The 129,472-nt window shown below is 46.3% G+C and overlaps 2 protein-coding genes across 3 annotated transcripts; both read left to right on the forward strand.

The window, feature by feature from the left end:
* The first annotated feature begins 15,706 nt into the window (after positions 1 to 15,706).
* Positions 15,707 to 36,776, forward strand: C12H13orf42 (chromosome 12 C13orf42 homolog). Its single transcript, XM_032917554.1, has 5 exons — positions 15,707 to 16,097; positions 20,133 to 20,162; positions 32,328 to 32,468; positions 35,503 to 35,737; positions 36,602 to 36,776. Exons 1-5 carry the CDS (start codon positions 15,707 to 15,709, stop codon positions 36,774 to 36,776), a joined length of 972 nt encoding a protein of 323 aa, XP_032773445.1.
* Positions 36,777 to 46,559: 9,783 nt separating this feature from the next.
* Positions 46,560 to 115,425, forward strand: LOC116913456 (guanylate cyclase soluble subunit beta-2). 2 transcript variants are annotated; one of them, XM_032917657.1, is made up of 16 exons: positions 46,560 to 46,639; positions 51,803 to 51,876; positions 60,188 to 60,282; positions 71,555 to 71,715; positions 74,358 to 74,457; positions 75,274 to 75,461; positions 77,164 to 77,275; positions 78,483 to 78,586; positions 80,071 to 80,287; positions 82,631 to 82,951; positions 85,777 to 85,925; positions 86,733 to 86,879; positions 88,245 to 88,399; positions 89,748 to 89,899; positions 92,214 to 92,309; positions 106,949 to 107,230. In XM_032917657.1, the coding sequence occupies exons 1-16, from the start codon at positions 46,637 to 46,639 to the stop codon at positions 107,092 to 107,094; spliced, it is 2,220 nt and encodes a 739-aa protein (XP_032773548.1). In that variant the 5' UTR covers positions 46,560 to 46,636; the 3' UTR covers positions 107,095 to 107,230. The 2 variants fall into 2 exon arrangements, with proteins under 2 accessions (XP_032773548.1, XP_032773549.1); XM_032917658.1 differs by lacking the exons at positions 46,560 to 46,639; positions 51,803 to 51,876; positions 106,949 to 107,230 and adding an exon at positions 114,934 to 115,425 and having other exon boundaries at positions 60,204 to 60,282.
* Positions 115,426 to 129,472: the final 14,047 nt, after the last annotated feature.

Here is a 129,472-nt window from a genome sequence, read left to right on the forward strand (position 1 = left end):
AACCTGGCTTGGTAAGAGGAGGGGGTGACCTGTAAGTGGGAGTCCAGAGTCCCATGGGGGAGGGGCTGGAGAATGGGAGAGGGAAGTACACGGGTGGGTTCACCTCCTCCGGATTGTTGTCCCACCCCTGGTGACCCTTACCTTGGGCTTTGCCACTCCACACAGAGAAATGATGGCTCCCTGCAAATGCTAACCTTTGGTTTATGTTGCTTATTAACTTCTGGGTTCTTCCATCATCAGCACACAGAGTGTGGGAGGAGGGTTGTAGGTGTTGATCCTGACTAATGCTGACTGAGTGAGAAGAAGTATTTGTGACTGGAGGCAGGAAGGGAAAGGGAGGAAGATGTCGCTGGGAAGATTCCACTCTTGCTCAGCCGGAGAGGGGAGGCACACTCTAGGAAGAAGGAACGAGTGGGCCAAGGGTAGAGGGACTCTAAAGCAAGGCTTTAGGGACTCGTAGGTGCTGCAGAACTCTCAGACCCCTTTCAGCAACTTTCAGTCTTTCCAGAGCTCCCCATCTCTATGCTGGCCTCCACTGCTACAGTGGCTGCCCCTGAGGCCATCTCTGTACTGACTCCTGAAGCAGGGTAGCCAGTAGCAAACTGGCTTATTGCACCGCTAATGCCCCAGGCCACCTTAGAGCTAGCACTGAGAGGTGCTGCAAAGGGGTCAGCAGGGGTCTGATGCTGAAGGCGGAGTCAGAGGAGGAGGACAGGGTGCTGTCTGTCTCAGTGACTGTGGAGATTCTGCTTTGTGCTTCATCTGCACGGACCTCCCCTCACCTAAGAGTCTCATCTTTGCCTGCCCTCCATCTCTTTATTCTTTCTCCCTGTCCTGGAGGGTGTGAGCCAAGGTTCTGCTCAAACTGTAGAATCTTCCCAGTAGTATTAAAGGAGCTTATGTATTGAACTTGGGATTCAAAAATTGTACCCATATCAGGGACGCCTAGCTGTCTTCAATAAGCCAACCTATGAAAGCCAAGTTAACAGTGGGAAGTAGAAAAAGGAGATTTACTTACTGTGGCCACATTGGAGACATGGACAGAGTTCCAGGAAACTAAGCCCACCAATCCAAACCATGACTAAATTAATTAAAGCAATTAGTGTACACAGGCTGTCTCTCCCTGAAGGCGGGGTTCACGGTATCAGTCTTGGACATGAGTAAGATAAAGATTTTTATGGTTCAGGAGTAGGGGCTTCCCAAATGAAGGATTTGGTGGGCAAATAGGTGGAGTTACAGAACAGAACATAGTCATGACAAGTGGGTCACAACAAACTCCTGAATCAAAGACATGGTGGCAAGGTGGTCACAGCAAGGTGGTCACAGCAAGGTGGTCACAGCAAGGTGGTCACAGCAAGGTGGTCACAGCAAGGTGGTCACAGCAAGGTGGCAGCTGCCTTTCCATCGCTTGCTTCTACTGCCAGACATGAATGAGTTAGTAAATGACTTACTCCAGTGCTAGTAACTGCCTGGCATCACGCCTTCCAGAGATGACGTCATAACTCTTTTGCAGGCCCTTCCCAACCCCAAGCAGCTTTAAAAGTTGATGAGACATCTGACCACTACTGAAGTTTTCATATATCAAAATAATCAGGTCTGGCACAGGCCTTCGTCAATCAAATAGAGCTAGAAACCACTTCCTCCACTCCAGGGCAGAAGCCCCCGCTTTGGACCTGTTAGCAGGCTCCCTCTGTGCATATCACCTTCCATTGGCAAGCATTGTTCTCCCAAAACAGCACCCAGAACTCTGGGTGCAGCAATTTTAACCTGTGGATGGAGAAATAATGATTTTAAAATTTGTATCTCAATTCTGGAAAAACTCTAACATACTCTCTTGAATCTCTCTCTCTCTCACCCCAGCTCATTGAAACAGTTTGGGAAGCTAGGGAAAGGCTTAGTGTATGAGGGGACTTGCATGCAACCCTGAGGACTCATGTTCAAAGTCACAGCCAGCAAGGTGACAGGTAGTTCTCTGAGAACTGGCTGGCCAGCCAGCAAAGCCAAAAGAAGCAAGTTTAGTAAGAGATCTTGGCTCAAGGGAACATGGTGGAGAGCAATGGAAGAAAGAAGGACATATGTCCTTCTGTGCCTCCATACGTAGGCGCCCGAGTGCAAACACCTGCATACACACCATAGACTCCCCAACACATACAACACAAACAAAAATAGAATTTTGACTCGATGAAATTACTTTTAATGTTATTATTAATAATAGTAAAGACCAGTTAGGTGGTGCTACTAGGATCAGAGGGATATGCTTACCTTATTAAGTGTTAAGACAAACACCTTTTGGGTTGTTTCACGTAAGATGCTTGTGGCCAACAATTCCTCGCTAAAGGGAGATTATGGAATGCTGCACACGTATTTGCAACAGTTTAGATGAGAACACGATCTTGTAGGTCCGCGCATCCAAGCACAGAAGTATTTGGGCACTGACACAAAACTAGAGTCCATTAATTCAAGCAAGTTTCCTTGCTGCAGGTCGTGCACAGCACCTCCTTGAGGACGGTGGCTGCATTGTTCTTACTGTCTACCCAGTTCCAGACAAGGGTGAGTGGGAGAGGGCTGCCCTCTGGTGGCCGACAGGCAGGAAACGCGCGAGCTATCTTAAGTGAATGGTATCAGCCACTACTAGGCAAAAGCTCAGCTCCTGTGGTTTTACTGCTTTAAGTACAGATAAAGAGGACAGACCGGTGGGACCAGGAAACCCCAAATCGAGTCCTGGACAGCGGCGATCATAGACTATCCCACAGTGAATATTTGTTCATTGATTAGGCAGATAAGCCTGATTGATAACTGTATAGACAGGGGGTGTGGCTGGATGCTGGCAGCTAGTGGAGGTGACTAGGGCAGTTCTGCATGAGAGCTGGGAATCCTGCTGATTCTGGACATTATTCAATATTCTCTTCCCATCACCCCTTAGTTCAGCCAGCGCTGTAAATGAGCTGTGAGGTTTCTCCCCCTCAGCTTTGTGAGTTGTACTATTGGACTGACCAGCCATTCTCTGCTTAAAGGCAGTAGAAGGGTTTAGACATGAAATATATATGCTTGGCAGGTGCGATCCACGCCACAGGAAACATACCTCAGCAAGCTGTCTGTACTCAAATGAAGCAGCGGTTTGGCGGTTTCACTGAACCCTTCAGGAGCAAATAAAGAACAAGTTTTTCTGGAAGAGGCACTTGGGGAGCTGCGGATTTAGGAAGGAGGTGATATCATTACAGGTCGGGGTTACACAGGTGCCGGCCATGTTCGCCAATCTTGTGATCTCGAGAGACTTGTTGCCTCTGGAAACACCCGTTCCTTACTTAGCGTGAATAAGATGGGCGTCAGTGCCCAGGAGAGATGCTCACTGCGGGCAGGCTGATGGCAGACACCCTGAGGATTGGAACAATTTCCAGGTCCCTTTCGCGGGCAAAACTCAAAGAGGAAAAATAGCGATGTTTACTTGGCGTTTCACTGCATGTTTCTTTGGAAGCCAACTAAAAGGAAGTCGTATTCAACCCCTGGAAAGATAAAGGGGTGACCCCAGATGAAGGCCATCTGGTTTATTATGAGGGCACAGAAACACACTGTAGGAATTAGGGGTCATAGAAATGAGAAGTGCTAGAAAGTTCTAAAAACCAACCAAGCAAAACCTCCCAAAAACCCAGGTCAAACTGAGGTCCTAACTGGATGGTTCTTGAAGCTCTGTGGGAAACTGCTTCAATTCGGAGGAGACACAAGGAAATGTAGTCAGAAGAGCTTTGAGTATGTCTGCTGTGACTGCCATAACCTGCCAACGACAACCACCTCTCCTCACTTCCTGTTTCCAATGCTCAGGCAAGTCCTCATTCCACAACCTAACTCAAACCATGCAGGGCAGCAGAGCAGTGTGGTCAAGGGACTTCCAGGATAGACTGATGGTGGGGGATGCAGACCGTAGGCTCACTGAAATCACCTTCGTACTGTCTGCCAAGCTGTCCACTCAGCCCACAAGCGTCAAGTACTTTCTGTGTGTCAGGGTGTTCTGGAAATGACCAGAGAGAACTGGTTATCGAAGGAGACACGGACATAGGCTGAACAGACCCCTTTCTAAGCCTTGCAGCCTCCTCTCTGTCCTCCACACACAAACTTTTCCTGTGGGACTGACGTCACATCAGGTTAAATGATCAGAATAAAGAGCCACAGGGGGCCAGGACCTTGCATCTGCTGGTGATTTATGAAGGAGCCATTAGGAAGCACAAACTCGAAAGTTCACAAAGGTTCTGGGGAGATGCAGCGCTTGCCAGTCAGCCTACCGCAGTGCGTGGGAATCAAAGATGATACTTTAAAAAAAGAAAGAAAAAAAAAACTTGGCATGACGGATGACACTTGTAATCCTAACACTTAGGAAGTGGAAGCAGGACTGAGAGTTCAAGGCCGGCATTGGCTACCTGAGTTTCAGGCCAGCTTGGGCATCATGGGACTTTGGTGTCATTTGTTACTCTACAGCATTGTTTTAACAACCGCTCCATGTTCCACTGTTTAAACACCATTCATTCAGCTAATTCTCATCTGTCGGAACTCTGTGGCCATGACTGTGGCTTTAGGCAGGAGGTTTAGGATTGGAGAGGCTTGGTCAAAGCAGTAGCACAAATTTGGGGATCTTAATAGATGTTTCCAAACTATGTCCACAATTATTCCATTATATCCTGTAATTCACAGTGTCCGAGCCTGGCTATGCCCCAGCCTCGCTCTTCCTATCATCACGACATAGAAGTATTATTTTTCTTAAGGTCTTGTCTAACCACATCTAAAGCTTTCCTATTTTTATTTAAATGTCTCCCACCCTGCGGAGGCATTCTTGGTAAGCCTGAAGCCCCTGGGTCCTGGACCTGCCTACTCGAATCCCCAGGACAGTTGGTGGCCTTTCTAACAAACAAAAGGAGACAAACGCTCTCAGTGGGCGGAACTCGTTCTCGGGCGGCAAACCTGTCAGCTCTAGGTTCAGATGTGAGCTTTGTCATACGGTTGTGTGGATGCCAGGCTCGCACACCTACAATTGTCTGCTCCAATGCCCTGCTCTCTTGACAGCCTTGCATCTGGTGATTTCCCGTGAAGGAACAACTTCTGAAACTTTCTTGACAGCCTTGGGAGTCAGGGTTCCCTGGAAAAAGGCTGTGAAATCCCTGCTGTGGATACTGTGGTAAGATGTGTGCACAGAGAGCACCATTTTTAGTGCACAGGTCATGGCATTGCACACATCTGCCGTCTTGTGCAGCCTCCCTCACTGCCCCTCTCTGGAACTCTCCCATCCATCCACATGGAATCCCTAAGCGCAGTGCACTAACCCTCCTCCCAGGCTTTCAGCTCCAGACATTCACCGCCTCCTTTCTGTCTCTAGAACCCTCACGTGAGTGGGTCAGGAGTGTCTGTCTTCTCGGGTCTGCTCACTTCACTTAGAGCATGATTGAGGTTTACCCATTTTATCACACACAGCAGATCTGTCTGCCTGCCTACCAGTGGGGGCTTGAGCTGCCTCCATCTCCTGGTAAGGTTCTCCAACACACACACACACACACACACACACACACACACACACACACACAGACACACACACACAGACACACACAGTCACACACACAGACACACACACAGAAACACACACACACAGTCACAGACACACACACACACACACACACCTCAGACACACACACACACACACACACAAACACACACACACACACAGACCACACACACACACACACACACACACACACACACAGACACACACACAGACACACACACGCACACACACACACACACAGACACACACACACACACACACACACACACACACACACACACACACACACACACACACACACACACACACACACACACACACACACACACACACACAGAGACACACACACACACACACACAGAGTCACATACAGAGACACACTCACAGAGACACAGTCACACACAGATACAGTCACACACAGACACAGTCACACACAGACACAGTCACACACAGAGACACAGTCACACACAGAGAGACATAGACAGACACAGACACACACACAGAAACATACACACAGACACACAGACACACACACAGACACACACACAGAAACATACACACACACACACACACAGAAACATACACACACACACACACACACACACACACACACACACACACACACACACACACACACACCACCAGCTGTGGTGGTGGCAGCAGCTTGTTCTTGCCATCCTTGTTCTATTGAGTGAGCACATTATGTGCTATAAGCAGATGCTGACTCACTCCAGAGAGGACACAGACTGAAGGAACAGCTCCACCCAAGTGTAGCTCGATGAATCACTGAGTTTATTGGGTATAGTTATTGGTCCGTGGGAGACTCAGGCGAAAGCCCACCCTGGCATGGGTGACAAATTACAAAGCAGCACCCCAGGGTTCCTTCCACAATTTGCAGGCAGGCAGCCTCCTAGAGGGCCCCTTCTCCGCAAAGTGCTACTGCGTATAAAATCTGTAGCCCTGTGAGCTTCCCTAGTCTCATCATTTTCACGAGTTTCCCCAGTCTCCTGAGTTTCATAAGCATCCTAAGTTTTGGGGCCTGCTCTATGCTCCGGGAGGCAATGTTGCGTTTGGAGGCAATGGCTACACAGCTGATCAGTTCAACCTTCTTAGACTCGAGGAGTATTCAGTCACGGTTAATCTCACCCATGAAGAGAGTAATTCACCAGGTTTAGCGAAGGAGTCTTAATGCATAGCCAACAGTCTTTTCCAAGGTTGCTCAGGTGTCACTGACTAAAAGTGCCCCAGACTTTCTGCTTCGCATAGCTTTGCTCTCTGACTTGAGGCTTTTACACCTTGTGCTTGGAAACATGGGGCACAACACACTCTTGGGCAAGTGACTTGAAGCAAGTGCTGTCCTCTGCTTTGGCTCCCTGTGCTCTGCTGCGGTTCTGTGTGGTACATAAGCCCCACTTTTTTTTTTTTTGAGATTTATTTATTATATATAAGTACACTGTTGCTGTCTTCAGACACACCAGAAGAGGGCATCAGATCTCATTACAGATGGTTGTAAGCTACCATGTAGTTGCTGGGAATTGAACTAAGGACCTCTGGAAGAGCAGCCAATGCTCTTAACCTCTGAGCCATCTCTCCAGCCCTAAAACCCACTTTTTAAAGTGTTTTTCATAATGTTGCTATGGAGAAGCAATTGGACGTCTGGTCACCTTAAATAGTTGGACACACAGTCACTTCTCCTTAGCATACACAAGTGGCCATGCTGCCTTCCTTCTACCGTGAATGCTTATCTGTGCAATTTCATTCCTGTCCCCATCATGCATCACAACTCCTTCCTGTGGCCCAGGGAGAGGAGCTGAGCATGTGTCAGCTATTCTGACACACTGAGCCACAGATGTAGCCAATCCCTTACCATGCAAGGACATGCTGGTGTGAAACAGCCTGAGGTGGGGAAGCTGCCCCTCTCCTCATATCCTTGAAGGTTGCTGAGGGAGGCACCTGGGTTGAGGTCTTTGCCCGGGAAGCTAAAGGGTATTGGCACCTCCCTGTGAAAACCTAAAGTGAAGGTTTTTTACTCCACAGCCTACTTCTGGTCCAGAACAAGAAAATCTCTTTTTCCTCTGTCTTTTTTTCTCTTTCCCCAAAAAACATGTATGAGGTCAAGCCATCCACTATAGTTTTCTGACTGTGTTCCCACCTCCACTCCAGAGCTGTGTGGTCTACAAGACTCCTCATGAACAGTCCAAAGAAGTCGTTCTGGATGCAAACCTGTAACCCCAAAGAGGCTGCTTCTACATTCAGTGCCAGGACACCATGTGGGCGAGTTCTGGTTGGCAGGAGATGATTAAACCACAAAGGAGAGGACTAACTCCCTGCCTCCTGACTAAAACAAGCACGCTTCAGTTTTGGGCCACTGTTAAGAGTGCAGGCAATAGCAATAAACCCAGGGTTCTGGAGAACAGTGAACTAGAAGGAACATGGGCCTCTGGGAGTTCACATGGAGAGAGGCATGATCTGTCCTGGATATCATTGCCCTGGATTAGAAAAGGGAAATAAATGTGACTGTTTTATATCATTTAGAAGCTGACCTGACTTCCAAGACAACACCCTTCACATAGGGAGAAGAGAGAAAGGAAGACACAGAGGAGGGCAGATGAGGGGCGGAGAAGAGGACAAGGAAGAGTGGGGGACACTTTATCTTTTCCAGCACCCCAAGCCACCAGGCTCAGCATTGTGCCTGCACATCAGACTGGCACACCCATCCCTAGCCCCTGTAATTCTGCTGTGGATGACGGATAACGTGGGCATAATCAGAAGAATACATCTTTCTCTGGAAGTTCTGATAAGATGTCGTAGTGAGTCGCTTGGAAATAATTACAAATGAGGTTGGGTCCCTAAATCTTGTCTTTCTAAGCATTCTGTGACCAAGTCCTAATTATTCAGATTCATATTACATTTTGTGGAAATGTCACCCATTCCTCCAATGATTTATAAACTGACTTTGAATAATATATTCTGTTTTATCATTAATCTCAGCTGAATTCATTTACAAAAATATTAAATGACTGGGTATATACTTTACTCAAAGTCAAATATAAATGACTTAGAGATTAGTCCTCAGAAGAAAAGTGTGGGGGCTGGAGAGATGGCTCTGCTCTTCTGGAGATTAAGTTTGAGTCCTAGCACCCATACCAGGAGGCTCACATCTGTAACTAACGCTCCAAGGTGTCTGAACACACATACACACAAACGAAGCACACACACGCAAAACACACATACAACACACACAACACACACAAACACACAACACACACACAAAACACACACATACACACAAATGAAGCACACACACACAAAACACACACACAAAGTCCACACACACACATACACACAGACAGACAGACACACACAAAACACACACACAAAAACACAAACACCCCACACCCACACAAAAACACCACAAAAACAAAACACAAAAAACACACACACACAACACACACACACTCACACACACACACAACACACACAAAACACACCCACAACACACACATATACACACAACACACACAACACACACATACAAAGTCCACACATACACACAGACAGACAGACACCCTCACCCCCACACACAAAACACACATATACACACAGGCAGACAGACAGACACATACAAAACATACACATACATATACACAAAACACACACAGACACACACACACACATACTCACACAGGCAGACAGACACACACACATACACCCACATACACACACAGGCAGACAGACACACACACATACACACACATACACACACAGGCAGACAGACACACACACATACACACACATACACACACAGGCAGACAGACACACACACAGACACAGACACACACACACACACACACACAGGCAGACAGACAGACACACACATACACACAGGCAGACAGACAGACACACACACACACACTCTTCCCCCCTTCTCCTACGCCCCCCACCTCTGTTAAACTTATATGTCATGTTATCAGGGGATAGGCTCATCCGAGGCTGCTCACACGGTCTCTGCCCCTGGCAAAGGGCTCACTCTGGCAAGCCCCCAGACCTCTTCCAGCAGCCGCAGGCAGAGAGCCTCTTCACACTCGGTTGGACCCTGGAAGGACATCTTCTTTGCAGCTGCTTCTGAGAGCAGAGGCTCCAGACTGCCAGAGCAGCAGCTTTGCAGAGCTGTGGTTCTAGGCTTCCAGACCTGCTGGAAACCGCTCAGAAATGCTCTGCAAGGGAGAGCCCTGGGCTGGCATCTGCTGTTACTTAAGAGTTCAAGCTGGTGTTTCAAGTTATTTTATCCCATTTAATGGTGTTTGCTCGTGTGTTCCAGGGGGCTCCAAGCACATCAGGAAGCAGGATGCTTAAGCCTTCTTGCCCTGCTTTCAGTCACTGTGGAAGAAGGAGGTGCCCAGGGAGGCTTTGACATGCTCTGTTCTGGGGGCAGGTTTTATTGGATAAAGATGATTTTCATGTTATTTGGTCAAAGATTGAGGCAAACACAGCATTGATCTCTGACCCGGAAAGCCATCCGGTCAAAGATTGAAGCAAACACAGCATTGGTCTCTGACCGGGAAAGCCATCCACAAGGAGAGTTCTTTTCCTTGCCATTCAGCACGATCAGAAAGTGGAACGTTCCAGTAAGCTGTGCAAGTGGACCACCATGACACGGGATCCATGTTGTCGAACTCTGTAATCTTACCCTTCATTAACTATTCAGAAGAGGAATTTGATCATTTCCTTCTCTCCATATCCCCTTCTTCCTCCACAATCTTCCTTTGGCCCCTCGACTGCTCGCCTCTGACGTTTTATTTACCTCTGGTAATCAGGAACAGAGCAGGTGGTGGGGGACAGGGATTCCCAGACTTGCTACCAGGAACAAAAACATTTGGCAGTTTCTTGTTGTTGTTGTTGTTGTTAAAGTCAGGCCTCTCTTTAGGAAGTGCAGGTACAGGCCAGTGTGGTTTAAAGAGCTATGCCTTTGGGATGGCATCCCACTGAGCTTCCAGGCTATTCCACAATGGCAGCTGTGCACCAGGTTGTAGGTGAGAGGCTCACTGGAATCCTGCCAGAAAGGGGAAGGTGTAGGGCAGGTGGGCTGTGAGCAGCTGGCTGCTCCAGACAGGGCAACCAACTGGCGTCTGGGAAATAGACCCTTCTCACGGTAGTGGGAGACCCCAGCAGCGTCTCATCTGATCACTCAGGAGCCTAAGACTGCGGACCTGTATAAATATCAAAGCACAACAGGCCTCTTGAATTTGACTGAACCCAAAGCATTTGCCTGGGAGATGAGCTTCACAACTGTCAGGCAGGGGAGGTAAAATAGAAACCATGGTGATATTTTATACTATTACAATGCTACTTTTGATAGACAGACTAGGACAGTTAGTGCTCTCTCTACCTTGTCTCATTTTGTTGCTTTTTGCTTAATTTTTATTGGGTGTATTTGAGACAAAGGTACTTCTAGCATGCTCGTGGTCCAATAGGACCATCCCCACTTTCTAGGCAAGAGCACCCAAGCCCTATTTCTTTGGTGGGGGCATGCAAATAAAATACAGTATTATTAACTATATTTTTCATGTGACACATTTGATCTCTGGACTTATATATCTGCATACTGTCACATCAACCAGGAAGTAGAAACTCTTAAGTATCTGCTGACCAATGAATAGAAAAAGAAACTGCTCCAGGTTTACAGTGGAATATAATATAGTCTCAGAAGAGACTATCCTGTCATTTGCCACAATATGCACAGCCCTGTGGGCATCAGGCTAAGACAGAATGAAAACTGCCTCTGAACCACACTTAGGCGTAGAATTTGGAAGTTGAATGTATAGAAATGGGAAATAAGCTATGGTGCGAAGAGAACTGGAAACAGGGAGAGAGATGTGGTGTTGTTATGGTTTGAGGAGGAAGTGCCACCCCCAAAGGCTCCTGTGTGGAAAGCTTGGCTCTCATTGCAGCAGTCTCGAGGAAGGTTGTGAGGTCACAGGCGTTAGGATGTCATAGATTAAGATATCTTTAGAATTTGATGGCATTCTGAGAAAGCAGCACAATTAAGAGATAGGTCAAGCTGGAGAGAGCAAAGAACTGGGGGCCTTTGAAGAGCGTGTCTTGTCCACCACACTACTGTCTTTCTTTGCTTCCTGGCTGCGATGGGGTGAACGGCTTCCTTTCCACACATCCTGTTGCCTAGATGTTTAGTCTCACTTCAGGACCAAAGAAACGGACCGTAGTGACTGTAGTCAAAGTAAGATTTTCCCCTCCATTGTCAATGAAATGCTGCCTGTGATGGTTAGTTTTAACTGTCAGAGTACTGACTGTGGGACTGTGTAGATTAGGCTGTCTGTTGGGGATTGTCTCGATTGCTCTAATTGACATGGGAAGATCCAGCCTGCAGGTGGATGCACCATTCCCTAGTTTGGGTCATGGACAGTAGATGAGTGGAGGAAGTTATCCATTCCACTCTGCTCTCAGTGGGTGTGATGGAACCAGCGGTTTTAAGTTCCTGCCTTGACTCTCCTGCTGGGATGGACTGGAACCTGGGACCAGGAGCTAACATAGCTGTTTCTCTCCTAAGCTGCCTTTTGTTGGGGTGTCACAGCAGCAGAAATGACACTAGAGTACTGACTAACCCGGCTAGTTGGTTTAAACATTCCAAGAACTGCATGGAATAGAGATGTGTGTGTGTGTGTGTGTGTGTGTGTGTGTGTGTGTGTGTGTGTGTGTGTGAGTGAGTATGTGAGTATGTGTGTGCGGGTGTGTGAGTCTGTGTGTGTGAATGAATGTGTGTGTGTGTGTGTGTGTGTATATGTGTGTGTGTGTGTGTGTGTGTGTGTGTGTGTGTGTGTGTGTGTGTGAGTGTGTGTATGTGTGTGTGTGTGTGTATGTGTGAGTGTGTATGTGTGAGTGTGTGTGTGTGTGTGTGAGTGTGTGTGTGTGTGTGTGAGTGTGTGTGTGTGTGTGTGTGTGTGTGTGTGTGTGTGTGTGTGTGTGTGTGTGTGTGTGTGTGTGTGTGTGTGTGTGTGTGTGTGTGTGTGTGTGTGTGTGTGTGTGTGTGTGTGTGTGTGTGTGTGTGTGTGTGTGTGTGTGTGTGTGTGTGTGTGTGTGTGTGTGTGTGTGGTGGTGTGTGTGTGGGGGTGTGGTGTGTGTGTGTGTGTCTGTATGTGTGTGGAGTGTGTGTGTGTGTGTGTGTGTGTGTGTGGCGCCGCACATGATCGCACGTACTTTTCGTTTGTTTTTGAGACTACGTTTCTCTGTGTAGCTCTGGCTCTCCTGGACTCACTGTGGACCAGGATGGCCTCAGACTCAGAGCCTGCTTCTACCTTCCAAGTGCTGGGATTAACGATGTGCGCCACCACTCCCAGGCTAAAGGAGTGTATACTTTAGATGTCACAGATTCAATATGCTGAGTACTGTGGGATGAGCAGATAATCAACTTCTGCAGAGGAGGGCTCTGAAGCTCAACAAGTTTAAATAGTTACCTTAAGCTGGTAAGTAGCCACCATCTGAATGTCTGCATTCTTCTCTGCCACTCTGGCCCACTAGGCTGCGAGCAGCTGTGCAAGATGAGGAGCAGGCGGACCTTAGAGTCACCCTGTTCTGTTCATGCTACCTGGTGGTCCCTTAACATCACTGGGAGATCTGCTGCTGGTGCAAATGAGGACTGCACTGTGCACATTGTGAGAATTTATTATTCTGAAACGAGACGACGCTTACCACACAGACTAACGTTAGGTGGGTTCTCTGCTCAAGCCTCAAGGCTTGGACATCTGCACAAACAGCAGGTCTGCTGGAGTGCGGAGCCAGCCCAGCTGGAACACAGCAGCTAGGTTTGGGAGGAGAGAGGTGCCGGATTTCCCCTTCTTAGGAGGTACCTTTAGTATTCAAGAGGGCTGGACTTGAGGCTTGAAGGCATTGGCGTAGTTTTCAAAATACATTTTATAAAACCACAGGGTGAGTCACACCATTTCTTCCAGCTGAGACCGTCAGAAAATCTAAGCAACTCAAGGTTGAGAAATCACCCATCTGGACGCACTTCCTGCGTCCTGCAGAGAAGACACCCTTCTCTCTTCCTGGACACCCTAGAGGTTAGTAGAAGTCATAGATTTGGGGGCAAGGCTGGCACAGGAGATGATTGAAGCCTCCTATTGTTTTGTGTCTATTGTTGATGCTTTGTTAGCGTGAAGTGCTCTGCAAATGGACAATCATGGATATTTTTCTTAATCTTCTACTTCTTTCTAATTCTCAAAATAGTCATTACATTTATTTAAATGTGTGTCTGCATGAATGCTTGAATATGTCTGAGTCTGTGTGTCTTTATATATCTATTGTATGTGCTGGTGTGTCTCTGTGTGTGTTTCTGTATATGCACAAGCATAATTGAATGTGTCACTGTGTGTGTCTCTCGGTGTGTGTGCATGAGCATGCTTGAACATGCCTGTGTGTGTGCCTCTGCCTCTGTGTGTTCATGAACATGCTTAAACATACCTGTGTGTGCATGAATGCATGAGCGTATGTGTGTGTGTGTGTGTGTGTGTGTGTGTGTGTGTGTGTGTGTGTGTATGAGTGGGCATACCATAAGATGCATGTGGAGTCAGACATGTGGGAGTTAATCTTAGTGAACTCAGGCCATCAGGCTCCAGTGAAAGGGCCAGCTGTTTCTCCTAAGCCTGGCCCTCTAGAAGAATCCATTGGAGAGAAGGGGCAAATGGTTTTATGCCCTTTGTGGGCAAGAGGCAAAGCAACAGGTAACATTCTAGAAAAGAAATGCTGTTTTTAAAATCTCTCCACATGTTTTCTTGACCCAGGCAGCACAAACATGACCTCAAGTCAGTGGTATGGTCTGCCGAGGAAGGCTGAGCTCCTCAGTCATGGGCACTTCTGAGAAGAGAGGCCACTGATCCTGCTCTCTATGGACTCCTCCACTCTGTGCACCAGTGAAGGCAGAGACAGGGAGAGCAGAAGGGAGGTGTGTCTAAGGGAGATGTGTCTAGGTGACTTTTTGAGTGGGGCATGGGGGTTTGCAGCTGGTCTGTTTTTCTTTGTGTCTGATTAGGTTGCAAATGCTTTCTACCTCAAAAATAAAATAAAGCAAATCCAGCAAACAGCAAAAGTAAAGTCTGGTGCATGCACCAATTGCCTTACACTGCCTGACCCATGTCTCCTCTAACATCCCAGCCTGCCCCCACCTCAAACACCTGCGTTTCAGACATTCAGGATTCAGCTCTTAGATCCAAGCCTGGAAGAAAATAAACTGTAGCAAGAAAGGAATGTGGCAGTGAAGTTCTGAATGGAACTTTGAAAATTGGGGGTGGGGTGGGGTGGGGGGAGAGGCCTTTGGGGTACTAAGAACTTGGTGCTCTTGAAAAGTAATTTGTTTGATTTGTGCTATTCCGGGAAGTGAGTCTTCCCCCAGTGTATATGATCGCTCATCCACTCACTGACTCATTTGTGCTAAAAGTCGCGATCCAGATACCTGAATCCTTCAGCCCTCAAAGGGCTGCTATCAGGTGACCACCCTGAGGTCCTCTTACGCAGGGCCAGCCTCCTCCAGGACGCTCGGATGCCTGCTCAGAGCCCGGTTTATCAGGGCATCTGCCAGCTCCTGCCAAGGGCCCTGGTTGTGTCCACCCTGTCCTATGAGGGGAGCTGGATCTCACCCAGAGCAATACCTGGGCTTTGGTGGAGGGTATTACAGCAGAGTAAGAGTTTATGTCGGAGCTACAGAATTCAGCACCAGGGCCAGCTCAACTCAGGCAGAATTGTAAAAACATCGTGAAGACAAGCCAAAGTGGGTGAGACCACCCTTGGGAACGGAAAACGCAAAGGAAATATGATTGAGCAGGTAAAGCATCGTCTCTCTTCCTCTCCAGCTGAACCTTTCCATGGAAAAGCATAGGACATATTTGCAACTGTTTAGAAAGGCCTGCCTGGGCCTGTCTCCTGGAGTGGGCCTCTGCATGTCATCTTAGCTGTCCCATCTAAGTGTCCCTCCATGAGAGAGGTGCAGGTCACTTGCCTGACACAGCTCTTCCTCACCGGGATTGTGAGAGCTGAGCCTCTTGGGAGGCCGATGGCGCAGCGCCTGCATATGGGTTCCTCTGCCTGCTGCTGGATCAAGTAACGCCGGTGCTGGCGGCCGACGGTTCCCACGGTTGGAAACCAAGCACCATGTTCAGAAAGATCCACTCCATCCTCCACCACGGCCCACAGAGGAAGGCAGCGGCCGAAGGCCCCTACTACACTGGAGCCGGCCCTGCTGTCAGGCTGATTCGCAGTACCTCCATGTACGTGGTCGCGGACCACTTGGAGAGGCCCAGCGAGTCCTTAAAGAAGTACAGAAGCACGCACAGCATGGACACCAGCCTGTACTACCTGCAGCAGGAAGACCGCGCCTGGATGTACTCGCGCACCCAGGACTGCCTGCAGTACCTTCAGGAGCTGCTGGCCCTGCGCAAGAAATATCTCAGCAGCCTGGGTGACCTGAGACCCCAGCGCACGCAGGGCGCTGGCTCCACCTCTTCCAAGTCCTCCAAGGGAGCAGTGCAAAAGACCCCAGAAGGCAAGGTGAGTTTGGAGCCGGCTGGCTGTCAACTGTGGTTCTTCCCAGAGCCTTGGTACCCTTGCTGGAAGTCCCTGCTCTCCAGTGGGCACCACTTAGTGAGTCTGACAGTTCCTAGACTTTCAGGGATTCCGGGGAAACTCAGTGTCTAGGAGTTTGGGGACCAGATCCAGAGCAGGTAAGAAGGGCAAGGGCTTCGGCGCCAGGAGGTTCTGAACCTGCATCTGACCATTCGCTTGGTGCCTGATTTGATAGAGTAGGCTTTTGGGGAGTAACGGCCAATCTCCCCAAGAATTATTGTTCTTAGAACAACCGCTGTCATCGCATCTGAAAGGCCTCCTGCCAAACACGAGTGTGAGATCATGAAAGACACCTCGTGCGTTTGCCTCACCGTTGATGCTTACTGCAGGGTTTTGCAGACACTGCCTTTCTTTTTCTTTTATGGCACTCGAATATGCCGATCTTCTGTGTCTCAGAACTGCGGCTCAGAAACCCATCCCTAACTGCCGGGTCAGTCCCTTCTTTCTTCATGTCCTTGGCTTATTTCATTTCATTTTATTTCTAAGACCGGGTCTCTATGTAGCTGAGGACGGCCCCGAACTTACAGTCTTCCCACCTGGGCCCCCTGAATGCTGGCAGAAGCCTGTGCCACCGTGCTACCGCATCACCACTTCCCGCTGTGTTGCTTATTTATAGTACCTGTGGTTAGAGAGTTGTCTGTTGCACACGTCTAACAACCGTTCTGATGGCTAGACCGAGTGTTCAGAGCGGGCCCCGTCCTCTCCCCAGAGTATCCTGCAGGCTCTACAAGGTCTATTAATGTTGAATGGCTGATTGGACTGGCGTCAAATCTCTGGGGCTTGGCTTCACTCAACAGGTTGCACTTAATACCACATGGAAGTGGGTTAAATAATCATTTTAACCGTAAGAGTGTAAGTGTTAAGCCCCATACAGGGAGGGCCTCCTAGTCTGCGGTCAAGAGGCTGAGGCCCGTGCCAGTGGGCTATGGGGTTTGAGCCAGTTTCTTCCCTCGGAACAGGCCGTGGAGACAAAGGGCTGCAAGGCTCTGGGCTTCCTTCCAGCGCGACTCTCTTGGGATTCTGGGCCTCGCTTAGCCACTTACTGAGGACAGCTCTGCATTTCCCTGCGGAAGGCGCCCTCCCTGTTAGGTCACAGCTGGCTTCTTATGGTGCTGAGGACGAGGGTGGGCATAGAGAGCTCTAGCCCAGCAGAGAGCTGTAGTGAGCAGGGACCCTGCCCTGTGTGCCCTCCCCAGGTGATCTGTCACCTTCTCTCCTAAACCATTCTGCAGTCTCCCTGTATTAAAAAAGAAATGAGATCGGCAAAGGAAAATGGATTTATTTCCTGTTTGACCAGAGGTAGAAAATTCTTGGATTCTCTCCCCTTTCCTGGAGCAATGCTAATAATTTTATAGAAAAGATGAAACTGAAGCTGGATAGAAATGTGTTTGCTGATGTAGCTATGAGGGAGGCCGTCTGAACTATGTGAAACTTCTTCCAGGGAGGCAAGCTTCTCCTCATCCTCCTCATCCTCCTCATCCTCCTCATCCTCCTCATCCTCCTCATCCTCCTCATCCTCTTCATCCTCCTCATCCTCTCCCCTCCTCTCCTCCTTCCCTTCCCCTCCTCACCTTCCCCTTTCTCCTCCCCCTCCTCCCCCTTTCCCTCTCCCTCCTCCTACCTCTCCCCTTCCCTCCCCATTGGGGCCAGGGTTTAAGCCTATTTTCTCTGGGTAATTTTCATTCTTTGGGCCATTTTTAATGGCCCCTTACACAACCAAGCCAGAAAGGACACCGAAGGTGAACAGGCAGAAGTTCGATCTTCACTCTTCTGACTTCTTGGGGCCTGATTCAGTGGCGAGGCTATGGCTGTGACACCATGCCTGGTGAGGAGCAGTGCCACCCAGCAGGTGCTGGTACCCAGTTCCTTCTGCCACACCAGTGTTTTTACCTCAGAAATGCCATGCACTTCCAACCAGCAGTCACAGCCCAACCTCCATTACTTTCTGCCCTCAGAAAGCCTTATGCTGGGCTTGGCTGTGAGAAGACACAGTCAGGCTCCAGGACTGGCAGAGTGGCTACCAAGAGGCCTCTTCCCGAAATGCCCTAATCCTGCCAAGAGTCAGGATTTAGGCTCCTACTGTTGTTTTTCCTGCTCTCTGCTGTAGATTGAATTGTATGTTGTCTCTCAAAATCCACATATTGAAGATCTAGTGCCCAGCCCCACAGAAGGCAATCTTATTTGGAAACAGGGCAACCGGAAGTTTTAGGGTTAATGCCCAGGCTCAGCAAATTCCAGTTAAGCAACGTGAAAGGCAGGCAAGGAGATTTATTCAATGTGGACACATCAGGAAGAGGAACAAAGACAGGAGCTCAGTCGTCCCTTCAGCGTCAAAGCGTGGGCTCTGGGAGGCGTACTGAGCGAGCGAGCATTTCAGCAGTCTGTCCCAATACTCCAATTAAAGAGACAAGGACTGGTGAGCACTGGACGAGGGGGTGTACTGGATGCCGCAGCTGCGTGAGAAGAGGAAGAAAAGCTATCCATCTCCGCGGCCCTCGTGTGAGTTTACATTAAATACAGGATAAGAAGGACGTACAGGGAAGCAGTTCTGGTCAAGGTGCTCCCACTCATTACAGACCCCTCACTGGCTGGTCCCCGGTCTGTCCTGCAGGGCGTCCTAGTACACTGTAGGAACCATGTGACATCTCTTCCTCGGAGGCAAATACATTCTCTGGAAGTGGAGCTTCGGCCTTTTAATTCTCTCTCTCTCTCTCTCTCTCTCTCTCTCTCTCTCTCTCTCTCTCTCTCTCTGTGTGTGTGTGTGTGTGTGTTTGTGTGTGTGTGTGTGTGTTTGTGTGTGTGTGTATGTTTATGTGTGTGTGTGTGTGTGTGTGTGTTGAGTATGGGTGTATGTACATGCATGCATGGAAGTCAGAGGTCAACTTCATACATTAGAGTTCATGAGCCATCTATCTTGGACTTTGGGACAACATTTCTCTCTCTCTCTCTCTCTCTCTCTCTCTCTCTCTCTCTCTCTCTCGTCTGGGACTCACTGATTGGGCTGTACTGGCTGGCCAGCAAACCCCAGTGACCCTGACCCTGGGACTGTAAGTGCACTTTTTATGTGGGGCTGGGGATTGAACTCAGGTCCTCACGCTTGTGTGGTAAAGCTTTATTGACTGATCTAGGTCCTTGGCCTGGAGATGTTTAAGTCTTGGGAAACCGTCATTCCAGCAGCTTGACAGCACACGTCTTTCTAAAATGTCTCCTCTATCCACCAGGACTGCTCTCTTCTCTTCCCACACCTCAGTTTTGAGGGGCTCGGGGTGATAGGCTGGCCTTGTGAAAAACAATCTCTGGATTACTTTTATTCTTGAAACAAACATCACAAGCAGTATTAGAGGGGCCGAGTTCAGGTGACCATGGCTCAGAGCTACTGCTCTGTAACTTCTCAGCCGTTGGAAGGGCGGACGCACATGATTCTGTCTTGTGACTGCTTTTGAGATAGGGGCTTCTTACGAAGCTCAGGCTGAACTCAAACTCAAGATCCTCCCACTTCAGCCTCTCTATGAAAGGTAAGCGCCCCGGCCAGTGTGACCTCATTCTCAGTCTGCTAATTCCTCTTCTTGCTTCTGAGCAGTTTTCTTTGAAGACATTGATAATTAGCCATCTGGTTTGATATCAACTTTCCTTTACCACTGGGACAAGATCTGTCCCGACGGGCTGATGCGGTCCCACATCATGAGGGCTGAGTAACAGATGCCAAGGAGTTAGTGCTGCCAACACCCTTTGTGGATAAATTTTGAATTTTAAGCAACTAAGAAGTATTAAAGGGTTGGCTGTTAGGCCAAGCCCACTCGGAGCCCACTCTTGAATTTTGCTCTGTATGTCCTGTGGGTGGTATCCCTAGTGTCTTAGGGGAAAATTTGTTTGGAAGTCCTTGTTAGAAACTGTGTTTCTGCAGGGCGTTGGCAAGCAACAGCCACCAAGTTATGCAGGATGAATAGAAACGCAGCCAGCAAAAACAAACACTTAAAGAAAGCCAGTTCGTGGCTCCAGAGAGATGGCTTAGGGGTTAGGGATATTTGCTGCTCTCCCAGAGGATCCAAACAAACTTGTCACACCCACACTGGATAGTTTTCAGCTACCTGTCACTCCAACTCCATGGACTCCAATAACTTCTCTGGCCTCTGTGAACATACCCATGACATCCACTCACACATACACACATGTACACACGAAATAAAAATAATACAAATAAATATTAAAAAGGAAAACTAAAAAGAAAAGTCTGAACACTGAGTACTTGCTTACAGATATACTACTCGATGGTCAATGCCATTGTCTTTTAAACTGTTAAACAGCCCAGGGTTGGGGTGTCCTCCTTGCTTAAAGGGCTAGTTAATGAGACAATTAGGAACCGCCTTGGGAAAGGTTAGTTCCCCTAGCAATTCTAGTTTGGAAGACACTAGCTTGGGACAGTACGCTGAGCTGGTTTGATTGAGAATGTTTCCTTTGGGCTTCTATGCTGCAGAGCCTCGACCCCTGTGGTGTAACTGTTTGGGAAAGATTAGGAGGTGTGACCTTGTAGGAGGAGGTTTGTCACTGTTGGAGTGGGTTTTGGAGTTCAGAAAAGCCATGCTGTTCCCAGTTAATTCTCTCACTCTGCCCCCTACCTGTGGATGAGAGCTTCAGCTCTTGGCTACTCCTACAGCCCCCTGTCTGCCTGTTGCCGTGGTCATGGCCAGCCATGGTGGTCATGGCTCTAACCCTGTGAAACTGTAAGCAAGCCTCTAACAAACTCTTTTATTCATAGGCTGCCATAGGCATGGTTTCTTATCACCGCCAGAGGGAAGTCGCTAAGGTATTCCCTAAAACAACACATCTTAGAAGGCTTATGTAATTCAGGAGCATTCAACACATGCTTTGTTATGTACGACACAGAGGATTAAGTTTTATCTTTACACTAGTACCCAGAAGTGTGTGTCAACTGGATCCCATTAACAGTTTTTATAGGTAAAAAATTTTAAAAGCAAAAATTTTAAAACTCACTATAAATTATTATTAAAAAATTAATTAATCTAATAACTAAAATTATTAATAAAGGATGCATCTTACTGTATGCTCTCTAGGACATTTTAAAATTTATGTTTTGGTTTTCTGAGTCAGGACCTGGACCCTGGAGCCCAGGCTGACCTGGAAGTTAAGACCTCCTACTTCACTTTCCCAAGAGCTGAGGTTACATAAGACATTTTAAAACAGAGATTTCTAGAATTGTGACCTGTGGATCAGGGGCGGATGGCTATTAACTCTTAGAGTCTTCTCTGCTTATGACATGTTGTGAGTGGGTATTTGTCTTTCTCTCTGCTTCTTGGCATTTATCTTCCAATCCTCATTTGTGTGCTAATCCCTCAGTAGCCTTGGGGAGGGACTGAAGGCAGAAAAGACCAAGGCAAGGTGAGAGCTTCAAACCGGCAGCTCTCTGAGTATAGGGAGAGGTTAACCTGGCTACCAGTGGCCAATGATTTAATCAACCATTATCTGTGTGATAGACTGCATATAAACTCCGAAAGCCTGGGTTCAGAAGTCTTCCTACACGTGGAGGTTCTGGACTATAGCACCCCCTAGAGGACATGGAAATGGCTTTTTCTGAACAGCACACCACACCCATCCCTCTATCTTTGTCTATGGGTTTTCTTTATAACATGCCTCATGATAGCAGCAGAGTCCTGTGAGCGGCTGTGAAAAACTAACTGAACCCAGGAGGAGGTTGTGGGAAACCTGGCTTATACCTGCTCAATCATGCTGAAAGAAACAAGTTTCATCTCAAAGGGATAAAAGATATAGTTTATTGGAGAGCATCTTTTGAGTTCCCAAAACCCAGGAACACACATTTGGGTCTTTCCAAATACAATATTCTAATGGAGAAGCACTTTTGTAGGGTTATATAGTATCAGAACAAAGAAAGGCATAAATCAAGGCAATTTAAAAGCACATTAGTGGGTGTGCCAGAGAAACAGTTTCACAAGATGGAGGACTTTGCCTTGCAGGCCTCAGATGCTGTCTGAAGATATTCCAGCTTTTAGGTTGGTGGGAGCTGGTGGGTCTACTAAGTTAATAGACTCCAAAATATCTATCATTCCAGGGAGGTTAGTACTGACCCAGAGGTAGACTTTTCGGGGGAATAAAACTAGCCCGTGATAGAGTGATTTTCTGTAGCCTCTGGACCTGCATCGTTCCAACCTCTGCACAGCACTTCAGTTCAAACCAACCGCTCAATGCAGACACTGCTTTTTACTAGGAATTCTCAACCACGGTCAGAAGCACAGCGGGAACGATGACCTGGGGCAGGAGAGCAGACATGAAAAAGGGATGTGCGCTACTGAGCTTTCTCCCTGCGGGATCTGTTATTAACCTCAGGTATACCTGAGACCTGGCTGAGGGCTGCGACCGCAGTTGCTGAGTTCACATTTATGGTTTTCTTCTCATGGCGTTTAGTCATAATAGAGAAAAATAATAATTAGTTGTTCTAGCATTCTTCTCTCTCTCTCTCTCTCTCTCTCTCTCTCTCTCTCTCTCTCTCTCTCTCTCTCTCTCTTTTAAATCTCCTTGATTGATTTCCTCAGTTCTGCTGTCTACTTCACCGAGTTTTCCTTCAGCCTGGGCAAGTTTACCGCTAGCTTACCTGTGGAGAACCTGTACGTGGGTTTGTGCACGCCTGCCCTCAAGCCCCAGTGACTGTACTTTCTCTGAGTCGTGTTTTTTTTTTTATAGCTAGATCTTGTCGCATGAACTCTCATTATTCTTTTAGAAATAAAACCCCATCCAGCTATGAGCACCTCTCTCTTTAAAGGCTGTAGCGTCAGAAAGAATAGGCGCGCGTTGGAGCCGGGTGTTTTTGGTCTTTAATCTCACCGGGAAGCAGAGTCAGGCAGATTTCTGTGAGTTTCAGGCCAGCCAGAGGCATACGACGAGCCCCTGTCTAAAACAGAGGAAGAAAAGAGACACAGTTACATATTGTTTTAGACATGGTCCTGAGCGCCCTGGCTATGGATGGCAGAAGGCAAGATGCTCTCGAAACGTATCTTAAAGTCCTGTGATTAATCACATCTTGTACATGATGTCCAACACCCCGTGTGATCAGCGAAGAGCTTGTCACGTAGGAGGTATGGCAGCAAGTGTGTCTCGGTGCACACGGGCAAAACGTTAGTGCGGGAAAGGCTGTCTAGTTCTGTCCATGGCAACCAGTGTGAAGACGTCAAAGAGGAGGGACCACAGGAGCTGACTCTGACCAATGGGCTGGTGTTGTGGTGGGGTGGGAGGGTGCAGACGGGGAAAAGAACAAGAGGGGCAAGGAGCTCACAGGGGCTTCCTTTGCCCTGGGTGTAGGCGGAGCATCCGGCTCCCCTCCCTGCCGTTTACATGGGAAGTTCTTTTGGTTACGGACAGAGCCTAGAAAAAAAGAAAGAAAGAAACAGCCTGGGTACCAGCAGGGCAGGTGAAGCCAGGCAGGATGGCAGATTGTGAAGATGCAGGAAAACCCTGGAAATTGCCTTCAGGGAGTTGGAGACAATAGTGGGAAATGCAATAAGGTTTGGTTTGGGAAAACACAATAGATTCCGCATAGGAAAAGTAACTCAAGCCTCCTGTTTGATGAGGCAGCAGGGCCATGGGCCGTGGGTGGTGATAACCTTAGGGACCTGTGAAAGCAGGTGAGTGACAGCTGTTCTCTGGGATAGAGACCCTTGAAGGATGACTCTCCTCCCCAGTGGCTGGAATAGGGCAGATGGCGAAGGGACCGGAGAGTCTCAGGGGTAATCAGTCTGCACAAGGGAGCAGGCTACATTACTCCAGGCCTTTCTACACAGTTCAGGTAGAGAGGAAGCAATGGGGCCTGTCTGGAATTCTGAGCTCACGCTCGCAGGATCTTGCTGTCACCCAGCATGTTGGAAACGAACATTTTATTCTGCAGACCACCTCTTGGTAGAAGAGGTTTTCCTATCACATCAGTCGGGTCCCTAAATCCTCAGCCTCTGTGGTAGGGGGATTGACATGAGTGTGGATCACAGAGCCCACGGAAGGCAGGGAAGATCAGAATCAAGCCTCAGCTTCCACATGTGGAAACGTCTGACGTCCATGCAGAGCGTTCCAAAGTGCATCTCATGAAGGGAACTCCAAGCAGGCATTTACTCACCACTGTCTCTTTAAAACTCACCCACAGTAAGCTGGGCACTCACACAGCTCTACCTTAAGCTAGGCTCCTTCTGGCCAAGTTCAAAACAACACAGGCACAGAGCACTCGCTGCAGCTCTAATAGCTGGAGTTAATGCTTACAAATCAGCCAAAGGCCTTTGTTCCCACGGTGCATGGATGCAGTGGAAAACTATACAGCTATTAAGAAGACGACGACCCTCTGTGTGTGCTAGGGAGTTGACCTCTGGATACAGAATGAAGAAGGCAGCATCCTTGGGTGTGTATCACTTATGACTCACTGAACAGACGTGAGCGTAAACTCACTGTTTCTTTTGAAAGCCTTGGTGTGTGTGCCCATTTGTGTGAATGGGGCTGGGCATATGTGATGACCAGAGGGTAACCTTGGGTATCGGTGCTTGACTCTCACTGTATTTGAGACAGGGTCTCCTCTAGCCATCATAGAGCTTCTCCATCTACATCACCACAGGAGAGCCAGTGTTACAGGTATGTGTCACCCTGTCTAGCTTCATGTGGCTTCTGGGGACCCGAACTCAGGGCTCCATGCTCACCACTGAGCCATGCCTCAGACGCCAGAGAGATGGCCCAGTGGTTAAGAGCACCGGCTGCTCTTCCTGAGGACTCAGGTTGGATTCCCAGCATCTGTGAAGTAGCTCCCAGCCACCCACAGTACCAGGGGTCCAGCGCTTTCTTCTGGCCTCTAAAGACAATTCACACACATGTACATAGACATATACATAGGCAAAACAGTCATAAAAATAAAAAGTACCCATCATCATGTGTGTGAGAGCATGATGTATGCGTGGGCTGTATGAGGCACATGTATGGAGGTCAGGGGTTCTCTCCTACTGTGCTTATGAGTTCCAAGGATTGAATTTAGGGTTCTTAGGCTTTTGCAACAAGTGCCTTTACCTGCTGGGCCATCTTGCTGGATGCTCAGTTGTTTATTTTGGTTTTTTTTTCTTAATAAAACACAGGTCACTACGTATCCCAGGCTAGCCTTTAACTCACCAACCTCCTGCTGTTTCAGCCTCCTGAGTGTCAGAATCATAGGCTTACACCTCTGTGTGAGGTCTACATGTTTGCTCCTATTTCCAGAAAGAAATGATGGGGAGACAGACAAAAATGAATGAAGGATATGGTACATAGAAGGGGTTGTCATGGAAATGGTCTCTCCCGTAAGCAATGGAACCATGGATGCTGTTGTGGTTTTCCAAACACTAAACCATAGTGAAAAAAAAGAGCAGCCCTTAAAACTTGAAAACTAACTATAGCATATGAAAGTGGCTGGCCACCAAGTAACAGCATAAACTCACCAGAAAGACTTATTGCGAAAGGCCTTGGGCGGGGACACGGAACCCTCAACTGCATTCAAGGCTAATGTTTGGAAATGCTTTGAAACAATCATGCACAGTAAGATACAGGAAGTTATTTTGCTAATGTCCTATGGAGTCCAGATGTCCAGTGTAGAAGAGATACAAATGAAAATAAAAATGAAAAAATATAATATTAATTGGAGAAATACTCCGGATATAGAATAACACTTTTCATTGGTAATTAATTGAATGACTCAATTAGTTGATTAGCTTATGTTCTGATCATGTTGGAAACTAAACTCTGGGCTTTATTTGTTCTAGGCAAATACCATTGAGCTATGTCCCCACTCCATGTTTTTAATATTTTATTTTATATTTTTAAGCAGAGTGCCATAAACTCATGTTCCTCTGCCTCCCCTTCCTGGGTGCTCAGATGTCAAACAGGAGCTACCGCCCCTCGCCCATACCCATCCCTTACCCATACCCATCCCTTACCCATACCCATCCCTTACCCATACCCATCTCTACCACAACAAACCAGACATGCAGCCCATTAGTAGCTTTCCCTGGCATAGCCAAATACTGGAGGCCCCTGGGAAATCAGCCAAGCTAAAACCCCAGGGGAGAATCAGATGCCACTTGCAGTAAACATTGGTAGTTACTGGGGATGGCAGGGGAGGCAGAGGAAGGAGGCACAGCTCTTGCTATCGTTCCCAACAGCCTGACTAGTTTGCCTATAGTCTTTAGGACAAGACCTCAGGCCAAACCAGGACTTAGCTTTGCTAGAAGAATTTCAGGACTGGTCAGTTTAAGCAGAGTTGTGGTTTATTAATGATATTTTCATGTAGACTCAAGCATCAGGCTTGAGAAAAGAAGAAACACCCAGGAGAAAGTAAAATACATCCAGAGAGCAGGTGCGAGTTTCTCAGAGAAGAATCCTAGAAGTGTGGGTTTGGGCTCTCTTACAAAACTCCTGATTTCCGTGAGGCTTGAAGTAACCTGTAATAGTGAGTGGTTAAGAAGCCTAAATGAGCTCACTGGGTTTCTGGGGGCCCAAGAGAAGATTACAATCGACAAAGTCCTCAAGAAGCAAAAACGTAGGACATATTTATGGCAAAGTTAATGGTCTTTTTTTTTTTTTTAATTTCAGACAGTATTTGGGGTAAGGCATTGAGGCTTTAAGGCCAACATGTTGTTACCTGAACTTAACGTATCTATATGTGTGTCTTCAGCCTTTGTATCAAATGTTAATTGTGTTGAAATCATGTGTCTTTGCTGGAAAGAGGACTCAGTCTGACTCTGGGGTGGGAGGGCTCTTTTCCTCACCCATGTCTTCATCATGTCTCCTTTCTCTCCTGCCTCAGCAGAACAGCTGCACTGCTCTAGTGAGGCCGCCTTATGCCAGGGAAGCACCTAGAGCTGTTGACAGCTCACAATAGCAAAGCATGAACTGGGGAATGGGGGTGGGGCTCAGAAGGCCGCTGATATGGGGCGCTCCCTATTGTCCTAAGTGAATGCTCACAAAAGACAGGCAGACCCCAAGCCAGTGTCCCTGCCGCGCAGGCCTATGGGAGGGGCCCACTGCTGAGAGAAGTCAGAAAGCCAGGCTAGACTGTTTTTCTTTATCTCCTGAAACCAGAAGTTTCCTGGAGAAGGAAACAGGGAAGTTTATGAGGACCATTGAGCCCAAGGCCACAGATGCTGAGGAGGGCAACTCCCTCCCCCTTCCCGAGAAGCTCAAGTTCCCAAACAAAGTGTGCTGCCTAAATTGGCATTGGTCGTACAAGGAGACTCCTCCCACCACTGCGCAAACAAGCGTCCAGTAGTGAACACCAGTGGACCTCTGCCAAGAGACAGCCACAGTGTGGAGAAGGATCCTCTGGCCAAAGCATCACAGTGGGACCTATGTTGACGAGAAAGATACTCTTTGGAAACTAATTAGCCTCCACTTTAAATATGGTGTTTCAAGAGAAATATATATATGCATGGTAACCATAGAAACAAAAGATTTCAACATCAGCAGACTGCCCAAGACTGACAAAAAGCCAAACCGAAGACCCAGCAAGGCAAAGGCAGATATTAAGACCCACGGTGCCTATTGGCAGCACAGACATGTGTAGACTCTGGCAGCACATCATACAGGGAAGGGGGTGAGAGCAGCGTTAAGACACGAAGTTCACCAGACGAGACTCCGAGAGACAGATGTTGGGACCGGCTGAAGGGAATTGTTTCTGAGCAATTACAGATGCTTAAAAGTCCAGGTAGAAAATGTGGAAAGCTCACAGTGCCTGAGGGAGAAGTCCAGTGAAACGGCAGGAACTTTCCCAGACTAGAGGGGACGCAGATGCGCCCTGAAGGGGGCCGAGGTGAGCTTGCTGGTTCACGTCATGTCTACTTTACTCAAGCCAGAGCTATTTTTGAAGAGGGAACTTCAACTGAGAAAAGTTGCCCCCGCCCCCAGATTGGCTCATGGCTAAGTCCGTGGGCGTTTTCTTGATTAATGTGGTAGGGTGGGTGGCACCCTCAGGCTGGTGGTCCTGGGGTCTATAACAAAGCAGGCTGAGCAAGCCATGAGGAGCAAGCCAGTACACAGCAGTCCCCCCTGGTGTCTGCTTCGGTGCCTGCCTACAGTTATTGTCCTCTGGTTCCTGTCCTGACTTTGCAGGATGATGGACTGCAGCTATAGGGGGGAAAATCAACCCTTCCTTCTCCAACTTGCTTTGGGTCATGGTGTTTTATTGCACCAATAGAAACCCTAACTAAGACAGAAATTGGAACAGGACAGTAGACAATTGCTGTGACAGACCTGACCAGGTTTTCAGGAGGGTTGTGGAAGGACTTTGGGACACTGGGCTAGAAAAGCCATGGAGTGTTCAGGGCTTGGTGAACTGTCATGGGAATGTGGAAGCTAACACTGAGAGCAGTGCAGATGACACAGCCCAGCACACAGAAGCCACAGGACAGAGGGGCCACGGCTATACCTATGCCGGCAGCTGAACTTGGGATATATAAGCCCTCTGGTGGTCCTGGATTTGAAGGCATGAAGGGGATCATGGAGAGCAGCTTGGCACCAGGAGATGTAGCCTCAGTTGCAATCGAAGTGTCAAATCTGAAGAGGTCATGGAGAGAAGGTAAGGCTTGGTATCATGTGACAGGGTCAAAGGTCCTGAAGAGATCCCAGGCTACTAGAGAAGGTGCAGCCCATTCGTAGAGACTTAAGAATTTTGGAAATACCAGAATTGTGGGGTGGCCACTGAGGAAGAGCAGCAGGTGTAGAGTGCAGGTGGCAAGCCGAGTGTGCTGTGAGTGGCAAAGCCAGAGAAGAGCTCCTGTCTGAGCCCTTGGGAGCCCAGGAGATAATGAATAAATCCCAGATGCTGGACGCTGAGTTTGGTTTGCATTTACGCTGTTGGAGTTTGGTTTGGCATTGTTTACATTGTGACTGTGCCCTGGTTCTTCCTTCTTAGAATAAAAATTATTTAACTTGTTTTTTGATTTTACAGAAAGCCATAGTTATAAGACCTTGGATAGCTTAAAGAAATTTTGGAGTTTTACAGAACTTTTAGAGTTTTAGAAAAGACTGATTATTTCAGAAAGACTGGATATTTTACAGAGTTTTTGGGAATTTTAGAGAGACTCTATTTTGGAGAATCTTTGAAAGAGACTTTGGGTATTATTTTTTTAATATCTTTATGCTTTTATTTTTATTGAATATTTTTTATTACATTTCAAGTGTTATTTCCTTTCCTGGTTTCCCGGACATCAGCCCTCTATCCCACCTCCCTTCTTCTATAAGGGTGTTCCCCTCCTATTCACCCCCCTTCCCACCTCCCCACATTCAAGTTTGGGTATTTTAAAGAGGTTATATTTTTAATATTTAAAATTTATAAAGTACGTGGAACTTTTAAAAGCTGGAATGTGATATACATACATATATATATACATATATATATAGAGAGAGACAGACAGACAGACAGACAGAAAAACATTAATACTAGTGTCTCAATGAGATCTTGGGGGGAAAATAACAAAGAAAGGTTACAGTTGAATAGTGATGTGTTTAATGTGTCAAGTTGGCAAGGGGTTAATTGTTCTGGCCAGATTTTATGCCACAAACTAGAGTTATTTGGGAAAAGATTCATAATTGAGAAAAACTCATCCACCAGCTTGGCCCGTGGGCAAGCCTTATTTTCTTGATTGATGATTGATGTGGGAGACCCCAGTTCACTATGGGAGGTGGTGCTCCTCCCCCACCCCCATGCTATGAAAAGGCACGGTGGGCAAGCCAGGACATCAGGCCAGTAGGCAGCACCCTCCACGGTCCTGCCTCAGTTCCTGCCTCTGGTTCTTGCCTTGAATTTCTGTCCTGACGTCGATGATGATGGACTGAAAGCTGTAAGATGAAATAAACCTTTTCCTCCCCACGTTGGTTTTAGTTGTAAGGAACATTTTCTCGTAGTGATGGAGACCCAGCTATGGCGATGGGTTCACTAGCAGCCATCACGCAGTCAAAGAAGGCGTCAACACAGCCAGAGAAGCAGAGAAGCAGAGACTGAGGAGCTGTGAGGAGACAATAGCTGTGAACTTTCACAGTTTACCGTGCACAATTAACCATAGAATTTAGAGTTTTAGAGAATGACAGGAAAGATACATCCGATGATAAAATCTGGGTGTTTCATAACAAAACTGCTGGGAAGGTAAGAGGAGAAAGGCCACATTTCATACAACAGAACAAAGATGAAAAGCTACAGATTCCACACCAGAAGACAACACAACATTGTTATTAAAATGTTGGGAATGTAATACTTAAAAAAAACCACTAAAATACAAAACGTCTTATTTTCAGTTGCCATAACAGATAATCTGATATCTATGAAGAAGATAGATTCATTCTTATATTCAGGAAGCTGGGAAGTCCAAGGACAAGGGGGCTGCATCTGGCAAGGATCTCCTGTTATTCCACGGTACACACCGTTCTAAGTCAGGAGCATAGAAGAATTACAAAGGAAAATAAGGAAGGTGGCTCAGACAAGACTCTGCCTACGACTAATCCTGAAGGAGTCCGGAATCCACTCCCAGTCCTGGGTGCCCTTTGACACGGCATTTACAGCATCTCTGCTTTCTGCTGGTCAAATCATGTCCTGCCGCCTCTCTACTCCTGCAGTCAGTCTTCCCTCGGCCCCATCGTCCTCTCATCCTCTCTTCCAGCTTTCCATCCGGCAGACGCACAGGCTTGTCAGCCTTTGGGAGAATGAGCTCACTTTCTCTCCTTGTCAGTGGCTCTGAACTTCCTTCCCCCTGTTTGCTCTCAATCTAGCTGCTCTTCTGAAGAGGGCTGGATAAGCGCCTGAGGGCCATCTTCCACTTTTAAGAGAAAGTATTTAGATGCGAACGGTGGTCCTTCAGCAGATTTTCCTATAAGAAGCCCTGTGCAATTCCAAAAAGAGGAAGAAAATAAGAAAGAAAAGATTACGTGGTTAGTGTTTCCTAGTCATACAAGATGCCCACCACAGCATGCACCCAGAGATGCCGCCCCACTTTCTACTCTGTAACTTAGTTCGGTTCATGGTTAACGCATGCGCACATACCACTCCCGGGGCCTCCCAGAACCGGGATTCCGCGTTTCGTGACAAATAGTCTCCTGTCTGTTTCTTTGGACTTCTTCATGGACTTTTCCTCAGTTCACGTACCTATTCTGCCTATCCCACTTGGAGTTCAATGTAGAGCCCATCACAGCACCCCGGTTTCCATGAGGTGGGTGCCTCTCAGTGCTGCAAGTCACCTTCTCCCCGTAAAGCAGGTTGACAGCTGCTGTGAAGGCAAAACAAGGGGGAAATTATTTTCTCTCGTGTCTGATGACAAATCGTGCCCAGGAAAGAAGTAGATGGTATTGTCTTCCCTTTCACGATCCCCTTTGAGATGAGAAATCCCGCAGCAGCCGGGGGATTTTCCTTCCACAAGACTCTCAGACAACTGTGCCTTGACATTTCTTTAATTGATGTGTAATAGTTATATATTTATGTGGCAGGGTGTGATATGCGGTACGAGTGTGCAGCAGATAATGAACCCGTCTGGGTGTTCCCACCTTCTCAAATACTCGCTCTTTCTGTTCAATGTCTTTGGGCCCCTCTTCTGGTTCTTCGTATAACATAGCAAATTGTAACTACAGCCACTGCTATGGTGAGGAACGTCAGAACTTCTCATGTCCAACTATTTTGGCCCGTGTGCCTTAGCCCCTTTGTGTTTCTACCCCCTCTCTTCCCTTCCCCCCTCCCTGGGCACCACTGTTTACCCTTCCATAGATCAAATCTTCTAACTCCTATACATGAAGGATTACATGAGGTATTTGCATGCGATATTGATTTATTTCATCTAACACAATGGCTTCCAGTTCCATCTACTTTGCAGTAAATGGCAAGATTCCACTCTTCTCTGCAGGTACATAATATGGCATCCTTTAAAAAAAAATTGATTGTCCAGCAATAAGTACCATGATTAAATCTATGTCCTGGCCATCAAAATTTCCTCAGAAACCTCACAAATACAAAACCCCACGAACATTTAGTTTTAGGAATATTATTTTTTTCAGTGTCCCTGGATTTCGTTCATGAGGACACTCAAGGAACTCCCAGGCAACTCTCTCTCTCTCACCCGTTCCCCCCTTCCTCTGTAACAGAAAGCAGCCTCAAAGAAATACTCCCAGTTCAGCACCGATGTGGCTGAGGCCATCGCCTTCTTTGACTCCATCATTGCAGAACTAGAGACAGAAAAACGGCCGAGAGCTGCCGAGGCCGACCAGCCTAATGAAGATGTGGACTACGATGGTGAGTGCTGAGAGAGGCACTGAATGTGTTAAGGGGAGGCGGGGCTGTGAGTGGGCTCCTGGGGAGGCACCAGGGACCACGCCTTCCTGACCAAAAGAACTCCTTCCTTGGCACCTCAGGCTTGGCCCCTCTACTTTGTTGCTCTTGCTGTCAATGCCCAGGCTACATCTCTGGTTCATTTACTACAGCTATCACGGTGGGACTTCCCTAAGACTCCATGAGGGAAAGCAGGAGGGAACGATTAAAGAGAGAAGTGATCGATGGACTAGTGTCTTACAGGGGAAAGAGAAATCTGAAATGTGAACATTCTTAATGCTCCCTAACGGTGCATTCAAAGTGGCTAAGATGGCGGCGCTGGGCATGATGGGAACTAGGAGGATAGACGTGAGTTTGGAGGCCAGCCTGGGCTAAGGAGATTTTGTTTCAAAAATTCATATCTTTGGGCCCAAATAGATCTCTCAGTCCATAACTTAGTTGCCTCAAAAGCTTGAGGAGCAGAGTTCAATCCCCAGCAGCCATGTCTGTGTGATGGCGAGAGTCTATAATCTCAGTATTTGGAAGACAGTGGCTGGAGGATCCCTGGGTTTGCTGCCTGGCCAGGCTAGTTGGATGACCAGGTGGCAGGATAGTGAGAGACTCTGTCTTCCAAAGTGAGGAGGGGTGAGAAATTGAAGAAGGCACACTCACAAATACGTACAAACAACAAAGTCAAAACCCAAACCTCACAGGCCATAGAAGTATATATTTGATGTATGGACCCTTTATAAAGGAAGAAAACGGGCTAGTTCTTTGAACTCAGCTCTGAGCCGTCTTAAGCTACCTAGGGCGGAACATGAGGCAGAGCAGAGGTGAGGTGAGGTGAGGTGAGGGTGCCTGCCCAGGCCCAGATGATCCCAGAGAGGGAGGCGGGGTGGGATAAAACTTCACTGAGGGGACTTTGGCCACCTTGAGCGTGTGGCACACATGGGTCTGGCAGGCCTTGCCCTTCTCTCCGATTCCCTCTGCCTTGCTAAAAACCGTTAGGTAGCCTCATGGTTTCCTTTTACTCTGGTGTGGCAGGCTCTGCATTTCCATGGTGGCTTCTGTGGTTGCAAAGGTGACACCTACTGTGGATCATGCTACCTTACATGCGTCTTAGTGCATTCTCTGCCTCCCATTCTGCTCCTGTCCCTGTGACAGTGGCCTGGAAACCCCACTGACTCGAGGAAAGGGGACATAGTCCTGAAGGACACAAGGACATCCTCATGGTTGTGTGAAAATGATGGCTGTCATGAATGGGCCATGTGTGGAGGTCTAGAGATGTTGTTCAGTTTGAAAGAGTGTTTTTCTGGTGTTCACAAAGTCCTGAGGTCCAGTCCAAGCATGGTAGGAACCAGGCATGGTGATGGTGCATAGAATTCCAGCACTCCAGAGGAAAGAGCAGGAGGCTCAGAGTTCTAAGGATATTCTTGGCTGCAAAGAGAGTTCAAGGCTAGCCTGGGCTACATGAGCCCCCCAAACAAAACAAACAAAAGCCCCATAAATATAAGAAAGACCATGTTCCAGACGTGGAGGCACATATCTTTAATCCCAGCACATGAGAGGCAGAGGCAGAGAGAGGCAGAGAGAGGCAGAGGCAGAGGCAGAGGGCAGAGGCAGAGGCAGAGGCAGAGGCAGAGGCAGAGGCAGGAGGCAGAGGCAGAGGCAGAGGCAGAGGCAGAGGCAGAGGCAGAGGCAGAGGCAGAGGCAGAGGCAGAGGCAGAGGCAGCCAGATTTCTGTGGGTTCCCATAGTGAGTTCCAGACCAAGACTCCATAGTGAGACTCTGTCTCAAAGGGAGAAAAGAAAAACCAAAGGTCAGTGTTGTGTGACAGACTTGTCCTGGGAAGGCATAAGATAAAACATGTCTGCTTATCCCCGTGTAGGGCCTAGACCCATGGCAGAACAAAGTAACTTTTGCACCAATGTCCAAACTGGTGAACCAGTGAGTTTTTATTGAGGCTATGAATAGTAGTGTGGGTCAGGGGTTACCTACAAAGAGCAGGGCAAGCTCAAAGGTAAGGACCACACACCCCTGACAGCCTGCAGGCAGCCTGCAGCCCCACATCCTTCTCTCTGTGGTTTGCCTGCCCAGAGTCTCTCTCCAGCAGCTGCTTACTCCTTTCTCAGGTTTGGGTGGGGACTCCAGTCTTTGAGGTTTTTGTTCCGGCATATGTGACTTTTTGGTGGCCGGTTGTTCACCACTGTTGCTGGGGAATCCACCCCACCCTGAAAGAGAAGTTTGAATGCGGAGGGAGCTGCAGTTGGGAGGAATGAACCATAGGACAGCCAGTGAGGGTGCTCACTGGCAAAAGTGTTTGAATCTGAAAAACTGAACTAAATCCCCAGAGACAGCTAACGTGTGAAGGTTGTCCTCTGATGCACCATTTCCCCCGAAATAGCACCAATAATCTATGTTCACTGTCAATCAAACTAACCAAACAGCACACCCAGTGTTAAGAGTGGCAGGAACCATGGCCCAGCAGGATTGCTTACATTGTTTTCACAGAGGACCAGAATTCAGTCCCCAGCACCCACACTGGGCTCCCATAACTCTAGCTTCAGGGGATTCAGCACTGTCTTCTGGCCTCTGAGAGCACCCACACTCACGTGTACACAATTAAAACAAAAAACTGATTGAAAAAGAAACTAAAAGCCAGTTACCATCTGTAAGTCCTTACCACTGTTAACACTTGGGCATGTGACTTTCACAAAGGGCTTTCAACACACGCAGTTTTTATTTATATTTTCCTTTTAACAAAAATAGGACGTCTTTGAACAATATTCAAATCATTGTGGCATCTTTCCAAGTCAATGAGTACAGATCTGGGCTCAGTCCCAATCGGAGCTTGCAGAGTCAGACTCCGCCCCCTGGCCCCTCCTACTGCCCCCTGCAGACTCTCATAGTGAGCTCCATCTTCCCTTTGCTATGGATTCCTTACCTGTTCATGCTCTCCTTTACTTTCTGCTCCCCTGACAGCGGTCGCCTACCCAGGTCACTTCCTTCTCTCTTCCAGTGGCTACCAGTTCACGGGAGCACAGCTTGCATTCCAACTGGATTCTGCGGGCACCACGCAGACATTCCGAGGCCATGGCTGCCCATGCCACTGCGGATAGCCGGTTTCGGAGGAGCACAGAGCACAGGGTCGCTGGCACCCAGAGAAGGCTTGAGAGACACCCCATTTACCTGCCCAAGGCTGTGGAAGGGGCGTTCAACACCTTGAAATTTAAGCCCAAAGCCCACAAAAAAGAGTAAGTGCTTGGTATGATCAGGACCAGAACAATCTCAAGTGCCCCAGACTCCAGAAGGTGGATGCTTGTTACAGTGTGTTGATCCCTTATCCCAAGTGCTAAAGTTGTTGATTTTACAGGGCAAAGGTCGGGGGCAGGGGTTTGGGGGTGGCGGGTGGTAAAATGTTTTCTCACAGGCTGTACTCCAGCAGCCTAGCTCACTGCTGTCCTCCGCTAAGACCTTGCTTGCATCCTTCCTTCCCCCTTCCTCTCTGGCCCGAAGCTTACACCTTCTGGATGTCTCTATTACAGCTTGGGTTCTCCAGAGCAGAGCACCAAGCAGGAGGCCACATTACAGGGAGACAGTGTTGCTTTGGAAGACAGTGGCCAACCACTGCTTCCTGCTGGCCTGACCCCTGTGGGGACATACTGCCACTGAATCCTGTGGCCTCTCTGCTGACACATCCTTCTCCCCCAAGACTATGTCTCATGACCAAGTCTCTCCCTATACCTCATGCAGGACAACCTCTAGGCCATGTCAAGGGTCTATTCGGAATCCATAGCTGTCCCTTCACCTCTTCACGAGCCACTCAATTCTGGTGGAGCCAGCATTTCCTTGATAACCTTTTCCATCGTAATAAGAGATGTGCTTGACATAGTAAAGCCATGAGCCAGCACTCACCCTTGACCTTCTCCTTCAAGGTCAGGTCAATGCCCACCTGAAGTCCATCAGTACCCTACCCTACTATAAGGTTCTCTCCAAGGTCCAGAATGGGGGTGGGCAACAACATGATGTTCTCTGCAGGAATGGTGGTAATTTGGGTGTCCCTCTCCTCTGAGCAGTGGCCACCTTGAACTTGACTTTCTTCTCTCCCTCTCTTGCAGCTTGGGGAGCTCCAGACAGATCCTTCGCAACTTCTCCAAAGAAGACATGGAGTGGGAGGAAGAGTTCTTCACCCAAGAGTCCCGGGTGTCTCTGGAGGAGGAACACTACCAGACAGAGAATCCCAAAGGAGAGTGGCTGGTTCGAGAAAGACTCTGGGAGCGGACAGTGCCCTGATTGGTTTGTCTCAGCCTGGGTCTACGACAGGAGATGTGCTTTCAGGGCAGTGTGAAATGTTTGGTAGAGTTAAGAATGAAATTACAAAGCTGTAACACAACCAAACTCATCAACAGGATACCCGTGGGAGCTCAGCTAGTGCCAAATAGCTGCATTTCCCAGGGGATGCCCCGGGGGGTCAGAGCCTGGGCTTCCCACAGGAGTGGCCACGAGAAAGCAGAGCCCGGCTCCTGGTGTTCCCAAACAGAGGCACAGGGGACTTGAATGAGTGTCCCTGCCACCTGGCCTGGCCTGTCACACATAGGAAATAGTGCAGATGGCTGCACGTCATGTGTTCAGAACTGGAAGGAGCCAATCTGGAGTTCTGGCCCAAAGTTTCCAAGCCTGTGTCCCAGAAGCCTATTGGTGAAGTACTGAGGTCCCGCCTTTCATGAAAACACAGTCAAGAAAACACCTACTCTGTGCTAGGTCTTCTCAGGGTTTCCAGAATCTTAGGCTGCTAGACTGAAAATGAGGCCACTATCCTTTCGGTAGGGCAGAGAGAGGTTGCATCAGGGCTTGCCTTGTGGTCACACTGTTGACCCCAGCCCAATTGTCCTGCCCCTCCATAAAGACAGCTGACTCAAGGTAGTGTTGGTAGGTGGGTGTTTTCTAATTTTCCCTTCTAATTCTTACACTCGTAAAGCTGTATCCATGCCATCTGCTCACCAGAGGCTCTCCGTCTCCCAGGTACAGGTAGCTGAAGCACGATGCTCTTTCTGTCTAGGAAGAATTTTGTGGTTCAGCCATTGGCTAACTCACTGCTCCACTTCCAGTGTGGGCTTTGTATACAGTCCAGTGTACAGTCTTCATTTGGCCATAGAGTTACACCAATAAGGTTAAGAGCCACTGGTCAAAGAAGACACTCCACTTTGACCTTCCTGCTTTTTCTCTCATCTGATACTAACCAAGCATCTTGGTCACTACTCCATTGCTGTGATAAGACACTATGGTCAAAGGCAGCTTACAGAAGAAAGGGTTTATTTGGATCTCACAGTTCCATAGGCTGAGCCCATGACCACCATGGAGGAAAGCAATGGCTGCAAGCGGGCAGGCATGGTACTGGAGCAGAAGCTGAGAGCTCACAAATTGAGAAGAGAGAGAGAGAGAGAGAGAGAGAGAGAGAGAGAGAGAGAGAGAGAGAGAGAGAGAGAACAAGAACAGACTAACTGGGAATAGTTCTGCTTTGGAAATCTCAAAGTCATCCCAGTAATACACCTCCTCCAACAAGGCCACACCTCCCAATCCTTCCCAAACAGTTCCAGCAACTGGGGCCCAATATTAAAGTATATGATTCTATGGGGCCATACTCAATCAAACCACCATACCTAGCCTATACCCACTCAGCTTCTGAGAGAGCTGAGATCAGGTGTGCTGGCAGGAAGGGCAACTGACCTTTCTCACTGATTTCTGGCATCTTCTTATACAACAGTGACTTTTCAGGGAGCATTTCCATAAATGTGAGCCTGCCTTGGATAGGGGAGCAGATGTAGAAAGAGAAGCACCATCTAAATCAAGCCAAGGACACTCTAGTCTCAGTGACCACGACAATTGCATAACGTCCTATGCGCTATTTGTTTTTTTAAAAAAATCAAATAGTAATAATAAAAACCTTTATTTATGCTATCTTTCGTGTCTGAAGCTGAGAATTTTTAACTCTGAAGAAAAGCGACAGCACCTGTGTAGCAGCCCTAAGAACGTCAAGCCAACACGTTTCCCAGGTGAACACACACCCACCCTTTCTGTGTCCTCTGCATTGTTTTCCAAGTGCCAACGTCAATGTCTGGGAGGTTTCTTTCCTTTGTTGCTTGACCAAAAAAGCCACATCCGGAGAGCTTTAATGCTGTGGTCCATCTGCACAGACGTTTTCCCCCGGAATGTGGCTTTCTTTAAAGTTCTGTGTTTGAAAGCTCTTTGCTGTGGACAAACTCGGGGGCTGGAGAGCTTCACTAGGCAACCGTTTAGAGTAGGCCACCCTACCGTGTAAGCCTGGTGTTTAAGACACGGCAAGGGCGCAGGATGGGGAGGAGCTCAGAGCCCAGCACGCTTTCTTCTTCTCTGGTGTTTCTTCTCTTTAGGACATGGAGCTCTATACCAGGCTACTTTGCTTGGGGTAAATGCTTTTGTCTTTGGTAAGACGGCCTTCTTGCAAAGTTCTAAGAGTTGAACTCATGTCTTATGGTGCAACTTTTCTTTGAAGTTCGTGGTAAATCCCAGGATCTGGGCTATGACTCATGAATCTTGTAAATACAAGGGTTTAAGATAAGTCAAAATGGAAACAATAAAAGGCAATTTGGGAAAATCAACATGCCCTGGCTGATTCTTGTTTTTCTTGAGGTATCTAAGTATTTAAGGGGATCAGCTGGTCAAAACTGTCTTAGTTTGGGTAGGTGAAACCTGTAAAGAATAAAGTCTTATTCAATAAAGTTCTTGTCTTGTAAGCAGAAAGACCTAAGTCCAACTCCCTACAACTTTTTAAAGAAATATTTATTTTATTTATATGAGTACACAGTAGCTGTCTTGAAACACATCAGAAGAGGGCACTCGATACCATTTTAGATGGCTGTAAACCACCATGCTGGGATTTGAACTCAGGACCTCTGGAAGAGCAGTCAGTACTCTTAACCACTGAGCCATCTCTCCAGTCCCAACCTTTTTCTTTAAAAAAAAAAAATTCTAAAAGCCAAGTTTGGTGGCACACACTCGTAATCCAAGCACTGGGAAGGCAGAGACTGGTGGATCTTTAGGATTACCAGAGTTTGTCAGCGTATCCTAATTGACAAGCTCTGGACCTGTGAGAGGCCCTGGCTCAGACAAAATACAAGGTAGATGGCACCCAACGAAAGACACCTGAGGCTACCCTTTAGCCCTCACACACACATATGTGCACACCTGCACATATGTGCAACATACACATATAAACACCCAAAACAGGAACAGAAGGGAAAAGGAAAGAAATGAAGGAAAGAAAGAGACAATTTTAAAGGCGAACTCCCTGGCCTTTAGCCACTGGCTTTGTGCCCTCTCATCCCCATGTAAGCTTCCCATCACTGGGTTGCTATGCAACAATGGAGAACACGGCCACCTGGTGTTGGACCAGAGCAGCTCTAACAGAAGGCTGTATTTCCTGCATCACTGGTTGCCTTTCATAGTGATTTGTCTCTTGATGTTGTTAATAATTTATCACAAATAAGTTATAATTAAAAAATAAATTATCACAAATATAAAAGCATAAAGCCCCACAAGTTCATTACCTTAAACTTTGGGAGTGGGAAACCCAAGTCAGCCGTGTTGGTTAAGGGTTGGTAGAGCTTGTTTCTTCTGAAGCCCTCCCTAGTCTCTGGGGACACTCACACTCCTTGGCTAGTGGCTCTTTCCTTGTACGACCCCAGCCTCTTGCTTCCTCAGAGCTCCAGCTGATCTCTGCCTCCCCTTTACAAGGACTTGCAATACCAGTCCTTCATTTAATCAAATAACCAGAAACTCTGTGTGTGTGTGTGTGTGTGTGTGTGTGTGTGTGTGTGTGTGTGTGTGTGTGTGTGTGTGTACAAGGTGATGCTCCTAGGTTCTGGGTTAGGAGAACATCTCTGGAAGGCCGTTCATTTTTCCACCATACATACCCAGTACCACAGATGTTACCGAAGGCTTGTCACAGGAAAGTTTGTGTTAGTCACAGGAGGCTGACTGGGGCAAGAGTTTTCAGACTCCACAGGTTTCCTCTCATTCTGCAGGGTGCAGTCACTCTAGCCAGTGCCACTCTATCCCACCAGCAGGTGTCCTCTTGGTTGTACTCACCGTGACCTCAAAAGAGAGAGCTCATGGTCTGAGCACGCCTCAGTGCCTGGAACCACACTAATCACAAATTGTTGATGGTTTGATTGACAGTTTGTCCAAACGAACAAAGAGAAGAGCTCACGCTAAGGTCTATAGACAGCAAGCGACATCACCTTGTAAAGCGTTTGGGGAAGAGAGAGGGATTCAGGCTAAGGCTGTATCACGCATGCTCTGTGCTGGAGGATGTGTGGCAGGTTTGAGGCTGCTCAGAGCTTAAATTCATTCATGAGATACGAATGCTGAGCAGAGTAACCAGAGTTGCCAGAATTGGACCATGCTGAACTCTGGAGCAGAATAGAAAGATGGATGTGTAAAAGATGAACAAGCAGTAAGCAGTTAGCATTGGGGGTGTGCTGAGGACCCAGAAGGCCCTATTTATGCCAAATGTGAGTCTAGCATAACCATAGTACTTTATTATTATTATTATTATTATCATCATCATCATCATCATCACCACCACCACCATCATCATCATCATCATCATCATCATCCCCTAATTGTTTGGATTGACTTTGAGTCATTATGCCTAGCTCTGTTGTTATTTTTTATTTTTAATTTAAGTATATACATGTATATGCATATATATGTACATATGCATGAGCCTATGTGCACCTTGCATTTGCTGGTGCCCAGGGAGGCAGAGGACACTGGGTGCCCTGGAGTTGGAATTATAAGTAGTTGTGAGTCACCTACCTAATGTAGCTACTGGGTCTAAAACCTGGTTCCTATGCTAGGACAGAGTAGAGCCGTCCCTCTAGCCCCTCTCTACCTTTTACAGACAACCTCATTATGTAGCTGATAGGTCTAGAAGTCAATATGCAGCTTCCTAACCGCCAAGACTAACGATGTGCGCCCACCAACATGTCTGGCATCATCCGTATCATCGTTGACCTGAGGTGAGACCCAGGCTGGACTCGGACCCGCTGTGCTGTAATGATGTTGGAGTGACAGTGCATGTCACATGCGCGGCTGTAACGCTCTAACTTAGAGTGCTAAAGTGATAATGAGATGATCACTGCCTGTCAGAGCACAGGGCCCATAGACATCATTAGCTGGTTATAATGAAGGAGTATTAACTATCACCTAGGATACTAATTTTGCCACACACTTAAAACAGTAGTGGAAGACAATTTCTAAGAATGTTCTAAGCATCACTGGAGGAAGAATGATCTAAGAAAACCACTTCCAGGAAGACGCTGTGATGAAAGTGGCCTCCCCAAAGTCACAGGTCTGTCCCCTCCCCTCCCTCCACCCCCATGTCTGCGGATGGTTGCTCCTGGGTCCAGCTCCTGACATAGAATCAGAGTCCTCACAGCAGCAGCAGGGCACAGTAGGCGGTCAATATTGCAGCCAATGTCTTTTCAGCCTTTCAAAGCATCTGCGTTAACCAGCTATTTGCCATGTGCAATGTGACGTGTTTGCAATCAGGTCACCCGATTTCTTCTTTATCAAGGAAATCGGATTTAATTGAATTCGAAGGAGGTTGAATTTGGTCTTAAGTGAGGCCCTGCGTGTCACAGTGCTTTTAGATTAATGAACATCACCTTTACCTGTTCTCGTGTATAACAATGCAGTTACAGGACTATGACCTGGAGAAGATCCTAACCCTAATTTAGGGGTCAAGGCTAAGTTTTTCAGCGCACACTCCACATCCCGTTCTGAGATCTGTACCTATGCACCACTTTGGCCACACGATGGCGCTTCGCGTCCAGCAATTCCCGGTCCGCCGCGGGCTGATTTAAAAGGCAAGCTGAAGAGGATAAGCCAGCGGGTAGAGTTGGTTCGAGTCGCCGCTGGGAGGCAAGCTGGGCTCATGGGCAGAGGTCCTCACTGTGGACAAAGCTTACGTTTTTCTCTGATTTCCTGGATCTCAAGCAAAGAAGCTGATGTGAAATGAAAGGAGTAAGAGCTGAAACCCAAGCCCTGGTCCACACGCAAATCAAAACGCCATCTTCCTATCCATCTCTCTCTCTCTCTCTCTCTCTCTCTGGCTTGGAGAAGAGTCAATAATAAGTCAGTTATTATTGACTTTCCTAGAAAAGGGGTATCTATCACCTGATTCCCTAAGCTTCTGTGAGAGGGAACCCCAAGAGAGCCCCTTATTTCTCCGCACCACTGTTTGCGTCTTCCGAGGGGGTTACTGATAAGAAGACCAACTTTACAGGATCATAGTAAGGAGGAAAGGAAATCACGTAGAACCTAAGGATACTGCTCACACCCACTGGCGAAAACCCAGCAGTTTTGTGTGCTTTATCCTAGACCAAGAGGAGTGCGCTAGGCCCAGCACTGCGAGGCGTGAGATAAAAACGAACGATGACTTCCACAGCTGACCTGACGCGGTCTAAAGCACTACTGCCGGCTGTGATGTTTAGAGAAATAGACTGTCTTCCGGGGTTGGCTCTCCTGACTTGCATGATCAATTAATGCCTATGGAAATAGGACTGAAAGAAGCCCGGAGCCTTTGTTTCAGGCTGTTTTTATCATCATCATCACTATTAATTATTAGTTTGTTTTTGAGACAAGGTCTTACTGACTTGAGCTCCCTATTCCCTTGCCTCAGCTCTCCTAGTGGTGAGATTACAAACACCAATCACAACGCTGCTCTCCTGACTCTCTTGTTTGTTTGTTTGTTTGTTTGTTTGCTTGTTGAGCCAGGGTCTTGCTATGTTGTCCAGTCTACTGAGGAACAATCTCCCTTCTCAGCTTTCTACCTGGCAAAGGCCATAGCCAGTCCCATGGTGACTGGCTCAAAAGTCTGACTTTTCCCCCCAGCCTTACCTTTAGCTCAGTTATGCCCACTCAAGCCACCTTTTAGTAACACCCTAGCCACACCAGGGGAGACAGTCAAGTAGCACACAATGCCACACAGATGCAAATGCAAAACAGTCAGCAACACCAGATAAGGGTGGGATTTCTCCACACACGCAGATCCTTGCCCCTGCGAGATTCTTCTCGTTCGCTTCCTTTTTTTTTTTTTTTTTTTGGTTCTTTTTTTTTGAGCTGGAACTGAACCCAGGGCCTTGCGCTTCTAGGCAAGCGCTCTACCACTGAGCTAAATCCCAACCCCTCGTTCGCTTCCTTAACCAATAGCAAAAGCTTATTTAAGCCTGTGGTATCCTCTAAACAATGAAAGCTTGTTTCTCACTGAGCCAGGATGCTAAGACTGTCTTGCTGAGTCCGCTTACACGGTATCAGAAGTGTCTGATGAAGTTGTATTGACGACTACTTGTCTAATTGAAAGGATGATGACATCTGAACTTCGGGTGCTGGATGTGCACTAAAGGTTAAAATGTCAGACAGCAGAAGGTGTGCCATTCGGGCCACTGCCATGGAGTTTAAGAGCAAGCAAAACCATCTACAGGTACAGTGAGGAGAACGGTGGAAGGGGTTGGGGGGCAGAGAGCTGGCTGAATGGGGCACCAAGGGAACTTGCTTGACAATGCAGACACTCTGTCTATATTGGGGTATGAGTTATGCTAGTACATATATTTGCCAGAATTCGTAGGACTGTTCACTTCAGAGCAAAAAAGGCAACCACAAACAAACAAGCAAAACAACAATAAAAAAACAAAACAACAAAAACCCCCAATCACTCCCAAAAACCCCAGAAGACTGGTCTCTCAAAAACAGTGATCTTAGAATATACAGGGAAGCCCGTGATGTCATGGGAAAGGAGGGGCATCTTTCCATACAGTAACAAGTCCTCCCCAGCTGCTAGTACAACTGAAAATCATACGAAATGTCGGCTAATCTTGCAGACAGCTTCGAAAGCCAGGGACAGCCTTCCTTGTGCACATGCTGTCTGTGTCTTTTCAAATGTTTACAGAGTATTTACAAAGAGTAGTCCTTGGGGTGGCAGTTGTAATTAGGGAAACTGGCAGAGAAAATTAACACATACCATAAAAGAGGGATAATTAGTCCTTTGCCATATACAATATTATCAAATGGCATTCGCCCCGGAATCTGATTGGCTTACACACGCTGGCCTCACAGGGACGCCCCTCCCTCCCACCTTATTCTGGGTCTGAAGCTGCCACAATCCACGGATGATGGACCATATGGCACTTAACATCAGAATGAAAATAGGCTTGTGCTTCTTGTGTGAGATGCTAAAATTTATTAGAAAATCAGAAAGCCTAATTTCCACCAAGTTCCAGAGACCTACCATCTGCTTCATGAAAAAGAAAGAGGGAGTTTCGTTTTTGTTTTTTTTTTTTAACCATTTGCTTATTATGAAGCGTGAGCATGAGTGGTTTGTATGTGTTTGCAAAAGCAGGGTGGGGGTTGAGGGCTGTAAGGGGAAATCGGAGCAAGTACATTTGGCAGGGCCGAAAGAGCTGTCAGCTGAATAGGGTGGGAAGGATTTGGGAAGCATAATTACAGAAATCATCCTGGAGACATTTTCTCAGGACCACATGTCCTCTCCATATAGAATCAGCACAGAGTCCTCTAGCTTTTGCAAATATGCAAGATCACTCTTTTGGAGTGGAGAGGGGGCTTTGCTCAGTCCTGGTGTCTCTGAGAGTCTGACCTCTCCATAGAGCCGGTGAGGGCAGGAACAATGCCCTGGAAAAAGTCGAGGACAGAGGTGCCAAGGAAACTTTCTCAGGCAAGCGGCAGCTGGGTGGGCGAGGGCTGAGAGGAGAATGTGAGGGTCACCTTTTGCCCAGCTGGAGCTACTGAGACACACGGCCAGGTACCTACAGAGGTCGGTCTAGGCACTGATTTCAGTGATCTCAGCCTCCTGCATGGTCAGGTTTGAGAGATGCTGTCTTAACTGTGAGTCCCATTTAAGTAGCTGCTGTGGCCCTCCACCCTGTGTACCCAGGAGGTCTGGGAACTCTCTTCTTTCAGTTTGTTACATTTATTTATTGGTCATCTTGCCTTCACACCACAGCTGCCAGGTTGGCTGGAACAGCCTCTGGGGATACTTATGGGACCTGGTTAGTGGCTGGGTTTCTCATCTGTGACCCCAAGAAATACTCAGGAAGTAGATATCAGGCAACAGTTTACCTGGGTCTTCAACAGAGCAATGATTCAGTGGAAGAATAGAGTTTTCAGGCCCCAGTAGACTCCACAGCACAGGGTCGAGTGCTGGTTGAGGCAGGCATTTCTTGGATGATATCCAAAGCAGTTTAATCAGAAGCCTCCCAATAGACAGTATCCTGTAAGAGGCAGCCTTCCTGAGGGGTGTGCTTGAAGCCAACTTCAGGCTTTCGGGAACCTGCTTATGACCTGACTTTCAGAAACAACCCTGCTGGGCTCAGTCCCTAGTGTCCTCAAGCCTCAAGCTTCATGAAAAGTGACTTTGTCAAACAGAAGGCTGGAATTTCCGAATCTCGGAAAGAACCAGGCATGCCTTAATCCTAGCACTCTGGAGGCAGAGACAGGTGGATCTCTGTGGGTTTATGAAGGCCTGGCCTACATAGTGAGTTCCAGGACAGACCCGGTCTCAAAGGAAAGGGAAGGAGGGGTGGAGGGAGGGAGTGGGAGAGGGAGGGAAGAAAGAAAGGAAAGAAGAAAGAAAATAAGAAAGGAGGGAAGGAAGGAAGACACTTGAGGGTCTCGCAGGACTGGGACACTCTTCCTTCAAGACCCCCAACTTGCCACACACACAGGTGGTAAGGTAGTATGGCCAGCCCCAGAGTTCTGCTGCTCTCTGCTCCCTGGGGTACAGCTTCTGCGGGGACAGCATGGCACGGTTATTGGTTATTGTGTTGACACCTCAGGGGCATAGTTTGGGCTTCACACTCAACTCCTGGGAGAGCTTAGCATTGGAGATACTCGCCCCTGTGGTGGCAGGTGGCAATCCTGCCTGTTCCCAACAGGGGCAGCCCAGCTTTTACTCCCTGGGCAGGGTTCAGCAGAAGGCAGAGGTTAGATCCTAGCTTCACTGCAGAGCACCTCGGTTGCTACACGTCCACATCCAGAGACTTGGCAAGAAACTTTCTGTGCGGCTCCAGCCTGGAGACACATCGCTGGACACTATGGTAAGCAGCTGCTGGTGGCCTCTGTTCTGCTGAGACAGAGCCTCCCTGACCCCAGGCGTAGGCAACTTTATTCAGGTTTTTGACAAAAACAACCCCAAAGTAATACAACTCAGTTTGTAAAAGCCCAGGCATGGCATTTCAAAAGAAAAGTGATTTCAGTTTCGAGTTAAAAGTCAAGCAAGTTTTACGAATCATAAACACTATCTGCCTTCCTAAGCCCATTGCTTTTCAAGGTCAGCCGCCCAGATTGGCTCTCCTCTCTGCCACTGAGTATGGTCACTGGATCACCTCACAGTCTGAGTTCTTCGTGTCCACCAATCCTGGCTACCTTATCATTAAAAATGTCAATTTGAGGTGCAATTCTTCTTTCCGCGAAGAGTCCTAAAGCACTGGGAAATGACCATTGGGTAGCAGCTGCCACCCACCAGCAAGCTCTGTCACGAGGCGGAGGGGCAGATTTTCAACAGAAACGAGGCATTCGCACTGTCTCAAGTTACCTTTAGCAAATATTTAGTAATTGCTGAGGAAATCATGGTAGGCTTAGCGTAAAGGATCACAGCAGATCTACTGTAGCACATCCACCATCCCATGGTGCACCATCACGGGGTGGACAGTGGAAGGTGATGTGGAGACGGGACAGGAAGCACAAGAAACACACATACACACACCCACACATACACATACACACACCCAAACCTATACACAAAATCAGAAACTGTAATACATAAACAAAAGACAAGAAAGATTAAAACAGCCCAAACAGAGCAATGTGGGACAAACTAAAACCAAAGCAAGCAAACAAACAAAAACAAACAAAACAAAACAAAACAAAAAAAACACAAAAAAGAATCTACAAAAGTTCGTTTTGCATTGGCCGTCTGCTGCTGTGCATGGTCATATCTCGGTTAATGTGCCCAGCCTTTGTACGTGATGGTTGATTAGAAACCGTCTCGGTTAAGGATGGGAACTTGTACCTACTTTATCCCCTCAGATCTGGGACAAGAAAATTTAAAATATTCTTACATTTTTGGTTGTGAGCCTAGCCTTTAACTGCTGAGTCATCTTTCCAGCCCTCAAATATTCTTTTTTTTTTTCTTTTTTCTTTTTTTTCCAGAGCTGGGGACCAAACCCAGGGCCTTGCGCTCGCTAGGCAAGCGCTCTACCACTGAGCTAAATCCCCAACCCCTGCCCTCAAATATTCTTAAACAAAGAAAAATCCTTTGATAAAATTGCCACACCTTGTATTAATTATTCCAAATATGGAGCCCAGTCAATATTTTTGTTGGTTTTTTTAATACACGGTCTCTCGTAGCCCAGGCTGGCCTTTAACTTATCACAGAGCTGACCTCGCACTTTTGATCCTCTTGCCTCCACTTTCCAAATGCCAAGACTATAATCGTGCACTGCCATGCCTGGCTATGCAGTAGTAAGGATGGAACCCAGGGCTTTGTGCATGCTAGACAAGCACTCTACCAAGAAAGTCACAGTCTCATCCCCCAGCCAACGCTTCACGACATCTCCTCTCAGATAACGTTTGCATTGGTTTGGATCTACGCTTGAGTAGAAGACACAACTGTTGACTTGGTGTCTCTATCAATCATTTCGATATCTTACTAAGAAACTGCTGGTTTTGCAAAGGCAAATATTATATACTAGACTAGATCTCACTTTGAATATAAAAAGTAAATGTCTTACCTATGAGACAGAATCGTATGTAGCCCAGGCTTGCCTTGCACTCATTACATGCACACGGATGACCTTGAGCTTCTAGTCCTCCTTCTGTCTCCAGAGTGCTGGGATGACAGGCATAGACCATTATGCCCAGTTTCTGTGGGGTTGAGATCAACCCCCAGCTCTCATGCACGCTTGGCAAGTACTCTCCAGAGTTGCCATGTCCCCAGCCCTTTGGTGCATACTCTGGGAGACATGGCTCTTGGCACTGACAGTTGTCATGTGCTTCTATCCTATCATGTCCTTTAGCTCCAGGAGGAGGGATCATTCTGATCCCCGTTGTGAGATGTTGAGAGGGACCAATGTCAAACAGTGGCAACTTTGGCTTAGCTATCAGCCTTGAAGGGGTGACTCCAGAACCACTATGTACAACACAACAACAGCCCCTCCCCCATGCTGCCATCTACCAGATGCTATAATCCCCTGCTTAGCTCATGGAGCAGACTAGGTTCATAGAAGTTAGACAATTTACCCCAACGCACTCAGTTCTAAAGTACAGGCAGAAACCCGTGTGGCTCTACAGCCTTTCCCTCTAAGCTCCAGAATTCTCCTGGCCTCACTGAAGCTGAATTTCAGGATGGAGTGTATACCCCAGTCAACAGATGGCAGTCACAGACAGTGGGAGAAGGAGTCAGTTAGCCCTCACCATTTTGAGACAGCTTCACACTTCTTTCAAGCACAAGCCTTTCTCAGGTGTGCCTCAGGTAGGACCTGAGTATGTTCTGAAAGACTGGGATGGTCCAGGCCAGCAGGAAGCCCTGCTGACTTGTTGATCTGACTGGAATGCCATTCCGGAAGCAGTGCTTCAGAAAACAAGACTAAGGCTGGCTAGTGACTCTTGTCTATTTCCACGGAGACCTTTAGTGTCTATAACGGAATGAATGACAAGGGTGTCCCCTGCAGATCGGAGAGCAGGAGTCCCAGCAGCCCTGGGCACACTGTGCATCAGCCTGTTGGCTGCTTTATGTTTTTCCCAGCAACAACATCTCCTGTCTGCACCTAAGAAGAACATACTCCTTTTTCTCCCTTTTCCTTCCCAAAAGCTGTGTGGTGCTGAGTTAGAACTCTGAGGGTTTGTGCAGACAAGGTCAGCACTCCCTCCAGAGTCCTGGCCAGAGCTGAGAACATGACCACAGGCCTTAGAGGCTGTGTGGGATTCTCTGTGACCTATGGGGTTGGGAACCCAGAGACTATCTGTGTGAACCCAGACACTGCTGACCATCAAAGACAAAAAGCTGCGCTATTGTCTTACCAAATCCAAGGTGTACTCCCAAGCGCTTAAAACCCAGAAAAGATCATGGGGCTCCAGTCCAGAAGCTGTTGAGCTCCCCTGAGCCTCAGTTTCCTTTGCTGTGCACTGGTAGGTTTGGATGCAGATGGTGGCACAATGTTCTTACCTGATCCTGCATCCAGTTGTAAAGATTAATAGTTATGGTCTTTGTTAAGCTGGATTGGTTTGGAACACCTGGGGGTACTTAAGGATTTCTAGGAGTTCAGACTTGGGGCTTCAGTTTTGTGCTCATTTTCTTCGTGTGTTTATTAAATACCTGCTGTGTGCCGGGTACTATCTTGGGACTTCAACCAGAATTGGGGAAATGATTCATGCATCGTATCTTACGGAGCTTATGATTTAGCAAAGGAAGAAGAGGGACCCCTGTCTGTCACAGGAGCCTGCATGGTGGCGGGTAGGGAGGTGAGCCAAGGTTAGAGGAGTGTACACAAAGGTGAAGTGTGTACTTTACGTGTACGAGTGATTGGTGTCATGCTAGGGTAAGGGCACATCTAGGGAAAGGCTGGGGGAGGGGAAGGGGTAAACATGACACTGTTGTGGGAATTGGAACTACAGCAGGACAGAGGTCTGTTTCCAGGGTAGGGTCTGCCAGGGTGCCCCTCTGTGTTTGCTCTTTAAAATCTTTGTCACGGGGCTGGGAAGCTGGCTGAGTTGACAAACTGCTGGTTACACGAAGCATAAGGTCCTGAGTTCAGATGTCCAGCGCCTATGTAAAAACCTGATGTATATGGGTCGGGCCCGGGGGACCTGTAATTCTAGCACTTGGAGGTGGAGACAGGACAATCTCTAGAGCTTGTTGGCTACCAGCTAGCCAATCAGTGAGCTTGCTGGCTACCAGCTAGCCAATCAGTGAGCTTGCTGGCTACCAGCTAGCCAATCAGTGAGCTCCAAGTTCAGTGAGAGCCGCATCTGAAAACATAGGTGGAGAAGTGGTTGAGAAAGACACTGTACTATGCAACTTTGACCTCTGCTCTACACACACACACACACACACACACACGCAGAGAGAGAGAGACAGAGAGACAGAGATAGAGACAGAGACACAGAAACAAAGATAGAGACACAGACAGAGACAGAGATAGGCAGAGACACCAAGTCACAGACACACACCATGCACAAACAGAAGCACACATACACACATACCACACACACACACACACACACACACACACACACACACACACACACACACACACACACACACACACACACACCCCTATGGTGAGGACTCTGATGGTGCATCACAGCACCTGAGAAACAAAGGCAGGAGAGCTGGGAATCTAAGGTCATTTCTGCCTACATAAAGTTTGAGTCCAGCCTGGATTAGAGGAGACCCTGACTCAAAAACCTAAAATAAGAAACAGAAACACTCTGTAAGAATCCAGATATATGCAGTCAACTTCCAGCCAGACAGTGAGAAACAAAAAGATCCTTCGCTTTAGGAAGAAAACTTCTAGAACTCAGGTCATTTGGCCTGAATTCATGCCTGGGGTAGGGGCCCAGGAGTTGAGGAGGGTAGGGTGGCTGAATGCATTGGGCATGATTGGGCACTAAAGAGAGGTGCTTAGGAGCTCTTCCTCTGGCTCTGCTGGAGCAAAGAAGACAACAGAGAAGACGGAGCCTATTGCAAACGTCTCCCTGTTTCTCTGTGTTATCTTTGGGGTGTGAGCCTTGGGGCAGTGTTGCTCGAACACTGAGCCATACCTCAGCTCATCTTCCTCAGTCTGTTCTGCTGGTTCCTTTTTCCTCCACTGTTTGCTTCCTGAACACATACCCTGACCTAGATTCATTTTTATAAAGAAAACAATGTGTCTTTTCACTTCTCTTTGGAACCTGGTAAGAAGCATGTGCCCTGGGGTTCCCAATGTCTGATACAATGATTCGAACCCCCTCATCTAACCAACAACCTCCTATTTAAAGCGGGATCCCCTGGAGAAGGAAGCACCTTCTCAACGTGGTGTGATGGGAGCTCCAGCTCACAGGATTGCTGTATGCGTGCCATCAGCTGCAGGCAGCTCAGCTTTCTTTCCACCAGGAAAGGGTGGTAGCCACTCAGAGTATAGAGAACCCCGGAAAAAGCCTCAGACAGGTCTACCGTGGTATGCTTCATTCTCCAAAGTCTTTCTTCCTTTGTGTTCTAGTATGGATTCATCAACACCTGCCTGCAGTCTCTTGTGACAGAGAAATTTGGTGAGGAGACATGGGAGAAGCTGAAGTAAGTACCCCTGGTGCTGTTGGCTTGCCTTTGTTTTGAATAGCTCTAGTGTTTTGCTGACTTGACTGAGACAGTTGAATGGGTGACTGTACTACTTGAACTCTCAGTGAGGTTTAGTGACTAAGACATCAACTGTACATGCCTTAAATGCAGTAGCTAGACAAAGAAGACTCCTTAACCCATATCTGGGTTCTTTTTGTCCATGCGCATGTATGTGTGCATGTATAAAGTGTGTGGGTGCATGTGTGTTTGTGTGCATGCGGAGGCCAGGGGTCACCATTAGAGGCCTTCCTCAGTCAACCTCTACTATCTTGTTTGAGACAGGGTCTCTCGCTGAACCTGGATTTGGCTAGACTAGCTGGCCAACAAGTTCTAGGGATGTGCCTGCTTCTGCCTTCTCCCAACCCCAGGCTGGGGTTACAGACATGGACCACCATGCCCTGCTTTTATGTGGGTGTTAGGTACTCAAACTTAGGTCCTCGGCTGTGTGACAAGCACTTCACTGGCTAAGTCATCTTCTCCGCCCCACATATGTTCTCTATCTCTAATTCATGAGCAAACTTCCATTCGTATGTTCTCTCTCTCTCTCTCTCTCTCTCTTTCTCTCTCTCTCTCTCTCTCTCTCTCTTTCTGTGTGTGTGTGTGTGTGTGTGTGTGTGTGTGTGTTTTTATGCCTCTGTCTCTCTTGCCCTTCCTCTCCTAATAGTAGGGATTAAACTTAGGGCCTTGGGCCATGCTAGGCCCTTGACACTGGACTACTCTCATCTTCTGCTGTTCATAATCATTGATGAGAAAGCAAATCATGTGTTGGGGGAGGGGAGAGGGGAGAGAGACACTAGGAATTGAACAGTCTTGAGTGCACTAGACCAGCATGCACCTCCTAAGCCACCCCCTCCCTCCTTACATGTTTTTAGATCGTTTTCAGTTTTCCCTTCCTGACCCCATCCGGTAGATTTTATTTTTTTTAAATTCTGTCATTTACATCTCCAAATAATCTTTCATTTGATTTCTGTAATCTCCCTGGCTCTACATCTTCCAGTGTTACAGACTGGGGCCTAAAGTTCTCAGAAATCACCTAGTTCTATAGAGAGAAATGAGTTAAAAACTGTGGAAGATGATTGACTTCCTCAGTTAATCAAGAACAGCTGAATTAAGATAATTAGGCACAGCTCTGCTGATTCAGTCCCCAGAGATTTTACATGACAATAGCCAATCCTGGTTAAGATGCAGAGAAATGGGAACTTGCCCGTTGGCACTGGCACTCTATGCAGCCCCATGAACCAAAAGCTACGGGAATGAGCACATGCTCTGACACTGGAAAAAAGCTAGTGACATACGATCTTTTCCTAAACCACACGTATGCACATACATGTGGAGGAAGTGATGGCAACACATCCTCTAGCCTAGGCCATGTCTCTGGGTGCAAGCAGAGGGCATCTCTGTGAACTCGCATTTGCTGACTGCCGTCGGTATGTCTGGTGCTGTGAAAAAACGCCACAGGGTTAATGAATCTAATAAATCACTCCCCCAGATGATGTCACCATCCGCAGAGACCTTACCTTACAGACCTGGAATGCAGAAAGCCGGCGTCACAGGTCTGCATCCCTCGGGGACACTGAGATCATTTGTCTTACTACACAATGGTCAGGCAGGAGTCACTTAAAGCTCTATGCCCCTCTATCTCCCTCTGGCTCTATCTATGCCTAGCATGGTCAGCCTCGGGAGGAAGATGAGAGAGAGCAGGCTCTTGAAGTCTGTGAGGTGCACACTGCAGTAGCTTGGAGAACCTCTCTGAGAAGCGATCATTGACATTCCCAGAAGTCACAGCACTTGCCTATGAGTCTGTATAGCGGTGGGCCCAGGGCTACAGTCACTGGAGGGTCAAAGGTCAGAAATATGATTTACAGTCTGCCTGGCCCCAGCACAGTACCTAACCACTCAGTGAATCAGGTGTTTCACCGTAAAAGAACGATCATTGCGTGTAGGCTGTGGGAGGTGTTAGGAGATGTGTAAGTCGGACACCCGAAAAGGTGCTCAGTCAGAAGCAAGCATTCAGCACTGCCACAGGAGGCATGGCTTGATGTCGCTTATTTTCCTGGGATCTGGAGGTGGAGGGACTGTGGAGCGTGTGTCCATGAACCACGTGTCCCCTTTTCCTGAATCTCTGATTCTGTATGGGAGAGGAATAACACACCTGTCTTCTGGAGTGGCGGAGACTGAGCGGAACAACACATTCTGAGGAATCTTGGAGGAACCCCACCGTTCTCCCCTCCTCCAAAGCACAGGTGTGGCAGGAAGCGACCACATTCAGCATTGTTAGAAACTGTTCTGCTGGCCCGCTTACTGTCGCCACGGCTCCTTCCTTGCCTTGATCTGGCTTCCTAAGACCAGCATGCGTCAATGGACTCCTCTCAGCCTGCTCTCCCTGGTGCTCAGTGTGGGCCACCATAGCCAGCAAGGGGCAAAGATGGATTTTTGGTCCATTGCTCTGTATCATCTCATTTCTCGTTTAGGATTCAGCTCAGCTGCCATTGTCAGTTCTGCCTAGGAAGAAGGAAAGGGTTTTGGAAATTGCTGAAAACAACCAGGGGTTTGCTGAGGTCTCAGAAGCAAGGTCCGTGTTTGACTCTACCTACAGCGGGCATCTGAGACGCCCTGTCTAAGGCAGGCCTTGCAACCTCTCTCCCATCATAAAGCTGTTGTATTGATAGCATGGCCACTGACTGGCACTCAGCTTGGCTGAACATCCCAAATTCAAGACAGAAGTGGGTTTTCATGTACGAAGATAACAGAAAGACTTTCCTTCTTTGGACCCTCGGTGTGACCTCACTAGAAGGCTCATGCCGGTTTTTTGTGTCATCTCCTGCTCTGTCGTCTGGATGGACTCCAAATGATAAAGGACATTAAGAGGATCGTGGGATAATTGGTTGATCGTCAACCTGCTTGTATTAAAAAAAGAATGTATAGCGCATGACTGAGGCATACTTTTGGGTATGTCTGTGAGGGTATCTCCAGAAAGGATTAATGGAGAGAAAACCCACCCTGAGTGTGATCAGTGCTGTGCCCTGAGCTAGAGGCAATGCTAGGAAGAAGCCTGCGGATGGAACTTCTTCATCCATCTCCCTCTGCTTCCTGATTGGCCCCCGTATGAGCAAGCTCCCATTTCCACGCCTTCCCCTGCCATGGCGGACTGCTGCCTCTCAGACTAGGATCAAGGGCAAGCTACATTGTGTTGGGCATCGGGTCACCGCAATGAGAAAGAAAAGTTCTAAGACAGTGCAGAAGCCTGCAGGGGGAGGATGAAGAAGCACCACCAGGAGCAGAGGACCTGGCAGGACAATAGTCAGGGATCATGTCACCTGGTTTTAGCGCTTTCGTTTCAGTGTGTCTACTTAATATGGGCATGTGGATATGCTCTTACGGTCAGAACTAACTAGACATTTACGTGATTGCCCTGGGAAAGCCAAGAGTAAGATATAGCCAATACGCTCAGCTATGAAACTAGATTCATTTAGGGAATACTATTAAAAAGAACTCCATAATACAGAAAACGCAGCTTATAAACACAAACTGAAACGAAGCCAAGATTATTTGCTGCGCCAAAGGATCTGCTTTGGGCTATGTTTAAATAACAAACTCCCTAGTGCTTTTAAGGCAGAATTTTTGCTGAAAGGGGAAAAAAAGCCATCAATTCCCATACAAAATTTAAGAAGAAATGATTAGGCAAAGTGAACTATGTCTCCAGACATTATGACATAGATTTTATTTTATATGAAATAATCAGAAACAGATGTGTGTCCTCCTCCACTTGCCTTGCTGATTTCCCTCTCATAGAGTCTAGATTTATAGGTTTTTAATTCTCAGTCACCCTTTTGTAACCTCCTGCCTTAAACCTCAACAGTAGAGGCGACTAATGGGCTGGGAAGAGTTGGACCTTCAGGGCGAGCTGCATCTCCTTGTTTTGCCCAGATTTCTCACCGGCTGAGCTAGGCCACTTTCTCCACTATGCCGGTGTGAGCTCACCCCCAAGCATGTGCTGAGCAGAGGTACAGGCTCTGGGCAGGGTAGTCACGAGAAGACACAGGGACTGAGCCAGGGAATGGATCCTAGTGTGAGGAACAGAAGGCAAACAAGCAAATAAATGAAGTTTCTGATTGCTCAGAGCCATGCAAACATAGAGCATTTGAAAGAAACCGAGGAAGATGCAGATTTCCCTGCGGTAGCTGTACGGTCTCTGCATAGACGTAATGTATGAACTGGCAAGAAGGAGTCAACCCTGGGTCATACACGTGTGTTGCTTCGGGAAGAGGGGACAACAAGTACAAAGGGCCTGGGGTGAGCTGAACTTGGTGGAAAACAACCAGACTGCAGTATCAAACTTGTGCTGCGTGACAGGAGGCAACAGTAGAGACCGGAGCATCCATGCATGTAGAAGGAAGGAAGACAATGAGTTTTCCTTCTAGTGGGCATGGCTTACAGAAGCCCCTGGGACTCTTCATACTCACCTGCAAGAGAGGAGGATAAATGGTCCTTGTGAGGTAATCACCAGAGAAGACTTCTCAGAGAAGACCTAAGCCAATAGAAAGTCTTTATTAACTGGTCAGTGACTACACTAGGTGTTCAAGATCCCAGTGCGGCCCCAAGCCTTTCTCAGGATGAGCTCATAAGCACAAAATCCACGTTCTCGGTTGACACACTTCAGTTAACAAGAGCAGTTAGCTTGAAACAGAACTATAGAAGTCAAAAGGGAAGGTTAATGTGTTTGGTCTTTTCCAGAACTTTGGACTTTGGACCAGGCCTTTGTTTTAGATTTGGCAAGTGAGTTTTGGCAGGTGGTGCTGTCTGTATGCTGAGTTTTACAGCCTGAATGGTACCTCTACCATGGTGTCAGTTGTGCTGAGGTCTCAGGACCTACTAAGGTCTGGGGTCCTGTTACAGTCCTCTCTTCATCCACTTAGGAATGCCCAAGGGCCTCATAGGTGAGGTAGTTAACATCTCTTGGGACTTCAGGGTTTTGCTTGTAAAAAAGATTATTAATATTCAGTATGTATTAGTAAATGTTGGAAATTAATATGGAGACAGTTATTCCTTGACCAGCCAGTTCCCCAAATAATCACACAGAGGCTTTTTACTTTTTACTTCAAAGCTTAGGCCTTTGCTAGGCATACTCTTGACTAGCTCATCTAAGTTGACCAAGTCCCATCCAGCCTGTCCAGCCACATGGCATGTTATGCCTTCCAGGCCAGTAGTCATGTCTGTCTCCCATCTGTCTCCCGGTGAAAGCCTTCTGCTTTTTTCTTCTCAGAATTCTTTCCTCCCTCCCAGGAAGTCCTGCCTATCTCTCTCTACGACTCAACCACAGGCATTGGCCTTTTATTGACCAACTAATCAGGGGAGCAAGGTTTACAAAAAAAAAGCAGATCTAGGGGTGCAGAATTTAGCATTTGAATACATAGCAGCACCAGACCAACCTCAACAAGGACCAGCCATCTACTTCGTGAGGTACAGTTTAAAGGGGCCAATTTATGTGCCCAGGGGACCCCAGGAACGAAGAAATAGAAGGCAGTGGGCTTTCTACACCCCTATGCAACATGTTCTTGCCTCTTTCTATGCCCCTCTTTTTTTCCCCCTAAACTTTCCTACATTCTCTCTAAACCAGTGGTTCTCAACCTTACTAATGCTGTGAGCCTCTAATATAGTCCCTCATGTTATGGTGAACCCTAACCATAAAATTATGTTCACTGCTATTTCATGGCGTTTCCTACTCTTATGAATTGCAATGTTAATATCTGAGTTTTCTGATGTTCTTAGGTGACCCCTGTGAAAGGGTTGATCATTCACCAAGGAATCACGACCCACAGGTTAAAAAACACTGCTTTAGACTCAAGTGGCCACCATTGTCAGGCTGGCTCGGGCTTCCTGTACCCATGTTCCTGGTGGCTGAGACAGACCCTTAATGGGTCATCCTTGGTTAGGAGTCAGGACAGACTTGGCAGGTCAGGGCCCTAAGCAGTGATAAGCACTGCTCCAAGACTGGCAGATGTTCCCTACACTAGAGACAAAGGCACAGAGAGTGGCAGGTGGCTGGGGATTCAGATGAAGTAGAATGGAAAATGGTCAAATGAACTGTAGGTGTCCAAATGGCTTTGGAGCCAAAGTCTATCAATTAGGGAAAGAGGTGAATCAGGATACAGGACTTCTCTCTAGATCTGAAGCTCTTAAAGAGGGGCTCATGGATATACTAGGGAGGGCCTCAGAGCTCTCTGAAGTCATCTGTTAAAGTATTCTGGTATCTATGTACATGGCTATCCAGGTATTTCTGGGAGAAAGGTGCACAGTACTCATCAGAATCCTCAAGACTTCTAAGACTTAAGTGCGTCCATAGCCCCTTCCTGTGCATCCTGGGAGGTGCCCAGTTAAACAGGAAGAATTTAAGCACTCCAACGTCTAACATAACAGACATCCTTTCAAACACACATGGTCCCTAACCTATTGTTGACACGAAAACATAGCTCTTACCTGAAAGCAACTAAGAAGTAGCTTATTCTGGAAGCCAAGTATGAGTGACCACTGTTCAGGTTACCCTGAAGATCATAACCTGGTGTAGTGACAGTCTCATCAGGTTTCTATAGTTACCAAAGGGAAAAAGTCATAACTCAAGGAACTTCACAAGTGCATTGGTAGGAACATCGGGTAGGCAGGTTAGTAGAGACATTGTTTTTTCCTTACAAAGATGCTGTGTTCTTCAGGGGAATTCACATAACAATTTAATCTTACCGTGGAACAGGCCTTACGTTATAACATTACTCAACTTTAGGCTAAGCAAAAGTTCTGAGTACATTTAAGCCAGGCTTGGCTAATCTGAGTTATGTCAAATGTATTTGGGATTTAATGATATCTTTCCATTCACAGTGCATTTATTGAGATTTTTTTCACCATCAAAAGTCAAGAAATGCCTTGTCTTATTTAGGTGTGATAGTTAACCTGACAAAGCCTCAAGTCATCCGAGAAAAGAGAACTAAGGGACTGCATAGATCAGACTGCTGTGGGTCTGTTGTTGGGGGGTTTATCTCGATTGTTAATTGACTTAAGAGGTCCAGCCCACTGCAGACAGCATCATTCCCTACCCAGGCTATCTGAACATGTTATCTTAGCCTGAGCCTGTGACAGAGCCAGTGTGCAACATTCCTTCATGGTTCCTGCCCCCATCTTCCTCCTTCAGTTCCTGCCCTGACATCAATGTGGCCAGAGCATTTTGGGTGGGGAATCCAGTTTCCAAAACATTGTATCAACACATTTGAGTGTGTAGGAAAATGTAAAGGCATAGCTCATTTTATATTACTATATGTAAAGTAGAATACACACATACCACACACACACACATACCACACACACACACACACCAAACACACACACACACACTACACACACCAAACACAACACATACACACACACAACACACACACATACACACACACACACGCAACACACACACACACACACACACACACACACACACACACACACACACACACTGGTACAGCATGATAGCAAGTTCAAGGTCTGTGGGAACTACAGACAGAGTTCAAGGTCACCATAACAAGTTAGTGGTGCCTTGCCTCATAATGAGGGTGATCCCAGACTCAGTCCTCAGCAACAAGAAAGAGGGGATATCTTGTATTTCTTCTCTGTAATGATCTTACAGTATCCACTGAATGTGAAATTTTCATTACATTTTTATAGCAAGCTTTTGGTCCTTTCTCTGTACTTTGATTTATGCAGAAATGCAAATGATCGTGTGTGGCCGAAGTTTGAAGAGTGTGTAAGTGGAAACAGAGTAAATACACGGTGAATGCAAACCTAACCTGTAGTGTGTTAGCATCTAAGGAAGCCCAGTACAGAAAGAGCAGAGCATGGAACTAAACAGAAGTGTAAGCAACAGACTTATTCAGAAGAATGAATAGTAAAATTTAAGGCTGATGGCTAACAAAAATGCCCGAACCAGAGTTCTTTACTCTTAGTCTAACTCAGTGTCTGTCTGGCCAGACTTTGTCTCCCCTCACATGGGCAGTGACAGCAGGGAGGGGTGGTGACTGTAACCTCAGGCAGCAGTAACCCTCCTCCCGCCTTCCATAAGGGAGTGTTGGAACTGTATCGTCTAAATTAGGGTCTTGCCTGTCATGTTCTGGTTCATAAGTCCCTGTGGTACAAGTGGAGAGACCACCTCAACAAAGTGGAGAGCACCCCATTTCACACGGGGATTGCTCAATCCAGTGACTAAATGCCCAACTGCACTCGATGTATCTTTCAGGGCTTCTGCAGAAGTGCAAGATGTCTTCATGACCTACACCGTGTATGATGACATCATCACCATTAAGCTCATCCAAGAAGCCTGCAAGGTTCTGGGTAAGTCCAAAAAGGCTTGTTTGGGTTTCGTAAGTTTGCCAGAAAAGCAAAAAACCACAGCTAATTCTTCTCACTCACAGTTGTTCTATGATGTTGCTGTAGACAATGAAGTAGATTTTGGCTCCTAGAGGAAATAGCTCAGTTCACGGGTCTCTAGTTACAATCTGTGACAGGCAATCAATGTGTAATGTCACTTTTGTGGGCTTCTGTTTACACACACACACACACACACACACACACAATTTGCTGTCTTGTTGGGTCTTGTTTTGTGGGGTCCTGTCGAGCAGGAAACAGCCTTTGATCATATTTCTGTTCTCTGCTAAAGGGAACATTCTAGAGCTTAACAGGAGGACTCAGTTCTATCCTATCAGCTGTTTGACTTTATAGAATTCCCTTGAGAGGAGAGTCTTCTCCTCAGGAAAGAGCAGTATACCCCAGGAGAAGCCAGTGTAGCCGTGAGGCAGCATGCAGCATGCTCAGTGGCTTCAGCAAATGTGATTGAATGTTGCTGGACCTGAGAGGCAGGCTAAATGTCTGAATGACGTTCCTTAAAATTAGAGACAGGCTTTGCTCTTCACTTCAAATGGCTGTGGATAAAATTAATAACAATCTCTGAGTCCTTTGGCCAGTAGTCAGTAAACTGTCTGCAATGTAGCTCACAGGCCAAATCTGGGACCTTATCCGGTTTTGTAAATGAGGTTTTATCGAAACACAGCCATGCCCATTTGTTTACATGTTGTCTATATGTCTTTTGTGGTATATTGTTAAAATTGAGTTGGCCCAATGGAATCTGTTACACATTGTGATGCTTACACACACACACACACACTCACACACACACACACACCCACCCACCCCAATTTCCACCCCAAATGTTCCACAAATTTTTTAGAGAAAAGGTCTGTCATTTCATAGTCCAGAGAACCCATCACCAATAAATACCTTGTTTCTGAAGGATATTTGTCTGTCTGTCTGTCTGTCTATCTATCTATCTATCTATCTATCTATCTATCTATCTATCTATCTATCTATCTATCTATCCATCCATCCATCCATCTATGATTCTGAGCTAAGAGCTGCTATGGACTGAACTGTGTCATGACAAAGGTCAGGTCTTGAGATGTTGTCTGCCAGGGTATTTAGAAAATAGCTAGGCTTAGATGTGAAGTGTCCCTCTAAGAATTGACACGAGAGACTCACCCTGTCTCTTCTCTCACATGAGGGGAGGGCAGAGATAAAGTTCTGTGGTTAAAGCCATGCCTGTGCCATGCTGTTACAAAATGCCCTCACAGACAAAAATCTCTTAACGAGTATCTAGATCTTTAGAATGTTAAAGAATATTTGCCCTGTGAATTTGGTAACCACACTGTAGATCACTTGGCTTCTGCGTATTCCAGTGATGATGCTATAGTTCACTTGGACTGTGGAGTTTTGATAATGTGGTGGCAGTTTCAGTGGCAGATGCCATCATACATCTGTTCTGGCCCTGTTTCCAACCCAAACAACACATTTAGAGGTAGCAACAAATTTGTAGGTCCATTGTGGACATGACTATGTTCCTACCCAAAGCTACCCTCTACCACAATGAGTTCTCTCTGACTCACTTCGAACTATCAAACATTATTTTTTCTCTTTCTTATCTCTAGAGAATCCTAATTTAGGTCATATTTCAAAAGAAAGATAACCATGATAGGTACAGTCCACAAGTAAAACATTGGGATTGTGAAATCTCAATACACAGGGAGCTTAGGGAGTAAATTACTTTCTGTACAAAGGTGAGCACTTGAATTCAGATCCCTCGAACTTTGGCATAGGCTGGCACGGCCACATGAGGCTCTAATCCCAGTGCTGGGGAGAGACTGGGGGGAGGTTTACACAGTCAGATCCTAGGCTCCACTGACCAACCTATCTGGTCAAAGATGCCCAGGTTTAGTGAGAGACCTTTGGCCTTCGCATTCATGGGTATACAAATACATGCACACCTGTTGCTGAACACACATAACTCTCCTCAAATTGTCCTGGTGGTGGCGATACATTCCTCACTCCCACCCCAATGTTCTGGGTCCCTCAATGAAAGACACACACCAATGGTTGGTCCACTTCCAAACCTCCACATGGCCAACACGGTGCTCTCTAATATTCCTTACTCATCGCTTACTAAAACCTATAGTCTATCTCGGCTGACCCAGACCCAGACCTGCAGCCTTCCTGGGCCAAGATCCCCAACTTTTACTTGATGGCACCTCTCAAGCCTGGTGTGTCCTTCTTCCTCCCCAGCATGGTGGCCATCAGCAATTTTATTTACTAATCAAAACCAACTGGGAAGGACCCTCAGTGTCTTACTTGTGGATGTGTGGATTCTCTTGCAAGTTTGGGGACCCAATTAACATAATGCAAGCATTAGACTGAATCCATAACACATACCCCTACTCCCTCTCCCTCTCTGCCTCTGTCTCTCCTTTTCTCTTTCTTCCTCTCCAAAATAAACACAAGTGATTTGGAATCATGGTGCTTTGGGAAGCTTGCAATTTCTCCGTATTTGTACAACTGCCATGAGAGAGGGAGGCCCAGCCAGGACATGCATTTTCATGTTTAATAAATTATGCTGGTCAGTTGAGACTGGCTCCGTCCTTTGACAAAGAGAAAAACATGTTTCATCACCACGAAGCCAGTGCTGTGCCTTCCAAGTGGCCTCTAGGAAGTCATTCCCCTCCGTGTTTAAATCGATTTTTGGGACTCTTCCACAACTCTGTGAACTGCATAACTCTGCTTTCTAATTAGCATAATCAGAATGGGACCAGATGGCAGGTTGAGCATTGGACAAGCAATCGTTCTGTGTCAGCGTAAGTGCCTACTTAGGTTATTAGTACGGAGTTATTAGTGACCTGAAGTAAAGACACCCACAACAACCCCCACCAGGCACTTGGCACAGCTGTGCCTGTCTAGACATTGCCTGCTAAGAAACCCAGAGTAAAATGCATTTCAACAGTGAGCCATCAGAAAATGTCAACAGCCCTTCTCTGCACTTAACTTCAAAATAAGAGCACCAATGAGAAACCTGAGATTAAAAATGCACAGTGCCAGAATACAGACCTGCAGGCTAGAATACACAGCCAACAGAAAATGGAGACCTAAACTAGGGTCTCAACAGCCCAAGAGCAGTGCAGAATCTCTCAGGCTGGAGGACGCATTGACGCTGTCCCAGTGTGTATTTAGAAATCAGACAAAGGTGGACTAGCCTTCAGCTCTATGTCCCCTAAGGATGAACCGAATGTCATCCTCTTTGGTAAAGTAGCAGTGACACTTGTGGCATCGGAGATTGTACTAGAGATCAAATCGAATAATGAAGCTAAGTGGATACTTGGCAAAATGGATTCTTCTTCTCCACCTCCACCAACCCCCAGGAGCCACTTGCCCTATGCTCTGGGCCCTGGTGAGGCTCACATCTCTACTTGCCAACAACGGATGAGGACCAGGCAGGTATACGTCTTCCAGATTCAGTCCAATTGCTTTCTCCCTGCAGAGATGTCCACCCTGATCCCTTCAGCTGTTTCTCAGGGCTTCTTTCTCAGTGTCCAAATAAACTTACGGTCACATCTATAAACCAGCCCTCTCTGCAGAGCAAGTCTCAGTGTCTACAGCTATGTCTCCTTTTCCCGTTCACCAAACTCTTCCTCACATTTTAGTTCAAGCCTGAGCTGAGTGATAACCTTCTAGGAGAATACATCATTTTTGAACTGTTTTTTAATGAATTCATTGAGAATTTTATGCATATATTTTGGCCTCATTTGCCCTTACTCTTTCCCCCAACTCCTCCCAGACTACCCTCATCTCTCTACCCATCCCCAAACTCATTTTCATTTATTCTGTTTTTAAAACAAGCCATTAAGTCCAATGTGTGTCATTCATACACTCCTAGGTGTGTGGCCACCCCCTGGAGCATGGTAGACTTACCAAGAGCCACCCGGCTAAAGAAAACTGACTCTCCCTCCCCCACAAACCATCGACTGTGCATGGCTCCTCAGCTAGGGGTGGGGGCTCATGAACCCCTTTCCTTCTCTATGTCTTGATCTTGTGGAAGGCAGCAAGACTGCTCTGAGATGGCGAGCACAGCATCCATAAGATGCTGTTTTGTCCTGGTCCTCCCTCAGCTCTGCCTCTCTTCCCAGATGGCCCTGAGCCTTGTGTATGACAGGTGTGGTACAGATGTCTCAGCTTGGAGCCAAGCACTCCGATGACACTTACTCTGCACTTTGGCCAGTCTTGAGTTTCTGCATTACCCGCTGTCTACCTCTTAGAGAAACAAGAAGAGTAATTCTATGAACGGCTTTTCTCAGACAACTGATGCTTCCCACTGCAAATAAAGCTCTGGCCTTGACTGGAGACTTTCGTGAGTTGTAGAGCAGTTCCCTGTCCTGCAGCTCTCTTCATGATTCTCTGGGTGACCCCTGGGGACAGTCATAAGGAATAGCTCCTGATACATCTACCTTGGATGATGAGATTTGGGTAGAGGTCAAGAGAAATACAGTTCTAAGCCTGCTCTTTTTTGAGGAGATAAAGTCCAAGTGGCAGTGGTTTCCTTGAAGCCCTCACGCAGACTTCAGCAGGTGGCCTAGATCCCCCTAGCCCTGGACAGTCCACCTCTGTTCCCCGATTCCCACAGCAGTGACCCTGCAAGAATTAAACACTCCTGGGTAGCACAGAAGAGCTAAGCTTGTTAAAGCAGATTGCTCAAGTGTATACAGCATCCAGTTTAAGATCCCATTGGAAGACTCCATACCTCTCCCAGGAAGACAAGCATAGATGCTTCATATCCATTATTTTCCTGTTAACAAAGAAATTTGTCATCCAGATAAAAAGCTTTTTAGTAGAAACTTAATACATCCACAAAAGCAGAGAGACCTGTAGACTGAAGCCTACATGGTTTTTACCCAATTCTGCTAATTATATGATTTTGCCAGTCTTATTTCGTGACTGCGTCCCTCTACCCCTTTCTGGTTTTGTTTACGCTGGAGTGCCCTACTTGGGTTTCCTATAAGTTCACTCATAAATATTTCACCATTAGTCTCTAACAAGGCAAAGACACTTTAAAGTGTGATGACAACATTCTGACTGTAGATATGAAAACTTGCACGGTCCTGCTTCTGCCATATCTGACATGTGCTCTTCGTGGTCTTGCATAAGAGCTCTTCTTGTCTTTGCAGGGTTATCAGATTCTCACCTTGACATAAATTCAAACCCACTATAATTTATAACAATGGAACTAAATAAGATTCATTACCCTCATGCCTGCTTTCATCTGTTGTGTGAGTATCACTACACACCTCCAAGCCTGGACCTGTGCATCCTCTGGGTTGTTAGCAATTCACAGATTAAATAACCTCTTCATCCCTAAAATTTCTCTTAGAAAAGTACAAGTGTCAAACTCAGGGAGTGCTTGAGCCAACTTGGTCATCTGTCATGACGTGACGTGACATGACATGACATGACATAATATGAACAAAGATTTTCCAACCGATCTATCCTGTCCTTAAACAAAAGAAAACCTTTAATGGTGTCCTGTTGTTTTAGGCTTCTTTAGTCTGGAAGATTCCCTAGTCTCCATTACAGTTCTGCTTGGTACAGTGTCCCCTATTGGGGGCATTAATAGTTCTTCATAAAGTCATGAGGGTGATGCCCTGGACAGGAAGACTACAGAGATGATCCCTTGTCCTTCCCAGTTGGTTCTGTCAGGAGGAGCAGGTGTTTCATGTTTCTTCTGTGAACTTTAATCACTTGGTGAGGCTGGCATCTGCCAGGTTCCTCCACTCTGAAGCCACCGACTTCCTCTCTCTAACTAGGACCTTGTGAGAAGCTGCTCTCAGATCATGCAGGTGTCTTGTTACTTCTCAAACCCCCCTCTTGTATGATTTTGATCCTCACTGCTGCTGTGTAATGTGACCTCTGTGAATCAATACTTGAGATTCTCTGTGTGTGTTGCTTACTCCTCATATACTTTTTATTTAAACTTCCGAGAGGAAAGAGTCCCTCCCTCCCATCCCTGCTTGCTTATAGCAACGTGATCTTGACCCTCATTTATGAAAGCAGGCTGCACTGCTTTCGTTATTTCTACTGATGCTCAAATTCAAAACCTACCTAGTGGTGGAAACACGCCACCCCACCTCAGCCCCTCTGTGTTCTTGATGTCTCTACCATGCTTTAACACTTCTTTATCTTCTGGCATGACAGGTTTAATATGTTCTTTCCTTTCTTGGTTCCAGCCCCAGAATATTGTTTCTCAAAGGAGCTCTCTTTCTGTTCAGTAGAGAATAGCATCTACAAACATTCATGATCAGAACACAGTGGTCCTATAGAGTGACCCACTCACTGGGCAGACGTGTACCTACTATCTATCTATCTATCTATCTATCTATCTATCTATCTATCTATCTATCTATCATCTATATCTATCTATCTATCTATCTATCATCTATGTATCTATCTATAGTCAATCATCTATGTATCTATCATCTATGTATCTATCTATAATTTATCTAGCCATCATATAGCAATCATCTGTCAATCATTTATCTACCTATCAATAATTGATCTATTTATCTATCATCTATCTAGCCATTATTTATCTATCCTCTGCTATCTAGTTATCTATATCCTATTATGGGCTTCATGGTCTCAAGTTATATCTTTGTGTGTGTGTGTGTGTGTGAATATGGTATATGTTTGTGTATTATATGTGAGAATGTCCTGCTCTATCTTTCTCTGTTTTCTTTTTGTGTATTTTTAATGTTTTACATTCATTTATTTTTATTAAGTGTGTGAGCCTGCCGTGACTTGTGTGTTAAGGGGCCAGAGGACAACTTTTGGGAGTCCGATCTTTTCTTCCACCATGCAGATCTTTACCAAACTCAGGTGATGGGGTTCTTGGCAAGCACCTTTACTCAATGAGCTGTCTTGTGTACCCATGATTTATTCTTTTTAAGACAGGGCCTTCCAGGGACCCTCGAACTAGAATGGTGACCAGTAAGCCCCAATGACTCCTGTCTCTGCCCTCCACAATGTTAAGGTTGCAGGTGCACATAAGATCACGCCCAGATTTTTACATGGGTGCTGACATCAGAACTCAGGACTCATGCTTACTCCTGGGGCCTCTCTTCAGACTGTTATTATGGTAGACTTGCCCAGGTCAACAGAACAGCATTCATTCTCTTCCTCAAACTTTCTGTAATTTTAGCCTTCCTCTTGGATAGTGAGAAACCTGGCAACACCTTTGCTTATGTGTGCAGTCCTGAATGGTCAGGCCTATCGTCAGAGTTGTTAACACATTGATGTGACAAGAAAGCCTTTAGATTACAGCCAGATGTTTGTTCAAAGTTCTGCCTTTAGCCTTAGGACAAAGAAATCAAAAGACTATGTTTAAATGGTACTAGATTTTTTTAAGGATTAGAAATTTTTTAAAAATTATGTGTATATCCGTGTTTGGCTATGTGCGTGCGAGTGCAGGTGCCTAAGATGTCAGAAGAATCATCAGATCCCTTGAGGCTGTTTCTGAGACATTTAACAAAGACGCTGGGAACCGAACTCAGGTCTCTGAGAGAGTAGTACCTGCTCTTAACCATGTGAGCACCTCTTTGCTCTCATAGGTAACTTGTTTTTCCTGAGTAATTACATTATCCAAATATTTTTCTGTTGGACTATTGTAGAAATGTTATTCTGGTAATTTCTTTGTTTCTCTTTATGCATGTCTGCACCCCCCCCACACACACATACACATACTTCTCTCCTCTCTCTCTCTCTCTCTCTCTGCGTGTGTGTGTGTGTGTGTGTGTGTGTGTGTGTGTGTGCGTGTGTGTGCGTGTGCGTGGTTCTCTCCTTGTATGACGAGTTGAATCTAGATCATCTCACTTGTTAGGCAAATGCTCTATTGCTCAGTTGTATCCCAAGCTCTCTGCTTTTTATTTCGTGATTAGGTCTCACTAGGTTGCCTAAGGTAGCTTTGAACTAGCTTTGTATTCGCAGTCCGGTTGATCCCTGAACTAGTGGTGATCCTCCTGCCTCAGTCCCCTGAATAGCTGAGATCACTCCCTAAATGTTAACTTGAGTTTGTTTCCTGTGTGGGCACTCTCCCCTGCCTTCTTCTTATTTAGACTTACACAGGAGACAGTAACAGGATTCCTAGCACTGGAGCTATTTCACAACTCTTGTCTCCATCCCATTCCCACCAGGGTCCCTTAGGTAACCAATCTCGACAGTCCCTGGTTTATACTGCTGGTGTTTAATTTTATACAGATAAGTGAAGAGATGCCTACCTTTTTAATTTGTCTCTTACAGACAAGGGTACAAACATTCAGATACTAGAATTTTTTTTCACTGCCAAGTAATGTTTTAAAGCTGATGTGTTTCTTGCTTTCCCATTTTCCATCTGTCCCTAGTCTCCTGTGAATCAGAGGCCTCTTAGAATCCTAAATTCGCAGAGGTGAAACCGTATAAAAAAGTGTGACAGCTGTTGATTTTTAAAAAAGAGGCCTTTGTCCCCTCTCAGACAGGCATTCTGCACTAGGAGTCCCAGAAGCAGCGCAAGGCCAAGCACAGATGGCAGCTTCCCACTCAAGCCCAGGTTGTGGTCTAGGGAAGTTAGCCTCAGACGGATGTCCTGTCCTGTTAACAGTGCCAAGCACCCAGAGACAAAACTGCTGAGACTGAAACAGCCAATACTGTGGGTTTCTGCTTCTCCAGGTTTTCAGCTTTAAGTCAAAGGAGCAGGTCCCCGGGGAGAAGGGGAGGGAGCGCTTCAGGGTTCCTGGCAGGTAACAGGATGCACCTGCGTAGAGCACCAGGCTGTGGCTGCATAGCACAGCTGTTTCGTCTCAGCTTGAATGAGCTGAATTCATGCAGCAGGGACAGGCGGGTGCGGGGAACAGAAACCAACAGTCCCACACCTGTCTGATACTTCCCCAGGGTTGGAAAAGACCTGAGTAGAATGTATTTCAGTTCACTGAGGAGAGAGCAGGTGGCTCCTGAATTCTGGCATAGACAAGTTTGCTGTCAGCTGGAAGGGACAAAAGGGACGATTCACACAGGCCCTGGCTTTCTCCCACTCTTCCATTCCTACCTTTGTCTAGACTCAGAAGACCTAGCTAGTAGTCTTGGCAAAATATGTTTGATTTATCTGTGCAAGATTCCAGAAGAATTATCTTCCCAGAGGTCTGGCTATGGCTGTAAGGAATCTGCTATTCTGACGTGTGTGTGTGTGTGTGTGTGTGTGTGTGTGTGTGTGTGTGTGTGTGTGTGTGTGTGGTGTGTGTATGCGCATGCGCATATTATTAGGAATTGAGCCTAGGGGGCTCATGTGTGTTAAGTAACCTTCTACCACTGAGCTATAACTCTATCCTTTTTATTTTCCAATTCAAGATAGGTTCTCACTAGATTGTTCAGGCCAGCCTTGATTTGGATCTATAGCTCGGATGTACCAAAAGTTTGTGATCCTCCTGCCTCAGCCTCCTGAGTAGCTTATAGCTATGTATGGGCTTGCACCATAAGGCCTGTCTGTTCTGTCTTAAGTGAGCAGAGGCTTGGAAGTAAGGACCACTTTGCATCCCTGGCAGTCTGTAGTACTCTGTATGGATGTGCTCTGCAAAACAGGGCCCTCCTTACTGTGAGCTCCAGGTCTAGGGGAAACAGAGTCCTTAAAAGATGCAATCAGGAATCATGGCTCGCTTTGGACTCACAGGGACCAAAGTTCTTCAGCTCCATCAGGAGTCAGCACCCTACCCTAAGTAAGTGAATGTTCTCGGGGTCTCCATGCTGGCCATCCCCATGAGGCCTCCATCCTATGTCCACAATGACAGAGAGCAGCCTTTACCTTGTTTGGCTGTGGGATGTGGTACACGGGATTCAGTCAGAGTCTCCAACTTGCTTCCATTTATTCATCTGAACAAATAGGTTTACACTAACAGAATCATCTTTCCCCAAGATCCCAGCATACTCTGAGAAGAATAACTGATTATATAACATTGCAGGGATACATCCCGTGCCCATCATACAGATGGGGAACAGAGAGACCGAGCCATACTCCTGTAAGGGACCATGATTCACTGAAGAATGATACCCCAGGCTCAAATAGTTTGTAAACACAAAGGGTGTTTTTTCCTGCAAAAGTCCAGCATGCTAGGGTCTACCATCTGCAAAGATGGAGAGACTCTGAAGTGTCTCGCAGGCCTGATTTAAAACACATTGGGAGAATTCTAGGCGGTTTGGGAGTGTAGGTGACCTCTCTATTTATTTGTTTGCTCTATCTCTAGGGACATTCCAGAACCATTGTTGGGGCCTAGGGAGCTGGAAACAGTTGACTAATGCTAAGGAAGTCTGGGAACTGCTGCTGACCCATTGTCCTTTCCCCAGGCCTGGTGGCTGGGCAGCTTCTGAAGCCTGGACTTATCTGGACTTGCCCAGTTCTTGGAAACAAAGATTTAGGCCTAGTCTCCTAAACTGCCAATTTGAAGCCTGTCATGGAGTCAGCCTAGCCAGTCTCAATCCACCTCATACTGTAGCTATACTTCAGAAACTCAACTGGCACTTACTTCGTTATCTAGCAACAAGACAAGACAAAAACAAAACAAATAACAGCAACCAAACAAACCAAGACAAAAAAGTAGGACTTGGTTGCGGTTCACAAGAATTCTCTGGTAGGAAGACAGAAATGCAACCCTCAGGAAGGGCATAGTCAGGGTGGCCTGGAGATTGACAGGGACATTCTCAAGGAGAATGCCGATGCAAACATCCCTGAAGGAAGGGAGACTAAAAGAAGCCTAGTGAAGCTGAGAGAGAAGGACTCAACATCGCTGCTGTGTACTCTGTTCTTATGGGCGAATTTCAGGCAGAATCATTTTGCCCTGCAGTGTTAGTCAGTCCTCAGATCCCACAGAAGGCTGCTGTTTGAAGGTGTGTAATGGGGTGGGAGACCCTGCCCTGAGCTAATCAGGCTCAGGATCAGTGGTCAAAGGAGGGTTAGTTCTACAGCTCTCTCTTGGGCCACTGGGAAATATCTCTCTTGGATGTGACAGAGAAGGCAGGGAGTCGTGGTTAACACGCCCCTGCTCTTCATGATGCCGCATCACACCGACGTGCTTCCTGATTGTCACTGATGGAGTGGAGCATTAGAAGCTCAGCAAGTGTCACAGGGGCAGGATTTGAGTGCTTTGCATATGAATAAAAACCACCCAAGGGAGAACAACGCTTTCTAGGGGTCTGACTCAGTGGGGTTTGTATTCCACAGATGTGTCCATGGAAGCCATTCTAAAGCTCTTTGGCGAATACTTCTTTAAGTTCTGTAAGCTGTCTGGCTATGACAGGATGCTGCGGACACTTGGAGGAAATCTCACCGAGTTTATTGAAAACCTAGATGCCCTCCACAGTTACCTGGCACTGTCCTATCAGGTAAGGCCATCTGGGCTTTGTCTTGGTGGTCCTAGAGGTTAAAGAAAGGAAGCCCCCTCAGCGTCCTCTGCAGAGGAGCTGCAAAATCTGTGGGCCCAGCAGCTCTCTCAGGGGAGAAGAGAATAAACACCCATTGGCTTCCTTTATAAATGGGCTGACAAAAAGTCAGAGTTCTAGCCTTGGGGTAAGGGAGGGGGAGGGGAGCACTTCTGAAGGGTGGATGCAGACTTGGAATAAATCTGAGAAGCCAAATACAATAGGAACAAGGATTGAAAAGCAGGTTGGGTGGATTTTCACTCTCTCTTCAGGTCTCCTGGCCTGGGTAGAGCTGATAAAAGCTTATGCAACCAGATTAGGGTTGGGAAAGTATCAAAGGGGAAAAACTTGGCAGGGTCAAGAGACAGAACTGGGAGCCATCCAACACTGATTAACCCATGGGGTGATGGACTGAGGTGTTAGGAAACTAAATTCCCAACTGGGATATGTCCTTGTGGAGTTCACACCTTGCTGGTCTCGGTAGAACTTACTGGAAATTTGAATGCTTAGACTTTGTTTTTAGACATCAAAAGGCTTTATTGTAAAGATGCAGTATTCATCCATAGCATAAACGATAGCTTATTAACTTAGGTAAAGCAGTTTATTGTCCTTTGTAACCAACCAAGCTCTTTCTTCATTATTTCTGTATTTTGTGTTCGTCGGCACCCTGGGTGGGAGCTCACGTGGATAAAACAGGACTGTGCCTTGTCAGTTATTATGATGGCAAAGCTGTTTTCTTGCTGTCTTAAAAAGGCTCCCTGAAGAATGCGATGTTTCAGCCTGGGAGGAAGCTGAATCATGACACACATTTAGAAATATGAAATTAAGTATTTGAAAATTAAGAAGACACTTGTTTTCTCAAGCAGCCCTGCACCATGAAAGACAGTAGCCTCTTACACCTCTTCCCTACCTTTTCCAAAGTCCAGCATCCTGAGTTCTGAGTTACTGCTGAACCAGCAATAGAGGACTCCCCTGTTCCTTCCCTCAGAGAACCCTCTGGTGACTTTTCCTCAAAAAGTCCCCCACCCGTCATAAGAGGGCTCTGTTGAAGTGTCTACGGTTATTTCTGGACAAATAATATTTCCTCTGGTATGTTCTTGAGGGGTCTAGTTTTCAAGGGGAACCAACCTTGAGGACTGAAGTGAGCTGACTCTTTCTAGTCGTGAGGTCTCTGAGCCACCGATCTCTGAGCCAGAGTGAGAAGGCTCACATGGCTTGGCCACAGGCCAAATATGGCCATGGCTAACCCTTGGGGGTAGATAGAAGCACATGGCATGGTGTTAAGGGTCACAGAGGCCAGCAGTGGTTCTCTCATTAACCTCATTTTAACCTCCTTGGGAGCCCAGTTGCCAAATGCCAAATGTTTAGGGGCCGAGATGCAGCTTCTTCAACCGGAGCTGAAACGGTCATGCTATGTGATTGGAGAGATGATGGTAACATGGCGATTGAGACATACTATTGAAGTTTTGTGTAGTAATAGATAAATACCATTGTAGTTCTATCTGTATCGTAAAGGACACATACCATTGTAGTTCTGTGTGTGCTAATGGGTACATACCATTGCTTCAGACCTCTTAAAAAACTGTAATTCATAACACAGCTATAACATTCTTGGGCATATACCCAAGGGTTCTAGGCCAGCTAGAGAGACACTTTCTTATCCATGATTATTGCTGAGTTTTTAAACAGCCAGGAAATGAAACCAGCCTAGATGCCCATCAATGGACAAAGAAAATTGGATACATGTACACAATGCAGCTACATAGAAAAATAAAATGATGTTTTCAGGAAAATGACCGCACCTGAAAACAATTACGTCAAGTGAAATAAACCAGACTCGGAAGGACAAATATTATGTGTATTTTCCCACATGCAGAACATAGATTTAAAATTATGTATGTATAGACCAAGTGTGTGGTATGTTCCTTCAATCCCAGCATTCAAAAGACAGAGGTGGGCAGATTTCTATGAGTTTGAGGTCAGCTTGGTCTATATAGTGAGTTATAGATCAACATGGCTACACAGTGAGATCCTGTCTCAAAAAAAACCCTCTGTAAGGAGGAGCAGATGTCTCAGTGACTGCGGAAGCTTATGCTCTTTCACAGGGCCTGGGCTCAGTCCTTGCACTTCCATGGCACCTCACGACTGTTTGTCATTCTAGTTCCAGAGGATTCAATACTCGTTCTGACCCCCATAGGCACCAGGAACACATGTGGTACAACACACACACACACACACACACTCAAATATTATATACACGTACATACATGTACATATATGTGCATATGTTAACATGTATGTATTGGCATCACAGAATAGAAAACGGGATCATGAAAGGAATGAGAGCTCTTAGGGAAGCAGAGATGATAGAATACATGTGTTAATGAAGCCATAGGGTATAGATGAGCAGGAGAGGGAGCCAGCTGGAGGGGTAGAGGACCTGTCTAGGAGGAGACTAAATAAAATAATATGCATAGATGCTATGGTCGAGGCCACTACTTTGTATGCTAACCTAGAAAAATAAATATATATTATGAGCCTATAAAAACCATAATATGAGTAAATGTGTGCTCCCTGAGGGGAAATGTGTTGTGTCTGTGTATTAGGAAATGAACGCCCCATCCTTTCGAGTGGAAGGAGGAGCTGACGGGGCGATGCTTCTCCACTACTACTCAGACAGACATGGCCTGTGTCACATTGTACCAGGTAGGAAACTGATTAGCCATCCCATAGCTCTCTAGGGTGGCCATACATCTGCTGACTGGCTTCCTTGTTGTCATGATCTGAAGGGTCTGGAGATCCTTAGACTTTCTAGAACACCAGAGGGAGACATGTTCCTTAACATTCTGTCCAGCTGTTTGCATAGCCATGATAATTCTGTGGAGTTTTATATCGATTGACTTTTTTATTTTTTAATCAGCATTGTAGAAAAGTCTTGGTATGTAGGCTGTTTATGTTATTTTATTCAAACCCAATTACTCCTGTATTCTAAGTCCACACACAGACGGCCCTAACACCCTCCCTAGTTGGGTGGATATTTCATACTCCCCTTAAGTATCCTTGTTACTCTGTTACTGTGTTGCTGATCCCTTGGTAATGTAGACCCAGTTGATGGGCAATTCCATGCTTGCTTTCTCCATATTTTGTATTTTACCCCTGAGATGGATTCACAAAAGAACAGTTTCGAACACATGATCTTTTTAACACCTCTCCAGTGGAATTTCACTTCCATTATGTATGGAGTTTGCTTAATGAGTTAGATGTCTTCCTGAAATAGAAAACAGAAATAGATGTTGAAGTAGAAATTATAACAACATGGACACATTTGGCATTCAAAAACTCACAAAACTTAAATCTCTGAATGCTCTTGCCCCTGAGCCTTCACGAGATGCCTATCTTGAGGCACAGGCCCTGGCTTGGAAAACTGAAGGACACTCACCACGTTGTACAATCGGATAGTGTGGTGCTTTCTGCAGTGTGCAGGCTTCTGTCGTCCTCACCACGGGTGTCGTTCTGCTACAGGTATCATTGAAGCTGTGGCCAAGGACTTCTTTGACACTGATGTGGCCATGAGTATCCTGGATATGAACGAAGAGGTGGAAAGGACAGGGAAGAAAGAACATGTCGTGTTTCTGGTCGTGCAGAAGACTCACAGAGGAGCAAAGGCAAGCCGGCCACAAGGCAGTGAGGACAGCCAGACAGACCAGGAGGTACTGAACGTGGTGCTGTGCCTTCAGAGAGCACAGTTGCCCTAGGAAGGGTTTCTATGCAGACAACATAAATAGCTAACTCCTGAATAGTGGAGTTTGAGGTAAACTTTTCCGGGCCTGGCTTTGTTAACCCCAGGGACCAGGTTATTCTGGGTTGTGATGGGCGCACTTTGTGCTGTAGGATCCTTCACCACAGTGCGGACGTCTCTCTCTCCAAGACAGTTATCCAGTGTGACTAGAACCTTAACTCTTTAGTTGTGGCAATCAAAAACGTTTCCAGGCATTGCCAATGTCCCCAAAGTAGAGATGGGGGTAAAAAAAAAATCACTCCTAGCTGAGAATCGCAAAGTCAAGGCTAACTTAATGCAGACTTTCTAGGAAGTCTTTGAGCCTGTAAAATGTTAATGTACAGAAATGACAAAGAAGGATATGGCAGTTATACCTATCAGGTATAACTTGGGATGCTGAGGCAGGAGGATTGCTATTATTTTGAGGCCAGTCTGGGATAAAGAACCTTATCTCGAAACCCCAACGACAAAACATGATAAAGGACTTGAAGTTGGGAACTGGTATATTATGTCACAATCCTCTTGCTATGAGTGGCCCTATCAGGTCCTCAGTGCCCACATAGCAAGTGGAACCAGTCACAGGCCGGGTGTGCAGATGAGAGCCCATCCTTGGCCACCTTAGCTACATACAGCTCCTAAGGTGATCACTGCCAGTTTAGATGCTACCTGCGTTAGGCTAAAATCTCACTGAATCCATGTAGCCTGTTCAAACATACAGGTAGGACTGTGATTCCCGAGGACCTTGGGGGATATGTCTTACAGTGTGCAAAGCTGTTAGCGTCTGCTCCCTGGTCCCAGACAAATGATGGCCACCAAAACCACTCTGAACCGGTAGCTTTTGAGTTTGTTGTCTCACCTCCAACAATAAGGAAAGAACTCCTGGGATGTGGGAGGGGTTTCAGCAGAGGAGTATTGCCACGCTGGCCATCTAGTAGATTTTGGGAACTGTGTGGACACTAAGATCATCTCTTTTTGGTACTGGTTATTTTTTTAATGTATCCCAATCTGAACCATTAAATAGTCCACAAACCCCCTGCATACTGGCTTGACTCAAATGAGAGGTATTTATCGGTCTAGGGGAGGGCTATGCGTGCCGTGTGATCAACTCATGGTCCACCAAGAGCCATCTACTTTCTGCCTGGGGAGAGGCATCTCCTGTGTCAAGAGGATGCTCATTTTCTGTGTGAACATCTTCCCTCTGCCAAATGTCTCTTGTCATGGTTAACTAGCCCATGCCTTGTGCATCTTCAGTTGCTACAAATCTTTTGCTCCTAATAAAGGAAGCCTGCGGTGAGCATCCTTCCACTGCTTTCTCCACATTTTGAATTTAGTCAGGGACATAGTCTCGGAGCAACACATAGGGAAGCATGGGACTCTAAGCATTCCCTGGAGATCTTGCAAAAACATTTCACCGACTTTGGTAGGAAAACAGTGTGGGGATTAAGTCGTGAGTGCACCTTAGAGTTCCTGGCTCTTGGTAGAACTCATCTTGTAAGCATTTACACTATCTGTTCAGCCGCCATCATGCTTCAGTATACAAAGATGGGCTCAACGGCAGCAGCAGCAAGAGGCAGGGCCTGCTCATCTCCGGTCCTGTGACCAGGTACCTGTATTTCATTTCCTTCCCCCTGCAGGCTCTCCAGGGAACACTCCTTCGGATGAAGGACAGATATTTAAACATCCCTGTTTGCCCTGGGGAGAAATCTCACTCAGCTGCTGTGAGGGCATCGGTCCATTTTGGAAAAGGTAAGTGGGCTGCTCTGCGGCTCCAGCTCTGGGGTGAGGACCGATGCCAGGTCTGCAGGGGAGGAGACTCATACACAAGTAGGGCAAAGCTTCCTGCAATTTCAAAACCCCCGATTCCTGCAGAGCTAGGATTTGGCATCTGTGGTTTTAGCTTTAAAAAAAATCAGCTCCTAACTCGCCACAAATCAGCTCTTTTGTTTGTGCTGGGTGACATGGAGACACTGTCATCTCCGTAATCAGGAAAGCCACTAGCTTGGACTCAGTCCCAGATACTGACTGGGACACAGAGGCTGGGCACAGGCATACTGGCCACAGTGAATTCTGCATTGCTTCTGGACTCCGACCTTGACTGGGATGTGTTTCTGGACTGGAAATCAGTGGCTCACCACAGCTGGCCAGCAGTACAAAGGACAGAGGGCAAGCACCGAGAAAGTGCATTTGTGTCTCTGAGAAGCTGTGACTTGAGACAATGCAGTCCCCTCCGGCTTCCCATTCACAAAGTGAAGGTGGGAAACTCATCACACCAGGTCTTTGGGCCCTGAGCCGGCCTGCCAGCTAGTTCCTAACTCTCAAGTCTGACTCAGAGCTCTGACCAGTGGAAGAAGGGAGCTAGATGCTCCTTGTCATGGCCTGGTAGGTCAAATGACAGGCATCTGGGTGAAGGTCTGCAGGGCTCAAAGAGCTGCATTCTGAGTCCTTCAAGCTGTAGCAAACACAGTTGACATCCTTTGTCTAGGAGATTTTCATATCAAAAAGGCTCCATTGAGAATCTGCAACCCCTGCCAACTGGGACTGTTGGTTAAATTTTCACGTGCCACCCTAAACTGTCAGTCTAAGAAGCTCTATGGCAAACGTCCCCAAGGCCAGGCCCAGCACACACTCGCTCTCTTCTGGTTCATTGTCTGCTTGTCACCGTTCAATGCCAGCTCTGTTTTCATGGTGAGACATACTCAATTGGCCCAGAAACTAACTCTTCAGCGACCGGCAGAAACTTGGCAGGGGGCAGGAGGGCGTCTCAACCTGGTCGCAAATTTTCTGTTTGTTTTAATTTGGACAATAATTGCGGTGGCCATCTGGAGAAGCTGAGGGAGCCTGTGCTAGAGAGTGGGAATCACACTTAGCCTGTGACACACTTAAGATTCTAACCCTGTCGGAGCGGCTCTGGGAGGGCCGCTCAATAGGGCTCTCTCTCTCTCTCTGTATCCAGGGCCCCTCAGGGACACCTTCCAGCCCGTCTATCCTGAGAGACTGTGGATCGAAGAGGAGGTGTTCTGCGATGCTTTTCCTTTCCACATTGTCTTTGATGAAGCAGTAAGAGACCCTTTCCCTCAGAACCTTGGGATAGGGGATAAATCAGGATGGGGGGGGGAGGTCCAGTTCACCACCATTGTGTCTGTTAGGTCTTAGATCCCTGAGTTCATAGGTTTAAGGCCCTGGAGCGTCCCCTGACTTTATGTAATAGACTCTTCTGGAATTCATGATCCTCTTAAGGTAAACATTGCAAGGACGTTGAACTGTGAATAAATGGGAAAGAAAAGCTGGAGGAAGACTTTAAAATTCACCCCAGAAAGACACATCAGACTACAGCCTACATAACCATGGTCCTAACAGTGACCTGCCACTCACTCCCTGTGACTGCAGCAGATTCTCAATCCCACTGTGCTTCATTTCCTACAGTTTAGTAGAGTTTCCTGCTGTGGTCTATGGTGGGGGCTGTGAGGATGATCATTTACATTTGATTGCTATCAAGTTCCCAGAATAAAAATATCTTTTTTTTCTAGAGCTTTCGTGTGACAGCACACATCCATAATCCTAGTACTCAGGAGGCTGAGGCAAGAGTTCGTGGTCAGCATGGGCTACATATCAAGAGACAAAACAAACCAGATATAGATATAGATGATATAGACATGGGAACTGAGGTGACTTTTAAAAAAATTACCTGAAGGGCATGTGGGCAAAACGAATTCAGTCAAAATTGCCAGTTAAAATATTTAGCCACTATAAATTTCTCTAGCGTTTATTGGAACTCATATGCATATTACCTGCCAGCTGACTACAGCAGGAACTCAATGACAGGTGACTCACCTAAGGATAGTATCTTCCCTCAGATGGTATCACGGTGCTAAATAAACACTCCTAGGCGGAAAACACAAATGTAAGTCAATGATACCCGTACTTCTCCAGTGTTAGAAGATTCTTACTACTTGTGCTATTAATGTTTTCAATCCAACCTGCTCTAAATGTTCCCTTTTCAGCTTTTGGGTATAGAATAACAGAAATTGAATGACACGTGAGGTTTATTTCTGCAGCTTAGCTGAGTTCTTATGGTTGATAAAGGCTCTGAGTTAGTATTACTAGCACTGTCTGTGCTAGTATTAGACATGTGATGTCAAGGTCCCCATATTCCATACTTCCTTCTGTGCATTCTCTGGAGAGAGCAGAGAAATGCTGCCCTGGTCCCTGGATGAACTGGTGACAGGTCCAGAATTTGCTAGTTTCTGATAGGAGCTAGGGGTTGTATGGGGGTGGGAGGTATGGGGGAGAGTGCACAAAATGAAGAACTAATGGCCTTTGTGAGTGCTTGAATGCCTCTTGGAAGTCAGACCATGCTTCGGAGCACCTCCATGCTATTTAACGTCAGCTGCAGATCTGACTGTAGCTGACATTAAATTATAGTTCTGTTATGTTTATTCCATTACCGGCCCTCCTTCATCCCAGGGAGTCAGATCTAAGGGAAAGCTAATGGCGGAAGCTGCTTCCTGTTCTCCAGACTGATATGTGTCCTCTGTGGCTAGCTAAGGGTCAAGCAAGCTGGAGTGAATATTCAGAAGTATGTCCCTGGAATCTTAACCCAGAAGTTTGCACTAGATGAGTATTTTTCCATCATCCACCCTCAAGTTACTTTCAACATCTCCAGCATCTGCAAGTTCATTAACAGTCAGTTTGTTTTGAAGACAAGAAAAGAAATGATGCCCAAAGCAAGGAAGAACCAGCCGATGCTCAAACTCCGGGGTAAGAGGATGCCTTTTCTTTCTGCCTGTTAGGTCAGCCAGAATGGGAAGACAGCTCTTCAACTTCCCCCAAGCCAGGGAAGGGACTATGTTGAGAACAAGTTGGGCTTTTTTCCCCTGATACTTATACTTGACCTGATCAGTAAATAATATTTTGTATTTTTAATCGTTGCTGGTTTAGACATAAATGGACTAAATAATAAATGTATATAATATAAGCATATTATACGGAAACATATATGTATTCCAACAGTATGCGATATGATTATACTGTATACTAAAATATGCGATTGTAATTGTAAATCCTATGGTTATAAATCCCTGCTCTCTGTTACATAAGAGAAATATTATATTAATTTAATGTCTATCCTTTCTAAAGCAACAAACTCACCCGATCCGCTGGTAGGGTTTGAATTATGGTGGAGGTTTTCTCTATTTTAATCTACAACAGAGGTGATTCATTAAGAATGCTCACAGTTTGTACACACGCTGCCCTATTTATCTCCAGAACATTTTTAATATCTGCAAAATTCAAGCTCTGTGCTTATTAAACAGTTGTTCCCCGTTCCTCTGGCGACCGACATTCTCCCTTCATCTCTAGGACTGTGACGGCCCTGGGGACTAAGGGAAGTGGAGTCCTGTAGGACTTGTCCTCTGTGACTGGCTCATTTCCTTTTTCTTTTAGGCTGAGCGATATCCCAATGCCTTGTTGCCTCTGCTCACTCATCTGCTGATAGATTTGCCTTGCTTCCTCTGGCTCCTGTGACTATCTGTGACTATAGGTCCCCAAATATTTACCTCCTTGAGTTCTGTATTTCAGTTCTTTTGAGCATATAGGGAAGTGGACTTGCTAGACCATATAGTAAATTTTTTAATTATTGAATTTGTTTCCCATACAATGTATTTTCATCATGTTTTTTCCCCCTCCCCAATTCTCAGGTCCTCTCTGCCTCCTACCCACACCTAACTTCATTTTCTCTCTCTTCAAAATATACAAACAAAAAAAAAAAATAAAACACCAAAAACCACATGCAAAACACACACACACACACACACACACACACACACACACACACACACACAGAAACCAAAATAAGCAAGCAAAACATAAGTGAGACAAAAAAATTAAAAACCCCAACAAAGCAAAATGAGACAAAAAGTCTACAAAAATAGCCTTGAGTTTGTTTGTGTTGGTCGACTACTTCCGGACATGGATCCCACCCTGAAGTGTGGTTGATATACCCGGGGAGACTTCATTGGTAGTGGGCAGCAATGTAGATAGCCTCTTGGTTAGGGTGAGGAGAGTATGTCCACTTCTCCCTCTCAGCACTGGGTCCCCATCCAGCTTGAACCTATGTAGGTCCTGTGAACGCTGCCAGTCTCTGAGGGTTCATACGTGCATCAGTCCTGCGGTGTCTGGAAGACGCTGCTTCCTTGGCGTTGTCTGTCCTCTCTGGCTCTTAGAATATTTCTACCTCGTCATCCTCCGAGCCTTGAAGGGAGAGATTTAATGACGACGCCCACTTTAGCATTGAGTGATCTAAAGTCTCTTATTCTCTGCACATTGTCCATTTCTGCATCAATTTTCACCGGATACAAGAAGCTTCTCTTGGATTGAGTGAGGCATTGATCTGTGGCATTGCTATGTATACGTATAAGACATATGTGCCACTATGCCATTAGAAGTCATTGCACTGTCATGCTTCTTTAGCCGAATAATAGTATCTATTATGTCCCTGACCTATCTAGTCTCATCTTCTTGGCCAATTAGCAGTGTCGGATGTGGGTTCCATCTCAGGGCTCAGACCTTAAATCGAATCACAAAGTAGTTGGTTCCTCCCGTGACATTCATTCACTGTTGCACACATACTTAAAAGTCTATCTTAGAGGCAGGTCACTGTTGACGGACACAGGATTCGTAGCTGGCAGGGATTGCCTTACTCCTCCTGGAGCATTAAGAGTAGCCTTCTAGTACCATGAATGCAGTAGGGGGTGGACAAAGACTGAAGAAAAACTTCAAAGAAATAGGGAAACTCCAGAGAGATATCAGTGACTGAAAAACCTCAGGGTGCAAGATTTCCAGAGGGAATATTAGGTTCATACCTAAGACAGTAGAAGAGCAAAGTAAAGAGAAGACCTAGCTGCAGACCTAGCTGCTGGGGTTGGCATCCCAAGCTCATGGCCGTCACAGGAAGAGCTGTTGTGCAGAGCGTGGCAGATGAGGAATGGAGACAGAAGTATAGATGATTCTTACGATGCATGGCTAAGAAGGGTGGAGCAGGCTTTACCTCTCGTTCTGTCTGGAGACATTCCACATTGTCACATTCCTCTCTGTGATGGGCAGGTCAGATGATCTGGATGGAGTCCCTGAGGTGCATGATCTTCATGTGTTCCCCAAAGCTCCGCAGCCTGCAAGAGCTGGAAGAGAGCAAGATGCACCTTTCTGACATCGCTCCGCACGACACGACCAGGGATCTCATCCTCCTCAACCAGCAGAGGCTGGCAGAGATGGAACTGTCCTGCCAACTGGAAAAGAAGAAGGAGGAGTTGCGTGTCCTTTCCAATCACCTGGCCATCGAGAAGAAGAAGACGGAGACCTTGCTGTATGCCATGCTGCCTGAACATGTGGCCAACCAACTCAAGGAGGGCAGAAAGGTGGCTGCAGGTACGGTACTCGTCCTTTTAAGGTGACCTTGGGGTATAGGGATGATCATACTCATGCTAGGTGGTGTGAACTTTGAACCTAGGCACATCTGGACGTGATTTCTGGCTTCATCATTTAGAAGTGGCACCGCCTTGGGCTAAGTGGTTAACTCCCATCTTCTTCTTTTCTCGTCTCTATATTGGAAATAACAAAATTAAGTAGAGTGTGGATTGTTTCCAGAGCAGGACATGGACGTGGAGGCTGCAGTGATGATTCTCAGTTCTTATAGAAAAGGAAATAGTGTGTGTGTGTGTGTTTGTTTGTGTGTGTGTGTGTGTGTGTGTGTGTGTGTGTTGTGTGTGTGTGTGTGTGTGTGTGTGTGTGTGTGTGTGTCTGTGTGTGTGTGTGTGTGTGTGTGTGTGTGTGTGTGTGTGTGTGTGTGTATAGGCATGTGTCTGTGCCTATATGCACATGGAGGTCAGAGATGTCTGTCTCTATTCCTCTTTGTCTTATTCCATTGGGACAAAGCCTCTCACTGCTACCAGAGTTATGCTAGAGGACAACAAGCCTCAGAAATCCTCTCGTATCTAACCCGCACCACATTCAGGATTTTGGATGGCTGTACATAGATCTCTTATGTGGGTGTTGAGGATTTGGACTGAGGCCCTCATGATTAATCTTTCAACTTTGTTGGCTGGCCAGTGAGCTCTCGTGTCTACCTGCCTCTGCTCCCCCAACCCCAATCCTAGGGCTACAGGCAAACATAGTAAGTAATCTTATCCTCCGAGCCATGTCTCTGCTCCCAAGTTCACTTTCCTTACAACAGAAGCGGCATGACTAGTTCCCTACATGCCGGTTTTGACTGCGGTGTAGTGAAGAGGAGGGAAGACTGGGTACTCATCACACAGCAGTTGGTGATAAAGGCCCGGGGTTAAAACTTGGTGGGGGAGACCGGCAAGATTTTATCCTCATGTAGTAGGAATGGTCAGTGGTGAGGACTCTGAGGTTGTTAATCTAGGAACCTGTGATGATTTTTCTCCAGGTGGCATAGAGGCTTAGGAATATAGCTCAGGGCATGAGCACTTGCTCTGTAAACATGTGCAAACCCAAGTTCAAATCCCCGTTACCCACATAAACAGTGGTATATGACCACACAGAAGAAGGTGAAAGAAAACTGAGCCGCACAGGAAGAGAAACTGAGCTCAAATCCTGAGCGTCCACATAAAAAGCTGTATGTGCCAATAAACACGGCATGGGGGTGGAAGAGTCAGAGACAGAGATTCACGAGCTCACTGGCCAACCTGCCCAGGAAAAGGTGACCTTCTAGAGTAATAAGAGACCTTGCTTCAAGGCAGTAAGTCAGAGAGCAGTAGAGGAAGATACCCAACTCTTTCTTCTGGTCTGTGGGCTCATGCACCTGAACTTTGCACATATGTGCACATGCACATGCCCCCCACACACACATGCACGCATGCACGCACACACATGCACGTACACACACACACACACACACACACACACACACACACACACACACACACACGAGAAGGATGACCAGGCCTGAGACACTGGCAGTCAGGTCAGTATAGAAATGTTGACTGTGAGATATCTGCAGAACTTGTGCTAATAAGAGCAATACGTGGTGGTTAGGAATTGTAGGCAGAACTAAAGGGAAAGTTCTAGCATGAAGCTATATATGCCTGGAATGTATGGAACTGTGGGTAATAGCTAACCACGGGCTCTGTGCATGATATAAGACAATCTAACTAATTTTTGTCAAGTGGATACAGCTGGAGTCACCCAGGATGGCTGGGGAGGTGAGGAGGATCTGGGAGGAGATAAGAGGGGGTAACCATGGTTAGGATGTATTGGATAAAAACAACCTTATTTTCAATTTAGAAAATGGCCCTAATGTAGAATAAAAACAATTAAAAAAGAAAATAAACCGAGACGAGAAGGCTGAGAAAAGTGGAAGCAGGAATAGTAGAGTCATGTGACAGAGATCAGGGCAGAGGGATAAACAGTGCAGAAGGCACCCACTATGTTCCGGGTTTCAGCCGCCCACTTAGTTCTTGAGAATCTACCCATGCCAAGTCCCGCTCGACACACTAGCATACAGCAGGCATCAGTACAGTCTCTGTTCTCGCCGGGATGAGAACAGATGTGCAGACACAGCAGATGTGCAGGCCCGAAGGCCCAAGCACTCCTCATGCTGGGACAGCCCCAAGAAAGGCTGTGTGGGCTGGATTAGAACAAGCCAGGAGGAGCTGAGACATGGGATCAGATAGCAGGGTCCCATTTGTGGGCTGTGCTAGGGATTAAAATAAAGTGAGGATTAACCTATCATAACCCTTGTCTGCCATGTAGAAATCAGTATTAGGGACCATGCTAGAGAAGAAAAGAAATAAGAGAATGTGGCAGCCATGCCACTTACCCAGACAGCCTTCTCCAGACCCAGCACAGCATTCCTGTAGTTCAGGGTCTGAGTTTGGACCAATGCAAGTAGACCCTTGCTAGAGACTATGTCTCTTAACCCACAGCACCTGTCACTTGTCATTGGGAGCCCTGAGTACTCATCTGACTGCTTCCATCACTAGCCAGGAGCTCTCTGATGCCTGGAGCTCCTCTTGCCTGTTTCGTGGGACATTATTCTCATGGGAGGATGACTTACAGCAGGAACTCAACCTAAGTGCTCATATCTGTTGACTAAGTGGGGAGCCATGAACAGCTCTCAGCTCAGTTCCCCCAAGGCACAGGCAGGCTTGGACTTCAGAAGGCACCCAGACAAAGTTCATAGAGTTATTATTCTGTATTCTTGGCTACCACTGACATAGTTTCTGTTGCAGGAGAATTTGAAACATGTACAATCCTTTTCAGCGATGTTGTGACATTTACCAACATCTGTGCAGCCTGTGAACCTATCCAAATCGTGAACATGCTGAATTCAATGTACTCCAAGTTTGACAGGTTAACCAGTGTCCATGATGTCTACAAAGTAAGTGTGTGTGTGTGTATGTGTGTGTGAGTGTGTGTGTGTGAGTGTGAGTGTGTGTATGAGAGAGAATGTGTGTGTGTGAGTGTGTGTGTATGAGAGAGAGAATGTGTGTGTGTGAGAGAGAATGTGTGTGTGTGTGTGTGAGAGAGAGAGAGAGAGAGAGAGAGAGAGAGAGAGAATGTGTTTGTGCGTGTGAAAGAGAGAACATGTATATCTCTGTGTGTGCGCGTGCGAGAGTGTAGGTGTGCCTGGGTATGGTGTGGGCTGCCTTTGGAATCAGGCCAGAGAGGAAGACTTAACCCCGTCTTCCTTCACTGTGTCTGTACCAGTCTGAAAAGGAGAAGGCACACAGGGAGCCAGGAAAGTGGCTTAGGAATCCTCCCTTCCATAATACCCATGCTCGGATGCTATTTTGGTGCCTGTGAGCAGCGAGCCATCACTTTCCTAGGCATTTAGTCTCCTGCCCAGCAGAGAGTTTCATCCACATAATCTATTATCTAATATAGAACATCATATGACTACCTAGGAACTTCATCTTTTCTGGGATTAATTTTTTCAAAAACAGAAAGAGGTGGGTTGCTTGCATAGTTATGTGGGACCCTGGGTTCCATCCTTGGCACTAAAAGAAAAACAAAACAAAAATCATAAGGATCTCTTGGCAGCCTTGCGTTCCTTCTTCTGTTCCTTCCTGCTCCTTATTTCCACAGTGAAGAAACAATGGCTTACAAAGCTCTCACTGGCAATGTCTGGGAAGTGGTAGGCAGGCACACGTAGGCGTGGTGTTGAATGCTGTCTTTGCCCCGACAGGTAGAAACAATAGGGGATGCTTACATGGTGGTGGGTGGAGTACCAGTACCCGTTGAAAGCCATGCTCAAAGAGTCGCCAATTTTGCTCTGGGGATGAGAATTTCTGCAAAAGAAGTGATGAATCCTGTCACTGGGGAACCTATCCAGGTAGGGATCAAAAGAGCTCTTCATTTAAGACAAAATATCACACAGAAACATAAAGTTCTAGTCTGCCCAGGTCGGGTCTGGGCTATCCTACAGTGTCCACAGAGAATGATCTATCAAAAATCCTCCCTTCTCTTACTCCTGCTCCTAAGCAGGAAAGTTCCAAAGAAGGCTCGGCCTCCCCAGGTCCCAGAGGAGCCTATGGCTTTTGAGATTTTCCTAGGACTCAAGGATAATCTTCTTTGTGATAGGCTGGTGCTAAGCACACCCATTTGTAATGTGTAATTCTTGCTCTTTCTTCAAGCATCACAGCAGGGGACTTGGCTTTACTGAGCAGCCAAAGATTCTGGCTTGAGGAAATGCTTGTCCAGCATGGCTCAGAGCCCAGCTGAGTATACTTTTCCTGATAAAAATGGAGACCTGGAGAGGCAAATTTGGACAATTTGGTGAAATTCGGTTTTGGTAAAAAAAATAATTAAACATGCATTTATTTTATGACACAAGTCATACATTTTAGGTTATTTTGCTTGAAAAGAATTGAAACACATGTTCACAAATGTATCTCAAACTGTTTATAGCTACTGTACTCGTCATAGCTCCAGACTAGAAATAACTGGGAGAAGGGAGGAATGAATTCTTCCATTCTTACAATTGGGCAATAAAAATTATGACTATGGATTTATATGACACTGTAAAGGAATCTAAAAAAATATGTTGTTTACATGAAACCAGATATAAATTACTCTTTGATAAAATAAGAAATCAATGATCTCCTTTGGAAGGAGGGTGAGGTTGTGGAACTTTTCCTGAGTGACATAAACAAATATTGTCTCATGTGGGACACCAGTAACAGACCAGAGGAGCAGTTGACCTAAGACAAACTTTGTGACCAGTGAGTTTATTGGGGTCACTTGCAGGAGCATCAAATGCAGCTTGTAACTCTATGAAGCCTGCCCAAGCAGTAGTGGCAGCTCATGGACGCTGCCTCCCTGGACCCCGACTCTGACACCATTTTCAGGTAGCTCTTGCAAAGACAGTCTCCTTTTCCCACAGCCATCACCGGTTTCATAGCCTTTAGAGGACCTTGTGAACGTCAGGGCTTTCTGAGATTCCTCATCCTTCTATAGAACGCTAGCTTTGAGACTCAAAGGCTTCCCTTCTCCTCAGAAAGGAACGCTTTAATTCTGCTCATATAGGTTGGGAGTAATTCTACATTTCACTTTAGAAATGGTCGCAGCGACATGCGCACTTGTCAAACCTCACAGAGCTAACGGCCTTAATCTGTGTCTTTTCATTAGATCTGAGCTGTGCCTTCAAAGCAAAGGCAAGATTCAATGTTCTCTTTTCAGAGAAGTTCTCTCTATACAGATCAGAGTGGGAATCCATACTGGACCAGTCTTAGCAGGTGTTGTGGGAGACAAGATGCCTCGGTACTGCTTGTTTGGTGACACCGTAAACACAGCCTCTAGGATGGAAAGTCACGGGCTTCCCAACAAAGTGCATCTGAGCCCCACAGCCCACAGGTTGGCCATCGTTTAGTCACGCCTTCGTTGTCCTGCAAGCTTCCCTGAGCTGTCCTACTGCCTAGCAGCATGGGGACCGATAGCAGAGGAAGCTGCTGTTTCTTCTCTAGTGTGCTGGAAATATTGCGGGCCTTCTGCCATAACGTGATCCTCTAACTCCCAGGCTAAATCCAATTTGTTAAAAAATAGTTTATTGAGACAGGACAGTGGGACTTTGGGAAAATAACCTGTGCTGAGCTGGATGGAGGAGCATCTTTTTTTTGTGGTACCCCAAACAGAAACTGGAATTTAGCAGTGAGGTCCCTATGATACAGGAGCTGTGCCTTTATTTACATATTCTCTACAGCTGATGTCTCTGCAAGCAGAAGAGCCAGGCCATCCTGACAGAGACTGTGCCTCACGGTGCCCGAAGCAGTCACTTCCTGTTCTTTCACAGGAAAATAGTATCGGCTTGGTTTAGCAAAGGAAGAGAGAGAATTCATAGTTGTTTTTGAAGTAGAACAAAGTGTAAAGATCTGTACAAAGACGACACTGTCTCTTGAGCAGGTAGCATTGGCCACATTTATATTTAAGTTCCTACTGGTTAACTGTTAGCCGTTGAACAGCTCCACGAGGAAAGGCCGCTGTGACTCTTACTTATGGGAAACGCATTTAAAACAAATTCCAGTGATTTTTTTTGTTGTTGTTGGTTTGTTGTTTTTGTTTTTATTTTCCCTGTTAGGTTGAGAGAGAGAGAGTGACTGAGACCACAGAGACACAGAGAAAATCATGGAGTTGGATTGGATGGTGGGGAGGATTTTGTACGAGATAAGGGAGGGAAAACCTTGATCAGAATAATAGTGTATAAAAAATTATTTCCAAGGAGCAAAGGAAAGAGATCTGAGAGTAAGTCTCAAACAAACAAACAACAGCCACAAACCAGTTTGCCTCAGCTCTGAGGAGGCCAGGAAGAACTGGATGAGGTTCAGACTCCTGCTCTAACCATTCTACTCTCCTGTCAGTAGACTTAGAGAGTGGGATGTAGGAGGTTGGGAGGGCTCAGTCTCCAGAAGGGAAGGTTTTATGGAGATGCCCAAGTTGAATCTTGAGCCAGGACTTGTACAAAACTAGGGGGCCAGAGAATAAAATCCAAACGGCAGGGTAGAGACAAGTCTGTGGGTCCCCTGTGGCCACCCCTAGCCTTTGGCACCTTGTTCCTTACACTGGTCCTTCATGCCACCCTCCTTCTTCATTGGGTCCCTCACCCTGATGTCCCCACAGGTGTCACCTCAGATTCTCCCTCCCCACTGTGGGGCCAGGACTTGTCTGTGGTCATTGATATCCGACCTATTTGTTTTTCTCTATCTAGAGCCCTGGAAAACAAAGGGTTTGAAATTGTCAGGAGAGGCGAGATTGAAGTGAAGGGGAAAGGAAAGATGACCACATACTTTCTGATCCAGAACCTGAATGCCACGGAGGATGAGATAATGGGGCGACCTTCAGCCCCCGCTGATGGGAAGGGTAAGAAAATCTGCTTGTCGTCAGTGCTGGATGCTTCACACTGAGCTCTCCAGATGTGTCTGGGTGGTCACTGGTCAGACAGACAGCTCCTACCCAACATGATGCTGCCACCGTCCAGGCAGTGGAAAGCCTAAGCGTCAGCTCAGCGGTCTTTCCCTGGACTCTTGCCTCCTGGAGTCCGTGGGCTCATCCGCACGGGATGCATCTGCTTCGGTTTCTGTGTGCTTGTCTATCAATGAGATGAACTTTCCCACAGATGCTCCTGTGCTAGGAAACTCTTTCGAGTGCTTCCCCTGCCCCTTTACCCTAGCAGAGGCTTCCAAACAGGCTCTCCTCACACACTAGAACCTTCCACCTTCCTCATGTGCTTCTTTCTGTCAAAATTGGATAAGGGATAAAAATCATCACTCACTAAGCTTCAAGAACGACAAGACAGTGGGGCTTTGGGATAAAAACCTGGTACTGAGTTGGACCAAAGAGCCATTGTTTGCTTGTGGTGCCCATAACAGAAGCTGGAACCTACCAGGGAGGCTCCCAGTGCTTCAAAGAAGACCTGGTCCCTCCCCCACACTTGGGGTCTGCAGCTGCCACCCTGAGAAAAATGCTGGCCTGAGAAGAAACCCTGTAGCAGGGACAACCCTTGTCACCTTTAAAGAAAGTAGAAGGAAGTGGGTTCAGCCCAACACTTGCTAATCAAGTGCTAAGGAAAAGCTCTCAATCCAGGGGCCCCTTGTGTACATAGCTAATATATGCAGGATGACTCTTGACACGTGACACTTTGACTCGAGCTACAGCTCCTCTCTTTGAAAGGCTTGCCTGTCCAGTGAGGAGATGGCTGTGTGCAGAGCTTTAGGACTGGATGTCAGGGAGCTTCTGTTCAGCTAAGCACCCCGGGCAGATGAGGTTACTTTAGGCTATGTTTTCTAGATGGAGTCTGAGAGGAACACTGCACGGTCTATGCCACTTACTTGCAGGGGCTTCCAGTGCTTTCCAGGCTGAGAGTGGCTGCCAGAGGCTGGCCACAGCTAGCAGAGCCAAACCCCTACCCAGTTCTGAGTTGGGAAAAGGGCAGCCCAGAGTGACAGATCAACAAGAATATCCTGTCTAGAAGACCTTAAAATGGAGCCCAAACAGGTTGGTGGGGGTATTATGTAAAGAGGGGCAAATGCTGGCTCAGTCTCAGGCCCGAAATTGGACTCTATATAAATTAGGAAAAGGTGCCCCTTTGGAGGGTGCGGGCCAGATGGTCACCAGGAATAGCTCCTAACAGAGGAAAATGGCACCCTTTCCTCTGGACAAAGACCAGTTTCCTCTCTGTCCCCCTTGGTTAGGTAGCGCCATGCAGATAAAGTGTCAGGTACATCCTGTACAGCGCCCTCCAATGGGCAACAAAGACTAGCCTCCTCCCTGTTCCCATTGGTTAGATAGCACTATGCAGATAAAGCGCCATGCACATCCCTGAACAGCATCCTCCAATGGGACCCATCATTTCACACTGCCTTTACCATAGTCCTTTCCCTCCTAGTAGTCTTAGATGTCCTGTCATAAACCTTCTCTTAGGTTCCAGGCCACGGTATTTCTGACTCTTGGGCTGTCTCGTAATTCGTGAAGTACAGTAAGAAGGCCTCCAACAGCAATGGAAAAGCATGGGGCTCTCAGGAGGCATCTAGGAAGATTCTGTTTCCTAAGGGACATGGTAGCCTCAGGAGTCCTGGGCATGCTCCCCCAGTGACCATTGCTGTATCCAGAGAAGCATGATGGAGTTTCTCAGAGCCAGCGATGGAGGAAGGGACAAAGGAATACTGCTGTACCACCAATATTTTCCCAAAGCCCACTTCTTACCTCACATGTCCCCAGGTGATATACTTGCTGTCGTTTGCAAGATATGAGGAGGGTACATTTCAGGTGGCTCCAAGATGCATGGGGTCTGATCCTCTTGAGGGTCAGAGCTGGGAAAGAACAATCCAGAGTGGGAAATGAGACTTAAAAGAAAGGTGTAGCCTGTCTGTGAAGGTGACAGCCTCACTGGACACCAGAGACCAGAAGAAAGCAAGAGCTTTTGGGGAAGCTGTCTCCCAAGCAACACTCCTTCCCCAGCTCTCAGAAGCAGGCACACTCATGCAGTTTTTAAGGACATGAGGATATTTTCTGTGTGTCTCTCAGCCTTCCTGATGAGGCATTTTACCATTGGATCTGCGGTCCTTCATTGGACAACCTGAGGCCACACTCAGGGGGCTGCTGCTGCAGCTGCTGCTGGAGACATCTGAGGAAACCTCCTCAGCCTCATAGTGCCTTCCCTCATGCTCCTTTGCAGAAGTATGTACTCCTGGAAACCAAGTCAGGAAGCCCCCTGCTGTCCTGAGGAACACAGACCATCAGCAACAAGTCTACAAAGGAGACCCAGCAGACGGTGAGTGTACTGGTTACCCTCAGCAGACACCCACACTCAGCTCTTTAACCCCCTGTGAGAGCAGGTTGGATATTGTGTCTCACTGGGACTAGTGGTGGAAAGAACCAGGAAAGCCCAGTCTGAGTAGAATTTAGGGTCCTAGAGGAAGATGCACCCCGACTTTCTGCCTACTGTGTTCTGAATGAGCTTTGCTTTTGAGCTACCATCACCCAGATGCTCCTGTTAGTAACGACAGCTTTAGCCAATGCCTGTGAAAAAACAAATGCTCAAAATACGTTGACATCTATGTATCTACCAAGTGGCACCAGAACCCTCAGTAGTATGCCTTCTTTTAAAAGTGCCAAGCTCTTGATGCCCACTCCCTACTGGACACTTATACAGGATGCAGCTACAAAGGATAGCCCTGGGAACCTGATGCTCCATTTTGCTCTTAAGAGTTTTCTGGTTCATGCTCGCTCATCTCATCTTGAGGAGTCCTTCAGCTCTCTTAGAAGCCAGTCTCAAGAATAGCACTATGTGGCTTTCAGCATATAGTTAGAGGAGGGACAGAGACCCAGGAGTGGGCCAGCACAGAGGCAACCACTGTCACTGTCTAGAAACCAGGTTATTCACATTGTCTTAGATGCTTTTGTGTTGCAGTAATAAAGCACCCTGACCAAGGCAACTTACAGCGGGAAGGGTTTCTTGGGCCTAGGATGGCAGAGGGTTAGAGCCAGGGTTGGCAGAACAGAGGCCGCAGGCAGCAGAGCAGCATCTGGAGCTCACATCTGTTGCTGCAGGAAGCTGAGAGAGTGAACTTGAAATGGCATAAGGCTGTAAAGCTTCAAAGGGAACCCTCTAGTGGCTGACTTCCTCTAGCAGGACCATGCCTTCAAAGTCTTCCCAAAAAGCACTTCCAGTTGGGGACAAAGCATTCAGACGTCCGAGCCTATGGGGGACATCGTCATCCAAACCACAGAAGTCCTGTGGGTTTAAGCTTTGGAGGCAGGCAAGACTGAAGGGTTCAGTTGCCACAGGGGAGTGTGGCGTGTGTGTTTTTCAAAAATCTTGGTTGCTGAGACAGATTCTCAAGACAATCTAAGTGAAGAGTTAGAACAGTTTAACATCTTAGTAATCCATGTAAAGAGCCCAGCCGTTGTCATTTTTAGAAATAAAGTTTCTTGAATGACGCGTGAGCTCTCATTACTGGGTACTCTCCCAGGACCTAACGATTCCCCTCTGGTTCGATCCCAGAAGTCAAGGCTGAGAGATGATCATCAGTTCAACTCTGGAGAGCGATCACAGAGAAAAAAAATTGTGATTCCCTTATTTAGAATCAAGGATGAGGGAATTTGGGGTCCTGGCGTATGAGAAGATGAGAAGAGGTTATCTATGATGGCCAGGCGACATTTCTCTCTCTTCTGTGCTCCCAGACTTCCTCAGCCTGCGTGCATTGTCAACCCTACAAAGGACAAGATTATACAGTCATAGATGTACGCAACAAATGTTTCTCTTCACTTCAGAAACGGGGTGACCAGGCTAGGTACTGTCCTGGGGTTTGATGGTGCTTGCCTAACTAAGTGCAGGTGACCATTCCCTTCACATGTGTGGTGTTTCTGTCAAGAGAACCAGATAGAACACGTGGGACCAAAAGTAAGATCGTTTCGGATAGGGTTGAAAGCGAGGGAGAAAGCTGAGTGGTGGAGAAGACCAAGGAAGGCTTTCTGGAGGTGCCACACTGAAGCTGAAACCAGGATGCAGGTTGCTGCATGGCTCCCTGGACTGGAGCTGCCTGGCAGCACGATGCACTAAGACATCACAGGTTTAGAGAGTTCGAGGTATACCAGAAGCTGTTTTGTTGTTTGGTTGGTTGGTTTTTCCTGGAAAGCTTTGGAAGAGGAAGGGAGTGGTAAGGGATATGGGGAAAGAGGTAGTTCCGGAGGCTTTGGCCCTGAGCTCCTCATCCACATGCAGAATGGATGTGCATGGTGTGGGGCAAGTCAAGGAATCGCTGAGAGTTTATGAACCTTTCAAAGGGAAGAGTGTTGGAGTTCCAGTGTTGGAATTCTTAAGTGGATCACGCATTGCCCAGGAAAGCAGATCTATAAGCTTTTCAGATCCCAGGAAGGTCGACAGTTGAAGTTTTAAGACTTCTGTTACACAGAGCTCTTCCGTGTCAGATCACCAGTGGGGCTGGGCATCTTGATAAGAGGCAGGAGTCAAAGTAACTCTCTGCTGCCCAGGTTCTGTGTTTCATCAAATTGCTGCTTTTCTGCACATAGGTCAATGAGAGGAGAAAGGGAAACCACCTCTGTGTGGGGGAAATTGGAAGGGAGAGAGCTAGCATTTGATGGATGACTTTGTGGTAGGGATTTTGCTTACTTGTGTGATGTGACATTTCAGTCATAGCACACGGCAGTGGCACACCCATTCCTGCAACAAAGGCAGGAAACTTGGAACTCAGAAAGGCTCTGTGATTTATAGAAGGCTCACAACTAGTGTGTGAGCAGAGCCCACCTTGATCTTTAGAATTGGCTGTCATGGGCAGGCCACATGCATGCCAGTCTACTTTGGGTTACAAGTTAAGATAACGGTATAGATTTTCCAGATGCTGGACTGTTCTATTTGACCTTCTTCACTTTCCTGTACTCAGGCATGTTTCCTCACATTACTCTGGGCTCTGCCTGAGACGATTTCTCTTAAATAAGTATGATTAATATGGATATTAATGGCAGATCACATGGGAACGTAACTCCACATGAGTAGCGAGTAGCTTACATATGGCAGGTGAGTGATAAACCATCAGGCGTGTACTAGAGAACCCATGAAGTGAGCAGACAGCCATATGGGTCAATGGCCCCAAAGCTACCCAAGCCCACAGCCTTTTACAACTTTCCCTGTGTCTTGTCTGGAGTTTCCATTGCTGTGGAGAGGCACTATGACCACAGGAACTCTTATAAAGGGAACATTTTATTGGCTGGTTCACAGTTCAGAGATTTACTCCATTATTGCCATGGCGGGGAGCACGGCCGTGTGCAGGCAGACTAGGGAGGTAGCTGAGAGTTCTACATCTGGATTGGCAGGTAGCAGGAAGAGACAGTGAGCCAGTAGGCCTGGCTTGAGCTTCCTCCAACAAGGCTACACCACCAGCAATGCCTCTCAGTCCCTATGCATCTATGGGGGCCATTTTCATTGAGACCACCACACCCTTGTAGTGTAGTGGTGTAGGCACTCTGCTGCTCTCGGGGGCTGGCAGTAGCTGCAGCTTTTTACTGTGTACAATTTCTCCTGTGCATAAGGTGTGATTTCATCCTGGTTCCACTGCTAGTCTTGTAGGTTTGCAAACCTGCTTAGCTCTCAGGCAGCTATGCAATATCCCTGAGGAGACGTAATCCGAGGTAGGGCACCGATGATAAATTAAAGACATGATTTCATCCGATCACAGAAGACTTGGTGAACCAGCAGGACCTACATCCTCAAAAGGCCCACCCAGCATGAGCAATGATCCCTAAAACTATTTGCCCAACTTGCAGGCAGCTCTCCTAAAGAGCTCTCTCTGTAGCCTGAGGGAGACCGTATGTTCTAAAGTTCTGAGGACCTAGCTCCACCAAGCACCCCAGCCTCCCACACCCTGGTCCTTACATGGGTACCATCATGAAAGTGTTCCCACGGGCAGCCAGAGCCCACTAAGGTTCAGAACTCAGGTCAGAAGGCCTTGCCACTTCCAGACCTACTTGTTTCCCATGCATCATGGAAGTGGGTGAGCACTCAGGACGTCCCTCATTGGTCACGTCTGTGCCCCACCTCATCATCTGGCTGCCTGTCACACACGGTGGCTCTTTTGGAATGCTTTTCTATCTGACTTGGCTCATGGTCATCAGATGCGGACAATGCTCTGAAACCTTCTTGCCCTGGTAGGTACCCTTTCTCAGAGCCCTGGCAGCACCCAGGAGCACTATGTACATGCCTCTTTGAGGGCCAGCCTAATTTCTCCTTCAGCCATCTTAAGCCACCTTATGCTGTGATGATTAGAAGCTCTGGGCGGAAGCCAGACCTATAGAGCCCGGGGAATGCTTCAGTAACATGCTTCTCTCCCCCTAGACAGTGAATTTGGGTGTTAGTCTGTGAGAAGACTTCTCCAGTATAATTAAAAAGGGAATATTGAGCCAGAGAGGCACTGGATATGTTTGCTTAGGTATTTAAGCAACTGCCTTTCAGTATTGACCAAAAGGTTGCCCTTCCAGCTGCCTCTGCTGGCAGACTCTTCTGTCAGGTAGTCTGGGCCCCTGCGGATGCCTTTTTCAAATTTCAGCTCGCTTTAACTTGTTTTCTAATGCTTTCCAGCCTGACCTGCACACAGTGCTTGAGTAAGTAGCCTGGGCTGCTCTCGGAAGGTGACCCCTCCTTAGAAACCACAGTCAGAGGTGTCTTCATGCTAGGTTGCCTGTAGGTAAAGATAGTTCGAAGGACTTCTTCAACCAGCTCTTAATTGTTCCTCCAGAGAACGTTAAAGGACAGGTTCCCTCTCCTCAGCAAGCTTAGGGTCTGTGGAGTACCTGCTATGGCCCTGCTGAGTCACTTCTTGTCTCTTCCAAAGGGGGACAACTTCCCCCATTGACAATCCCCCTGTTAGAGTGCTTCTTGGATGCGTTTGTGCTCACTTAACTGCCAGGATGCTGACTCCTTCCTTTACAGAGGCAGGGCAACGCGGTCTTTCTAGGCATCCAATTAACTGGGGCTCAGCTGTTTGCATCCTGCTGCTCAGGAAGGCCGGGTGCTGTACTCAGCTCCCAGTCCTTTCTGAGTCTTTCCAAAGTGTGACCGTCGGTTTTCCATACATCTCTTACCCAGGACTCAGGAGTGCCACAGCTGCTCCTAACCTCGGGCTTTTGGGAAGTTCGGCTGTTAACCCAGCAAGGCTCTATACGGGCAGGCCCTGGAGAGGTGTAAATGAACTCTGCACAAGTTTGGGGGCTATGAAAGATGAATGTGAATTGTCGGTGCTAGGGTCAGCCTCTACAGTCACTGTTGTCACTCTGGAGGCTGTGGCAGGGATGCCACACCATGTGAGCAGTGGGTGTGAGGGCAAAAGAAGCTCCTGTCCTCTTGTAGACAGACAGATAGCTGGGCCTCACCCTGAAGACGGTTCAGGCGGTCCAGCATGCGGTCTGTGACTCTGGATTGATAGTTTTACTACAATTCTAGTAAGCTGCTGGGTCAGGAGCCATCATAAAGACAGAGAGCAGTGGAGTGGGGAATTGCTAGGAGTCTGTTAGAGTCTGCTACAAGCATTGGTTTTCGTCACGCTGAAGAACCTACTTCACGTAGATGTTCTGAGGAATGCTTTGAACAGGACTCCAGATGTTTATATGACAATCACTTTAAGACCCTATTTGCTGAGAGCTCGTTTGGAAATAAATGTGTAGTTAGGCACAAAATTGCAATAGTGCATACATTTCTACTTGTGTTTAGTAGCTTACAGAAAAAGACCTTCTGTGTGTAGCGTGTGTCTTAGTTACTCTTCTGTCACTGTGGTAAAACACCAGGACCAAGGCAACTTACAAGAGTTTATTTTGGTTAGTGGCTCCAGAGCAACAAGAATCCAGAAGAGTCTGTCTGTGTCCAGGCTTTGCCCAAACCTTCTGCCCCAGTCATAGAGTGGCAGTGATGAAGCCAAATTTGATCTTCCATGTTTTATTATCTAGGTAGTTGGACAGATGTGACAGTGCATGAGGGGAAAAAAGGATGATTGTATTCACACATGTTAGAATCCCTGCTTGTAAACTCTTATCATAGTCTGTAGACTTCCAGAGCCCTGCCCGCACTAGCCAGGAATGATTGAAACCCAACTGCTATTCCCCAGGACAATAACATTTCCCCAAACTCCACACTACTTTCCTGGCAAACGCCACACCCCACACCCTCATAACTGGCAGTCTAGTGCACGCAATGGGTTCTGCCTAGCGAGGTATATCGTCTACAGACATTGTCTCCACTTATGTATGTCCAGTCTGTTTCCAAATGTGCTGCTTTTAGTACTGGGCTGTGTGGTTTGTCTAATCAAAGATTATTTCTGTGTTAACTTTTATTTCAAACTTATATATATATGAGTTCTCTTATAAAAATGGAAGTCACATGTGTGTGTGTTTGGCTGTGTGTATTTATACTGCTTTTTACTTTCCTTTAGTCTTTGACATAAATTTTATTTTATTTTTACTTTGTTTTCATTTGTGTTTGAATACATATTTCACATGTATATGCACATAGGTAGTTTGCCTGTGTGTATATCCATGCAGCACATATGTACTATGCCTGTGGAGGCAATAATAGCATATCGACCCCCTCCCCCCGGGACTGGAGTTACGGACTACTATGAACTGCTGCATGGCTTCTGGGAATTGAAGCCTGCTCCTCTAGCAAAACAGCCAGCACTCTTAACTGCTGAGCGCTGCTGAGAGGGGTCTCCCGCCCCTGAAATACATTTTAGAAGAGTAAGGAAATTAAAAACAAACAAAACCAGTGTGCTTGACATGGTACCCACATGACTTGTGCTGTCACATGTTTATATGGTATCATTAAATATCACATTATATAGTATCAAGTGGAAATTCCAGCGATCTTATATAGCTGCATGTATACAGAATAACTTCAGTGACATTAACAATCTGAAAATCCCGAGGTTTCCTCTAAGATCTTCAGGAACAATTACGTTCGTCGGATGTAGGTTTCATGTTTAGATTATCCCAGCTGTGTGGGGGTTATTAATCCATAGAGAAAAAAACCTCACAATGAATCAGGATCTGTAATTAATCAGAACGTTCCACTGTGTATGCATATACATTTACATGTATTCATGCACATGCATGTGTGCATGTGTGTTTGCAGGTGCAGTCAGTGTATATCTTAAGGAAGCCAAAGGTCCCCCCTGCTTTTAGGAACAGAGTCTCTCACTGAACCTGTAGCTCACTGGGTGGCTAGGCCGGCTGGTGAGCTCCGGAGATCTGCCCAAAGGCTGGGGTGATAGGTGTGTGCCACTTTGCCAGTGTTTTTTGTGGATGCCAAGGGTGGGCAAGGGCCTTATGTCTTGAGTCACACATGTCCTACGCCCTCTCAGCATTACATACCTATGAGTGTAGAGGAAATCGGAATGAGCAAAGCTTTTATATCTGGGGAAACTGAGGCAGAAAGGGTTGCTGGGTAGACAGAATTCAGTTGTTCTTTAGTGTTGATGGAGACGGATGGCCAAGTAGGTTTTTGCTTTAAATGTATGTGTGTGCTATGCTTGTGCATGTATGTGGGTTCACAGGTTTGTGGATGTTGTGTGCATGTGTATGGAGGCCTGAGTCTGATATCAGGTGTCTTTACCATTACATATTGAGGGAGGCTCTCTCACCAAATGTGGCGCTACGTGTTTCAGAGTCTACATGGTCGTGTTGCTGAGAGATTCTGTTTCCACCTCCCGGGCTGTGTGCTGGGATAACCAGTTAACTGCCAACCCCAAGGAACTTTACAGACACAATGTAGCTTCTGGAGATTTGAACTATAATCCTCACATGCAAGCCACTCTCTCCACTGAGCCATCTTCCAAACCCCAAGTGTTTTCCATAGAAAACAAACAAACAAAAGCCCCACACTGTGTTCTGCAATTCTGTACTGTGATACTGGCATAAAAAGGAACCCACACTCTTTTTTTTTAATTTTTATTGGCTATTTTGTTTATTAATATTTCAAATGTGATACCCCTTCCCAGTTTCCCCTCTGAAAATCCCCCATTCCACCCCCCTGCCTCCAGGAGGGTGCTCCCCCTCCCACCCATCCACCCACTCCCGCAGGACCGCCCTAGCATTCCCCTACACTGGGGCAACAGAACTTCATGGGACCAAGGGCTCCTCCTCCTACTGATGCCAGCCAATGCCATCCTCTGCTACACATGCCCTGGAGCCATGGGTCCCTCCATGTGCACTCTTTGGTTGGTGGTTTAGTCCCTGGGAGCTCTGCAGGTTCTGGTTGCTGGGAGCTCTATGTTGTTCTTCCTATGGGGCTGCAAACCCCTTCAGCTCTTTCCATCTTCCCCCAGCTCCTCCACTGGGGTCCTGTGCTCAGTCCCGTGGTTGGCTGCGAGCATCCACATCTGTATTTGTCAGGCTCTGGCAGAGCCTTTCAGGAGACAGCTATATCAGGCTCCTGTCAGCAAGCACTTCTTGGCATTAGCAAGTGTCTGGGTTTGGTGACTGCATGTGGGATGGATCCCCAGGTGGGGCAATCTCTGGATGGCCTTTCCTTCAGTCTCTGCTCCACTCTTTGTCCCTGTATTTCCTTTAGACAGGAGCAGTTCTGGGGTAAAATTTTGAGATGGGTGGGCGGGTAGCCCCATCCCTCAACCAGGGCCCTTGTATATTTTGTATATCTTTGTATATTTTGTATATTAGCCCTCTATCAGATGTAGGGTTGGTAAAGATCTTTTCCCAATGTGTGGGTTGCCATTTTGTCCTATTGATGGTGTCCTTTGCCTTACAGAAGTTTGAATTTTATGACTATGACGTCCCATTTGTTGATTGTTGATCTTAGGGCATAAGCCATTGGTGTTCTATTCAGGAAAATTTCCCCTGTGCCCATGTGTTCCAGGATCTTTTCCACTTTCTCTTCTATTAGTTTGAGTGTATCTGGTCCTTGATCCGCTTGGACTTTAGCTTTATACAAGGAGATAAGAATGGGTCAGTTTGCATTCTTCTACATGCTGACCTCCACTTAAGCCAGAACCATTTGTTGAATATGCTGTCTTTTTTCCATTGAATGGTTTTAGCTTTTTTGTCAAAGATCAAATGACCTTAGGTGTGTGGGTTCATTTCTAAGCCTTCAATTCTATTCCACTGATCTACCTGCCTATCTCTGTACCAATACTATGCAGTTTCTTTTTTTTTTTTTTTCTTTTCTTTTTTTTCGGAGCTGGGGACTGAACCCAGGGCCTTGCGCTTGCTAGGCAAGCGCTCTACCACTGAGCCAAATCCCCAACCCCCGCAGTTTCTTTTAAAAATCACAATAGCTCTGTAATACAGCTTGAGGTCAGGAATGGTGATTCCCCCAGACGTTCTCTTATTGTTGAGCATAGTTTTTCCTATCCTGGGTTTTTGTTGTTCCAAATGAATTTGGGAATTGCTCATTGTATATCTATGAAGAATTGAGTTGGAATTTTGATGGGAATTGCATTGAATCTGTAGATTGCATTTGATAACTTGGCCATTTTTACTGTGGTAATCCCGTCCATCCATGAGCATGGGAGATCTTTCCATCCTCTAAGGTCTTCTTCAATTTCTTTCTTTAGAGACTTGATGTTCTTGTTGTACAGATCTTTCATTTGCTTGGTTAGAGTCACCCCCAGATACTTTATATTATTTGTGACTATTGTGAAAGGTGTCATTTCCCTAATTTCTTTTTCCACCCATTTATCCTTTTAGTAGAGGAAGGCTACTGGTTTGTTAAAGTTAATTTTATATCCAGCCACTTTGCTAAAGTTGTTTATCAGCTGAAGGAGTTCTCTGGTGGAATTTTTGGGGTTACTTATGTATACTATCAAATCACCTGCAAATAGTGTTATTTTGACTTGTTCCTTTCCAGTTTATATCCCTTTGACCTTCTCTTGTTGTCTGGTTGCTCTGGCTAGGACTTCAAGAACTATATTGATTAAGTAGGTAGAGAGTGGGCAGCCTTGTTTAGTCCCTGATTTTAGTGGGATTGCATCAAGTTTCTCTCCATTTAGTTTGATGTTGGCTAGTGGTTTGCTGTATATTGCTTTTACTGTGTTTAGTCATGGGTCTTGAATTCCTGATTTTTCCAAGACTTTTATCATGAAGGGGTGTTAAATTTTGTCAAATGCTTTCTCAGCATCTAATGAAATGATCATGTGGTTTTTTTTTTCTTTGAGTTTGTTTACATAGTGCATTACATTGATGGATTTCCATATATTGAACCATCCCTGCATCTCTGGGATGAAGCCTACTTGATCATGATGGATGATTGTTTTGATGTGTTCTTGGATTCAGTTTGCGAGAATTTTGTTGAGTATTTTTGCATTGATATTCATAAGGGAAATTGGTCTGAAGTTCTCTTTCCTTGATGTGTCTTTGTGTGGTTTAGGTATAAGCATAATTGTGGCTTCATAGAAGGAATAAGGTAGTGCACCTTCTGTTTCTATTTTGTGAAATTGTTTGGACAATGTTGGTATTGGGTCTTCTTTGAAGATCTGATAGAATTCTATACCAAAATCATCTGGTTCTGGGCTGGTTTAGGTTGGAAGACTTTTAATGACTGCTTCTCTTTCTTTAGGGGTTATGGGACTGGTAGATGGTTTATCTGATCCTGATTTAACTTTGGTACCTGGTACCTACCTGGAGAATTATTCATTTCATGCAGATTTTCCAGTTTTGTTGAGTATAGGCTTTTGTAGTATGATCTGATAATTTAAAAAAAATTTTTTTTGGTTTCTGTTGTTATGTCTCCCCTTTCATTTCTAATTTTGTTAATTTGGATACTGTCTCTGTGCTGTCTGGTTAGTCTAACTAAGGGTCAATCTCTTTTGTTGATTTTTGTCAAAGAACCAGCTCCTGGTCTTGTTGATTCCTTCTATAATTCTTTTTGTTTCTACTTAGTTGCTTTCATCTCTGAGTTTGATTATTTCCTGCCTTCTACTCCTCTTGGGTGTATTTGCTTCTTTTTGTTCTAGAGCTTTCAGGTGTGCTGTCAAACTGCTAGTGTATGCTCTCTCCAATTTCTTTATGGAGGTGCTCAGAACTATGAGTTTTCCTCTTAGCACTGCTTTCATTGTGTCCCATAGTTTTGGGTATGCTGTGTCTTCATTTTCATTAAACTCTAAAAAGTCTTTTATTTCTTTCTTTATTTTTTTCTTGATCAAATTATCATTGAGTAGAGAGTTTTTCAGCTTCCATGTGTATGTGGGCTTTCTGTCGTCTTTGTTGTTATTGAAAACCAGCCTTACTCCATGGTGATCTGATATTTCAATCTTCTTGTATCTGTTGAGGCTTGTTTTGTGACTGATTATATGGTCAGTTTTGTAGAACGTATCATGAGGTGCTGAGAAGAAGGTATATTCTTTTGTTTTCGGATCAAATGTTCTGTAGATATCTGTTAAATCCATTTGGTTCATAGCTTCTGTTAGTTTCACTGTGTCTGTGTTTAGTTTCTCTTTCCCTGATCTATCCATTGGTGAGAGTGAGTTGTTGAAGTCTCTCACTATTATTGTGTGAGGTTCAAGGTGTGTTTTGAGCTTTAGTAAGGTTTTTTTTAATGGGGTGCCCTAGCAGTTGGAGCATAGATGTTCAGAATTGAGAGTTCATCTGAGTAGATTTTTCCTTTGATGAGCATGAAATGTCCTTCCTCATCTTTTTTTTTTTTTTTTTTTGATAACTTTTGGTTGAAAGTTGATTTTATTCCATATTAAAATGGCTCTTGTCTTTTGGGACTATTTGCTTGAAATTTTTTTCTAACCTTTAACTCTGAGGTACTGTCTGTCTTTGTCACTGAGGTGTGTTTCATCTATGCAGCAAAATGCTGGGTCCTGTTTACGTATGCAGTCTGTTAGTCTATGTCTTTTATGGGGGAATTGAGTCCATTGATGTTAAGAGATATTAAGGACAAGTGATTGTTGCTTCCTGCTATTTTTTGTTGTTGTTAGAAGTGGAATTAAGTTTGTGTGGCTATCTTCTTTTTAGTTTGCTGAAAGAAGATTAATTTCTTGCTTTCTATAGGGTGTAGTTTCCTTCCTTATGTGTTTCCATCTATTATTTTTTTGTAGGGGTGGATTTGTAGAAAGATATTGTGTAAATTTGGTTTTGTCATGGAATATTTTGGTTTCTCCATTCATGTTCATTGAGAGTTTTGCTGAATATAGTAGCCTAGGCTGGGATTTTTGTTCTCTTAGGGTCTGTATGACATCTGCCCAGGATCTTCTGGCTTTCACAGTCTCTGGTGAGAAGTCTGGTGTAATCTTATAGATCTGCCTTTATATGTTACTTGACCTTTATTACTTACTGCTTTTAATACTCTTTGTTTTTTTTTTTTTGTTTGTTTTTTTTTGCATTTGGTGTTTTGATTATTATGTGACAGGAGGTATCTCTTTTTCTGGCCCAATCTATTTGGAGTTCTGTAGGCTTCTTGTATGTTTATGGTCATCTCTTTAGGTTAGGGAAGTTTTCTTTATACTTTTGTTGAAGATGTTTACTGGGCCTTTAAATTGGGGGTCTTAGCTCTCTTCTATGCTGATTATCCTTAGGTTTAGTCTTTTCTTTGTGTCCTGGATTTCCTGGATGTTTTGGGTTAGGAGCTTTTTGCATTTTGCATTTTCTTTGACAGTTGTGTCAATGTTTTCTATGGTATCTTCTGCCCCTGAGATTCTCTCTTCTATCTCTTGTATTCTGTTGGTGGTGGTTGAATTTATGAGCCCTGATCACTTTTCTAGATTTTCTCTCCCCAGTATTGTCTCCCTTTGTGATTTCTTTATTGTTTCTATTTCCATTTTTAGATCCTGGATGTTTTTGTTCAATTCCTTTACCTGTTTGGTTGTGTTTTCCTGTTTCTTTAAGGGACTTATGTGTTTCCTTTTTAAGTGCTTCTACCTGTTTACCTGTGTACTTCTGTATTTTTTATGGGAGTTATTTATGTCCTTACTAAAGTCCTCTATCATCATCATGAGATAGGATTTTAAATCAGAATCTTGCTTTTCAGGTATGTTGAGCTTGCAATGGTGGGAGAACTGGTTCTGATGATGCCAAGTAGCCTTGGTTACTGTTGCTTATGTTCTTGTGCTTGCCTCTTGCCATCTGATTATCTCTGGTGTAAGCTGGTTTTGCTGTCTCTGACTGAAGCTTGTCCCTCCTGTGAGTCTGTGGGCCTGTGGTGTCTTAGGTGTGTCAGCATTCCTAGGAGACAAGCTCTCTTTGGGAGGGATTGGGGTGCTGTTAGCTGTGATCTTTTGTGTGTCCATACTCCTGGGAGACTTACTCTCTCTGGGTGGGACTGGGGTGTGGAGTGGGACTGGGGTGTGGGGTGGGACTGGGGTGTGGGGTGGGACTGGGGTGTGGGGTGGGACTGGGGTGTGGGGTGGGACTGGGGTGTGGGGTGGGACTGGGGTGCAGATAGCTGTGGCACAAGGCCAGCCTAGAGGCACAGCTCGAATGCAAACTCTTTAAATACACTCTTTCATCATTCAACTTGCACAGTCTATTTCTGAGAAATTTAAGCACTTTTGAAATTATAGTATCAGGTTTCCATGAAACCTAGTTGTGCAGTAAACTCCATAATTAAAAATGAAAGAAATAAAGGTTATTAAGAATAGCAAAATCAGCACAAAAACAAAACACACCAACCCTATTATTACTGGAATAGATAACAGTTGACGGCTAAATATGATTGAATATTTGTCTTCATATTTGCTGACTGGTGGCAGAGCAGGGAGATGCTGTAGGTATCGGGTGAACCTTTAGCTAGTGATATGAGTACTTAGCCACTCCACTTGGACCACATTCCATACGAGTGCCATATTCAAAAACAAATATGTACATCTGAGAGTTCTATGGAACTCAATTCCATGTCACTTTAGGTCATTTAAACTCTGCACATAACTGGTCCTCTGGCGTTGCCCAGTGGCAGGTTCTGTTCTCTAGGATCACCCCCTTGCTCCATCCTTACCTCGTCTGTGTCTGAGGACACAAGACTGCAGAGGAGCCCAGAAGCCCTGTATTTCTGAGTCACCTCTTACATTCATGAAATACTTTATCAAACAGCATCTTTCACAGTCTGAAACTGCCTAATGCTCTTCAGATCTTAAAGCAAAACTGATCATGATGCATATTTGTGGGGAAGCCTCAGGTGTGAACAGCCCCCACTCCACGCCACAGAAGCCTACTGACGGGAGAACAGATTTGATTGATTGCTCTCTGGGATGCTGGATGTATTAGACCTCACTTTCTGAACATAAGTGTCTCTGAAACAATGAGTACTATAGAGAAGAAAGTGGAGAAGACATGTGACCAAAATCTGAGCTACTGCAGGGTGGGCAGGCAGCAGGACTGGGTCAGCCTCTGCCATCCAGCCTCCGGTAGTCACACTTCTCTACCCTACTCTCTCCTCCTCTCCTGGCTCACATCCCAGGGGCAGCCCTGTTCCTGTCTGTTTTCTGGCCTCCCTCATGAAGACAGATTGGCTGTTGGAGATTTTTCTCCATGTGGGACCATGTGTTAATCACTTGATGTAAATCATCAATTCAATTCCTAGTTTCTCCCTTTTACAGATCAGGAAACATGAGACTCAGAGAGTAAGAAACTTAGCAGTCACAAGCAAGCAGTGCCACACACTCCAGGGAACGGCACCAGGTCTGAGCCTCATCCCCTGTGGCTTTGCTGTTTGGAGCACAGGGACAGTCACATGCCAGCAAGGGCATGTGAGTTATACAGACGTGGTGACATGGTGGCTCAGCACAGCAGAACAAAATGATGGAGAAGAATGGGGCTTGAGGAGTACAGCTGTAGCTGTAAAGACTTTAGCATACAGAGTGGCCAAACTGTGTTCCGGGACCTGGCTCCAGTGGAGTCCCCTTGCAGGGAAGCCAGCTGGAGTCCTTATTCACTGACACTTCTGTTTTGTTTTAGCTTCTGATGAAGTCACACTTGCTGGGAGCCCAGTGGCAGGGCGAAACTCCACAGATGCAGCCAATAACCAGCCATCACCAGATGAGATGGAGACCAGTGTCCTTGCTAGTGGCCCTGTGGTGTCTGCTTTCTGTGTTGTGCTGTGATCACGAGAAAAAGTGATCCTATGGGATCCATTTCCTGTATTCCATGGCAGCAAAGGGGATTAATTTATAAAAATGCAAAAGTTCAAAATGTTTTCGTTTCCATATCTCCCTTGGGGCCCCTTTGAGAATAAAAAAAAAAAAATAGAAATGAAACACAAGCCCGAAGGTTGGGAATATGCTTTGCAGTGATGGTTCATGGCCAACCTTCAACTTGGGTTGTGTTGTCTGGATGGTGACTTTGCCTGTGGGTCTGTTTCTGTTTGCTTGCTCTCAGCTCCATCACTTCCCAACCCTTGCTTCTGGAGAGGTGCCCTAGGGGCCACTCTTACGGGACACCCTGACCTTGGGCTCCAGTGTAGCCTTTAACTGGTAGTGGGAGGAAAGAGGGTGAGGAGTTAAAGAGACCCAGACCCTGCAATTTGTGTTACCCTTCAGACAGCTGTGCTGTGGAAGGCACTGGGCCAGCAGGCTGAAATGTAGCCATTTTTTCCTCCTTGGTCCTGGGAATTCTGGGAAGCATCAGAAGAAAAGCCTCATTCCCCAAGAGATCTTTTTCTTAAAAGTGAAATAAAAAAAGTGTGAAAATGGGCAGAGGGCAGATTTGGGAAAGAATAGAGCCAAGGCCAAGTCCTGCCCAACACACAGGTCCTGGGCAGGGGCCTACCATTAGTCCTAATTTTAGGTATAGAACTGCTTTCTGTAGACACGGGGAGGGTATACTCAGAGTCTTCCTGACCTGTAGGCCCTGGGACAGGTGACTAAGGGCAAACAGAAGTTGTCTGTGGTCCACACATCTCCATGTGGATGGTGAGAAAAGATGCTATTTTTGCATCTAAAAAATAAGAAAGGTCTTATGGGAACAGAGAACTGTGACGCATCCTGGCTGGTAAGTTCCGGTTCCAACAGGTATCAATACATCAGTTACATTTAGTGTCTCCCAGGAAGGCATGGACAGGACTAGATCCTGTCCCCAGCCAACTCCAGGGGTGGGAGAGGAAGGCCACAGAGCTAAATTCCTTGCTCATATCTTGGCAACTGTGTCTTTGTTGAGAAGTGGGCAGGTGTCACTTGTAGCCCAGCAAAGCAAGACAGGGTTAGACTTGAATGCAATGGGCAGCATCAGTAGCCGTGGACTCTATTTCTTGTTCCTTATGTGTTGTATCTATTTCATCCACTATGCTGGGATGTAGCTTAATGCTAGAGTATTCACCTAGCCTGTCAAGGCCCTATGTTACATGATAACACACTCTTCTCTATAAAATGCATCAACAGTAAAATGGGGTAGTGGCGGCCATTTTGCTTACCTCACAGGTTTTGTGTGCACAAGTACAGATGAGCGTGCACACACATGCACACACAGTAGGTACACACGTGCAGTTGTGCTCAGGTCTTGACTTTGTGTGTCTTCCTCTATCCCTTCCCACTTCATGTTCTGAGACAAGATCTCTCACTGAATCTGGAGTTTGCCGGTTTGGCTAGACTGGTCAGGAACCCCTCCCAGCACCCACCTGTCTCAGCTCCCAAACTGGAGTTGTGAATGTGTATCCAGTGTCTCGATTTCACATGGTCCCTGTACTTTCACAAGAATTTTACCCACTAGTCTCTCCCCAGTCCCTCCTCACAGGCTTTGTTTGTGAGAATTCCATGAAGTTAAGACAACAGTGCCCATGGTAGCCATAGTTGGTAACATTAATAACTGAGCACCAGGCACTGGCCCTGCGTGCAGATGTTGCTTGTACCCCAGTTACTAGAGGCAACCCTGTTTGACAGCTCATCTAGCTTTACCTTGATGGAGCAGGAATTGGGAGCATGGTAGAGTTAACAGCCTGAGTCCATCCTGCTTGGAAACAGCCTGACTTTTGGTTATACCTGGAAGAGGTAGGGCAGTATGGAGGAGTGGACCCAAGAGACATATGGAGCCATGTTGGAATCTGACTCTACGTTGGATGTATCATTGAGTCTACGGTGTTAGGGATAATCAGATAGTCTGCCTTGTGGGCCATTTAAAAACTGGTCCTAAGTGTGGCATCTCCTTGCTTAAGTGAGGGGAAGGAAAGACAGCGGAGTCCATGGCCCATTGCTGCTTCTGTATCCTTTGAAACTCTCCAGCTGTGCCATGAGGGAAAGCACCCCGCTAGAGCTGCCACTATAGGCGATGGCATCACCCGGGAGACCAAGAGCAAAGCAGTTGTTGGCGGGAAGCCTTTCTAGTTCAGTTTGGAAGGAGAAAAGCCAGAGCCCGTGGTCTTGGATTGTTTTGCTGCAGTCACAGTACAATATGCCACTTCGCTGAACATTGTTCTTACAATTGCCAGAATTGTGCGGCTGGTGCCATGGCCCAGGACAAAAACGGACAATTTTCGTTCCACATTTGCTATGATTTAAATACTCATTTACATCTGTAAAAGAAAGGCCCCCTCCCTGCGTTTGGTACCACCTGGAGCTGTGTAAATGATGCTAGAGACCCTCTTCCTGGTGTTTGAATGTGTCTGTTACTTTTCTATTGCTGCGTTAAAACTCTACAACCAAGGTAACTTACAGAAGGAAGGCTTTATTTGTGCTTACAGTTCTAGAGAGATCAGAGTCCAGCACAGTGGGGAAGGTTGGCCATTCTCATTCAAACCACCACACTTGGAAGGCTTGGCAAGGCTGTTAAAGGGCTCACTCACAGGGCCTCTAATACCTCAAAATGCACCTTCATTTGGTCTGGAACCTTCTGTGAATAGAGGCCCTTGAACCCAGGTGAGGTGTATTAACTCCTACTGAGCCCATTAGCTCAGAGAATGTCTGTGCCCTAGCACACAACATCTGGTGGTCTGCCTCATGGCCAGCAGCAGACCTGGGCTGCCACTCGGTAAGAGGCCTGCTCATGAACAGGAAACACTTAGCTTAGTGGACAGCATGACTCTAGATAGAGCCCTTCCCGGAGCAGAACATTCCAGGGAACTGCCCTCAACAACTCAACCCTCAATGGCAGGTTCATTTTACCTCATAACCCTGCCTTGCTCCAGGCTCTCCTAGCTTCTTCCACCTCAGGGCACCTCTCCTAGGCACTGCCTGTCCAGATGGTGGCAGATGGCTGGTCCTCAGACCAATGACTGGCAGACGCATTGGCCTCTAGCCATGGAGGGAGGTGAGAGTTTCTACATAAGAAGTTGAGAACTCTCCGCTGTCTTGCTTTGAGAGCACAGAACTGAAGGTCAGGCTTATACAAGTCAGGCTGCTCCTGACGCCACTGTCCCACATACCATGCCAATCCTGGGTGGCAGAGGCAACGTTTCTGGGCACTGAGGAGAGGGGTCTGCAGCTTTCTCTCCCAGTGGCTCTCTTTGTGCCCAGCTGATGCTTCTGGACACTTCCTTCAGTCCTGGTGTCATATCCCTCTCCTAGGCTAAGACTTTTTCATTCTTCACAGACGCTGGGCTTTCCCCCATCCCTTCTTAGTCTCTTTCTTTCACTTCCAAGTTTCCTTCAGCTCGTGTTGTGTGAGAGAAAGAAAGAGAGGGTTGCCTGGTTGAGGGGTGAGATCATTGCTGTCCCTGCAGAGAGTGGGTGCTGTGCGCTGGCCTGAAGACTGAAGAAAGCAAGCAGAGGAACGTGCTCTCCTCAGAGGACCATCTGGCTGAGACAGCCTCATGCTAATCTGTGGCTTTCTTTTTCTTTATCCCTTTCGGTTTGTTCTCTGGGAGCACTTCATCTGCAGCTGTGCATTCAGACCCGGCCCCTGTGAAGGCAAGCACTCATTTGGGGAATATGTTTATTCCCCCACTCCCATCCTTCTTATAGGTGTCAGGAAGCCATTGTTATCAATGGTGGGTCTATGTGGCTTTAATGTCAGGGCTGCACTTTCAAATGGAAATCAGGCAATTATGTGCCGCATAGAGAAACCTGACAGATGCAGAGGTTTTACACAACTGGCCCTGTCTGTGGGACAAAGGCACCTGGTGCTCCCCGAGGGACCATTAAATAAATAGAATATGTTTTGAGAGCACAGAAAAACTCAAGAATAATTAACTCTGTGATGAGCATTCATAGATTCTGTGGCTGTTTAACTTCAGAATGTGATCATGATTTGTCAACCAACCGCCTGAATCCTCCTTTAGAGGTGGCTTGAGAAAAACCGCCTCCGTGTGTACTGAAACAGAGCCGAAGCTGCTCTGAGTTTCCGTGTGGTGCAGTCCAAAATTGTTCAGAGGCTTTGGAATAATTTTATTTCCCCTCAGGGGGTTCGGCTTGACGTGAGGTGGGAAGGAAATGACAGCAGCTCCGTGTCTGCATCCAGCGGGGTCTAATGATGGCGTTCTCTGGAGATCTTAGTGGTGTGTCGAAGCCATCAGCATCTGCCCAGGAACTTGGGGTCACATAAAGCAGTACCCTTGTGGCACCCAGCTGAAGTCCTGTGAGCATAACTCGGGTCTAGTTTTTAGCCACACTGCACGGACAGGAAACTGAGGCACAGACTTAGCCCTCAGAACCATCCTACCCAACTCTGATCTTAGCTGTCAGCCATTGGCTAGAGCCTTCTGTGCGTTGGAAGCAAAACTGTACTCCTGACACAGCAGCTGGGGTCAGATATGTGCTGTCCTGAACCAAACAGGAGAGACCTAAAGAAAAGTTTTCACTGGAGATGTCCAGCTATGAATATGTCCAGACTGAAACATGAAGTAAAATTATGCTTTATAGGTCCCAGCATGGGTTTCTAGTTTACCACAGACTAGGGTGTCCCTAGGTAGTGGTCAGGGCACCTGTTGGCTGTAGAGAAAATACTCAGAGGTTTTTGACCTTTTGGCTCCAGCAGACCTTGGGGTCTTTCCCAACCCCTGAGCTGTGGTTTTGGATTGTGCAAAGCTCAGACAGTTTAGAACAGAAAAATATAGGGGACACTGTATATCTCGGAAAAAGTAGGGTTTTAAAAATACAATATTTTTATTTATCCTTTGAGGATTTCATACATGTATAAAATGCGTCTGGATCATATTCACTGCTAAGTCTTCCCAAAAGTAATTCTTAAACTCGGCATATGATAAACAAATTAAACAGGTTTACGAAGGGCTCTCACTCCCTGTGCAAAGCAACAGATGCTATTTTTAAAGACCGTGAAGCCCCATTTTAGAGACGCTGGATAAATCTAACAAAACTGGACACAGTAGGAACAAAACAGATTTGCAAGTGGTGAATAAACAGAACCCTGCATTTTCCTCTGTGCTAAGTAGAGAGACAGTGGAAGCCATTCAGAGCCTCCCCACTGTCAGCATCATTAGTGATGGGGAAGCCGGACACTGCCAGAGAGACACACTTGCACCTTTCCCATCTTCTCTGGATGCACCCATCCCAAGGCATTATGTAAGATCACACGCTTTTACAATATTCTCAGTGTCTCGGCAGGTCTTGGGGGATGACATCCCTACATAATATAGCTTGTTGGGCTGCCATTTGGGCAGTCATGTTGCTGAGACTTTATGGGCGTGGCTTCTTATGTTACTAGGAGACACAGTCTCACAGAAAACTCCCTGTGCCTCTGGTCTTCCAGTCTTTCCACCCCATCTTCTGCAATGTTCCCTGAGCTGTAGGTGGGAGTGTCTTGTAGATGCATCGTTTGAGACTTGGCTCCGGAACTCTGATTTGTGGGATTTTGTAGCGGGCTCTGTTGCAAAGAGAAACGCCCCTGATGAAGAGCGTAGCAAACACTTACTTGTGGGTATAAATATGTTTATAGATTGTTGTTACAGATACGCTGGTTTAGTAATTCACTAGTTTACTAATTGTAGATTCTCTTCCAATAACCAAGACTTCCCAAACACTGAGCAGTTAGCTAGATTTCTAGTACCAGGCATGGTTTCCCTCTTGTTGAATAGGTCTTAAATCCACCTTAGAGAGTTGTTGGTTACAACCAAGATCTGTGTGCCACTACTATAGCCTTAGGAATGCTATTGTGGCATGCTGGTTGTGTTATTTTACACACCTCCCACCTTCTTCTGACTTACCTCCAAGCCTAGCTCCAGGATCAGTGAGACACGCGGCTCCAAATGTACAAGGTGGAGAATGACTCAGTAGAACACTCCACATCCTCTTCTGGCCTCTGTCCCCACATGTGTGTGCATATAGCACACATCACATGTGTAACACCCCCCCAAAACACACCTAACACACAAAGTCTGACCATCCAGAAGTACAAGCCAAACAGAAAACTCGTGGTAAGAGACCCTTAGGCAGTTTCTAGCTACTTCTGTAATGGAGTCAACATGAAATACCCGGAAACAAAGGGAGGGGGCCTCCAGAATCCTCTGCCAACATGGCTGTCACTACACATACATTTCTAAGGGAGAACTCCCAGCTGAGCCCAGTCAGCCTACGGAGCACTGAGAGAATTATGCACTGAGGTTCTAGCCACTGAATTTAAGGTAGTATGTGATACAATTTAGATAACTTGAAGACATTGTTCTGACACACCAGGATTTAGCTCCTTTCTGATGAACTCTGTAGACTGCAGTCTTGCATAACTTCAAGCAGTTTATACAAAAGCTTGTGACACTACATACTGTGATAGGCCAATAGATCCCCAGAACTGCGATCACTGTGAAAGGAAAATTACATGACTTGGAATTATTTTTTTCTTGTGTTCAAACTGTCCACTTCCTCATCTGTTGTTTATTTTAAAAGGCTTATTCTTAGGGCCCAAAAGTTAGATCAGCAGGTAAAGGTACGTGGTGTCAAGCTTGAGGACCTGAGCTTGATTTCCAGGACCAACATAGTGGAAGGGGAGAACCAGTTTCCAAAAGTCCTCTGGTGTCCACGTGTATACACACGCACACACACACACACACACACACACACACACACACACACACACACACACATACACACACACACTGAAAATCATAAAAAACTGGAAGAAAAATATCCCCAACCCCTCAAAAAACCAAAGCCAACCAACCAAACAAAACAGATACACAAAAATATGGAGTCCATTTTGTGTGGACATGGGACCTTCTCTGGAATGTGGTTGGAACTTAATAAAACTCCACGGGATAAAATGGATTTTCTCCTTGTCGGTGGATATCAACACCACACTCTTAAACTTTGTAACCAAAACAGCGGCTTTCACTACCTGAGATTGCAAAGATATTTTTACTCGTTCTTGTTTTAAACTTTTTTCCTGGAGATTCTTCCTTATTTTCTCGTATGAATTTTTGTTTTTGTTTTTGTTTTTTTTTTTCTTTTTTTCGGAGCTGGGGACCGAACCCAGGGCCTTGCGCTTGCTAGGCAAGCACTCTACCACTGAGCTAAATCCCCAACCCCCTCTCGTATGAATTTTTAGTATCAACTTCTTGCATTTCAGATATCCTGGTAGCATCGTCTCACTGGCCTGGGGAAATACAGCTAAAATTCCCATTCGAAACCCTGGTCCATAGAGAAATGCCTGAAGCTATACAGGGATGTGACTACAAATGCTTAGTTTAAGATAAACTCAATCTGCCTCGAGAGAAGAAAAAAGGAAGGAAGGAAAGAAGGAAGGAAGGAAGGAAGGAAGGAAGGAAGGAAGGAAGGAAGAAAAACCTAATGGAAAGTAAGAGAGGGGTTTCCCAGAGATTAATTAATGTATTAGGTTGTAGCACTGTAACGAGATTATACACATTACGGTAAATTTTGTGCTTCAAGGAGCTTGTGGTAAGAGGGAGATTTAGTTAGAATAAGCGGCGTGGGTCACGTAAGCTTCTGGCTTCGGCATCTATGACCATGGGGACCAGAGGCAGGAGTTAGCTCGGGTTCTTGCTGGATGCCCCACTTCTGGGTGCTGGCTTTCACAGAACACCGTATCTTAATTACTTCCATCTCTAGGAACATGAACGATAAAGTCGGTAACAGAGCTGCACGATGCTGCAAGGTGTGCAGGAGACCATGAAGGACCTTCTTGTGCCCTAAAAATCCTTGAGACAGTAACTGTCTCAGACAGGAGGGCATGAGCTGTCCTCTCTCAAGAGCTCTTGGTTCCAGTTTCGTCTGGTTCTGAAAAGAAAGGTTCTGTCTTGCCAGCAGGTTTTACAGCCTTGTCACCTCTCTTTCTACAAGCTAATTAGTGTGGGAGACTTCTTGCTGCCTTGGGCCATATGCTGCTTCTATGGCTGTTAATGTGGGACATAAACCCCACTCCCTACCTCACCTGTGTTCGAAAGTTGCATCTGTTGACCCGGTCTGACCTCTGCAGCCCAATACCCTTCCTCTTTGATCTGATGCTGGGCTGATATGTCTGGCCATTACTCCTCTTTGCTGGTTGTGACTTTATTTTTCAGTCTTACTGAAAAGGAAATTAAAAAGTTGTTTTAAAAGTCCTATTATTTTGAGTCATTTCAAAGGAGAAAAAAAGTAAAGACTCTTTTGGAGGCAAGAGAAAGCATTTTGTAACATCGGTAAGCCAGATGGTCACGCAGTCTGCTGGATACTTTCTACCTCTGTGTGTCAATACGAATTATGGACGTAAAGACTTCCAACTTTTCATGTGGGTCCCTAGAGAGCTGAAGGGAGATCATTTTTAAAGTGTGTGGTCACAAAGATGCAGGGAGGCATTACAGAATGCTTGAATTATTCAAGGCATTGTCTCACTTGTCACTGGCGAGGGTCGTAAAGTTTGTTTTTGTTTTGTTTTGGTTTGCGTTTTTTGACATTAATTTTTTTCTCATGGAGGGGTTTGCCCACTGGACCCTAAACAAAGAGCGCTCAGTAGACAACTCAGGGCTGAGCTCATAGAGACGAGTCAGGAATGGTGGGACTTAAGATTGAGGGTACTTGGTTTTGGAAAAAGCTGGGGGCCGTGAGATAGACAGAGGAGAATCAACTGCCTTGAAAAATGATAGCCTGCTTGGCTGTGTGCTAAGAATGAACTTTATATGCCAGTATCCCTGGGAGATAAATAATATTATCAGTTCCTCAAAGGAAAAAAAATATTACTTTTACTTTTTTAAAAGGTTTGTTTATTTATTTTATGAGTATGCTGTCGCTGTCTTCAGACACACCAGAAGAGGGCATCAGATCCCATTACAGATGGTTGTGAGCCACTGTGTGGTTGCTGGGAATTGAACTCAGGACCTCTGGAAGAGCAGTCAGTGCTCTTAACCACTGAGCCATCTCTCCAGCCTGGGGTGTGGGGAAGGGGGAACCTATTCAAGATGGCAGAACAAGAATGAAAAGCCTGTCCTCTCTGCGTGTTGTCTTACTCATTAACTTACTTACTTACTTAAGCATACATAAGTGTGCAGGCCCAGCCCAGCTGGACTCCATGATGGCCTCTCAAGTCACCACTGGTCTCTGTGCCCCTGACTTCTATACCAACCTCATGGTAATTACTTTAAGCAAAGACGTTTTAATATTCATTGGCTTAGTCTCCAATCATGACTTCACTCATACAAATGGATTCACTTCTCCCTCATCCCTGGTGACTGAATCCAGGCTGTGAGACCTGCACTTAGACAGCCCAGAACAGTGGGGTTTTTGTTGTTGTTGTTGTTGTTTGTTTGTTTGTTTTTTAAAAGTCACACTTCAAGTGGGAGGGTATTCATTTACCGAAACATGAAAACAATAGTTCCAGGGAAATTACTAATTTAAAAAATAGAGTAGTCTCTGAGGGCCCAAAGAATCCTTATGCTGATCCTCACCTCAAAATAAAGCTCGGCATCAGGTGAGGAGGCAGAAACCTGAAGTCTCAGCACTTTGAAGGCTGAGGTAAGGCCTGACCTGAGCACAAGGCTCCCTTGGGCTACTTGGCTATTTGGTAAGACTTTGTCAAAGAAACAAAACAAAGCAAAACAAAAACAAACAACCAAACCAAACCAACTAACCAAATAACTCCACCACCACCCCTTCCAAAAGAGCAAAGCAAGGAAACAAAGGGCTCATTGGTTCCTGTTCACATTTGGAAAAGATGTTGGCTTGTGGCCATGTGTTGATGGCTCACTGGTGAAACTGGTGCCGAAACCTTACGTTTGGAAACAGTAAAACGCTCTTCTCAAGAGTCACTGCCGGGAAGCCCCTTTGCCTTCAGACTTTCTTGGTCTTATAACTGTTAGTGGAGAGAAGAGGGTGCCAGAGGCGCTCTCTAGAGCCTTTACAATACATCGCTTGTGTGGAGAGCACTAACTAGGGGATGGGCAGCAAAGGGACCAGGTTCCAGTGGGTCATGAGTTACCTCTGTCCCCTGTTAGCAGTGGAAAGCAACGTGTGGCTTTAATGATGACACACCTTTGTTTGCACTTGGATCAACCTCCTGACTTCCAACACGCCTTGCCTAGACCTGTCCAAGCTTCAGGCCTCTAGAGAATTGCCAGCCTACTGGGCCGTGTCCCTGTCGGCAAGTTAGCCAATTATTGTTCTGATCTAACCACAACTTAAACTGGAATTTAATGGTGTGTTTAGGATATAGCACCAGTCAGAAAAAAGGGTAAAGTACCAGAGAGAGAGAGAGAGAGAGAGAGAGAGAGAGAGAGAGAGAGAGAATTCCTGTTGCTTTCTATGCTGAGGGAACAGTAAGTAGATTGTAGCATAGATTAATGTGACCCTGACTTAGGTGTCACCCAGCGAGTCCCGTTTGTTCCAGCCAGGCCCACCTTCTCCATGGAGAATCTGACTTCAACTGACAACTTTGTGTTGCCCTGCCTTTATTTTTTTTCTATTGTGTTAGGAAAGCTACATTCTCATCCACGTCACCTGGCTCAAAGAGGGCACGGAGAGCCTCACTTCCCCCAGCTGTCGTTGACTGCTGCCAAGCACACTGCTGATTCCCTGAGCCCCATGCTGGGTGCTACATAGCAGAGAGATCGCAGCTCTGCCAATTAGTCCTTGACCATCTATCTCACCCTCAAGAGAAACCTGGGAAGATGGTGAACAGATGGGAGAGCGAGCACCCCTGTTAAATAAATTAACTCCACATTCTATGAAAGCCAAGTGGGTATAGCCAAGGGAGCACTGACAACATGGGATGTGAGCCATTGTTAGGATGGCACTCCCTGGATAGATGTGCTGTGCACTCCCACCCAGAGGGGTGGGCCTTGAGGCCACCTGCTTGTGCTAGCGACCCTAGTCTTCTTGAGCTGTTGAGACAGCGTGCCTGCTTGCCCGAGTGGCTATGAGCTCAGAAACCAGAAAATAGGAACTTTCAAGAAGTGAAAAGCAGAGGCTGGGGGTCCGGCTTACTAAGAAAGGGGCTTCCTGTGCAAGCATCAGGACTTGAGGTTCAGAATCCCAACAGCCGTAGGAAAGCCAGATGCATGTATGTATGCGGTGTAGCCCCGGGCTGAGGTTAGAGATGGTAGATTCCAAGGGCTCAGCGGGAAGCCAGGTGAGTCCAGAGCAAGTTCTAGATTCAGTGAGATACTCTGCCTCAAAAAATAAGGTGGAGAAGGGACTGAGGAACGTAGCCCATGGCCAACCTCTGACCTTCACACGTGCCTGAGTGGGTGAATGCGCACACAAATGTGCCATGGATGTGTGCGCACCCACATACCAGGTATAAACTTGTATTGTTGGAAGTGTGGATATTGTGATATCTGTCAAAATAAATGGGTGTGGCGGGAGGGGGAAGGGAATAGAACTAGTGTGAGCACATGCATCTGATCACACCCCTTACACAATCGCAGCATGGTTGGGCCTGGGTTAAGGCTCACAGAGCATTGTATGGCCAGTGCTGCAGCACAGTTTCTGCCCCTTACAAAGCTGTTACTCTCTGTGAGCAAAGTGGACAACCACAGGGACAGATGGTGGTGAGAGAGGTGACAAAGCCCACTACAGTCTTCACATCCAAGCTGCCGGCTCATCTCTCCCTACAGTCACTCCTGGTACAGGAGCCATCGTCACAGGAAAACCCTGCCTGGTGGGCTTGGCTGCGTGGTGTGTCCAGGACCCCTTTTATTTTGTATTTTTCAGAAGGATGCGTTCTTACATAAGTCAATAGGGCAAAGTTATCCATTGTAATCCTTCTAGATCTTCTGAGTATTTCAACAGGATAGACTTACCCCTGGATCCCTGAGGACCTTTCTATTTTACTTTTACATTGGAATATCATATGTGAGCAAGGCTATCATGGATGTGGAAGGTCATCAAGATATTCTCATGGTTCAGTATCTGCTATAACATCTCCAGGGAGTTGGTGTATAGGTTTTTTCCTATGGCATGCCAGATGCAAGACCCGAACAGGGGGATAGGCAGAGTTTGGGGCAACTCACCACCAGATTTCCTTATTGTCTTAGACAGTGTTCGATTGCTGTAAAGAGACACAATGATCACAGTAACTCATAAAAGAAAGCATTTAATTGGGGCTATCTTATGGTTTCACAGATTACTCCATTATCATCATACTGAGAAGCATGGCGGCGTGCAGGCTGACACGGTGCTGGAGAAGGAGTTGAGAATTCTACATCCAGATCTGCAGGCAGGAGGAAGGGATGAACACACACACACACGCACACACACACACACACACACACACACACGCACGCACGCACACACACACACGCACGCACACACACACACACACACACACACACAGAAGAGGGGGGAAGCCTGGAATGGGCTCTTGAAACCTCAAAGCCCACCCCCACTGACACACTTCCTCCAACAAGGCCACACCTAATCCTTCTAATCCTTTCAAAGAGTTCCACTCCCTGGTGACTAAGCATTCAGATACATGAACTTATGCAGGTCACGGTCATTTAAACCACCATACTTATGTAGCTATGATCACAATGTGAATCCAACAATGTGCAACAATGAAAGTGACCACGGCAAATCTGTAATTCTGGACTTGTCTCTCTGCAAAGCATTAGCTCAGCTGGGTCACCTAGTCTAATGAACCAAATTCTTCAGCTCCTCCAGTGCAGCTTGGTCTCCTGAGAGTGTGATTGCCTGTAACAACAGTGATATTGAAGCTTCATAAAATTTCCTTATTGTATCTAATCCTGCCAACTATGAGAGCAAAAGCAATGTAAATTAGGATTATACAATTTTATTTGCTTCTAGAAGTGGCCCAGATAGCTTCAAAACCTCTAATGGTGTAGGAACAATGTGTTCTAACATCCCCATGAAACTCCCTGGAGAAAGCATTGGGATCCGAGTTCCTAAAGCAATCTGCTTACTATCTGCTGGGAATTTACTGACAGCAAAGGTGAGAGTTACTTCCCAGGCTCTCCTGGGGTAGTTGTGGTGTAGACAGGAGCAGAGGCTCCCAGCTTGGCTGTAATGTGCCCCGGGACAGCTGAAATTCATTATAAAACTGAGAAAAACCTCAGAGCAAAATTAACCCCAGCCTCTACCTACATGTTGACACAATTTAAGCCAACCCTACATTCCTGATTTAAAAAAAAGGATTGAGGAATCACACCAAGGGCCTCTAAGGCTATTAAGGTGCAGTGTCTAGAAGACCCCCTATTGCTAGTAGCATTCGCTAGACACACACTTGAGTAGGGACTATAAAACAATGAAGTACGTGGGTCATGGTTCTCCAAGAAACTTACTGAGACACAAGTAGAAATAAAGATCCTGAGGAGACTTCCCAGGGAACTAATGCTATGAAGAAACCAACAGAAATGCTCTTGTTTTTTATACACGTGTATATAAAACATTTCCAAATGAGGGGGAGTAAGAAAGGGAGACACTGGCCATAGTTTCACTACAAAACATTAAATTAACTTCTCTCCAATGATTTTCCTTCCAGTTTAGATCCTTTCCTCAATAACTTCTATTAAAAATCTTACATGGACTAGGGAGATAGCCAACAAGTAAGTGCTTGCCGCCTGAGTCTGATGTCCTGGGTTTGGATCATCAGAACCTGTGTAGAAGCTGGACATAGCAGGTAAATGTAGGAAACCCAGACAGGAGACTCTCTAGAAGGCTGGAAGCAGCCGGTTGGCTCACACAGTAATGTACGTGTCTCAGACACAGTGGAAAGGTGAGGATGAGCACTGAAGGCAGTTCTCTGGCCTCCACCCAACATCCACACATGGCCTCTGCACATGCATAAGAGTGCACATATCACACACACACACACACACACACACACACACACACACACACACACACACACACTCCAGCGCTAGTTGAGTGTGAATTTGGAACAACTAAGAAAGGATTTCTAGGGATGTCTTGTGTGTCACCAGTGTCCAGTGATATGTGGAAGAGTGAGAGAGGGGAGTCCACTACAGAAGCAGAGGGTGAGAGATAGAGTTGGTAGGGAGAGCTGTGGTAGAGATGATCACACCAACAGGCCAGTCATAAGTGGGCTAGCATCACACTTCAGGACCACGGGACCATCCGGAAGGCTCCCGTGATAAGTCTTTGGAAGAAGGAGAACAATAGGGCTGTCTGAGCTGGGGTCCTGACAGGAACGATTTGCTCCCAAGGACAGAGCTGACTGCAGGTGCACTCTACTGGTGGCTGGTGCCTGGGCCAAAATATGCCCTGACCTCCAACCACAGTGCTTGGGGCTGTACAAGGCAGAGAGGTTAGATTCTAACTCCTCCCTGTGTGCGGAATAATAAGTCACCATAACAGCCCGGCTCAAACAGATAATTTCAGGAGGTACACCCTACTTCTAGATTTACACACTGACTTGAAAATCTGATTCTCCTGCCTCCATCCCCTCTGCACCCCTCTCCAATGCTGGGATTGCTGCAAGGGATCAAACCCAGGGCCTCCTGTATGTGAGGCAGGCAGTCTTCTGACTGAGCTACATCCCCAGCCCTTCATACTGGCTCTGTAGCATTGGATTGGAGAGATAGACTCATTTCTCCGCCACCAAGGTGCCTAGGGCCTCTTAGGGTTGATGGTCATTTCTAAGTTGGGAATGAAGTGAGACTGGTGGGGAATGAGGCTCAACTTGGCTGACAGTCAGAACTTAGGGCCATTCCCTGAAGAGGCTGGGGAGAGGTACTGTGTGAACAAGCGGCAGCCAGCCTGCCCTGCTGTATGCCCAGGGCAAGAGTCACTTGGACCTCAGACACTTCCGGCCCAAACCTCTCACGGCTTCCTTAAGAGCCTCGCTGGGCGTTCTCCATTGAACTGCTCCTTGGCATTCATTCCCAACTCTCTCTCACACCAATACGCATACTGGACAAACCTTTTCAAAATAAAGCCATGTTTGTAACTCCACGAAGCTATAAAATGTACACATTTGGGCCTTGTTATTGCATTAGAAGCTGCCAAGTAGGTAAGAAGGAGAGAAGGGCCCGTTGTGGGATAAGCATTTTAAAAGGCTGAAACTTGGTTTGCCTGGGCCTCTAGTGTGGATGCCTGTGTTTCCATCAACCATGCAGGCACCCCAACACGTGGGAAGCAAAGTCAGGCTGGAGGAACGACCTTGATGTCACCGGAAGCCTTCTCTTCTGGACTCTGAGGTGCTATCCTGGAAAGATATGCATGCTTCTGCCAACTGGGTTGAGGCAGAGGGCGAGGGGCCGGCTACGCGCCTCAGATCCACACTCTGGGTTAGCTTGAACTCCAGCACAGAGCATTGCTGAGAGCTTCCAGGAGATGATCATGGCCGATCTAAGGTCCATCATCACTGCTCCTTTAACAGCCGCCTCTGGCAGATGGTGGTTTCCCCGGGGTTGCAGAGCACTCTTGCAAGTGCATAAAACTTTGCAGCAGGCATCTGAAGTTGCACAGGAAGCAGCCAGCCCCTGGGGATGGGGCTGGGGGGTGGGTGTGCCGCAGCGCTCGTCACTTGCCTCTTTTTCGTCTTTGTGTTGCCATCTAGAGAGGAGAGGAAATGGGTCACCTGAGAGCCCAAGCGCCAGTTACAGAACAGGAAGGCGTGGATCTCAAGAAGTTAAGGATGGTGTGTGCGCCCCGAGATCTCCCGCTACCTCCAGCTGACTAAAAAGAAGTTATTCCTTCAAGTTCCACTACAAAATAATGTTTAAAATACAATATAATGTTCACATCACTTGTGGGATGGATACCATCGCTTGAAAAAAATAAGGCAAAAGCACAAGAAATCCATGAAAACCTGATTTCAAGGTGGATAATTCCTAAGTGATTTCAGTTTTGTTTTTCTTCCTCTTTTTCTCCTTAAACCAAATGGTTTTCAAGCATGAGCCTCACATGAATACATCCGACCGACTGTCTAGCAAAATAGACAGGCATAGACTTGCAGGGAGACGTCCCTAATAGCCCTGAAGAAAGGAACTGCAAATGTGCAGCCTCTGTAAACTGGCTTCTTATTGAGTGTAAGACACCAATGATTCATCCCGAAGCTGTAAGTTACGTACAACTGACCTTGTTGAGGAACTCCAATGTAGTTATGACATAAAGGTAGCAAGGCTACCTTTAGGTAAATGGCTATTGTGTAGCTATTTCTTCTGAGCTGAAACATTCTTCTCTGGAGGAGTTTATTAAGACTCAGGAAGCAAACAAAATTCACAAATCTCAGGAAGTTCCCAAAACTTAGAAGTTTCACAAGGCTGCAGGCAAAGTTATAGAAGTTGTAACAACTGCTGGGGTGAAGGGCCTGCCTTTGTTCAGGGAGCTCCAGAATCCAGGGGCTTCTGACTCATTCATGGCCCTATGGATGTCATTCAGGCTCCAAAGGGTCCTCCACTCACTCACTCCTCCTCTGTAAGTAACCTCCTCAAACACCTTGGCTCACGCCCTGGCTCACAAAGCTGGACATGAGTGGAATCATAGCCTTAGTTTGCTGTTGGTGTTCTGTTGGGGATGGACAGGTGTTTGTTCATGTCTCCTCAAGAAGGGCTATCTGACAATTGCTGTACTGGTTTCTTTTATTATTTTTTTTTTCTGTCAGTTTGACACAAGCTAAGCTTATTTGGGAAGAAGAAACTTCAATTGAGAAAATGGTGAGCAGGCAAGCCTGAGGTGAATTTTGTTGATTAATGATTGATGTGGGAAAGCCCAGCCCACTGAAGGTGGGGTACAGCCCCTGAGAAGGCAATCCTGGGTGTGTAAAAAAGCAGGCTAAGCAATCCATGGAGTGCAAGCCAGTAAGTGCCTGTGACTTCTGCTTCAGTTCTTACCTTCAGTTGCTTCCCTGTCTTCCTCCTAAAAGTTGTAAGATGAAATAAACCTCATGCTCTTGGTCATGGTATTCATCATCGCCATAGAAAACAAACTAGTACGATGGCTATCATCTATATAGAAAACAAGGCAGGAACCTTGAGGAAGCCAAAAGGAAGAGGCCGGACCTTGCACTTAAAGAAGGATGCTGTCTTAGCTCTGTTAAAGATAGTCTACATGACCTCACTTTGGGCGCCTGCAAAACAGGGGCAGTTCTCTCTGACTCTCTCTGGGTGGTTGTAAGATTAACTAAAACAACGATATATGGCTGCTATGGAAACTATAAAGTCCTATTAACCATATCTAGGAAAACTCTGGTCCAGTGTGACAGCCCCAAAGAGTACATGAACCTGAGCAGTGTATAAATCTCAGTACATAAGGAGGCATGAAAATGGAATCCTTCTAACTAGTCAGACAAACTGGGTCTTCCATGTGCTTAACATCTCGCTACTGCATGCACCGTGCAAGACAAAGAACTGAGCAGCGCACAGCTCCTGCTGGTCTCCAAAGGGCCAGAGAAGAGAGTGTCTTGAGGCAAGACAGCAAGACAGGAAATTTAAAGCAACCACAGAAAGGAAAGGACAAATCACTCTCTGGATCCTGATTGAGCCTCTTGTTGGCTGCAAGTCAAGAATTCTCCCACAGCTAGCCCCAACCCAGCAAAAACTCCCATTACCTGCATAGAGGCAATACTCCTTTTTCTGAGGGGTTTCTCAAACAAGAAAGTTAAAGCAGCCAACGAGCCATGGTTAGCCTTCCTGCTCTGATGGCATCTGAAAGGCGTTAAGTTCTATAAAGGGCTAAACGTTTTGAAAGAGATTCATGAATAAAATTATGAACCATATTTACATACAAAAGAAGTACCTGGACCTCTCTGAGACCCATATATAGTAAGGATTCCTTTGCCATACCAAACTTGGACTGGACCAAAGTTTTGCTAGGTGTGCGTAATAGGACTTAGTACCTAGTTACTGTGACACCTTGTTCTGCAACTCTGGTTGTTGCAGAGATTAAATGAGTTATTACATGTCCAACACCTAGATCATTACCCAATGCAAAACCTATCCAGTGTCTGCAAGACTGACGTTAGTAGTTCTATGGATGACCACACAAGGGAAACAACAGTAGCATAGTCCAGGGTATCTCAAAGAGCAAGGAGCATTCTCAGAGTAACCAACCATTATTCTCAAACAAGGCCAGGGAGGCGGGGGGGGGGGGCGGGCAGATAAACCATGAAGGAATCCTGAAAATTAGAAAATGCCAAGATAATAGATTCTGGAACAGAAAATACTAGAAAGTCAAAACTGTCATTAAGCCACAGATTAACGGAATCATGTCAGACGCATCCTGGCTTTGATCACTGCAGTATGGCTATGCAAAGGATTGTGATTGTGGAACATGGGGCTTCTTTCCTATCACTCAAAAGGAAAAGAGGCTGGGATGTAGCTCACTGATAGACACTTGCCCAGCATGCTCACGGGTCCGGGTTCAATTCCTACCATAGCAAAAAAGTTAGTCAGTTAACGAGGACACTTCATGTATTGCAACTGTAACATAAAAAACAAAAGAACCAAAGGATGCCTAGAGGTGACAACCAGAGTGCTTGATAAGTAGCACTAATTGAGGTTAATAGAGGATGAAATACTCCAAACCGGAGTACAGCAGAAAACACAGAGGAGCTGTCTAAATAGAAAAGGAATAAAAAGAAAGCAGACACTCAGTGTCAACATGATGGTCAAGTGGCCAAGCACACCTGGAGTCCCCAAATCTGAGGGTCTGGTGAGCAGAGAAGGAAAACAGCAGAGAGATATTTGAAAAGTGACTAGAAAAAAAGATTTCTAAATCTGACAATTATAAACCTAAAATTCAAGGTGCTTAAGCAAACAAATACCAAGAAGCCACTTGCACAGTTAGCTGCAACTACTCTGGAACAAACGTAACAGGAAAGCAAGCCACTGCAGGTGTCCTCTCAGGGACAGTGACAAGCCACGTGACAGTGACAGTGGTGCTGGTGGATAGAAGGAATTGGTACTGTACCCGGGCTAAGCAGGAAAGGGAACATGATGCAAGTGGCCATTATGAGACGTGCAGAGGAGCACATCACAACCTATGACAAGCAGCAGGTGACACAAATGATGGGCAAGTTGTGTCAAAATCTTGACAATTTTAAAAGATATCACTAATTAATCAGAATTAAACTCACAGGCCACAAAAGGAGGAGTGGGGAGAGAGCAGAAGTGCCCGGGTGAAGGGAAGGCATCCAAGGAATGAAGGGAATAGGAGAAGAGAGGGCAAGGGGTGGATGTAATCAAAACACTATGTGCAGGGATAGAAACCTAGAACTGTTTATAATCAACATATTCTAATAAAAAAGGAGAAAAGGGTCACATTACTAGAATTGGCACAGAAAGGGAGGGGGAAACTGCTCTAGTGCTATGCAAATTAAAAAGTAATTAAAGACTTTTCATAAATTCCTGGCCCAGCAGTCACTGGTGAATTTGAATACATAAGGAAGAAACAAAATATTTTCCCAAATTCCTTCTGAAAGCAAGTTATTAAAAAGTGTTTTTTTTTGGGCTCCTCCAGATGCTTGGAAATGTAAGCAAAATAAAACCTTTCCTCCCTAGGCTGCTCCCTGAGTCATGGTGTCTTTATTGTAGCAATAGAAGGCAAACTAAGAGAGTCCACTTTATACCGTTACCAAAGGCAGGTAAGAGCCTTCTATGTAAAGCTAGCTGGTGCCCCTCGTAGCAACATTAGAAAGAAAGACCTAGTCCTGTGTGGAGGAAGAATAAACACAGTCCAGTCAGGCTTATCCTAGGAAGGCAAAGAGGCTCTGACCTTTTCAATCCTTATAACGCTGATACTGAGCCATTTCTGTTAAAAGAAATTTTAGGATCATCTCAAAAGATACACAATTTGATAAAATTTAACATTAATTAAATTAATTAATTAATTAATTTAAATTTAACATTTTAACTTAAAGCACTAGGAATAGAAGAAAGTCTTTTCAACCCAACAAGGGATCTACAAAGAAGAACACACATCTGCAGGAACTGACTTAGAAATACGGGTAAGTCTAGAAGTGTGGATACAGACACTGTACACAGAGAATTGTCCCTAGATACAGATACTAAAGAGCACTGTGCCGTAACCCTGGGCTCACCGGCCGTCTAGACTGCAGTGTCTAGTTCCTTGGGGAAAGGCTGATTCAGAGTTAGGCAGCCAAAGCACGAGACCCTGACTGCAGAAAGAAGCAATGGTGGCGGTGGCGTACTCCAGAGGCAGAAGAGTGGGGCTGTGAGGTGCCTACAGTGCAAGCATGAGGACCCGAGTCTGGATTTCCAGATCCACGGAAAGCCGGCGTGGATGCGCACATCTGTAATCCTAGCACTGGAGGTGGGAAAGGGCATCAGGTAGACCCTAGAGCTCACTGTTTAACCAGCCCCACTGTACCAATGAGCTCCAAGTTTAGTGGGAATCCTTGATTGAGAAAGTAAGACAGAGATGGATGGAGGAGGATGCTTGATACCAACTTTGGACCTCCACACACCTACAAACATGTGCAGCCAATATACATACCCACAAACACAGCGCGCTCTCTCTGTCTCTCTGTCTCTCTCTCTCTCCCTCCCTCCCTCCCCGCCCCCAAGAGCAAGCTTGAAGGGCCTCTCACTGGCCCTTCTGGAACAGAGTTGATTGTATAAATCATTGCAGAAATAGGAAAATATAATTCACGGATGAAAATGGAGAGGATGAGTAAAAAGATGTGAGTTAAAACAGAACAAACAGTGGAACCTAAACCCAGCATGTGCAACATTATAACGGAATAGATGCTTACAAAGTCCAGAGTATTTACCCGCTAGTTACTTATTAATTAAAATGAAGGTTGACAATAATTCACAGTGGAAAGATTCTGGCTACCACCCCAAGTGACTGAAGGAAAAAAACAATTCTAAGACGATGATCGGTTAATGTGAAAATGTTCAGTATTGTTATCAATCAAGGGACTGTTAGTTAATGCCATACTAAGGGCTGGGCGGAGAGGCAGTGGGGAGAGCACTTGAGTTCAGATCCTCAGAATCCCTGTGTGATGCACAGTAGCCAACTGTGGAACCTGTGCTCTGCTGACAAGGCAGGAAGCAGAGCCAGGAGGCTTCAGGCCAGCAAGCCCGGTGTCCTCAGCAGGGAGCAAGGAAGAACCTGTCTCAAATAAGGCAAAGTGTGGACTGGCATACACCCGAGGTTTCCTCTGATTGCCACGTGTATGTTGCGGCACATCTGTGCTGAAACCACACATACACATACACACACACACACACACACACGCACGCACACACACATGCACACATGCACATACACACAAACCCTTTTGTGAAATATGTTTCCACAGATATATATGTAAATACACACACACACACACACACACACACACACAATTTTTAATCAGTAAGCCTATATTTCAAAAACTACTTTTAAAGTAATAAAAGATGTGGACCTATTTACATCTACTATGACATTTCAAAAAACTGAAGATTTAAAATAAAGGTTTAAAAACATTTTGTAATTAAAGTATATCTTCATAATTTCCCCCTTCTCTTCAGCACTCCCATGAACCCCTCCTTGCTCTCTACAATTCATGACCTCTTTCTCTTGACTACACACACACATTCCTAAACACTGAAATCAACCTGCTTAACACACAAGTATCGTCTTCCTTGCATGCGTGTTTCAGGGCTGACCAATTGATACTGAATAACCAGTTGTGCTCTTCCTCGGAAAAGACTTTCTGCAGCTCTCAGCTTCCCTAGGGTCTCTGTCTAAGGCTGAGTGCCTGCTTCCCTCCTCCATGCTAGCAAGCCTATTGATGTTGCCCCAGTCAGGCCCTGTTTATGCAACTGTCTTAGGGTTTTACTGCTGTGCACAGACACCTTGACCAAGACAACTCTTATAAAGGACAACATTTAACTGGGGCTCGCTTACAGGTTCAGAGGTTCAGTCCATTTTCATCAAGGCAGGAGCATGGCACGGTCCAGGTAGGCATGGTGCAAGAGGAGCTAAGAGTTCTGTCTTCATCTGAAGGCTGCTAATGGAAGACCAATTTCCAGGCTGCTAGGGTGAGGGTCTTAGAGCTCACACACACAGTGACACACCTACTCCAACAGGGCCACACCTTCTAATAGTGCCACTCCCTGGGCCAAGCATATAGAAGCCATCACAGCAGCCATGCTGGTGAGACTTCATGGTGAAGCTCCCCTGTCATTTCTATAAGACACAGTCTCACAGCAGAGTCCTGCTCTTCTAGCTCGTACAGCCGATCTGT

This window comes from Rattus rattus, chromosome 12 (assembly GCF_011064425.1).
Source record: "Rattus rattus isolate New Zealand chromosome 12, Rrattus_CSIRO_v1, whole genome shotgun sequence".
Lineage (NCBI taxonomy): Eukaryota > Metazoa > Chordata > Mammalia > Rodentia > Muridae > Rattus > Rattus rattus.

Coding starts and splice junctions, on each gene's coding strand:
- C12H13orf42 (XM_032917554.1), top strand. CDS start 15,707: ATGTTCAGAAAGATCCACTCCATCCTCCACCACGGCCCACAGAGGAAG. Junction 20,163..32,327: donor CAAACACTTAAAGAAAGCCA/GTTCGTGGCTCC, acceptor AACAGAAAGCAG/CCTCAAAGAAATACTCCCAG. Junction 32,469..35,502: donor TGAAGATGTGGACTACGATG/GTGAGTGCTGAG, acceptor TCTCTCTTCCAG/TGGCTACCAGTTCACGGGAG.
- LOC116913456 (XM_032917657.1), top strand. Junction 75,462..77,163: donor ACAGCCAGACAGACCAGGAG/GTACTGAACGTG, acceptor TTCCCCCTGCAG/GCTCTCCAGGGAACACTCCT. Junction 88,400..89,747: donor CTGAGCCCCACAGCCCACAG/GTTGGCCATCGT, acceptor TTCTCTATCTAG/AGCCCTGGAAAACAAAGGGT.